This window comes from Scyliorhinus torazame, chromosome 20 (genome assembly GCF_047496885.1).
Source record: "Scyliorhinus torazame isolate Kashiwa2021f chromosome 20, sScyTor2.1, whole genome shotgun sequence".
Taxonomy (NCBI): Eukaryota; Metazoa; Chordata; class Chondrichthyes; order Carcharhiniformes; family Scyliorhinidae; genus Scyliorhinus; species Scyliorhinus torazame.
In genome coordinates, this window is record NC_092726.1 from 30256155 (window position 1) to 30399143 (window position 142989).

At 47.2% G+C, this 142989-nt stretch overlaps 1 protein-coding gene, 1 long non-coding RNA gene, 22 other non-coding genes and 4 pseudogenes across 24 annotated transcripts; all 28 read left to right on the plus strand.

Annotated features, from left to right (window-relative positions):
- The first annotated feature begins 19095 nt into the window (after window positions 1-19095).
- On the plus strand, window positions 19096-19256 carry LOC140397329 (U2 spliceosomal RNA; annotated as a pseudogene).
- A 1213-nt stretch (window positions 19257-20469) lies between these two features.
- LOC140397128 (U2 spliceosomal RNA) lies at window positions 20470-20649 on the plus strand (annotated as a pseudogene).
- Window positions 20650-26793: 6144 nt separating this feature from the next.
- LOC140397216 (U2 spliceosomal RNA) lies at window positions 26794-26975 on the plus strand. Its single transcript, XR_011936765.1, has one exon. It is a non-coding gene; the product is annotated as a U2 spliceosomal RNA (small nuclear RNA).
- Window positions 26976-27760: 785 nt separating this feature from the next.
- LOC140397689 (U2 spliceosomal RNA) lies at window positions 27761-27951 on the plus strand. The gene has a single exon (XR_011937121.1). It is a non-coding gene; the product is annotated as a U2 spliceosomal RNA (small nuclear RNA).
- A 785-nt stretch (window positions 27952-28736) lies between these two features.
- Window positions 28737-28927, plus strand: LOC140397450 (U2 spliceosomal RNA). Its single transcript, XR_011936888.1, has one exon. It is a non-coding gene; the product is annotated as a U2 spliceosomal RNA (small nuclear RNA).
- A 785-nt stretch (window positions 28928-29712) lies between these two features.
- Window positions 29713-29903, plus strand: LOC140397476 (U2 spliceosomal RNA). The gene has a single exon (XR_011936912.1). It is a non-coding gene; the product is annotated as a U2 spliceosomal RNA (small nuclear RNA).
- Window positions 29904-30688: 785 nt separating this feature from the next.
- Window positions 30689-30879, plus strand: LOC140397661 (U2 spliceosomal RNA). The gene has a single exon (XR_011937094.1). It is a non-coding gene; the product is annotated as a U2 spliceosomal RNA (small nuclear RNA).
- A 785-nt stretch (window positions 30880-31664) lies between these two features.
- On the plus strand, window positions 31665-31855 carry LOC140397111 (U2 spliceosomal RNA). Its single transcript, XR_011936708.1, has one exon. It is a non-coding gene; the product is annotated as a U2 spliceosomal RNA (small nuclear RNA).
- Window positions 31856-32640: 785 nt separating this feature from the next.
- Window positions 32641-32831, plus strand: LOC140397662 (U2 spliceosomal RNA). Its single transcript, XR_011937095.1, has one exon. It is a non-coding gene; the product is annotated as a U2 spliceosomal RNA (small nuclear RNA).
- A 785-nt stretch (window positions 32832-33616) lies between these two features.
- Window positions 33617-33807, plus strand: LOC140397696 (U2 spliceosomal RNA). Its single transcript, XR_011937128.1, has one exon. It is a non-coding gene; the product is annotated as a U2 spliceosomal RNA (small nuclear RNA).
- A 785-nt stretch (window positions 33808-34592) lies between these two features.
- Window positions 34593-34783, plus strand: LOC140397663 (U2 spliceosomal RNA). The gene has a single exon (XR_011937096.1). It is a non-coding gene; the product is annotated as a U2 spliceosomal RNA (small nuclear RNA).
- Window positions 34784-35568: 785 nt separating this feature from the next.
- On the plus strand, window positions 35569-35759 carry LOC140397123 (U2 spliceosomal RNA). Its single transcript, XR_011936716.1, has one exon. It is a non-coding gene; the product is annotated as a U2 spliceosomal RNA (small nuclear RNA).
- A 786-nt stretch (window positions 35760-36545) lies between these two features.
- LOC140397568 (U2 spliceosomal RNA) lies at window positions 36546-36736 on the plus strand. Its single transcript, XR_011937002.1, has one exon. It is a non-coding gene; the product is annotated as a U2 spliceosomal RNA (small nuclear RNA).
- A 786-nt stretch (window positions 36737-37522) lies between these two features.
- Window positions 37523-37713, plus strand: LOC140397436 (U2 spliceosomal RNA). Its single transcript, XR_011936875.1, has one exon. It is a non-coding gene; the product is annotated as a U2 spliceosomal RNA (small nuclear RNA).
- Window positions 37714-38498: 785 nt separating this feature from the next.
- Window positions 38499-38689, plus strand: LOC140397664 (U2 spliceosomal RNA). Its single transcript, XR_011937097.1, has one exon. It is a non-coding gene; the product is annotated as a U2 spliceosomal RNA (small nuclear RNA).
- Window positions 38690-39474: 785 nt separating this feature from the next.
- On the plus strand, window positions 39475-39665 carry LOC140397469 (U2 spliceosomal RNA). Its single transcript, XR_011936906.1, has one exon. It is a non-coding gene; the product is annotated as a U2 spliceosomal RNA (small nuclear RNA).
- Window positions 39666-45809: 6144 nt separating this feature from the next.
- Window positions 45810-45989, plus strand: LOC140397129 (U2 spliceosomal RNA; annotated as a pseudogene).
- Window positions 45990-52134: 6145 nt separating this feature from the next.
- On the plus strand, window positions 52135-52316 carry LOC140397273 (U2 spliceosomal RNA). The gene has a single exon (XR_011936797.1). It is a non-coding gene; the product is annotated as a U2 spliceosomal RNA (small nuclear RNA).
- Window positions 52317-53100: 784 nt separating this feature from the next.
- LOC140397700 (U2 spliceosomal RNA) lies at window positions 53101-53291 on the plus strand. Its single transcript, XR_011937132.1, has one exon. It is a non-coding gene; the product is annotated as a U2 spliceosomal RNA (small nuclear RNA).
- A 6130-nt stretch (window positions 53292-59421) lies between these two features.
- Window positions 59422-59606, plus strand: LOC140397144 (U2 spliceosomal RNA). Its single transcript, XR_011936722.1, has one exon. It is a non-coding gene; the product is annotated as a U2 spliceosomal RNA (small nuclear RNA).
- Window positions 59607-60391: 785 nt separating this feature from the next.
- Window positions 60392-60582, plus strand: LOC140397492 (U2 spliceosomal RNA). The gene has a single exon (XR_011936928.1). It is a non-coding gene; the product is annotated as a U2 spliceosomal RNA (small nuclear RNA).
- A 5750-nt stretch (window positions 60583-66332) lies between these two features.
- LOC140397858 (U2 spliceosomal RNA) lies at window positions 66333-66522 on the plus strand. Its single transcript, XR_011937282.1, has one exon. It is a non-coding gene; the product is annotated as a U2 spliceosomal RNA (small nuclear RNA).
- A 10124-nt stretch (window positions 66523-76646) lies between these two features.
- On the plus strand, window positions 76647-76831 carry LOC140397379 (U2 spliceosomal RNA). The gene has a single exon (XR_011936839.1). It is a non-coding gene; the product is annotated as a U2 spliceosomal RNA (small nuclear RNA).
- A 25257-nt stretch (window positions 76832-102088) lies between these two features.
- LOC140397077 (scavenger receptor cysteine-rich type 1 protein M130-like) lies at window positions 102089-107512 on the plus strand. Its single transcript, XM_072486110.1, has 3 exons — window positions 102089-102449; window positions 105767-106090; window positions 107178-107512. Exons 1-3 carry the CDS (start codon window positions 102089-102091, stop codon window positions 107510-107512), a joined length of 1020 nt encoding a protein of 339 aa, XP_072342211.1.
- Window positions 107513-114932: 7420 nt separating this feature from the next.
- On the plus strand, window positions 114933-116742 carry LOC140397042 (uncharacterized). Its single transcript, XR_011936676.1, has 3 exons — window positions 114933-115040; window positions 115525-115656; window positions 116652-116742. It is a non-coding gene; the product is annotated as an uncharacterized lncRNA (long non-coding RNA).
- Window positions 116743-134207: 17465 nt separating this feature from the next.
- Window positions 134208-134397, plus strand: LOC140397889 (U2 spliceosomal RNA). The gene has a single exon (XR_011937312.1). It is a non-coding gene; the product is annotated as a U2 spliceosomal RNA (small nuclear RNA).
- Window positions 134398-140521: 6124 nt separating this feature from the next.
- Window positions 140522-140696, plus strand: LOC140397176 (U2 spliceosomal RNA; annotated as a pseudogene).
- A 785-nt stretch (window positions 140697-141481) lies between these two features.
- On the plus strand, window positions 141482-141672 carry LOC140397802 (U2 spliceosomal RNA). The gene has a single exon (XR_011937229.1). It is a non-coding gene; the product is annotated as a U2 spliceosomal RNA (small nuclear RNA).
- Window positions 141673-142989: the final 1317 nt, after the last annotated feature.

Below are 142989 nucleotides of genomic sequence, written 5' to 3' on the forward strand. Positions count from 1 at the left end.
ATTTAAACAGTTCACCACAGTAAACCAAACGCATTTAAACAGTGCCCTACGGTAAATCAAATGTATTCAAACAGAGCCCGACAGTAAATCAAATGTATTCAAACAGTGTCCTACAGTAAATCAAACGCATTTAAACAGTGCCCTGCAGTAAATCAAACGCATTTAAACAGTGTCCTACAGTAAATCAAATGCATTTAAACAGTGTCCTCCAGTAAATCAAATGCATTTAAACAGAGCCCTACAGTAAACCAAACGCATTTAAACAGTGTCCTACAGTAAATCAAATGCATTTTAACAGTGCCCTACAGTAAATCAAATGTATTCAAACAGAGACCGACAGTAAATCAAATGTATTCAAACAGTGTCCTACAGTAAATCAAATGTATGCAAACAGAGCCCTACAGTAAACCAAACGCATTTAAACAGTGTCCGACAGTAAACCAAACGCATTTAAACAGTGCCCTACAGTAAATCAAATTTATTCAAACAGAGCCCGACTGTAAATCAAATGTATTTAAACAGAGCCCTACAGTAAATTAAATGTATTTAAACAGTGCCCTACAGTAAATCAAATGTATTCAAACAGAGCCCTACTGTAAATTAAACGCATTTAAACAGTAACCTACAGTAAACCAAATGATTTAAACAGTGTCCTACAGTAAATCAAACGCATTTAAACAGTGCCCTACAGTAAATCAAATGTATTCAAACAGAGCCCGACAGTAAATCAACGGTATTCAAACAGTGCCCTACAGTAAATCAAATGTATTCAAACAGTGTCCTACAGTAAATCAAACACATTTAAACAGTGCCCTGCAGTAAATCAAACGCATTTAAACAGTGTCCTACAGTAAATCAAATGCATTTAAACAGTGTCCTCCAGTAAATCAAATGCATTTAAACAGTGACCTACAGTAAATCAAACGCATTTAAACAGTTTCATGGTTTCATAGAATTTACAGTGCAGAAGGAGGCCATTCGGCCCATCGAGTCTGCATCGGCTCCTGGAAAGAGCACCATACCCAAGGTCAACACCTCCACCTTATCCCCATAACCCAGTAACCCCACCCAACACTAAGGGCAATTTTGAACACTAAGGGCAATTTATCATGGCCAATCCACCTAACCCGCACATCTTTGGACTGTGGGAGGAAACCGGAGCACCCGGAGGAAACCCACTCACACACGGGGAGGATGTGCAGACTCCGCACAGACAGTGACCCAATCCGGAATCGAACCTGGGACCCTGGAGCTGTGAAGCAATTGTGCTATCCACAAGGCTACCGTGCTGCCCTAAACAGTGTCCTACAGTAAATCAAATGTATTCAAACAGAGCACTACAGTAAACAAAACGCATTTAAACAGTGTCCCACAGTAAATCAAATGCATTTAAACAGTGTCCTACAGTAAATCAAACCCATTGAAACAGTGCTCAACAGTAAATCAAATGTATGCAAACAGAGCCCTACAGTAAACCAAACGCATTTAAACAGAGCCCTACAGTAGTTCAAATGTATTGAAACAGTGCCCTACAGTAAATCAAACGCATTTAAACAGTGTCCTACAGTAAATCAAACGCAATTAAACAGTGTCCTTCAGTAAATCAAATGCATTTAAACAGTGCCCTACAGTAAATCAAATGTATTCAAACAGAGCCCGACAGTAAATCAAAGGTATTCAAACAGTGTCCTACAGTAAATCAAATGTATTCAAACAGTGTCCTACAGTAAACCAAACGCATTTAAACAGTGTCCTACAGTAAACCAAACGCATTTAAACAGTGCCCTACAGTAAATCAAATGTATTGAAACAGAGCCCTACTGTAAATCAAGCGCATTTAAACAGTGTCCTACAGTAAATCAAACGCAATTAAACAGTGTCCTACAGTAAATCAAATGCATTTTAACAGTGCCCTACAGTAAATCAAATGTATTCAAACAGAGACCGACAGTAAATCAAATGTATTCAAACAGTGTCCTTAAGTAAATCAAATGTATGCAAACAGAGCCCTACAGTAAACCAAACGCATTTAAACAGTGCCCTACAGTAAACCAAACGCATTTAAACAGTGTCCTACAGTAAACCAAACGCATTTAAACAGTGCCCTACAGTAAATCAAATGTATTGAAACAGAGCCCTACTGTAAATCAAGCGCATTTAAACAGTGTCCTACAGTAAATCAAACGCAATTAAACAGTATCCTACAGTAAATCAAATACATTTTAACAGTGCCCTACAGTAAATCAAATGTATTCAAACAGAGACCGACAGTAACTCAAATGTATTCAAACAGTGTCCTACAGTAAATCAAATGTATGCAAACAGAACCCTACAGTAAACCAAACGCATTTAAACAGTGCCCTACAGTAAACCAAACGCATTTAAACAGTGCCCGACAGTAAATCAAATGTATTCAAACAGAGCCCGACAGTAAATCAAATGTATTCAAACAGTGTCCTACAGTAAACCAAACGCATTTAAACAGTGCCCTACAGTAAATCGAATGCATTCAAACAGAACCCTACTGTAAATCAAATGTATTTAAACAGTGTCCTACAGTAAATCAAATGTATTCAAACAGAGCCCGACAGTAAATCAAATGTATTCAAACAGTGTCTTACAGTAAACCAAACGCATTTAAACAGTGTCCTACAGTAAACCAAACGCATTTAAACAGTGCCCTACAGTAAATCAAATGTATTCAAACAGAGCCCTACTGTAAATCAAATGTATTTAAACAGAGCCCTACAGTAAATTAAATGTATTTAAACAGTGCCCTACAGTAAATCAAATGTATTCAAACAGAGCCCTACTGTAAATCAAATGTATTTAAACAGAGCCCTACAGTAAATTAAATGTATTCAAACAGAGCCCTACTGTAAATCAAATGTATTCAAACAGTGCCCTACTGTAAATCAAACGCATTTAAACAGTAACCTACAGTAAACCAAATGATTTAAACAGTGTCCTACAGTAAATCAAACGCATTTAAACAGTGTCCTACAGTAAATCAAATGCATTTAAACAGTGCCCTACAGTAAATCAAATGCATTTAAACAGTGCCCTACAGTAAACCAAACGCATTTAAACAGTGTCCTACAGTAAATCAAACGCATTTAAACAGTGTCCTACAGTAAATCAAACGCATTTAAACAGTGCCATACAGTAAATTAAATGTATTCAAACAGAGCCCTACAGTAAACAAAACGCATTTAAACAGTGTCCTACAGTAAATCAAATGCATTTAAACAGTGCCCTACAGTAAATCAAATGCATTTAGACAGTGTCCTACAGTAAATCAAACCCATTTAAACAGTGCCCTACAGTAAATCAAACACATTTAAACAGTGCCCTACAGTAAACAAAATGTATTTAAACAGAGCCCTACTGTAAATCAAACGCATTTAAACAGTGCCCTACAGTAAATCAAATGCATTTAAACAGTGTCCTACAGTAAACCAAACGCATTTAAACAGTGCCCTACAGTAAATAAAATGTATTTAAACAGTGCCCGACAGTAAGTAAAATGCATTGAAGCAGTGCCCTACAGTAAACCAAATGCATTTAAACAGTGCCCTACAGTAAATCAAACGCATTTAAACAGTGTCCTACACTAAATGAAACGCATTTAAACAGCCCTACAGTAAATCAAACGCATTTAAACAGAGCCCTACAGTAAATCAAACGCATTTAAACAGTGTCCTACAGTAAACCAAACGCATTTAAACAGTGTCCTACAGTTAGTAAAATGCATTTAAACAGAGCCCTAAAGTAAATCAAACGCATTTAAACAGTGTCCTACAGTAAATCAAACGCATTTAAACAGTGTCCTACAGTAAATCAAAAGCATTTAAACAGTGTCCTACAGTAAATCAAACGCATTTAAACAGTGCCCTACAGTAAATCAAACGTATTTAAACAGTGCCCTCAGTAAATCAAATGCATTTAAACAGTGTCCTACAGTAAATCAAAAGCATTTAAACAGTGTCCTACAGTAAATCAAAAGCATTTAAACAGTGTCCTACAGTAAATCAAACGCATTTAAACAGTGCCCTACAGTAAATCAAACGCATTTAAACAGTGTCCTACAGTAAATCAAACGCATTTAAACAGTGTCCTACAGTAAATCAAAAGCATTTAAACAGTGCCCGACAGTAAATCAAACGCATTTAAACAGTGCCCTACAGTAAATCAAACGTATTTCAACAGTGCCCTACAGTAAGTAAAATGTTTTTAAACAGTGCCCGACAGTAAATCAAATGCATTTAAACAGTGCCCGACAGTAAGTAAAATGCATTTAAACAGTGCCCGACAGTAAATCAAATGCATTTAAACAGTGCCCGACATTGAATAAAATGTTTTTAAACAGTGCCCTACAGTAAATCAAACGTATTTAAACAGTGCCCGACAGTAAATCTAATGTTATTAAACAGTGCCCTACTGTAAGTCCAATACATTTAAACTGCTCGACAGTAAAGCAATGCATTTAAACAGTGCCCTACAGTAAATCAAATGCATTTAAACTGTGCCCCAGCAGAAAATCAAATGAATTTAAACAGTGCCCAATAGAAAATCAAAAGCATTACAACTGTGCCAGTCAGTAAATCAAACGTATTTAAAGAGTGTGCTGCATTAAATCAAATACATTTAAACAGTGCCCTACAGAAATCAAATGTATTTAAACAGAGCCCTACAGTAATTCAAATGTATTTAAACAGAGCCCTACAGTAAATCAAATGGATTTAAACAGAGCCCCACAGTAAATCAAATACATTTAAACAGTGCCCTACAGTAATTCAAGTGTATTTAAACAGAGCCATACAGTAAATCAAATGTATTTAAACAGAGCCCTACAGTAATTCAAATGTATTTAAACAGAGCCCTACAGTAAATCAAATGTATTTAAACAGAGCCCTACAGTAATTCAAATGTATTTAAACAGAGCCCTACAGTAAATCAAATGCATTTAAACAGTGCCCTACAGTAAATCAAATGCATTTAAACATTGCCCTACAGTAAACCAAATCCATTTAAAGTCATACAGTATAAATGCATTTAAACAGTGCCCTACGTTAAGTCAAATGTATTGAAACAGTGCCCCGCAGTAAATTAAATGCATTTAAACAGTGCCCGACAGTAAATCAAATGTATTCAAACAGAGCCCTACAGTAAAGCAAACGCATTTAAACAGTGTCCTACAGTAAAGCAAACGCATTTAAACAGTGTCCTACAGTAAATTAAATGCATTTAAACAGTGCCCGACAGTAAATCAAATTTATTCAAACAGTGCCCGACAGTAAATCAAATTTATTTAAACAGTGTCCTACAGTAAATCAAACGCATTTAAACAGTGTCCTACAGTAAATCAAACGTATTTAAACAGTGCCCGACAGTAAGTAAAATGCATTTAAACAGTGTCCTACAGTAATTCAAATGTATTTAAACAGAGCCCTACAGTAAATCAAATCTATTTAAACAGAGCCCTACAGTAAATCAAATGTATTTAAACAGAGCCCTACAGTAAATCAAACGCATTTAAACAGTGTCCTACAGTAAATCAAATGCATTTAAACAGTGCCCTGCAGTAAATCAAACGCATTTAAACAGTGCCCTACAGTAAATCAAATGTATTTAAACAGAGCCCTACAGTAAATCACACGCATTTAAACAGTGTCCTACAGTAAATCAAATGCATTTAAACAGTGCCCTGCAGTAAATCAAACGCATTTAAACAGTGCCCTGCAGTGAATCAAATGCATTTAAACAGTGCCCTACGTTAAATCAAATGCATTTATACAGAGCCCTACAGTAAACCAAATCCATTTAAACAGTCATACCGTATAACAAATGCATTTAAACAGAGCCCTACGTTAAATCAAATGTATTGAAACAGTGCCCCGCAGTAAATCAAATGCATTTAAACTGTGTCCTACAGTAAGTCAAATGCATTTAAACTGTGTCCTACAGTAAGTCAAATGCATTTAAACGTGCCCAACAACAAAACAAAAGCATTACAACTGTGCCAGTCAGTACATCAAATGTATTTAAAGAGTGTGCTGCATTAAATCAAATGCATTTAAACAGTGTCCTCCAGAAATGAAATGCACATAAGCAGTGCCCGAAAGTAAATAAAATTCATTTAAATAGTGCCCTACAGTATAACAAATGCATTTAAACAGTGCCCTACAGTAAACTAAATGGATTTATACTGTGCCCTACTATTGCTAAATTTTCCCGTTGGCTCAATTGCTCTGTTTTATTACCTTTGCTCTCGAGTCGCCAGGTATCTTTATGATACCGCCACGAGGGTCAATTCCAAGAAATGATCAATAACTCAATACACCGATTAGTAAGATTCAAATCAAAGCACATTTATTATACACAGTAATCGCTACTCATGCACAAATTCTACGTCTATGCTACTTCTACAACTAACAGGCCTATACGTAACTTTGGACTGGCCCACCAGGCCAGGGAAACAAATGGCCTTTCGTTCGGGTTCTGAGCCTGCGGGATTCGAAGTTGGTACGGATTGGTAGCTAGGAGCGCCTATCTCATAGCAAGCGTTGAATTAAGACTTACTTCTTTCGGTGGTCACTGCACCGGTCACGGTCATGGTTGGTTCTTGTTGCTGGGTGACACGGGCAGGACGAAGGGGTGAAGAAAGCGATTTGAACTTGGGGCTTAACTCTTATAGTACCCAGGGGCTTCCCGCCTTTCGGAGCGGACCCTGTACCTGGTCCCAAGTGATTGGACTTGGTCCCAATCGCTTGGTTCGATTTCTCCAATACTGGAGCGGTTCCCTGATCGATGGGCGATCTTGAGGTGTTCGTTCACCTCCTTTGTGTTGGCTCCTGCTGGCGCCGGGGAGTCTTGCTTAGTTTTGAGTGTCCCAAATGTTGCTATTGTCCCCGGGGATCGCTCATTAGTATGTAGATGGCTGCTACATTATTATGCTGATGGTCGCTGGTATCGATGTTGTCTGGCCTTTTGCAGTTTTAATACACAGCAAACTTTCACCTGCTGGTTTCTGTCTGTGTTGGCTGACTTTCCCATCAGCCTTTGCCGTTCACCATTTTAAATCGGGAGTTGGCCAATTTAGGTGGCTACACATCCTTCTTGTGATCCTAGCGTGAAGCGTGACGGATCACATAACTGCGTTGTTTTCATTCCCTGACCCGGTGAGCACTTCTTTCATGGCCTCTACAATGACCATAACTATGCAAAAAATTTTAAACTGACAATTCTAAGGGGCGCTATGTCAAACAGGGACCTGCATTACAAAGCAAGGAAATGGGAACCTCTAACTATCCTTAATACACTACTCACACTTAAACATTTCATCACTCTAACTTCCTCAACCATACAACCAAAATCATAGCAGTTTTATACACATTTTTCCTGGCTTGGGAGTCAAGCCCAGAATCGTACAATTGCGCATGAACATTTCTTTATTTACAACAAAAACGCAAATGAATGCTCTTTATTGTAGATCGCGGGGGTCGGGGGTCTGGTCGTATCCGAAAATAGGGGATCTGATCCTATATACCGGGGTTCGAGCACGGTCGGCTCTCCTTCTTCTTTTTCTCAGACGGATAGTCTGCACGATGCAGCAGAGTATCGCCAATACCAATAAGGATTCTATTACGTAGGACAGGGAGTACCAGGTTATAAACCTGGCACACCAAGATGGTGTGGTGTCGCTGGTGACTGGGCTCTGGGTATTGTGGGGAAGTGAATCATTAATGGCTGGGGCGGGCTTGAGGTCATGGGGTTCGCGTGCGCGTGCAACCAAATGTCCATTGTGACGATGAACCATGCGAAGGAAGTCCTCATGGTTCTTCTGCTTTCTCTTCTCTTCTCTTCTCTTGGAGCTTCTGGAGTTCTGTGGAAACAAGCATAGTGTCTGTTACTATCTTGGTTTAACATCTCGTATGATAGCCTGTCTGTCCTTTAGTGCCAATTACTCCCTTTATAATTGGTCACTATGTGTGACTCCCTAATTTTGTTCACAAAAACCGAATTTTAGGACAAGACAAACTTTCAAATAATGAACCAGTGCGAGCCGTCTCGCAGACTGTGCAATTTAGCATCCAAATGTCTCAGGATGTAAATAGCATGTGGTTGGCAACTTAAGGGTTACCTGAAACACACAAAACATTTTGAACTAAAACTTTCCAAAATGAGGTGCGTATGGGCCGCGACGGGTAAGAGTTGGACAGAGTCCCCGGGTAGGACGGCGATCAATGTCGTGTCTCTCCTACCCGAGCGTAGCTGACCAGAGGGGGGGTTCCCAGGCAGGGCGGGTCCCAAGCCGTTTCTCCACTGCCTGAACAACCGAGAAGAACGGGCAAGAAATGTACTCATCGTGGGTGCTGCTGTAGTGGTTCTTCCCTCGAACCAGAAGGGCAGTTATGAACGGGCGTGTGGTATCTGTCGACAGACGCGTTCCGCTGAACTGGCGTCTGGGACCTTAACAAGTCTCTGCAGACAAACTAGTTCCTCGGAACTAGCTTCTGGCCAATAGCAAGTCTCTGTGGGCAAGTCCTCAGAGGTTTCGGCCGAAAAGGCGTGGGGCCGTGAAAAGAAAATTCTCCGGCCTGATAAACAACATTTAACAAAACTACAAACAACATAAACCATGCTGCAGGTTCCATCAGAAAGAACACCATTTCTCCCAAGCGGTTCCTTTAAAACATCATCTGGACACCTCCGTTGTCGGTTGCGAACAGGGTCGCAAAGGTGTTCTCGTTTTGGGAGTCAGACTCAAGGTCATCATCTTCTCCTGGATGCCAAACTCTTGAATGTATCAGGGCTGATAGGGCTGCGTGGTATGACCTGGGATCGCTCTCGTCATTGCGGACGAGTCTGAACGAGTTATCTCTGTGCCAGTAAGTGGTGTCTGGTTGTGTGCGGACGGAATCGGGGTCGTCATTGTGGGTCGGTGGTCGGTGGTGGGGTTTGTTAAGGAAAGTGATCATGAAGGGATCACTCGAATCATGGTCAGATTTGCTGGGTGTGGGTCCTGTTGCATGGGGATAGTAGGGAGGCGTGCTGTGGCTATCGTCCGAGTCACAGTCGCTGTCTCTGCTGCTGCAGTCTGTGGGCGTTCCGGGGCGGAGTGTATATTTCGGGGGTGGAGTCGAGGTCGAGTCCGTGGCTGGGCTGGATGTGTTGGGGGATGGTAGGGTTACATTGGCTGTGGGCGGGGTGTGGTGTGCTGCGTCGAGCATGACGTGGTGTGCGTGGTTCGACTGCGTTCCATAGGCCTTCAGCTGGTTGATATGGAACCACGCAGTCTTTCCGTTGGGATACTTTATCTTGTAGACAGAAGGGCTTACTTTGTCCGCAATGGAGTACGGACCCGAGTACTTTGGTGACAGGAATGTGCTGGCGTTATATACGGAGAGCATGAATTGCTGTCCTACATTGTACTCACTCGCATGCACTGTCTTGTCGAAACAAGCCTTGCTCTGTTTCTTCCTTGTGCCCAATTTCACTGCGACTGCTAGCTGAGCCGTTTTAACATTTTCAACTAATTGCTCTACTGCTTTCTCGTGTGTGAGGGCCGTCACTTCGGGACTGGTCAAATCTAAACCTAGTAAAAGTTCTGTGCCTTTCATGGGGCGTCCGGTCATGAGAGTGTGTGGGGTGTAACCTGTGGATGTGGAAAGTGTATTATGCAAAAACATCAGCGCAAAAGGGAGGACTGAGTCCCAAATGGTGTTGTTTTGCTAGACCATTTTTCTGAGGGTGGATTTTAGGGTCCGATTCATGCGCTCCACGATACCACTCGCCTGTGGGTGGTATGCTATGTGGAATTTTTGGGTGATGCCAAATATCGTGAGGACGTTCTGCATGACACGTCCCGTAAAATGGGAGCCTTGGTCTGATTCAATGCTGCGGGGGAGTCCCCATCTTGTAAAGATGTGGTGGGTCAAAATCTTGGCTGTGGTCGTTGCAGTGTTTGTTCTGGCTGGGAATGCTTCCACCCATTTCGTAAACGTGTCTATCACCACGAGTACATATTTATAACCATTCCTGCAAGGAGGCAATGGTCCTATAAAATCAATCTGGAGGTTAGTCCAGGGGCCATTAACGGGTCGGGTGTGACTGAGTTGAGCCTTTTTGGCATAACTGTCTGGATTATTCTGGGCACAGATAAGACAATTCTCGATGTAGTCCTTTAAATTCGACCACCAACAAAGCTGCTTGAGGTGGGCTGTAGTGGGATCGATTCCTTGATGTCCATGACCGTCATGGAATAAACAAATCAGTTGATTCCTGTCCTGTTCAGGAACCACATAAAGGGTGTCTTTTAACACCACCCCCTCCCCCCCACGATGTCATGTGTGGTCAGTGCATTTTTGAACCTCTCGTAGGGTGCTGGATAGTTTCCTTCGAAAATCTCCCTGAGATTGCCGTCCTGCTTCTGGGTCTCCACTAGATCCTCGATCTTAGTCTGTGAGACCTGAACTGCATTCACTGGTGCGCTTTCGGGGGGTGTCCAAAAATATCCCTGCCTGGAACCTGCTTTAGCCAGTGCATCGGCTTTCACATTTCCAGGGGTGGAGGAACGATGGTGACTTCGAGCTTTGACTATACCGAAAGTCCTGTTCTGTGCTCTCTCTAAAATGTGACAGAGCAATGGGGCTGAGGGAGGGGTTTTCCGTCTGCGGAAACAAATCCTCTTGCTTTCCACAGGGGCAGGAATTCCGTAAGGCTGTTGCAGACATAGAGGCTGTCCGAGTATATGTCTGCTGGTCTGGGGAAGGAATCTGGGTGTTCCAAAATATATGTGATGGCCGCAAGCTCTGCTGCCTGTGTGCATAAGTGTCCTGGAAGTTTTGTTGCTATCTTTTCTTGGGCGCGTCCCTGCGCATCCTCGACATAGATACCGCAACCTGTTATGCGCTTCCCATCCAATACTGCGGAAGATCCATCCACACAAATCTTTATGGGCTTGCATGTGTCTGTGTGCTGGGGGCTTTGGGTTGAACTACCTATCTTTCTGGGGGTGTTTTCACAATAAAAGGGCCTGTGTTGTGGTGTGGAGAGATAATTTCACATTCATGGGGGGTTCCGGGGTACTGTAGGTTGTCGGCTAAAAAAGTCTGCGTCTTTGTCCGTTTAACAGTGATGTCCCGTCCCTGCAAGAGAAGGGTCCATCTAGCTGCTCTAATCTGGCTTACTGTACCGTCCTTGAGTCGTCCGTCCAGTAAAAGTTGGGTGGGGGTGTATTCGGTGAGGATTGTGATGGGGTTCAGTCCGGTAATGTATGAAAAGTACTGGACTGCCCAAAATACTGCGGGCAGGTGCCTCTCACAGGCTGAAAATCCCTGCTCCACAGCATCTAAAGTTCTGGAGGGGTAAGCTACGGGCCTTAACTGTTCGTGCCGTTCCTGGAGGAGCACGGCCGAAAGGGTGCGGTCTGTGGTCGCTACCTCTATAGCGTAAGGGGAAAGCGGGTCTCGAACTTGTAGTGTGGGGGCTGCTATGAGTGTCTGTTTTAAAGAGTCCACAGCATCCGTATGCTGCGGAAGCCATTCCCAGGGGGCTCCTTTCTTTAGGAGGTCTGAGAGGGGTGCTGCCTTGCTGGCAAAACCGTCAATGTGGTTCCAGCAGTAGCCAACCAGTCCTAAAAACGACCGGAGGGCTGAAACGTTCTGGGGAAGGGGCAATTTAGCAATCGAGTTAATCCTTTTATGCTCGATCTCGCGTTTACCGTGCGTAATAATTGTTCTCAAATATATCACCTTATCTTCCAAAATCTGGGCCTTTTTGGGGTTAACTTTACAGCCAATTGAATGTAATAGTTCCAGGAGTTCGGACAGAAGCTCAATGTGCTCTTTGTTGGTGTCTGTCTGCAGTAGTCGGTCGTCTACGTACTGGACCAGACATTCGGGGCGAGAGAATTTGGCTAAGCCATTTGCCAGCTGTCGGTGGAAAATGGAGGGGGAGTTGTGGAATCCTTGTGGCAGGCATGTCCACGTGTACTGCTGTGCTTTAAAGGTGAAGGCAAATTTGTTCTGGCACGCCTTTGCCAATGGAATGGACCAGAATCCATTACTAATGCCCAAAACCGTGAAGAATCGGTAATTGAGTCCCTGCTTGAGCATGGTCTCGGGACTTGTTGCTACTGTGGGGGCTGCTGCGGGAGTGATTTTGTTGAGTTCCCGGTAATCGATTGTCAGTCGCCATGATCCATCGGGCTTTCTCACTGGCCAAATCGGGGCATTATTAGTGGAGGCTACTGATCTAAGTACGCCCTGCTCTAATAAGCTTTCAATTACTTTTGCGATTTCTCCCTCTGCCTCTTGGGGAAATCCATACTGTTTTTGGGGTCTAGGGTCAGGTCCTGTGATTTGTACGGAGCCAGTCATCCGGCCACAGTCGTGTTTGTGGGTCGTGAATGCTGCCCTGTTCTTTTGCAGAACTGCCCTAACCTGCTTGTCCGTACTAAGCGTGGTCGGGTTGAACCAAAATTCGCCTACTGCGCTAATTTTGTTCGCGTATTCACCTATGTTGAGCGTTGCGGGGGCTCTTGCAGATTTTGTCATCTTCCAGACACACTGGTTGACTGGATCAAATGAAAGATTGTGGGAATTCATAAAATCGATTCCCAGAATGTGTTCTGCTGTGTGGGGCAGGTTAACTAAAACCACGGGGTGCTTGGTGGTGATGTTACCGATTTTAATGGGTACAGGGGCTGTGATGTGTCCCTGCTGTGAGTGGCCTGTAAAGCCGCTGAGGGTGATGATGGCTGTTGTGGGCCACGTGTCCTTTTGGAACATGGTGGAGGAATTTATTGTGGTGCGGGACCCTCCTGTGTCCCAGAGAAATTTGATGGGCTGGCCCCGAATTTTTGCAGCAACTACCGGTCGTCCGGACCTATCCCAAAGGGTGTCGCAGACCCAACGGGGGGAGCCCGTACACCGTCAGTCCGTTCCGGTCATGTCCGTCTGATCTGATCGGCCGCTAACACTATGAATGGGCTCTGTCTTCTTCTTACTCAGAGTGCCCGTCTGCTGGGCTATCTGTGGCTTTTTAGGGGCATTGCACTCTCTTGCGAAGTGTCCCAACTGTCCGCAGTTGTAACACTCCTGTGACTTGGGTGGGGGGCTGTTCTTTCCTTCATTACCCATGCGGGGTTCTGGTGTGTTGTACCTGCCTGTATGTCTGCGTCGGCCTGCTTTTCTTCGGGAATTTTAACCGCGGGTTTGTTTTGTACAGATTGCTCCCAGGCTCTCACCTCGCCCCCGAACTGACTTTAGTTAGATAGCGCGGGTGGCTCCCCCCCCCGCCAAGACCTCTCGCCCCCTTCCACCCAGTCCCAGAGAAAGAAACATCAAAACGAACTCAACAATCCAACCTCTACAATACACTGACATAACATTTAACTATTGCAACACAGAACGCCATTAACTTGAACTCTGTAACAATGCAAAGAGAAATAAATTGCAATACACATCAGTAAAACTGAAGTTGTAACATTTATACATTTTCCCGCTGCTCAAACACACTCCACAGTCTCTCTTCCAGCTCCACTCTTAACGTCTGTCCCAAGCCTTCTGCCCTCAAGAATGCCTCAGCCACCTCCGCTGTCTCAAAATAAAAGTCTTTGGCGTTATATGTTACTCTCAACTTCTCCGGGTACACCACACCAAATCGCACCCCCTTCTTGTACAAAGCCGCCTTCACTCGCCCAAACGCCGCTCGTCTTTTTGCCAACTCCACCGTCAAGTCCCGGTAGATCCGAACCGCAGTACCATCCCACAGCACCTCACGCTTCTGCTTCACCCAGCTTAATACTTTCTCCTTCATGCAAAACTTATGGAAGCAGATAATTACTTCCCTTGGCGGCTCGTTCACTTTGGGCTTCGGCCTTAATGACCGATGAGCTCGGTCTAGATTGTACAGGGTGGGGCTCTCACCCTCCCCCATCAGCTCCGCCAACTTCTTAGCGAAGTATTGCGTTGGCCTTGGGCCCTCTGTCCCTTCGGGCAAGTCCACAATTCTCAGATTGTGCCGCCTTGAGCGGTTTTCCAAGCCTTCCAGCTTTGCTCGGCGCCCTCTGTTAACCTCCACCACCCTCTGCAGCTCGTCCCCCATCGAGGCGTCCCGGTCGCTGTGTCGTGACATGGCCTCCTCCACCTCCTGCATCTTCTCGCCCTGCTCTCTCACCTCGGCCGATGCCTTTGCCACTGCCACCCTCACTGGGCCGATTGCCTCCTCCGCCAATGACTTCAACATGACTGCCGTCTCCTTCCTCAAGGCCTCCATGTGCCTCACAAACTGTTTTCCAGCTCCACCGCCATCACCTCGGTCATCTTCTCCACCATAAGTAGTGCGGCCCCGCCTTGCAGTTTGGCTTCCGCCATCCTGTCAACACTTTTGTTTGTCTTCTCCTTCAGCGGCGAACCCGCGTTTCCTCCTATTTTCGACGCTGCTCTTCGCATCTTTTAGCAGCTTATTGTTTTTTATCTTCTTTCTTTTCTCCTCTCTCCCCCTTCACCCTCCTGCCCTTCATCAATCTGACTTACTCTTTTTTTGAAAAAAAAGGGATAGAAAAAAAAACTTTTACCAAACTTCCTTAAACCTTCTTTCTTTGTCCTCTGCATTCACCCAGAGCTCCCCTGGGACCAGGATTCTGCCTTCTTCCTCCTAGGTGGGAGCCATCCGACGTGGAGCACCCTCCCTACATGGTGCCTTGGCCTCGGGCCTGCTGCCTCGGCCTCCTCGCAGCTCCGCCCCCGCTGCTCCGACCTCGACGCCGCGCCAGGCCCAGCGACTCAGCCCCCGCCGCCCGACACCCGCGCGGGGTTCTTCGCCGGTTTTTAAACTGGCCCCGCTGGCTGCTCGTGATGGCCCCAAAGACTGACGATAGTCGGGGGTGCGTGAAGACTCGGGGATTTCCCCGAAATCGCAGCGAATCGCGGCCACCGGCGGGAGCTCTGTTGCTACGGCCGCATTGCTCGCCCACGCCACCGGAAGTCCAACAGGTCCGAATGTTGCTTTGGCATGTCGACACTCAAGTTCCAAGGTGACCAGATCTCTCAGCAGGGTGTGCGCCCGGACACAGACAAGGTCAAGTATATCAAAGCCATGAAGGTCCCTGGAGTCAAGAAGGCGATGTTGCACTTCCTGGGCATGGTCAATTTTCTGGGCAAGTTCATCCCAAACATTGCCTCCCACACCACGGCCCTATGAAACCTGGTGAAAAAGTCCACTGCCTTTGAGTGGAAGGCAGCACATTCGGCAGAGTGGTTGGAGTTGAAAGCCAAGCTCACCACTTCACCGGTCTTGGCATTTTTCGACCCAGACAGGGAGACGAAGATCTCGACAGATGCGAGCCAGGATGGCATCGGTTCGGTGCTGCTTCAACGCGATGACACTTCATCCTGGGCACCGGTAGCCTACCCATCGAGGGACATGACACCCACCAAAACATGGTATGCGCAAATACAGAAGGAATGCCTGGGTCTTCGCACTGGCATTCTCAAGTTTCACGACTATGTCTACGGCCTGCCGACATTCACTGTCGAGATGGATCATAGGCCTCTGGTCCACATTATCCACAAGGACCTGAATGACATAACACCTCGGTTACAGCGCATCTTCCTCAAGCTCAGAAGGTACGACTTTGACTTAGTGTACACGCCTGGCAAGGAGCTCATCATCGCTGATGCATTGTCCCGCTCCATCACATTGCCTAGTGAACCGCTGGAAATCATCCGGCAGATTGAATCACAGGTGCAGCTGTGTGCTAGCACCCTCCCGGCGTCTGATGCGAAGGTGGTTCGTATCCGCGGGGAGACAGCCAAAGACACCCTCTTGCAGAGTGTCATGCACCTCCTCACCAATGGCTGGCAGAAAGGGCAGTGCCCTCAATTTTACAATGTAAAGTACGACCTGACGGTGATTGATGGTATCCTCATCAAGCTGGACAGGATTGTCATTCCACTCAGTCTCCAGAGCTTGGTGGGACCCCTGGGCATCGAGAGGTGCAGACGCAGGGCCAGGCAGGCTGTCTACTGGCCCGGTATTAGCCAGGACATCTCGAACATGGGCCTCATCTGTGCGACCTGTCAACGCTTCCAGCCAGCGCAGAGCAAGGAGACGCTCCAGCAGCATGAAATTGAGACCTCCCCGTGGTCCAAGGTTGGCATCGACCTCTTTCGTGCGAATGGTCGTGACTATGTGTTGATTTTTACTATTTCTCCAATTACGCTGAAGTCGTGAAGCTCTCAGACCTCACATCTCGGACCGTCATCAAGGCCTGTAAGGAGACGTTCTCCAGGCATGGTATCCCACTCACTGTCATGAGTGACAATTGCCCGTGCTTCAACAGCCACGAGTGGTCTATGTTTGCCAAGACAAACCATTTCAAACATGTCACTTCCAGCCCACACTATCCGCAGTCCAATGGGAAGGTTGAACAGGGGGTGCACATTGTGAAACAGCTCATCTGCAAGGCCGCACATTCTGCATCTGACATATACCTCGTGCTGCTTGCGTACAGGGCGACCCCACTGTCCACTGGCATGTCGCCGGCTCAACTTCTGATGAACAGGGACCTGCGGACGACACTTCTAGCAATACACTTGCCCAACCTGAATCACCTCCCGGTGCTGCAGAGGATGCAGCAGCTCCGAAACCAGCAAAAGCAGGGCTATGATGCTCATGCCATCTATTTGCCCGTGATATCCCCAGCAGACACTGTCAGGATCAAGATACTGGATGGTGGCTGGTCTGCTCCAGCTGTCGTTGTTCGACAGGCTGCGCCCCGCTCGTATGTTGTACGGATGGCTGATGGTTCTGTTGTGCGATGAAACAGACGGGCACTGCGCAAAGTTGCCTGCCCGCAATCACTTTCTTCTCCATTTCCGTCCGTTGTTTTGCCGCCTCCTGATACCTCGAACTATGGGGCCACCAGTCAGGCTTCCATTCCGCCTGTCAAGGTGCCGTCATCCCCACCACCACCTGTCCGGCAGTCAACAAGGATCAGACGCAAGCCGCAGAGACTGGACTTATGAACATTTGTTTTGTTTGCTATGTTCTGTTTTCTCACATTAGATAGCTGTCTTCACATGTAAATACGTTCACATATGCCACCGCTTGTAAATATGTTAAAATATGCCACCACAGGAAGTACGTTCCCATGTGCCAACAAAACATAAAACAAAGTGGAGATGACATGATATGCAGACATGCAGATAGTGAGATACAGCCTGTGTTATCCCAGAGTACATAACACATCACCAGCCACCTGCTGGCTCACCAGCTGAGAAAGCAGGCAGCCAAGAGGGAAATAGTCCAGATTAGAGACAGCAGAGCGAATTCAGTAGCAGAGCCAAAAAATGTCTACGAGGCATTTGAGACTTTCTACCGGGGGCTATTCACCTCCAAGCCCTCAGCTTAGGGATGAAACAGTTCCTCGATGGACGGGACACGCCAGCTGTGAGATAGACAGAAAATGGGGCTGGAAGCACCAGTAAAACTGGGAGAAGGGATGGCGCAGTGGTTAGCACTGGTGCCTCATGGTCCCGCCCCCCACATCCCTGTGACGATGGATGTGGCTGTCCTGCAACCCAGTGGTGTGGAGATGCTGGGATTCATCTTTCTGGAGCTGCGGGAGGTTAGGGGGAATTTAAACAAGTCTTCAACATCATAAAGAATTTGTTAAAAGAGAGAAATGGATCGATCCTCTGCCCCCAATTGCTCGACTGCATAAATCCCACCTTAGTTAGTGTCCCAATCCACCGGACTTTCCACAATACCATATCCAGCAATGCTCAGGAAGAATAATTGTTTTCCTATCCAGCCGTCTGTTCTATATTGAAGAAGCTGGTAAACTTTAGAAGGACAATTCTGCCTTCCTATCCACACTGCTGTTCACACAACAGTGAACTACGTCCAGATATACTTTGGACTGACTTTTCTGTGTCATTTTTGGCTCTATTGTTCATAAAAACTGATCAAGCTGAGCTGTACGAGATCTGCGTGTCCCCAGTGCACTCTGCTGAACACATCCAGATGTAGTCTGGGGCAATATTCCACTGTTCCGTTCCATCCTGGTGCTCCAGAGGACACATCCACCTGCCCTGCAGCCGAACCCAAACCCTAACCCTAACCCTAACTCTGAGTTTTATTTGCTCTCCTAGTTTCCTTAAGTTCCCAGTCCACATTGTCTCGCGGCGCCGAGGACCCGGGTTCGATCCCGGCCCCGGGTTACTGGCCGTGTTCCACACCCACTGACCCAAGCTGAACTTCAGAAGCCAAACTGTCTGTGCCCTTCCCACCTGGATGGTTCCGAAATCCCACCTCAAGCTCGACTGCAGGTTCTATCCTTTATAGAATCATAGAATCCCTACAGCGTGGAAGGCGGGCCATTCGGCCCATCGGGTCTGCGCTAGCCCTTGAAAAGAGCAACCTATTTAAGCCCACACCGCCACCCTATCCACATTCCCGCAACCCAAACTAACCTAAAGGGCATCTTAGCACGGCGAATCCACCTGACCTGCACATATTTGGACTGTGGGAGGAAAACAGAGAACCCAGAGGAAACCGTGTCAGAGAAAGTGCAAACTCCACATGGACAGACATCCGAGGCTGGAATTGAACCTGGGTTGCTGGCGCTCTGAGGCAAGCGTGCAAACCACTGTGACACCGGATTGCAGCCTCCTGGACTCTGCACTGCACAGGTTCACCGTGTAGGACAATCTCTGGGGTCTCTGACAGCCTCTTTTTTGTTTTATAATGAAATACACAGTTCTTAAAATTTAGAGTAGTCAATTATTTTTCCAATTTATGATGGCTAATCCACCTACCTCTCACATCTTTGAGTTGTGGGGTGAGACCCACGCAGAACCGGGGAGAATGTGCAAACTCCACGCGGCCAGTGACCCGTGGCCGGGGTCGAACCCGGGTCCTCGGCGCAGCGAGGCAATGTGGACTGGGAACTTAAGGAAATTAGGAGAGCAAAAACGGAACATGAAAGGATACAGGCAGGTAAAATTAACGAAAATTCTAAGTAATTTTACCAGCTCATTAAGGGTAAAAGGATAACTAGCAAATAGCCGGAAAACATGGGCTATCGCTTCTCGGCCTTTTGGTTCAGATCAAGTGTAGTACCTGTCCTTATCAGTTTAATATCTGGTATGTCCCCGATCGGGGAACCGAATATTAAATTGATTTTTGGGACACGGAGATGTCCGGGCGGACACGGACGGGTCTGGCCCATAACCCGACCCTACGCCACAGCAGTCACCCGGGCCATCTTCAAATTTATCTGGCGATCCAAGATGGACCGTGTCCGAAGGGACACCATGTACAAACCTCTGGAGAAGGGAGGGCGGAACGTACCAAACGCCTCCCTCATCCTGTTGGCCACCTTTGTGTCCAGCTGCATCAAGCTGTGCGTGGACCCGCAGTATGAAAACACCAAGTGTCACTACATACTGAGGTTCTACCTGTCCCCGGTGTTACGAAGGATGGGCCTGGCCTCATTGCCGCGGAACGCTCCAAGTAGTTGGACCGTACCGTACCACCTGTCCTTCGTGGAAAAGTTTTTGAAGAAAAACACCTTTGACCACAAGGCAATGAAGCAGTGGTCAGCACGTAATGTCCTCGAGGCCCTCAGGGAAAAGGAGACCGTGGAGGACGTTGGATGGTTCCCTGAGCAGACTGCCAGAGTCATCTGGCAGAACGCCTCATCACCAGAACTTTCAAACAAGCACCAAGACCTAGCTTGGCTGGTGGTGAGAAAGGCCCTCCCTGTCAGATTCTTCATGCACACCCGAAGGCTCTGCGCCAATGCACGCTGCCCTCGGAGTGGCTGTGGGGGAAATGAGACGGTCACACACCTCCTTGTGGAATGTGCCTTTGCAAAGAAGGTCTGGAGAGAGATGCAGTGGTATTTGTCAAGGTTTATCCCAAACAGATCTGTGACACAGGACTCTGTGCTCTACGGACTGTTTCCAGGGACACACACCGAGACAAATATCAACTGCTGCTGGAAGGTCATCAACTCGGTAAAAGACGCTCTTTGGTCTGCCCGAAACTTGCTGATCTTCCAGTGCAAAGAATTGTCCTCGACCGAGTGTTGCAGACTGGCACATTCCAAGGTCCAGGACTATGTGCTGAGGGACGCACTCAAGCTTGGGGCAGCTGCCGCCAAGGCGCAATGGGGAAAGACCACTGTGTAAAGTCTTTCCAGCAAATGTACACCGAGGGGCCGGTAACAGTGTAAAGCCCCTCGGTCGGGGCAACCAACACTCCAATGTATAAAACCAACATGCCACTGTAAATGTTTAAGAAGGAATTGTAATGTAAAGAGTGATATGTGTACGACAATATCAAAAGTGAATGAAAGAAAGTCAAGGCAACATGTAACCCTGCCGGAAATGTACAGTCAAGACAATTTGAAATGTTTCTGTAATGCTCATGATAAATTTTTATGAATAAAGTATATTTTTTGAAAAAAAAATAAAAAAATCTGTTCTTATCAGTTTAATATCTGATATGTCCTCAATCTGGGGACCGAATATTAAATTGATTTTTAGGACTCGGAGATGGTTCAGGGGCTTGCTCCTTCCGCTCCACGCATCAACCTGGTCTTGCAGTGCTTCCAGGAATGGTGCCCTCTCCCCGCTTTGGGGCGCAAAATGTATAAAAGCAGAAAATGCCGCAAAACCTGGCTTCCCCTTTTCTCTGTTGTCCAGTTGCCTCATCTTGACCAAATTAAGGCATTTCAAGCTCCAAAGCATTGCTAGCTTTTCTGCTGGCGGGAGCTTCGTGCACTAATGTTGCGAGTCGATGGACTCGAGGACTTTCGGCAGCCAGGCTCCGTTTTCAGCTGATATGCCGCACAGATTTCCTGCTGCTTTTTACAGGCCACTCACCCTCACCCTCGGATGCCGACTTGCCTTCTCCTCACTTCAGTTACCACATCCCTTCATCCTGCACAACGGGGAAGTGTGGCGACAGACTGAACGGCATCCTGTTTGGATGTAGGTACACCTTCACGGCGTCTCTTTTCGTTCTCCTGACTCCACGACCAACACGCCAGGGTGGAGCTCAGGGAGACTAGACATTGCCCTCTGTTGGATTCCGCCAGTACTTGCTGCTTGCACGGATTGCCCTTTGTTCGGCAAAGCTGGAGATGACTTCGACTCCCTCCGTTGGGTGTCACTGGGCCTTCACAGCGTCTCCATTTCATCTGGTGACGACAGGGGACGGCTTGCCAGACGATGTCTTCGTGTTGTGTTTACTGGTTCTGCATGCACAGACTCCACCGTGCTCGGCCAAGCTGGATGTCTCTTGACCAACAGTGAGCGTAGACTAAAAGTTCCAAAGCACAGTCGAGCGCAGCAAGGTGCACCTGAATGTCGGTGGATGAGGAGGACACGAGCCATTGCCGGAAAATATGGGTTCTTGCTTCTCGGCCTTTTGGCTAAGATCAAGTGTAGTCTCATTTGATCGAGGGAAGCTGAGGATTTCGATGACGATCGTGGATTGGAGAACTCGGAGGGATTGAAGTCGTCAAAGAAGAAACGTTTGGAGCTTGGCTGCTATTGGTGGATCTACATGCTGGCCTAAACCTCGTGTTTAGGCCTAACGCCGATACAGTTTCACACCCAACGTACGAGCTATGGATGCAGCTGCATCCCGACCACCAGGCTGGGCCGTGCGAAACACTGTCCGAGTCACAGTGAAGAAAACGGATGGAGAGTCACCTTTGGACCGGAAACACTTCGTGAAGAAGGTGCTGCTCGAGTGCTGTGGGTTTAAAGCAACAGAGATCTTCTGCTTGCAAAACTTCCCCAAAAATGGCTTCTTTGATGTCACCTTCAAGAGCGTCGCAGCGTGCATCAAATTCTTGAACGTCTTCAAGGAGAAAGGTAACCAGAGTCCCTTGTCGATCCTGACTGCGGAACCTCTGTTTACGCTACAGGCACAGCGAAATCGGGTTGTTACACTGCACACGTACAACCCCCACGTCCCTGTATCTGATGTGCTCACGTTCCTCGCCAGGTACGCTGAGCTGAAAAGTGACAGCGTGCAAGTGAAAGACACCTTCGGCATCTGGACAAGTGAGCACCAGGTCAAGGTGACCCTAAGAACGGACAGCAACGGAGCCATCCTGCATCCCCCCTCCAATTTCGCTATTGGAGTAAATCGTGGCTACCTCTACTACGTGGGACAGCCACGAGTATGCCACACCTGTGGCAAAACGGGGCATGTTGCCGCAAACTGCAGTGTGACCTTCTGCAAGAACTGCAGGCAGGAGGGACACATGACTAAGGACTGCAAAGAAGACAAGTGCTGCAACCTGTGTGGGGAGGCCGGCCATCTTTACAGGGCCTGCCCGAAACGCGGGGCGACATACGCTGAAATCATCAGCAGCGGAGTCAAAAAGGCGACCAGAGAGGAGGTGCATACACCCTCCACCGAAAAAGACACCACGGCTCAGAATGAGGAAAAGCAACAAAAGGGCCCCCAACAAAAAGAAGAGGCCCCAGCACCTCCTGACAACCCAACCCCAGCCCCATCTGATGAGGAACACTCAATGGAAGAGGAAGAGGATGGGACAAAGAATAAAGAGCCCTGGGAAACAGTGAACAGGGACAAACGAAAGCGGAAACAAAAAAACAAACTGAAGAACCCCCCGAGGGGTAGTGGCAAAAAGCGACACCTCTCAGCCGGCGCACTTAGCGCCGACACCTCATCCGATGAGGGAAAACAGGACAAGAATCGGCCTCAAATAAAGAGGCAAAGCACCAACGTGGAACGGAAGGCACAGACCCCCCAGACCACCGACCGGGAAGGAAACAAGGTCACAGACCAACCCCCGATAGTAACGAGCAGCAACAACCCAGGTGAAGACCGGCCTGCAACCCCAACACCTACTGACTGCCATGACGAACGCCAGGGCTACATCACCCCCCCAATGCATCTGCATCAAAATCACGGGGCCAGTACGGACCAGAACAGCTTTCTCAGCCCTGCAACTGTGCTAAAATTTGCGAGCACCACCGGCATGCTGGGGAACATCCAACAGCTGGAACAGCCAACTGTATAGACTCTGGACTCTTGAGACTGGTAAATCTATCTTTTTTATAATGGGTTTAAAAATTGCATCCATAAATGTGCGAAGCATCAAAGATACTTCGCGGTGTGTAGCCACACTCAACTATTTGGCAAATGTAAAAGCTGACCTACTGTTCCTGCAGGAGTGCGGAATTCCGCACCTCAGCAACTACAGGCGCTGGTCGAGCTGGTGGTCCCACGGGCCATCCATCTGGTCAGGAGGAAACGACTGCCGCTCCTCCGGCCTGGGTATTCTGCTGCGGGGAGGCAACTTCACCATCTCCGACGTTAAGGAGGTGGTGGGCGGGCGCCTCCTCGTAGCAGACGTGAAATACAAAAACACCCCTCTCAGACTTATTAATGTGTACGCCCCGGCCGTAAAAAGTGAGCGGCTGGCAGTTCTTCAGCAACTCCCACTGCTGTTGGCCACCTCCAAGCCGGTCATCCTGGGTGGTGACTTCAACTGCATCATCGATGCGGCTGGACGATCCAGCAAAGCCGACAGCAAACTAGACGCTACGTCCAGACTCCTGATGGAAACGGTAAAAGACGCCAAGCTGCTCGACGTCTGCAGCAACCCTGCAGACGGCGCGCAGCGTAGATACACATGGTCACGGCCAGAAGGGTCCGTCCGCTCCAGGATAGACTTCTTTTTTGTGTCCCGAGCTTTCACGGTCAGGTCCACCGACGTAACGCCGGTGTTCTTCACTGACCACTGCCTCCTACTGGCCGACTGCCACCTGCAGGAAGACCAGGGGGTAGGCAGGGGGACGTGGAAGCTAAATGTAAAACTGCTGACCCCTGAGAACATCGAGGAACTCAGGAGGGATTACAAAGGTTGGAGAACCGTGAAACCCCTCTTTGAGGCCCCACATCTCTGGTGGGAAGCAATCAAGGGGAATATCAAGAGGTTTTTCATCCTCAAGGGCGTTCAAAATGTGAGAGAGAGACGAGGGGTCATGTCCAGGCTCCAGAAAAGTATGAAAAATTTGCTCCAGCTGCAGTCGATGGGGGTGGATGTCAAGGAGGATCTCCAAGAGGTGAAGAGCCAGCAAGCCTCGCTCTACACCTCGGAGGCCTCCAAGGTTATCTTCCGTTCCAGAGTCCGCTCCGTGGAGCAGGACGAAAAGTGCTCACGCTTCTTCTTCCAAAAGGTGCACAGAGAGACCTCTGTGATCAGCAGCCTGAAGGAAGAAGATGGCTCTGAAAAGTCATCGCAGTCTGACATCCTGAGGATCAGCCAATCCTTTTATGCCGGACTGTATGACCTGAAGCCAACAGATAGCACTGTTTCCCAGACCTTCCTGTCGACTATCACGGAGGTCATAGGCGACAGCGAGCTGGAAAACCTGGACAAACCACTAACTCTGGACGAGCTGACAAAGGCCGCCAAGTCCTTCGAGACGAGTAAAACTCCCGGAAGCGACGGCTTACCGGTTGAGTTGTATTCGGCTCTGTGGGACTGGATGGGCCCAGACCTGCTGGAAGTGTACGAGAGTATGCTTCTGGAAGGCAGCATGTCAGAGTCCATGAGGAAAGGCATCATCACCCTCATCTACAAACAGAAGGGGGAAAGGGAAGAAATTCGAAATTGGCGACCCATTTCACTGTTGAATGTGGACTACAAAATTCTAGCAAAGGTCATCGCCAATCGGGTCAGGTCTGCTCTGGAGTCGGTGATCCACCCTGACCAGACCTGTGCTGTACCCGGCAGGAAGATCTCTGATAGCCTCGCGCTACTCAGGGATACGATCGCCTACGTGCAGGACAGGGGGGTGGACACTTGCCTCATCAGCCTTGACCAGGAGAAGGCTTTTGACAGAATATCGCACACCTACATGATGGATGTGCTCTCCAAAATGGGGTTTGGGGAGGGAATTCGCAATTGGATCAAACTGCTCTACACAAACATCTATAGCGCAGTCTCAATCAATGGGTGGGAATCAGAAAAGTTCCAGATCAGATCTGGAGTCAGGCAGGGCTGCCCTCTCTCCTCTGCCCTTTTTGTGTGCTGCATAGAACCTTTTGCCGAGTCCATCAGGAGGGATCCGGGTATAAGAGGAGTGACGATCCCAGGCAGTGGAGGCATGCAAGTCAAGGCCTCCCTGTACATGGACGACGTTGCCGTCTTCTGCTCGGATCCTGCGTCTGTACGCAGGCTCTTAACCACCTGCGACCAGTTTGAACTGGCCTCTGGAGCCAAGGTAAACCGGGGCAAGAGCGAGGCCATATTCTTTGGGAACTGGGCCGACCGGTCCTTTGTCCCCTTCACTGTCAGGTCAGATTACCTGAAGGTGCTGGGTATATGGTTCGGAGCTGCTGGGGCGTGCACCAAAAACTGGGAGGAGCGCATAGGAAAGGTAAGACAGAAACTGGGCTGGTGGGAGCAACGCTCCCTCTCCATTGCGGGCAAAACCCTGGTCATCAGGTGTGAGGTACTCTCGGTGCTACTGTACGTGGCGCAGGTCTGGCCCATAACCCGACCCTACGCCACAGCAGTCACCCAGGCCATCTTCAAATTTATCTGGCGATCCAAGATGGACCGTGTCCGAAGGGACACCATGTACAAACCTCTGGAGAAGGGAGGGCGGAAGGTACCCAACGCCTCCCTCATCCTGTTGGCCACCTTTGTGTCCAGCTGCATCAAGCTGTGCGTGGACCCCCAGTATGCAAACACCAAGTGTCACTACATACTGAGGTTCTACCTGTCCCCGGTGTTGCGAAGGATGGGCCTGGCCTCATTGCCGCGGAACGCTCCAAGTAGTTGGACCGTACCGTACCACCTGTCCTTTGTGGAAAAGTTTTTGAAGGAAAACACCTTTGACCACAAGGCAATGAAGCAGTGGTCAGCACGTAATGTCCTCGAGGCCCTCAGGGAAAAGGAGACCGTGGAGGACGTTGGATGGTTCCCTGAGCAGACTGCCAGAGTCATCTGGCAGAACGCCTCATCACCAGAACTTTCAAACAAGCACCAAGACCTAGCTTGGCTGGTGGTGAGAAAGGCCCTCCCTGTCAGATTCTTCATGCACACCCGAAGGCTCTGCACCAATGCACGCTGCCCTCGGAGTGGCTGTGGGGGAAATGAGACGGTCACACACCTCCTTGTGGAATGTGCCTTTGCAAAGAAGGTCTGGAGAGAGATGCAGTGGTATTTGTCAAGGTTTATCCCAAACAGATCTGTGACACAGGACTCTGTGCTCTACGGACTGTTTCCAGGGACACACACCGAGACAAATATCAACTGCTGCTGGAAGGTCATCAACTCGGTAAAAGACGCTCTTTGGTCTACCCGAAACTTGCTGATCTTCCAGTGCAAAGAATTGTCCTCGACCGAGTGTTGCAGACTGGCACATTCCAAGGTCCAGGAATACGTGCTGAGGGACGCACTCAAGCTTGGGGCAGCTGCCGCCAAGGCGCAATGGGGAAAGACCACTGTGTAAAGTCTTTCCAGCAAATGTACACCGAGGGGCGCATAACAGTGTAAAGCCCCTCGGTCGGGGCAACCAACACACCAATGTATAAAACAAACATGACAATGTAAATATTTAAGAAGGAATTGTAATGTAAAGAGTGATATGTGTATGACAATATCAAAAGTGAATGAAAGAAAGTCAAGGCAACATGTAACCCTGCCGGAAATGTACAGTCAAGACAATTTGAAATGTTTCTGTAATGCTCATGATAAATTTTTATGAATAAAGTATAGTTTTTTGAAAAAAAAAAAAAAAAAATCTGTTCTTATCAGTTTAATATCTGATATGTCCTCAATCTGGGGACCGAATATTAAATTGATTTTTAGGACTCGGAGATGGTTCAGGGGCTTGCTTCTTCTGCTCCACGCATTAACCTGGTTTTACAGTGCTTCCAGGAATGGTGCCCTCTCCCCGCTTTGGGGCGCAAAATGTATAAAAGCAGAAAATGCCGCAAAACCTGGCTTCCCCTTTTCTCTCTTGTCCAGTTGTCTCATCCTGACCAATTTAAAGCCTTTCAGGCTCCAAAGCATTGCTAGTTTTTCTGCTGGCGGGAGATTCGTGCACGAATGTTGCGAGCCGATGGACTCGCGGACTTGCGGCAGCCAGGCTCCGTTTTCAGCTGATATGCCGCACAGATTTCCTGCTGCTTTTTACAGGCCACTCACCTTCACACTCGGATGCCGACTTGCCTTCTCCTCACTTCAGTTACCACATCCCTTCATCCTGCACAACGGGGAAGTGTGGCGACAGACTGAACGGCATCCTGTTTGGATGTAGGTATACCTTCACGGCGTCTCTTTTCGTTCTCCTGACTCCACGACCAACACGCTAGGGTGGAGCTCAGGGAGACTAGACATTGCCCTCTGTTGGATTCCGCCAGTACTTGCTGCTTGCACGGATTGTCCTTTTTTCGGCAAAGGTGGAGATTTCTTCCACTCCCTCCGTTGGGTGTCACTGGCCTTCACAGCGTCTCCATTTCATCTGGTGACGACAGGGGACGGCTTGCCAGACGATGTCTTCGTGTTGTGTTTTACTGGTTCTGCATGCACAGACTCCACCGTGCTCGGCCAAGCTGGAGGTTTCTTGACCAACAGTGAGCGTAGACTAAAAGTTCCAAAGCACAGTCGAGCGCAGCAAGGTGCACCTGAATGTCGGTGGACGAGGAGGACAAGAGCCATTGCCGGAAAATATGGGCTATCGCTTCTCGGCCTTTTGGCTCAGATCAAGTGTAGTATCTGTTCTTATCAGTTAAATATCTGATATGTCCTCAATATGGAGACCGAATATTAAATTGATTTTTAGGACTCGGAGATGGTTCAGGGGCTTGCTCCTTCCGCTCCACGCATCAACCTGGGCTTGCAGTGCTTCCAGGAATGGTGCCTTCACCCCGCTTTGGGGCGGAAATGTATAAAAGCAGAAAATGCCGCAAAACCTGCCTACCCCTTTTCTCTGTTGTCCAGTTGCCTCATCTTGACCAATTTAAGGCATTTCAAGCTCCAAAGCATTGCTAGCTTTTTTGCTGGCGGGAGCTTCGTGCACTAATGTTGCGAGTCGATGGACTCGAGGATTTTCGGCAGCCAGGCTCCGTTTTCAGCTGATATGCCGCACAGATTTCCTGCTGCTTTTTACAGGCCACTCACCCTCACCCTCGGATGCCGACTTGCCTTCTCCTCACTTCAGTTACCACATCCCTTCATCCTGCACAACGGGATACTGTTGCGACAGACTGAACGGCATCCTGTTTGGATGTAGGTATACCTTCACGGCGTCTCTTTTAGTTCTCCTGACTCCACGACCAACACGCCAGGGTGGAGCTCAGGGAGACTAGACATTGCCCTCTGTTGGATTCCGCCAGTACTTGCTGTTTGCACGGATTGCCCTTTGTTCGGCAAAGGTGGAGATGACTTCGACTCCCTCTGTTGGGTGTCACTGGGCTTTCACAGCGTCTCCATTTCATCTGGTGACGACAGGGGACGGCTTGCCAGACGATGTCTTCCTGTTGTGTTTTACTGGTTCTGCATGCTCAGACTCCACCGTGCTCGGCCAAGCAGGATGTCTCTTGTCCAAGAGTGAGCGTAGACTAAAAGTTCCAAAGCGCAGTCGAGCGCAGCAAGGTGCACCTGAATGTCGGTGGACGAGGAGGACAAGAGCCATTGCCGGAAAATATGGGCTATCGCTTCTCGGCATTTTGGCTCAGATCAAGTGTAGTATCTGTTCTTATCAGTTTAATATCTGATATGTCCTCAATCTGGGGACCGAATATTAAATTGATTTTTAGAACTCGGAGATGGTTCAGGGGCTTGCTCCTTCCGCTCCACGCATCAACCTGGTTTTGCAGTGCTTCCAGGAATGGTGCCCTCTCCCCGCTTTGGGGTGCAAAACGTATAAAAGCAGAAAATGCCGCAAAACATGGCTTCCCCTTTTCTCTCTTGTCCAGTTGTCTCATCCTGACCAATTTAAGGCCTTTCAGGCTCCTAAGCATTGCTAGCTTTTCTGCTGGCGGGAGCTTCGTGCACGAATGTTGCGAGCCGATGGACTCGCGGACTTGCGGCAGCCAGGCTCCGTTTTCAGCTGATATGCCACACAGATTTCCTGCTGCTTTTTAAAAGCCACTCACCCTCACCCTCGGATGCCGACTTGCCTTCTCCTCACTTCAGTTACCACATCCCTTCATCCTGCACAACGGGGAAGTGTGGCGACAGACTGAACGGCATCCTGTTTGGATGTAGGTACACCTTCACGGCGTCTCTTTTCGTTCTCCTGACTCCACGACCAACACGCCAGGGTGGAGCTCAGGGAGACTAGACATTGCCCTCTGTTGGATTCCGCCAGTACTTGCTGCTTGCACGGATTGCCCTTTGTTCGGCAAAGGTGGAGATGACTTCGACTCCCTCCGTTGGGTGTCACTGGGCCTTCACAGCTTCTCCATTTCATCTGGTGACGACAGGGGACGGCTTGCCAGACGATGTCTTCGTGTTGTGTTTACTGGTTCTGCATGCTCAGACTCCACCGTGCTCGGCCAAGCTGGATGTCTCTTGACCAACAGTGAGCGTAGACTAAAAGTTCCAAAGCACAGTCGAGCGCAGCAAGGTGCACCTGAATGTCGGTGGATGAGGAGGACACGAGCCATTGCCGGAAAATATGGGTTATCGCTTCTCGGCCTTTTGGCTCAGATCAAGTGTAGTATCTGTTCTTATCAGTTTAATATCTGATATGTCCTCAATCTGGGGACCGAATGTTAAATTGATTTTTAGGACTCGAAGATGGTTCAGGGGCTTGCTCCTTCTGCTCCACGCATCAACCTGGTCTTGCAGTGCTTCCAGGAATGGTGCCCTCTCCCCGCTTTGGGGCGCAAAATGTATAAAAGCAGGAAATGCCGCAAAACCTGGCTTCCCCTTTTCTCACTTGTCCAGTTGTCTCATCCTGACCAATTTAAAGCCTTTCAGGCTCCAAAGCATTGCTAGTTTTTCTGCTGGCGGGAGCTTCGTGCACGAATGTTGCGAGCCGATGGACTCGCGGACTTGCGGCAGCCAGGCTCCGTTTTCAGCTGATATGCCACGCAGATTTCCTGCTGCTTTTTACAGGCCACTCACCTTCACACTCGGATGCCGACTTGCCTTCTCCTCACTTCAGTTACCACATCCCTTCATCCTGCACAACGGGGAAGTGTGGCGACAGACTGAACGGCATCCTGTTTGGATGTAGGTACACCTTCACGGCGTCTCTTTTCTTTCTCCTGACTCCACGACCAACACGCTAGGGTGGAGCTCAGGGAGACTAGACATTGCCCCCTGTTGGATACCGCCAGTACTTGCTGCTTGCACGGATTGTCCTTTGTTCGGCAAAGGTGGAGATTTCTTCCACTCCCTCCGTTGGGTGTCACTAGCCTTCACAGCGTCTCCATTTCATCTGGTGACGACAGGGGACGGCTTGCCAGACGATGTCTTCGTGTTGTGTTTTACTGGTTCTGCATGCACAGACTCCACCGTGCTCTGCCAAGCTGGAGGTTTCTTGACCAACAGTGAGCGTAGACTAAAAGTTCCAAAGCACAGTCGAGCGCAGCAAGGTGCACCTGAATGTCGGTGGATGAGGAGGACAAGAGCCATTGCAGGAAAATATGGGCCATCGCTTCTCGGCCTTTTGGCTCAGATCACGTGTAGTATCTGTTCTTATCAGTTTAATATCTGATATGTCCTCAATATGGAGACCGAATATTAAATTGATTTTTAGGACTCGGAGATGGTTCAGGGGCTTGCTCCTTCCGCTCCACGCATCAACCTGGGCTTGCAGTGCTTCCAGGAATGGTGCCTTCACCCCGCTTTGGGGCGGAAATGTATAAAAGCAGAAAATGCCGCAAAACCTGCCTACCCCTTTTCTCTGTTGTCCAGTTGCCTTATCTTGACCAATTTAAGGCATTTCAAACTCCAAAGCATTGCTAGCTTTTCTGCTGGCGGGAGCTTCGTGCACTAATGTTGCGAGTCGATGGACTCGAGGACTTTCGGCAGCCAGGCTCCGTTTTCAGCTGATATGCCGCACAGATTTCCTGCTGCTTTTTACAGGCCACTCACCCTCACCCTCGGATGCAGACTTGCCTTCTCCTCACTTCAGTTACCACATCCCTTCATCCTGCACAACGGGATACTGTTGCGACAGACTGAACGGCATCCTGTTTGGATGTAGGTATACCTTCACGGCGACTCTTTTAGTTCTCCTGACTCCACGACCAACACGCCAGGGTGGAGCTCAGGGAGACTAGACATTGCCCTCTGTTGGATTCCGCCAGTACTTGCTGTTTGCACGGATTGCCCTTTGTTCGGCAAAGGTGGAGATGACTTCGACTCCCTCTGTTGGGTGTCACTGGGCCTTCACAGCGTCTCCATTTCATCTGGTGACGACAGGGGACGGCTTGCCAGACGATGTCTTCCTGTTGTGTTTTACTGGTTCTGCATGCTCAGACTCCACCGTGCTCGGCCAAGCTGGATGTCTCTTGACCAACAGTGAGCGTAGACTAAAAGTTCCAAAGCACAGTCGAGCGCAGCAAGGTGCACCTGAATGTCGGTGGATGAGGAGGACACGAGCCATTGCCGGAAAATATGGGTTATCGCTTCTCGGCCTTTTGGCTCAGATCAAGTGTAGTATCTGTTCTTATCAGTTTAATATCTGATATGTCCTCAATCTGGGGACCGAATGTTAAATTGATTTTTAGGACTCGGAGATGGTTCAGGGGCTTGCTCCTTCTGCTCCACGCATCAACCTGGTCTTGCAGTGCTTCCAGGAATGGTGCCCTCTCCCCGCTTTGGGGCGCAAAATGTATAAAAGCAGGAAATGCCGCAAAACCTGGCTTCCCCTTTTCTCACTTGTCCAGTTGTCTCATCCTGACCAATTTAAAGCCTTTCAGGCTCCAAAGCATTGCTAGTTTTTCTGCTGGCGGGAGCTTCGTGCACGAATGTTGCGAGCCGATGGACTCGCGGACTTGCGGCAGCCAGGCTCCGTTTTCAGCTGATATGCCACACAGATTTCCTGCTGCTCTTTACAGGCCACTCACCTTCACACTCGGATGCCGACTTGCCTTCTCCTCACTTCAGTTACCACATCCCTTCATCCTGCACAACGGGGAAGTGTGGCGACAGACTGAACGGCATTCTCTTTGGATGTAGGTATACCTTCACGGCGTCTCTTTTCTTTCTCCTGACTCCACGACCAACACGCTAGGGTGGAGCTCAGGGAGACTAGACATTGCCCCCTGTTGGATACCGCCAGTACTTGCTGCTTGCACGGATTGTCCTTTGTTCGGCAAAGGTGGAGATTTCTTCCACTCCCTCCGTTGGGTGTCACTGGCCTTCACAGCGTCTCCATTTCATCTGGTGACGACAGGGGACGGCTTGCCAGACGATGTCTTCGTGTTGTGTTTTACTGGTTCTGCATGCACAGACTCCACCGTGCTCGGCCAAGCTGGAGGTTTCTTGACCAACAGTGAGCGTAGACTAAAAGTTCCAAAGCACAGTCGAGCGCAGCAAGGTGCACCTGAATGTCGGTGGATGAGGAGGACAAGAGCCATTGCAGGAAAATATGGGCCATCGCTTCTCGGCCTTTTGGCTCAGATCACGTGTAGTATCTGTTCTTATCAGTTTAATATCTGATATGTCCTCAATATGGAGACCGAATATTAAATTGATTTTTAGGACTCGGAGATGGTTCAGGGGCTTGCTCCTTCCGCTCCACGCATCAACCTGGGCTTGCAGTGCTTCCAGGAATGGTGCCTTCACCCCGCTTTGGGGCGGAAATGTATAAAAGCAGAAAATGCCGCAAAACCTGCCTACCCCTTTTCTCTGTTGTCCAGTTGCCTTATCTTGACCAATTTAAGGCATTTCAAACTCCAAAGCATTGCTAGCTTTTCTGCTGGCGGGAGCTTCGTGCACTAATGTTGCGAGTCGATGGACTCGAGGACTTTCGGCAGCCAGGCTCCGTTTTCAGCTGATATGCCGCACAGATTTCCTGCTGCTTTTTACAGGCCACTCACCCTCACCCTCGGATGCAGACTTGCCTTCTCCTCACTTCAGTTACCACATCCCTTCATCCTGCACAACGGGATACTGTTGCGACAGACTGAACGGCATCCTGTTTGGATGTAGGTATACCTTCACGGCGTCTCTTTTAGTTCTCCTGACTCCACGACCAACACGCCAGGGTGGAGCTCAGGGAGACTAGACATTGCCCTCTGTTGGATTCCGCCAGTACTTGCTGTTTGCACGGATTGCCCTTTGTTCGGCAAAGGTGGAGATGACTTCGACTCCCTCTGTTGGGTGTCACTGGGCCTTCACAGCGTCTCCATTTCATCTGCTGACGACAGGGGACGGCTTGCCAGACGATGTCTTCCTGTTGTGTTTTACTGGTTCTGCATGCTCAGACTCCACCGTGCTCGGCCAAGCTGGATGTCTCTTGACCAACAGTGAGCGTAGACTAAAAGTTCCAAAGCACAGTCGAGCGCAGCAAGGTGCACCTGAATGTCGGTGGATGAGGAGGACACGAGCCATTGCCGGAAAATATGGGTTATCGCTTCTCGGTCTTTTCGCTCAGATCAAGTGTAGTATCTGTTCTTATCAGTTTAATATCTGATATGTCCTCAATCTGGGGACCGAATGTTAATTTGATTTTTAGGACTCGGAGATGGTTCAGGGGCTTGCTCCTTCTGCTCCACGCATCAACCTGGTCTTGCAGTGCTTCCAGGAATGGTGCCCTCTCCCCGCTTTGGGGCGCAAAATATATAAAAGCAGGAAATGCCGCAAAACCTGGCTTCCCCTTTTCTCACTTGTCCAGTTGTCTCATCCTGACCAATTTAAAGCCTTTCAGGCTCCAAAGCATTGCTAGTTTTTCTGCTGGCGGGAGCTTCGTGCACGAATGTTGCGAGCCGATGGACTCGCGGACTTGCGGCAGCCAGGCTCCGTTTTCAGCTGATATGCCACACAGATTTCCTGCTGCTTTTTACAGGCCACTCACCTTCACACTCGGATGCCGACTTGCCTTCTCCTCACTTCAGTTACCACATCCCTTCATCCTGCACAACGGGGAAGTGTGGCGACAGACTGAACGGCATTCTCTTTGGATGTAGGTATACCTTCACGGCGTCTCTTTTCTTTCTCCTGACTCCACGACCAACACGCTAGGGTGGAGCTCAGGGAGACTAGACATTGCCCCCTGTTGGATACCGCCAGTACTTGCTGCTTGCACGGATTGTCCTTTGTTCGGCAAAGGTGGAGATTTCTTCCACTCCCTCCGTTGGGTGTCACTGGCCTTCACAGCGTCTCCATTTCATCTGGTGACGACAGGGGACGGCTTGCCAGACGATGTCTTCGTGTTGTGTTTTACTGGTTCTGCATGCACAGACTCCACCGTGCTCGGCCAAGCTGGAGGTTTCTTGACCAACAGTGAGCGTAGACTAAAAGTTCCAAAGCACAGTCGAGCGCAGCAAGGTGCACCTGAATGTCGGTGGATGAGGAGGACAAGAGCCATTGCAGGAAAATATGGGCCATCGCTTCTCGGCCTTTTGGCTCAGATCACGTGTAGTATCTGTTCTTATCAGTTTAATATCTGATATGTCCTCAATATGGAGACCGAATATTAAATTGATTTTTAGGACTCGGAGATGGTTCAGGGGCTTGCTCCTTCCGCTCCACGCATCAACCTGGGCTTGCAGTGCTTCCAGGAATGGTGCCTTCACCCCGCTTTGGGGCGGAAATGTATAAAAGCAGAAAATGCCGCAAAACCTGCCTACCCCTTTTCTCTGTTGTCCAGTTGCCTTATCTTGACCAATTTAAGGCATTTCAAACTCCAAAGCATTGCTAGCTTTTCTGCTGGCGGGAGCTTCGTGCACTAATGTTGCGAGTCGATGGACTCGAGGACTTTCGGCAGCCAGGCTCCGTTTTCAGCTGATATGCCGCACAGATTTCCTGCTGCTTTTTACAGGCCACTCACCCTCACCCTCGGATGCAGACTTGCCTTCTCCTCACTTCAGTTACCACATCCCTTCATCCTGCACAACGGGATACTGTTGCGACAGGCTGAACGGCATCCTGTTTGGATGTAGGTATACCTTCACGGCGACTCTTTTAGTTCTCCTGACTCCACGACCAACACGCCAGGGTGGAGCTCAGGGAGACTAGACATTGCCCTCTGTTGGATTCCGCCAGTACTTGCTGTTTGCACGGATTGCCCTTTGTTCGGCAAAGGTGGAGATGACTTCGACTCCCTCTGTTGGGTGTCACTGGGCCTTCACAGCGTCTCCATTTCATCTGGTGACGACAGGGGACGGCTTGCCAGACGATGTCTTCCTGTTGTGTTTTACTGGTTCTGCATGCTCAGACTCCACCGTGCTCGGCCAAGCTGGATGTCTCTTGACCAACAGTGAGCGTAGACTAAAAGTTCCAAAGCACAGTCGAGCGCAGCAAGGTGCACCTGAATGTCGGTGGATGAGGAGGACACGAGCCATTGCCGGAAAATATGGGTTATCGCTTCTCGGCCTTTTGGCTCAGATCAAGTGTAGTATCTGTTCTTATCAGTTTAATATCTGATATGTCCTCAATCTGGGGACCGAATGTTAAATTGATTTTTAGGACTCGGAGATGGTTCAGGGGCTTGCTCCTTCTGCTCCACGCATCAACCTGGTCTTGCAGTGCTTCCAGGAATGGTGCCCTCTCCCCGCTTTGGGGCGCAAAATGTATAAAAGCAGGAAATGCCGCAAAACCTGGCTTCCCCTTTTCTCACTTGTCCAGTTGTCTCATCCTGACCAATTTAAAGCCTTTCAGGCTCCAAAGCATTGCTAGTTTTTCTGCTGGCGGGAGCTTCGTGCACGAATGTTGCGAGCCGATGGACTCGCGGACTTGCGGCAGCCAGGCTCCGTTTTCAGCTGATATGCCACGCAGATTTCCTGCTGCTTTTTACAGGCCACTCACCTTCACACTCGGATGCCGACTTGCCTTCTCCTCACTTCAGTTACCACATCCCTTCATCCTGCACAACGGGGAAGTGTGGCGACAGACTGAACGGCATCCTGTTTGGATGTAGGTACACCTTCACGGCGTCTCTTTTCGTTCTCCTGACTCCACGACCAACACGCCAGGGTGGAGCTCAGGGAGACTAGACATTGCCCTCTGTTGGATTCCGCCAGTACTTGCTGCTTGCACGGATTGCCCTTTGTTCGGCAAAGGTGGAGATTACTTCGACTCCCTCCGTTGGGTGTCACTGGGCCTTCACAGCGTCTCCATTTCATCTGGTGACGACAGGGGACGGCTTGCCAGACGATGTCTTCGTGTTGTGTTTTACTGGTTCTGCATGCACAGACTCCACCGTGCTCGGCCAAGCTGGAGGTTTCTTGACCAACAGTGAGCGTAGACTAAAAGTTCCAAAGCACAGTCGAGCGCAGCAAGGTGCACCTGAATGTCGGTGGATGAGGAGGACACGAGCCATTGCCGGAAAATATGGGTTATCGCTTCTCGGCCTTTTGGCTCAGATCAAGTGTAGTATCTGTTCTTATCAGTTTAATATCTGATATGTCCTCAATCTGGGGACCTAATATTAAATTGATTTTTAGGACTCGGAGATGGTTCAGGGGCTTGCTCCTTCCGCTCCACGCATCAACCTGGTCTTGCAGTGCTTCCAGGAATGGTGCCCTCTCCCCGCTTTGGGGCGCAAAATGTATAAAAGCAGAAAATGCCGCAAAACCTGGCTTCCCCTTTTCTCTCTTGTCCAGTTGTCTCATCCTGACCAATTTAAGGCCTTTCAGGCTCCAAAGCATTGCTAGTTTTTCTGCTGGCGGGAGCTTCGTGCACGAATGTTGCGAGCCGATGGACTCGCGGACTTGCGGCAGCCAGGCTCCGTTTTCAGCTGATATGCCACACAGATTTCCTGCTGCTTTTTACAGGCCACTCACCTTCACACTCGGATGCCGACTTGCCTACTCCTCACTTCAGTTACCACATCCCTTCATCCTGCACAACGGGGAAGTGTGGCGACAGACTGAACGGCATCCTGTTTGGATGTAGGTATACCTTCACGGCGTCTCTTTTAGTTCTCCTGACTCCACGACCAACACGCCAGGGTGGAGCTCAGGGAGACTAGACATTGCCCTCTGTTGGATTCCGCCAGTAGTTGCTGTTTGCACGGATTGCCCTTTGTTCGGCAAAGGTGGAGATGACTTCGACTCCCTCTGTTGAGTGTCACTGGGCCTTCACAGCGTCTCCATTTCATCTGGTGACGACAGGGGACGGCTTGCCAGATGATGTCTTCGTGTTGTGTTTTACTGGTTCTGCATGCACAGACTCCACCGTGCTCGGCCAAGCTGGAGGTTTCTTGACCAACAGTGAGCGTAGACTAAAAGTTCCAAAGCACAGTCGAGCGCAGCAAGGTGCACCTGAATGTCGGTGGAAGAGGAGGACAAGAGCCATTGCCGGAAAATATGGGCTATCGCTTGTCGGCCTTTTGGCTCAGATCAAGTGTAGTATCTGTTCTTATCAGTTTAATATCTGATATGTCCTCAATCTGGGGACCAAATATTAAATTGATTTTTAGGACTCGGAGATGGTTCAGGGGCTTGCTCCTTCCTCTCCACGCATCAACCTGGTCTTGCAGTGCTTCCAGGAATGGTGCCCTCTCCCCGCTTTGGGGCGCAAAATGTATAAAAGCAGGAAATGCCGCAAAACCTGGCTTCCCCTTTTCTCTGTTGTCCAGTTGCCTCATCTTGACCAAATTAAGGCATTTCAAGCTCCAAAGCATTGCTAGCTTTTCTGCTGGCGGGAGCTTCGTGCACGAATGTTGTGAGCCGATGGACTCGCGGACTTGCGGCAGCCAGGCTCCGTTTTCAGCTGATATGCCACACAGATTTCCTGCTGCTCTTTACAGGCCACTCACCTTCACACTCGGATGCCGACTTGCCTTCTCCTCACTTCAGTTACCACATCCCTTCATCCTGCACAACGGGGAAGTGTGGCGACAGACTGAACGGCATTCTCTTTGGATGTAGGTATACCTTCACGGCGTCTCTTTTCTTTATCCTGACTCCACGACCAACACGCTAGGGTGGAGCTCAGGGAGACTAGACATTGCCCCCTGTTGGATACCGCCAGTACTTGCTGCTTGCACGGATTGTCCTTTGTTCGGCAAAGGTGGAGATTTCTTCCACTCCCTCCGTTGGGTGTCACTGGCCTTCACAGCGTCTCCATTTCATCTGGTGACGACAGGGGACGGCTTGCCAGACGATGTCTTCGTGTTGTGTTTTACTGGTTCTGCATGCACAGACTCCACCGTGCTCGGCCAAGCTGGAGGTTTCTTGACCAACAGTGAGCGTAGACTAAAAGTTCCAAAGCACAGTCGAGCGCAGCAAGGTGCACCTGAATGTCGGTGGATGAGGAGGACAAGAGCCATTGCCGGAAAATATGGGCCATCGCTTCTCGGCCTTTTGGCTCAGATCACGTGTAGTATCTGTTCTTATCAGTTTAATATCTGATATGTCCTCAATATGGAGACCGAATATTAAATTGATTTTTAGGACTCGGAGATGGTTCAGGGGCTTGCTCCTTCCGCTCCACGCATCAACCTGGGCTTGCAGTGCTTCCAGGAATGGTGCCTTCACCCCGCTTTGGGGCGGAAATGTATAAAAGCAGAAAATGCCGCAAAACCTGCCTACCCCTTTTCTCTGTTGTCCAGTTGCCTTATCTTGACCAATTTAAGGCATTTCAAACTCCAAAGCATTGCTAGCTTTTCTGCTGGCGGGAGCTTCGTGCACTAATGTTGCGAGTCGATGGACTCGAGGACTTTCGGCAGCCAGGCTCCGTTTTCAGCTGATATGCCGCACAGATTTCCTGCTGCTTTTTACAGGCCACTCACCCTCACCCTCGGATGCAGACTTGCCTTCTCCTCACTTCAGTTACCACATCCCTTCATCCTGCACAACGGGATACTGTTGCGACAGACTGAACGGCATCCTGTTTGGATGTAGGTATACCTTCACGGCGACTCTTTTAGTTCTCCTGACTCCACGACCAACACGCCAGGGTGGAGCTCAGGGAGACTAGACATTGCCCTCTGTTGGATTCCGCCAGTACTTGCTGTTTGCACGGATTGCCCTTTGTTCGGCAAAGGTGGAGATGACTTCGACTCCCTCTGTTGGGTGTCACTGGGCCTTCACAGCGTCTCCATTTCATCTGGTGACGACAGGGGACGGCTTGCCAGACGATGTCTTCCTGTTGTGTTTTACTGGTTCTGCATGCTCAGACTCCACCGTGCTCGGCCAAGCTGGATGTCTCTTGTCCAACAGTGAGCGTAGACTAAAAGTTCCAAAGCACAGTCGAGCGCAGCAAGGTGCACCTGAATGTCGGTGGAAGAGGAGGACAAGAGCCATTGCCGGAAAATATGGGCTATCGCTTCTCGGCCTTTTGGCTCAGATCAAGTGTAGTATCTGTTCTTATCAGTTTAATGTCTGATATGTCCTCAATCTGGGGACCGAGTATTAAATTGATTTTTAGGACTCGGAGATGGTTCAGGGGCTTGCTCCTTCCGCTCCACGCATCAACCTGGTCTTGCAGTGCTTCCAGGAATGGTGCCCTCTCCCCGCTTTGGGGCGCAAAATGTATAAAAGTAGAAAATGCCGCAAAACCTGGCTTCCCCTTTTCTCTCTTGTCCAGTTGTCTCATCCTGACCAAGTTAAGGCCTTTCAGGCTCCAAAGCATTGCTAGCTTTTCTGCTGGCGGGAGCTTCGTGCACGAATGTTGCGAGCCGATGGACTCGCGGACTTGCAGCAGCCAGGCTCCGTTTTCAGCTGATATGCCGCACAGATTTCCTGCTGCTTTTTACAGGCCACTCACCTTCACACTCGGATACCGACTTGCCTTCTCCTCACTTCAGTTACCACATCCCTTCATCCTGCACAACGGGGAAGTGTGGCGACAGACTGAACGGCATCCTGTTTGGATGTAGGTACACCTTCACGGCGTCTCTTTTCGTTCTCCTGACTCCACGACCAACACGCCAGGGTGGAGCTCAGGGAGACTAGACATTGCCCTCTGTTGGATTCCGCCAGTACTTGCTGCTTGCACGGATTGCCCTTTGTTCGGCAAAGGTGGAGATTACTTCGACTCCCTCCGTTGGGTGTCACTGGGCCTTCACAGCGTCTCCATTTCATCTGGTGACGACAGGGGACGGCTTGCCAGACGATGTCTTCGTGTTGTGTTTACTGGTTCTGCATGCACAGACTCCACCGTGCTCGGCCAAACTGGATGTCTCTTGACCAACAGTGAGCGTAGACTAAAAGTTCCAAAGCACAGTCGAGCGCAGCAAGGTGCACCTGAATGTCGGTGGACGAGGAGGACAAGAGCCATTGCCGGAAAATATGGGCTATCGCTTCTCGGCTTTTTGGCTAAGATCAAGTGTAGTCACATTTGATCGAGAGAAGCTGAGGATTTCGATGTCGATCGTGGATTGGAGAACTCGGAGGGATTGAAGTCGTTAAAGAGGAAACGTTTGGAGCTTGGCTGCTATTGGTGGATCTACATGCTGGCCTAAACCTCGGGTTTAGGCCTAACGCCGATACAGTTTCACACCCAACGTACGAGCTATGGATGCAGCTGCATCACAACCACCAGGCTGGGGAGTGCGAAACACTGTCCGAGTCACAGTAAAGAAAACGGAGGGAGAGTCACCTTTGGACCGGAAACACTTCGTGAAGAGGGTGCTGCTCGAGTGTTGTGGGTTTAAAGCAACAGAGATCTTCTGCTTGCAAAACTTCCCCAAGAATGGTTTCTTTGATGTCACCTTCAAGAGCGTCGCAGCGTGCATCAAATTCTTGAACGTCTTCAAGGAAAAAGGTAACCAGAGTCCCCTGTCGATCCTGACCGCGGAGCCTCTGTTTACGCTACCGGCACAGCGAAATCGGGTTGTTACACTGCACACGTACAACCCCCACGTCCCTGTGTCTGATGTGCTCACGTTCCTCGCCAGGTACGCTGAGCTGAAAAGTGACAGCGTGCAAGTGAAAGACACCTTCGGCATCTGGACAAGTGAGCACCAGGTCAAGGTGACCCTAAGAACGGACAGCAACGGAGCCATCCTGCATCCCCCCTCCAATTTCGCTATTGGAGTAAATCGTGGCTACCTCTACTACGTGGGACAGCCACGAGTATGCCACACCTGTGGCAAAACGGGGCATGTTGCCGCAAACTGCAGTGTGACCTTCTGCAAGAACTGCAGGCAGGAGGGACACATGACTAAGGACTGCAAGGAAGACAAGTGCTGCAACCTGTGTGGGGAGGCCGGCCATCTTTACAGGGCCTGCCCGAAACGCGGGGCGACATACGCTCAAATCATCAGCAGCGGAGTTAAAAAGGCGACCAGAGAGGAGGTGCATACACCCTCCACCGAAAAAGACACCACGGTTCAGAATGAGGAAAAGCAACAGAAGGGCCCCCAACAAAAAGAGGAGGCCCCAGCACCTCCTGACAACCCAACCCCAGCCCCATCTGATGAGGAACACTCAATGGAAGAGGACGAGGAGGGGACAAAGAATAAAGAGCCCTGGGAAACCGTGAACAGGGACAAACGTAAGAGGAAACAAAAAAACAAACTGAAGAACCCCCTGAGGGGTAGTTGCAAAAAGCGACACCTCTCAGCCGGCGCACTTAGTGCCGACACCTCATCCGATGAGGGAAAACAGGATAAGAATCGGCCTCAGATAAAGAGGCAAAGCACCAACGTGGAACGGAAGGCACAGAACCCCCAGACCACCGACCGGGAAGGAAACAAGGTCACAGACCAACCCCCGATAGCAACGAGCAGCAACAACCCAGATGAAGACCGGCCTGCAACCCCAACACCTACTGACTGCCACGACGAACCCCAGGGCTACACCCCCCCCCCCAATGCATCTGCATCAAAATCACGGGGCCAGTACGGACCAGAACAGTTTTCTCAGCCCTGCAACTGTGCTAAAGTTTGCGAACACCACCGGCATGCTGGGGAACATTCAACAGCTGGAACAGCCAACTGTATAGACTCTGGACTCTTGAGACTGGTAAATCTATCTTTTTATAATGGGTTTAAAAATTGCATCCATAAATGTGCTAAGCATCAAAGATACTTCGCGGTGTGTAGCCACACTCAACTATTTGGCAAATGTAAAAGCTGACCTACTGTTCCTGCAGGAGTGCGGAATTCCGCACCTCAGCAACTACAGGCGCTGGTCGAGCTGGTGGTCCCACGGGCCATCCATCTGGTCAGGAGGAAACGACTGCCGCTCCTCCGGCCTGGGTATTCTGCTGCGGGGAGGCAACTTCACCATCTCCGACGTTAAGGAGGTGGTGGGCGGGCGCCTCCTCGTAGCAGACGTGAAATACAAAAACACCCCTCTCAGACTTATTAATGTGTACGCCCCGGCCGTAAAAAGTGAGCGGCTGGCAGTTCTTCAGCAACTCCCAATGCTGTTGGCCACCTCCAAGCCGGTCATCCTGGGTGGTGACTTCAACTGCATCATCAATGCGGCTGGACGATCCAGCAAAGCCGACAGCAAACTAGGCGCCACGTCCAGACTCCTGATGGAAACGGTAAAAGACGCCAAGCTGCTCGACGTCTGCAGCAACCCTGCAGACGGAGCGCAGCGTAGATACACATGGTCACGGCCAGACGGGTCCGTCCGCTCCAGGATAGACTTCTTTTTTGTGTCCCGAGCTTTCACGGTCAGGTCCACCGACGTAACGCCGGTGTTCTTCTCTGACCACTGCCCCCTACTGGCCGACTGCCACCTGCAGGAAGACCAGGGGGTAGGCAGGGGGACGTGGAAGCTAAATGTAAAACTGCTGACCCCTGAGAACATCGAGGAACTCAGGAGGGATTACAAAGGTTGGAGAACCGTGAAACCCCTCTTTGAGGCCCCACATCTCTGGTGGGAAGCAATCAAGGGGAATATCAAGAGGTTTTTCATCCTCAAGGGCGTTCAAAAGGTGAGAGAGAGACGAGGGGTCATGTCCAGGCTCCAGAAAAGTATGAAAAATTTGCTCCAGCTGCAGTCGATGGGGGTGGGTGTCAAGGAGGATCTCCAAGAGGTGAAGAGCCAGCAAGCCTCGCTCTACACCTCGGAGGCCTCCAAGGTTATCTTCCGTTCCAGAGTCCGCTCTGTGGAGCAGGACGAAAAGTGCTCACGCTTCTTCTTCCAAAAGGTGCACAGAGAGACCTCTGTGATCAGCAGCCTGAAGGAAGAAGATGGCTCTGAAAAGTCATCGCAGTCTGACATCCTGAGGATCAGCCAATCCTTTTATGCCGGACTGTATGACCTGAAGCCAACAGATAGCACTGTTTCCCAGACCTTCCTGTCGACTATCACGGAGGTCATAGGCGACAGCGAGCTGGAAAACCTGGACAAATCACTAACTCTGGACGAGCTGACAATGGCCGCCAAGTCCTTCGAGACGAGTAAAACTCCCGGAAGCGACGGCTTACCGGTTGAGTTGTATTCGGCTCTGTGGGACTGGATGGGCCCAGACATGCTGGAAGTGTACGAGAGTATGCTTCTGGAAGGCAGCATGTCAGAGTCCATGAGGAAAGGCATCATCACCCTCATCTACAAGCAGAAGGGGGAAAGGGAAGAAATTCGAAATTGGCGACCCATTTCACTGTTGAATGTGGACTACAAAATTCTAGCAAAGGTCATCGCCAATCGGGTCAGGCCTGCTCTGGAGTCGGTGATCCACCCTGACCAGACCTGTGCTGTACCCGGCAGGAAGATCTCTGATAGCCTCGCGCTACTCAGGGATACGATCGCCTACGTTCAGGACAGGGGGGTGGACACTTGCCTCATCAGCCTTGACCAGGAGAAGGCTTTTGACAGAATATCGCACACCTACATGATGGATGTGCTCTCCAAAATGGGGTTTGGGGAGGGAATTCGCAATTGGATCAAACTGCTCTACACAAACATCTATAGCGCAGTCTCAATCAATGGGTGGGAATCAGAAAAGTTCCAGATCAGATCTGGAGTCAGGCAGGGCTGCCCTCTCTCCTCTGCCCTTTTTGTGTGCTGCATAGAACCTTTTGCCGAGTCCATCAGGAGGGATCCGGGTATAAGAGGAGTGACGATCCCAGGCAGTGGAGGCATGCAAGTCAAGGCCTCCCTGTACATGGACGATGTTGCCGTCTTCTGCTCGGATCCTGCGTCTGTACGCAGGCTCTTGACCACCTGCGACCAGTTTGAACTGGCCTCTGGAGCCAAGGTAAACCGGGGCAAGAGCGAGGCCATGTTCTTTGGGAACTGGGCCGACCGGTCCTTTGTCCCCTTCACTGTCAGGTCAGATTACCTGAAGCTGCTGGGGATATGGTTCGGAGCTGCTGGGGCGTGCACCAAAAACTGGGAGGAGCGCATAGGAAAGGTAAGACAGAAACTGGGCTGGTGGGAGCAACGCTCCCTCTCCATTGCGGGCAAAACCCTGGTCATCAGGTGTGAGGTACTCTCGGTGCTACTGTACGTGGCGCAGGTCTGGCCCATAACCCGACCCTACGCCACAGCAGTCACCCGGGCCATCTTCAAATTTATCTGGCGATCCAAGATGGACCGTGTCCGAAGGGACACCATGTACAAACCTCTGGAGAAGGGAGGGCGGAACGTACCCAACGCCTCCCTCATCCTGTTGGCCACCTTTGTGTCCAGCTGCATCAAGCTGAGCGTGGACCCCCAGTAAGCAAACACCAAGTGTCACTACATACTGAGGTTCTACCTGTCCCCGGTGTTGCGAAGGATGGGCCTGGCCTCATTGCCGCGGAACGCTCCAAGTAGTTGGACCGTACCGTACCACCTGTCCTTTGTGGAAAAGTTTTTGAAGGAAAACACCTTTGACCACAAGGCAATGAAGCAGTGGTCAGCACGTAATGTCCTCGAGGCCCTCAGGGAAAAAGAGACCGTGGAGGACGTTGGATGGTTCCCTGAGCAGACTGCCAGAGTCATCTGGCAGAACGCCTCATCACCAGAACTTTCAAACAAGCACCAAGACCTAGCTTGGCTGGTGGTGAGAAGGGCCCTCCCTGTCAGATTCTTCATGCAGACCCGAAGGCTCTGCACCAATGCACGCTGCCCTCGGAGTGGCTGTGGGGGAAATGAGACGGTCACACACCTCCTTGTGGAATGTGCCTTTGCAAAGAAGGTCTGGAGAGAGATGCAGTGGTAGTTGTCAAGGTTTATCCCAAACAGATCTGTGACACAGGACTCTGTGCTCGACGGACTGTTTCCAGGGACACACACCGAGACAAACATCAACTGCTGCTGGAAGGTCATCAACTCGGTAAAAGACGCTCTTTGGTCTGCCGGAAACTTGCTGATCTTCCAGTGCAAAGAATTGTCCTCGACCGAGTGTTGCAAACTGGCACATTCCAAGGTCCAGGACTACGTGCTGAGGGACGCACTCAAGCTTGGGGCAGCTGCCGCCAAGGCGCAATGGGGAAAGACCACTGTGTAAAGTCTTTCCAGCAAATGTACACCGAGGGGCGGATAACAGTGTTAAGCCCCTCGGTCGGGGCAACCAACACTCCAATGTATAAAACCAACATGCCACTGTAAATGTTTAAGAAGGAATTGTAATGTAAAGAGTAATATGTGTACGACAATATCAAAAGTGAATGAAAGAAAGTCAAGGCAGCATGTAACCCTGCCGGAAATGTACAGTCAAGACAATTTGAAATGTTTCTGTAATGCTCATGATAAATTTTTATGAATAAAGTATATTTTTTGAAAAAAAAATAAAAAAATCTGTTCTTATCAGTTTAATATCTGATATGTCCTCAATCTGAGGACCGAATATTAAATTGATTTTTAGGACTCGGAGATGGTTCAGGGGCTTGCTCCTTCCGCTCCACGCATCAACCTGGCCTTGCAGTGCTTCCAGGAATGGTGCCCTCTCCCCGCTTTGGGGCGCAAAATGTATAAAAGCAGAAAATGCCGCAAAACCTGGCTTCCCCTTTTCTCTGTTGTCCAGTTGCCTCATCTTGACCAAATTAAGGCATTTCAAGCTCCAAAGCATTGCTAGCTTTTCTGCTGGCGGGAGCTTCGTGCACTAATGTTGCGAGTCGATGGACTCGAGGACTTTCGGCAGCCAGGCTCCGTTTTCAGCTGATATGCCGCACAGATTTCCTGCTGCTTTTTACAGGCCACTCACCCTCACCCTCGGATGCCGACTTGCCTTCTCCTCACTTCAGTTACCACATCCCTTCATCCTGCACAACGGGGAAGTGTGGCGACAGACTGAACGGCATCCTGTTTGGATGTAGGTACACCTTCACGGCGTCTCTTTTCGTTCTCCTGACTCCACGACCAACACGCCAGGGTGGAGCTCAGGGAGACTAGACATTGCCCTCTGTTGGATTCCGCCAGTACTTGCTGCTTGCACGGATTGCCCTTTGTTCGGCAAAGCTGGAGATGACTTCGACTCCCTCCGTTGGGTGTCACTGGGCCTTCACAGCGTCTCCATTTCATCTGGTGACGACAGGGGACGGCTTGCCAGACGATGTCTTCGTGTTGTGTTTACTGGTTCTGCATGCACAGACTCCACCGTGCTCGGCCAAGCTGGATGTCTCTTGACCAACAGTGAGCGTAGACTAAAAGTTCCAAAGCACAGTCGAGCGCAGCAAGGTGCACCTGAATGTCGGTGGATGAGGAGGACACGAGCCATTGCCGGAAAATATGGGTTTTCGCTTCTCGGCCTTTTGGCTAAGATCAAGTGTAGTCTCATTTGATCGAGGGAAGCTGAGGATTTCGATGACGATCGTGGATTGGAGAACTCGGAGGGATTGAAGTCGTCAAAGAAGAAACGTTTGGAGCTTGGCTGCTATTGGTGGATCTACATGCTGGCCTAAACCTCGGGTTTAGGCCTAACGCCGATACAGTTTCACACCCAACGTACGAGCTATGGATGCAGCTGCATCCCGACCACCAGGCTGGGCCGTGCGAAACACTGTCCGAGTCACAGTGAAGAAAACGGATGGAGAGTCACCTTTGGACCGGAAACACTTCGTGAAGAAGGTGCTGCTCGAGTGCTGTGGGTTTAAAGCAACAGAGATCTTCTGCTTGCAAAACTTCCCCAAAAATGGCTTCTTTGATGTCACCTTCAAGAGCGTCGCAGCGTGCATCAAATTCTTGAACGTCTTCAAGGAGAAAGGTAACCAGAGTCCCTTGTCGATCCTGACTGCGGAACCTCTGTTTACGCTACAGGCACAGCGAAATCGGGTTGTTACACTGCACACGTACAACCCCCACGTCCCTGTATCTGATGTGCTCACGTTCCTCGCCAGGTACGCTGAGCTGAAAAGTGACAGCGTGCAAGTGAAAGACACCTTCGGCATCTGGACAAGTGAGCACCAGGTCAAGGTGACCCTAAGAACGGACAGCAACGGAGCCATCCTGCATCCCCCCTCCAATTTCGCTATTGGAGTAAATCGTGGCTACCTCTACTACGTGGGACAGCCACGAGTATGCCACACCTGTGGCAAAACGGGGCATGTTGCCGCAAACTGCAGTGTGACCTTCTGCAAGAACTGCAGGCAGGAGGGACACATGACTAAGGACTGCAAGGAAGACAAGTGCTGCAACCTGTGTGGGGAGGCCGGCCATCTGTACAGGGCCTGCCCGAAACGCGGGGCAACGTACGCTGAAATCATCAGCAGCGGAGTTAAAAAGGCGACCAGAGAGGAGGTGCATACACCCTCCACCGAAAAAGACACCACGGTTCAGAATGAGGAAAAGCAACAAAAGGGCCCCCAACAAAAAGAAGAGGCCCCAGCACCTCCTGACAACCCAACCCCAGCCCCATCTGATGAGGAACACTCAATGGAAGAGGAAGAGGATGGGACAAAGAATAAAGAGCCCTGGGAAACAGTGAACAGGGACAAACGTAAGAGGAAACAAAAAAACAAACTGAAGAACCCCCTGAGGGGTAGTGGCAAAAAGCGACACCTCTCAGCCGGCGCACTTAGTGCCGACACCTCATCCGATGAGGGAAAACAGGACAAGAATCGGCCTCAAATAAAGAGGCAAAGCACCGACGTGGAACGGAAGGCACAGACCCCCCAGACCACCGACCGGGAAGAAAACAAGGTCACAGACCAACCCCCGATAGCAACGAGCAGCAATAACCCAGGTGAAGACCGGCCTGCAACCCCAACACCTACTGACTGCCACGACGAACCCCAGGGCTACACCACCCCCCCCAATGCATCTGCATCAAAATCACGGGGCCAGTACGGACCAGAACAGTTTTCTCAGCCCTGCAACTGTGCTAAAGTTTGCGAGCACCACCGGCATGCTGGGGAACATTCAACAGCTGGAACAGCCAACTGTATAGACTCTGGACTCTTGAGATTGGTAAATCTATCTTTTCATAATGGGTTTAAAAATTGCATCCATAAATGTGCGAAGCATCAAAGATACTTCGCGGTGTGTAGCCCCACTCAACTATTTGGCAAATGTAAAAGCTGACCTACTGTTCCTGCAGGAGTGCGGAATTCCGCACCTCAGCAACTACAGGCGCTGGTCGAGCTGGTGGTCCCACGGGCCATCCATCTGGTCAGGAGGAAACGACTGCCGCTCCTCCGGCCTGGGTATTCTGCTGCGGGGAGGCAACTTCACCATCTCCGACGTTAAGGAGGTGGTGGGCGGGCGCCTCCTCGTAGCAGACGTGAAATACAAAAACACCCCTCTCTGACTTATTAATGTGTACGCCCCGGCCGTAAAAAGTGAGCGGCTGGCAGTTCTTCAGCAACTCCCACTGCTGTTGGCCACCTCCAAGCCGGTCATCCTGGGTGGTGACTTCAACTGCATCATCGATGCGGCTGGACGATCCGGCAGAGCCGACAGCAAACTAGACGCTACGTCCAGACTCCTGATGGAAACGGTAAAAGACGCCAAGCTGCTCGACGTCTGCAGCAACCCTGCAGACGGCGCGCAGCGTAGATATACATGGTCACGGCCGGATGGGTCCGTCCGCTCCAGGATAGACTTCTTTTTTGTGTCCCGAGCTTTCACGGTCAGGTCCACCGACGTAACGCCGGTGTTCTTCTCTGACCACTGCCTCCTACTGGCCGACTGCCACCTGCAGGAAGACCAGGGGGTAGGCAGGGGGACGTGGAAGCTAAATGTAAAACTGCTGACCCCTGAGAACATCGAGGAACTCAGGAGGGATTACAAAGGTTGGAGAACCGTGAAACCCCTCTTTGAGGCCCCACATCTCTGGTGGGAAGCAATCAAGGGGAATATCAAGAGGTTTTTCATCCTCAAGGGCGTTCAAAAGGTGAGAGAGAGACGAGGGGTCATGTCCAGGCTCCAGAAAAGTATGCAAAATTTGCTCCAGCTGCAGTCGATGGGGGTGGATGTCAAGGAGGATCTCCAAGAGGTGAAGAGCCAGCAAGCCTCGCTCTACACCTCGGAGGCCTCCAAGGTTATCTTCCGTTCCAGAGTCCGCTCCGTGGAGCAGGACGAAAAGTGCTCACGCTTCTTCTTCCAAAAGGTGCACAGAGACACCTCTGTGATCAGCAGCCTGAAGGAAGAAGATGGCTCTGAAAAGTCATCGCAGTCTGACATCCTGAGGATCAGCCAATCCTTTTATGCCGGACTGTATGACCTGAAGCCAACAGATAGCACTGTTTCCCAGACCTTCCTGTCGACTATCACGGAGGTCATAGGCGACAGCGAGCTGGAAAACCTGGACAAACCACTAACTCTGGACGAGCTGACAAAGGCCGCCAAGTCCTTCGAGACGAGTAAAACTCCCGGAAGCGACGGCTTACCGGTTGAGTTGTATTCGGCTCTGTGGGACTGGATGGGCCCAGACCTGCTGGAAGTGTACGAGAGTATGCTTCTGGAAGGCAGCATGTCAGAGTCCATGAGGAAAGGCATCATCACCCTCATCTACAAACAGAAGGGGGAAAGGGAAGAAATTCGAAATTGGCGACCCATTTCACTGTTGAATGTGGACTACAAAATTCTAGCAAAGGTCATCGCCAATCGGGTCAGGTCTGCTCTGGAGTCGGTGATCCACCCTGACCAGACCTATGCTGTACCCGGCAGGAAGATCTCTGATAGCCTCGCGCTACTCAGGGATACGATCGCCTACGTGCAGGACAGGGGGGTGGACACTTGCCTCATCAGCCTTGACCAGGAGAAGGCTTTTGACAGAATATCGCACACCTACATGATGGATGTGCTCTCCAAAATGGGGTTTGGGGAGGGAATTCGCAATTGGATCAAACTGCTCTACACAAACATCTATAGCGCAGTCTCAATCAATGGGTGGGAATCAGAAAAGTTCCAGATCAGATCTGGAGTCAGGCAGGGCTGCCCTCTCTCCTCTGCCCTTTTTGTGTGCTGCATAGAACCTTTTGCCGAGTCCATCAGGAGGGATCCGGGTATAAGAGGAGTGACGATCCCAGGCAGTGGAGGCATGCAAGTCAAGGCCTCCCTGTACATGGACGACGTTGCCGTCTTCTGCTCGGATCCTGCGTCTGTACGCAGGCTCTTAACCACCTGCGACCAGTTTGAACTGGCCTCTGGAGCCAAGGTAAACCGGGGCAAGAGCGAGGCCATGTTCTTTGGGAACTGGGCCGACCGGTCCTTTGTCCCCTTCACTGTCAGGTCAGATTACCTGAAGGTGCTGGGGATATGGTTCGGAGCTGCTGGGGCGTGCACCAAAAACTGGGAGGAGCGCATAGGAAAGGTAAGACAGAAACTGGGCTGGTGGGAGCAACGCTCCCTCTCCATTGCGGGCAAAACCCTGGTCATCAGGTGTGAGGTACTCTCGGTGCTACTGTACGTGGCGCAGGTCTGGCCCATAACCCGACCCTACGCCACAGCAGTCACCCGGGCCATCTTCAAATTTATCTGGCGATCCAAGATGGACCGTGTCCGAAGGGACACCATGTACAAACCTCTGGAGAAGGGAGGGCGGAACGTACCCAACGCCTCCCTCATCCTGCTGGCCACCTTTGTGTCCAGCTGCATCAAGCTGTGCGTGGACCCCCAGTATGCAAACACCAAGTGTCACTACATACTGAGGTTCTACCTGTCCCCGGTGTTGCGAAGGATGGGCCTGGCCTCATTGCCGCGGAACGCTCCAAGTAGTTGGACCGTACCGTACCACCTGTCCTTCGTGGAAAAGTTTTTGAAGAAAAACACCTTTGACCACAAGGCAATGAAGCAGTGGTCAGCACGTAATGTCCTCGAGGCCCTCAGGGAAAAGGAGACCGTGGAGGACGTTGGATGGTTCCCTGAGCAGACTGCCAGAGTCATCTGGCAGAACGCCTCATCACCAGAACTTTCAAACAAGCACCAAGACCTAGCTTGGCTGGTGGTGAGAAGGGCCCTCCCTGTCAGATTCTTCATGCACACCCGAAGGCTCTGCACCAATGCACGCTGCCCTCGGAGTGGCTGTGGGGGAAATGAGACGGTCACACACCTCCTTGTGGAATGTGCCTTTGCAAAGAAGGTCTGGAGAGAGATGCAGTGGTATTTGTCAAGGTTTATCCCAAACAGATCTGTGACACAGGACTCTGTGCTCTACGGACTGTTTCCAGGGACACACACCGAGACAAATATCAACTGCTGCTGGAAGGTCATCAACTCGGTAAAAGACGCTCTTTGGTCTGCCCGAAACTTGCTGATCTTCCAGTGCAAAGAATTGTCCTCGACCGAGTGTTGCAGACTGGCACATTCCAAGGTCCAGGACTACGTGCTGAGGGACGCACTCAAGCTTGGGGCAGCTGCCGCCAAGGCGCAATGGAGAAAGACCACTGTGTAAAGTCTTTCCAGCAAATGTACACCGAGGGGCGCGTAACAGTGTAAAGCCCCTCGGTCTGGGCAACCAACACTCCAATGTGTAAAACAAACATGACAATGTAAATATTTAAGAAGGAATTGTAATGTAAAGAGTGATATGTGTATGACAATATCAAAACTGAATGAAAGAAACTCAAGGCAACATGTAACCCTGCCGGAAATGTACAGTCAAGACAATTTGAAATGTTTCTGTAATGCTCATGATAAATGTTTTATGAATAAAGTATATTTTTTTGAAAAAAAAAAAAAAAAAATCTGTTCTTATCAGTTTAATATCTGATATGTCCTCAATATGGAGACCGAATATTAAATTGATTTTTAGGACTCGGAGATGGTTCAGGGGCTTGCTCCTTCCGCTCCACGCATCAACCTGGGCTTGCAGTGCTTCCAGGAATGGTGCCTTCACCCCGCTTTGGGGCGGAAATGTATAAAAGCAGAAAATGCCGCAAAACCTGCCTACCCCTTTTCTCTGTTGTCCAGTTGCCTCATCTTGACCAATTTAAGGCATTTCAAGCTCCAAAGCATTGCTAGCTTTTCTGCTGGCGGGAGCTTCGTGCACTAATGTTGCGAGTCGATGGACTCGAGGACTTTCGGCAGCCAGGCTCCGTTTTCAGCTGATGTGCCGCACAGATTTCCTGCTGCTTTTTACAGGCCACTCACCCTCACCCTCGGATGCCGACTTGCCTTCTCCTCACTTCAGTTACCACATCCCTTCATCCTGCACAACGGGGAAGTGTGGCGACAGACTGAACGGCATCCTGTTTGGATGTAGGTACACCTTCACGGCGTCTCTTTTCGTTCTCCTGACTCCACGACCAACACGCCAGGGTGGAGCTCAGGGAGAATAGACATTGCCCTCTGTTGGATTCCGCCAGTACTTGCTGCTTGCACGGATTGCCCTTTGTTCGGCAAAGCTGGAGATGACTTCGACTCCCTCCGTTGGGTGTCACTGGGCCTTCACAGCGTCTCCATTTCATCTGGTGACGACAGGGGACGGCTTGCCAGACGATGTCTTCGTGTTGTGTTTACTGGTTCTGCATGCACAGACTCCACCGTGCTCGGCCAAGCTGGATGTCTCTTGACCAACAGTTAGCGTAGACTAAAAGTTCCAAAGCACAGTCGAGCGCAGCAAGGTGCACCTGAATGTCGGTGGATGAGGAGGACACGAGCCATTGCCGGAAAATATGGGTTATCGCTTCTCGGCGTTTTGGCTCAGATCAAGTGTAGTATCTGTTCTTATCAGTTTAATATCTGATATGTCCTCAATCTGGGGACCGAATGTTAAATTGATTTTTAGGACTCGGAGATGGTTCAGGGGCTTGCTCCATCCGCTCCACGCATCAACCTGGTCCTGCCGTGCTTCCAGGAATGGTGCCCTCACCCCGCTTTGGGGCGCTAAAAGCATAAAATGCTGCAAAACGTGGCTTCCGTTTTTCTCTCTTGTCCAGTTGCCTCATCCTGACCAATTTATAGCCTTTCAGGCTCCAAAGCATTGCTAGCTTTTCTGCTGGCGGGAGCTTCGTTTACGAATGTTGCGAGCCGATGGACTCGAGGTCTTGCGGCAGCCAGGCTCCGTTTTCAGCTGATATGCCGCACAGATTTCCTGCTGCTTTTTACAGGCCACTCACCCTCACCCTCGGATACCGACTTGCCTTCTCCTCACTTCAGTTACCACATCCCTTCATCCTGCACACCGGGGAAGTGTGGCGACAGACTGAACGGCATCCTCTTTGGATGTAGGTATACCTTCACGGCGTCTCTTTTCGTTCTCCTGACTCCACGACCAACACGCTAGGGTGGAGCTCACGGAGACTAGACATTGCCCCCTGTTGGATACCGCCAGTACTTGCTGCTTGCACGGATTGCCCTTTGTTCGGCAAAGGTGGAGATGACTTCGACTCCCTCCGTTGGGTATCACTGGGCCTTCACAGCGTCTCCATTTCATCTGGTGACGACAGGGGACGGCTTGCCAGACGATGTCTTCCTGTTGTGTTTTACTGGTTCTGCATGCTCAGACTCCACCGTGCTCGGCCAAGCTGGATGTCTCTTGACCAACAGTGAGCGTAGACTAAAAGTTCCAAAGCACAGTCGAGCGCAGCAAGGTGCACCTGGATGTCGGTGGACGAGGAGGACAAGAGCCATTGCCGGAAAATGTGGGCTATCGCTTCTCGGTCTTTTGGCTCAGATCAAGTGTAGTCTCATTTGATCGAGAGAAACTGAGGATTTCGATTGTGGATTGGAGAACTCGGAGGGATTGAAGTCGTCAAAGAGGAAACGTTTGGAGCTTGGCTGCTATTGGTGGATCTACATGCTGGCCTAAACCTCGGGTTTAGGCCTAACGCCGATACAGTTTCACACCCAACGTACGAGCTATGGATGCAGCTGCATCCCGACCACCAGGCTGGGGAGTGTGAATCACTGTCCGAGTCACAGTAAAGAAAACGGAGGGAGAGTCACCTTTGGACCGGAAACACTTCGTGAAGAGGGTGCTGCTCGAGTGTTGTGGGTTTAAAGGAACAGAGATCTTCTGCTTGCAAAACTTCCCAAAGAATGGTTTCTTTGATGTCACCTTCAAGAGCGTCGCAGCGTGCATCAAATTCTTGAACGTCTTCAAGGAAAAAGGTAACCAGAGACCCCTGTCGATCCTGACTGCGGAGCCTCTGTTTACGCTACCGGCACAGCGAAATCGGGTTGTTACACTGCCCATGTACAACCCCCACGTCCCTGTGTCTGATGTGCTCACGTTCCTCGCCAGGTCCGCTGAGCTGAAAAGTGACAGCGTGCAAGTAAAAGACACCTTCGGCATCTGGACAAGAGAGCACCAGGTCAAGGTGACCCTAAGAACGGACAGCAACGGAGCCATCCTGCATCCCCCCTCCAATTTCGCTATTGGAGTAAATCGTGGCTACCTCTACTACGTGGGACAGCCACGAGTATGCCACACCTGTGGCAAAACGGGGCATGTTGCCGCAAACTGCAGTGTGACCTTCTGCAAGAACTGCAGGCAGGAGGGACACATGACTAAGGACTGCAAGGAAGACAAGTGCTGCAACCTGTGTGGGGAGGCCGGCCATCTTTACAGGGCCTGCCCGAAACGCGGGGCGACATACGCTCAAATCATCAGCAGCGGAGTTAAAAAGGCGACCAGAGAGGAGGAGCATACACCCTCCACCGAAAAAGACACCACGGTTCAGAATGAGGAAAAGCAACAGAAGGGCCCCCAACAAAAAGAGGAGGCCCCAGCACCTCCTGACAACCCAACCCCAGCCCCATCTGATGAGGAACACTCAATGGAAGAGGAAGAGGAGAGGACAAAGAATAAAGAGCCCTGGGAAACAGTGAACAGGGACAAACGAAAGAGGAAACAAAAAAACAAACTGAAGAACCCCCTGAGGGGTAGTGGCAAAAAGCGACACCTCTCAGCCGGCGCACTTAGCGCCGACACCTCATCCGATGAGGGAAAACAGGACAAGAATCGGCCTCAAATAAAGAGGCAAAGCACCAACGTGGAACGGAAGGCACAGACCCCCCAGACCACCGACCGGGAAGGAAACAAGGTCACAGACCAACCCCCGATAGTAACGAGCAGCAACAACCCAGGTGAAGACCGGCCTGCAACCCCAACACCTACTGACTGCCATGACGAACGCCAGGGCTACATCACCCCTACAATGCATCTGCATCAAAATCACGGGGCCAGTACGGACCAGAACAGCTTTCTCAGCCCTGCAACTGTGCTAAAGTTTGCGAGCACCACCGGCATGCTGGGGAACATCGAACAGCTGGAACAGCCAACTGTATAGACTCTGGACTCTTGAGACTGGTAAATCTATCTTTTTTATAATGGGTTTAAAAATTGCATCCATAAATGTGCGAAGCATCAAAGATACTTCGCGGTGTGTAGCCACACTCAACTATTTGGCAAATGTAAAAGCTGACCTACTGTTCCTGCAGGAGTGCGGAATTCCGCACCTCAGCAACTACAGGCGCTGGTCGAGCTGGTGGTCCCACGGGCCATCCATCTGGTCAGGAGGAAACGACTGCCGCTCCTCCGGCCTGGGTATTCTGCTGCGGGGAGGCAACTTCACCATCTCCGACGTTAAGGAGGTGGTGGGCGGGCGCCTCCTCGTAGCAGACGTGAAATACAAAAGCACCCCTCTCAGACTTATTAATGTGTACGCCCCGGCCGTAAAAAGTGAGCGGCTGGCAGTTCTTCAGCAACTCCCACTGCTGTTGGCCACCTCCAAGCCGGTCATCCTGGGTGGTGACTTCAACTGCATCATCGATGCGGCTGGACGATCCAGCAAAGCCGACAGCAAACTAGACGCTACGTCCAGACTCCTGATGGAAACGGTAAAAGACGCCAAGCTGTTCGACGTCTGCAGCAACCCTGCAGACGGCGCGCAGCGTAGAAACACATGGTCACGGCCAGACGGGTCCGTCCGTTCCAGGATAGACTTCTTTTTTGTGTCCCGAGCTTTCACGGTCAGGTCCACCGACGTAACGCCGGTGTTCTTCTCTGACCACTGCCTCCTACTGGCCGACTGCCACCTGCAGGAAGACCAGGGGGTAGGCAGGGGGACGTGGAAGCTAAATGTAAAACTGCTGACCCCTGAGAACATCGAGGAACTCAGGAGGGATTACAAAGGTTGGAGAACCGTGAAACCCCTCTTTGAGGCCCCACATCTCTGGTGGGAAGCAATCAAGGGGAATATCAAGAGGTTTTTCATCCTCAAGGGCGTTCAAAAGGTGAGAGAGAGACGAGGGGTCATGTCCAGGCTCCAGAAAAGTATGCAAAATTTGCTCCAGCTGCAGTCGATGGGGGTGGATGTCAAGGAGGATCTCCAAGAGGTGAAGAGCCAGCAAGCCTCGCTCTACACCTCGGAGGCCTCCAAGGTTATCTTCCGTTCCAGAGTCCGCTCCGTGGAGCAGGACGAAAAGTGCTCACGCTTCTTCTTCCAAAAGGTGCACAGAGAGACCTCTGTGATCAGCAGCCTGAAGGAAGAAGATGGCTCTGAAAAGTCATCGCAGTCTGACATCCTGAGGATCAGCCAATCCTTTTATGCCGGACTGTATGACCTGAAGCCAACAGATAGCACTGTTTCCCAGACCTTCCTGTCGACTATCACGGAGGTCATAGGCGACAGCGAGCTGGAAAACCTGGACAAACCACTAACTCTGGACGAGCTGACAAAGGCCGCCAAGTCCTTCGAGACGAGTAAAACTCCCGGAAGCGACGGCTTACCGGTTGAGTTGTATTCGGCTCTGTGGGACTGGATGGGCCCAGACCTGCTGGAAGTGTACGAGAGTATGCTTCTGGAAGGCAGCATGTCAGAGTCCATGAGGAAAGGCATCATCACCCTCATCTACAAACAGAAGGGGGAAAGGGAAGAAATTCGAAATTGGCGACCCATTTCACTGTTGAATGTGGACTACAAAATCCTAGCAAAGGTCATCGCCAATCGGGTCAGGTCTGCTCTGGAGTCGGTGATCCACCCTGACCAGACCTGTGCTGTACCCGGTAGGAAGATCTCTGATAGCCTCGCGCTACTCAGGGATACGATCGCCTACGTGCAGGACAGGGGGGTGGACACTTGCCTCATCAGCCTTGACCAGGAGAAGGCTTTTGACAGAATATCGCACACCTACATGATGGATGTGCTCTCCAAAATGGGGTTTGGGGAGGGAATTCGCAATTGGATCAAACTGCTCTACACAAACATCTATAGCGCAGTCTCAATCAATGGGTGGGAATCAGAAAAGTTCCAGATCAGATCTGGAGTCAGGCAGGGCTGCCCTCTCTCCTCTGCCCTTTTTGTGTGCTGCATAGAACCTTTTGCCGAGTCCATCAGGAGGGATCCGGGTATAAGAGGAGTGACGATCCCAGGCAGTGGAGGCATGCAAGTCAAGGCCTCCCTGTACATGGACGACGTTGCCGTCTTCTGCTCGGATCCTGCGTCTGTACGCAGGCTCTTAACCACCTGCGACCAGTTTGAACTGGCCTCTGGAGCCAAGGTAAACCGGGGCAAGAGCGAGGCCATGTTCTTTGGGAACTGGGCCGACCGGTCCTTTGTCCCCTTCACTGTCAGGTCAGATTACCTGAAGGGGCTGGGGATATGGTTCGGAGCTGCTGGGGCGTGCACCAAAAACTGGGAGGAGCGCATAGGAAAGGTAAGACAGAAACTGGGCTGGTGGGAGCAACGCTCCCTCTCCATTGCGGGCAAAACCCTGGTCATCAGGTGTGAGGTACTCTCTGTGCTACTGTACGTGGCGCAGGTCTGGCCCATAACCCGACCCTACGCCACAGCAGTCACCCGGGCCATCTTCAAATTTATCTGGCGATCCAAGATGGACCGTGTCCGAAGGGACACCATGTACAAACCTCTGGAGAAGGGAGGGCGGAACGTACCCAACGCCTCCCTCATCCTGTTGGCCACCTTTGTGTCCAGCTGCATCAAGCTGTGCGTGGACCCCCAGTATGCAAACACCAAGTGTCACTACATACTGAGGTTCTACCTGTCCCCGGTGTTGCGAAGGATGGGCCTGGCCTCATTGCCGCGGAACGCTCCAAGTAGTTGGACCGTACCGTACCACCTGTCCTTTGTGGAAAAGTTTTTGAAGGAAAACACCTTTGACCACAAGGAAATGAAGTAGTGGTCAGCACGTAATGTCCTCGAGGCCCTCAGGGAAAAGGAGACCGTGGAGGACGTTGGATGGTTCCCTGAGCAGACTGCCAGAGTCATCTGGCAGAACGCCTCATCACCAGAACTTTCAAACAAGCACCAAGACCTAGCTTGGCTGGTGGTGAGAAGGGCCCTCCCTGTCAGATTCTTCATGCACACCCGAAGGCTCTGCACCAATGCACGCTGCCCTCGGAGTGGCTGTGGGGGAAATGAGACGGTCACACACCTCCTTGTGGAATGTGCCTTTGCAAAGAAGGTCTGGAGAGAGATGCAGTGGTATTTGTCAAGGTTTATCCCAAACAGATCTGTGACACAGGACTCTGTGCTCTACGGACTGTTTCCAGGGACACACACCGAGACAAATGTCAACTGCTGCTGGAAGGTCATCAACTCGGTAAAAGACGCTCTTTGGTCTACCCGAAACTTGCTGATCTTCCAGTGCAAAGAATTGTCCTCGACCGAGTGTTGCAGACTGGCACATTCCAAGGTCCAGGACTACGTGCTGAGGGACGCACTCAAGCTTGGGACAGCTGCCGCCAAGGCGCAATGGGGAAAGACCACTGTGTAAAGTCTTTCCAGCAAATGTACACCGAGGGGCGCGTAACAGTGTAAAGCCCCTCGGTCTGGGCAACCAACACTCCAATGTACAAAAAAAACTGGCACTGTAAATATTTAAGAAGGAATTGTAATGTAAAGAGTGATATGTGTATGACAATATCAAAATTGAATGAAAGAAAGTCAAGGCAACATGTAACCCTGCCGGAAATGTACAGTCAAGACAATTTGAAATGTTTCTGTAATGCTCATGATAAATTTTTATGAATAAAGTATATTTTTTTGAAAAAAAAAAAAAAAAAAAAATCTGTTCTTATCAGTTTAATATCTGATATGTCCTCAATCTGGGGACCGAATATTAAATTGATTTTTAGGACTCGGAGATGGTTCAGGGGCTTGCTCCTTCCGCTCCACGCATCAACCTGGTCTTGCAGTGCTTCCAGGAATGGTGCCCTCTCCCCACTTTGGGGCGCAAAATGTATAAAAGCAGAAAATGCCGCAAAACCTGGCTTCCCCTTTTCTCTCTTGTCCAGTTGTCTCATCCTGACCAATTTAAGGCCTTTCCGGCTCCAAAGCATTGCTAGCTTTTCTGCTGGCGGGAGCTTCGTGCACGAATGTTGCGAGCCGATGGACTCGCGGACTTGCGGCAGCCAGGCTCCGTTTTCAGCTGATATGCCACACAGATTTCCTGCTGCTTTTTACAGGCCACTCACCTTCACACTCGGATGCCGACTTGCCTTCTCCTCACTTCAGTTACCACATCCCTTCATCCTGCACAACGGGGAAGTGTGGCGACAGACTGAACGGCATCCTGTTTGGATGTAGGTACACCTTCACGGCGTCTCTTTTCGTTCTCCTGACTCCACGACCAACACGCCAGGGTGGAGCTCAGGGAGACTAGACATTGCCCTCTGTTGGATTCCGCCAGTACTTGCTGCTTGCACGGATTGCCCTTTGTTCGGCAAAGGTGGAGATTACTTCGACTCCCTCCGTTGGGTGTCACTGGGCCTTCACAGCGTCTCCATTTCATCTGGTGACGACAGGGGACGGCTTGCCAGACGATGTCTTCGTGTTGTGTTTACTGGTTCTGCATGCACAGACTCCACCGTGCTCGGCCAAGCTGGATGTCTCTTGACCAACAGTGAGCGTAGACTAAAAGTTCCAAAGCACAGTCGAGCGCAGCAAGGTGCACCTGAATGTCGGTGGACGAGGAGGACAAGAGCCATTGCCGGAAAAAATGGGCTATCGCTTCTCGGCCTTTTGGCTCAGATCAAGTGTAGTATCTGTTCTTATCAGTTTAATATCTGATATGTCCTCAATCTGGGGACCGAATATTAAATTGATTTTTAGAACTCGGAGATGGTTCAGGGGCTTGCTCTTTCCGCTCCACGCATCAACCTGGTCTTGCAGTGCTTCCAGTAATGGTGCCTTCACCCCGCTTTGGGGCGAAAATGTATAAAAGCAGAAAATGCCGCAAAACCTGCCTATCCCTTTTCTCTGTTGTCCAGTTGCCTCATCCTGACCAATTTAAGGCATTTCAAGCTCCAAAGCATTGCTAGCTTTTCTGCTGGCGGGAGCTTCGTGCACTAATGTTGCGAGCCGATGGACTCGAGGACTTTCGGCAGCCAGGCTCCGTTTTAAGCTGATATGCCGCACAGATTTCCTGCTGCTTTTTACAGGCCACTCACCCTCACCCTCGGATGCCGACTTGCCTTCTCCGCACTTCAGTTACCACATCCCTTCATCCTGCACAACGGGGAAGTATGGCGACAGACTGAACGGCATCCTCTTTGGATGTAGGTATACCTTCACGGCGTCTCTTTTCGTTCTCCTGACTCCACGACCAACACGCTAGGGTGGAGCTCAGGTAGACTAGACATTGCCCCCTGTTGGATACCGCCAGTACTTGCTGCTTGCACGGATTGCCCTTTGTTCGGCAAAGGTGGAGATTTCTTCGACTCCCTCCGTTGGGTGTCACTGGCCTTCACAGCGTCTCCATTTCATCTGGTGGCGACAGGGGACGGCTTGCCAGACGATGTCTTCCTGTTGTGTTTTACTTGGTTCTGCATGCTCAGACTCCACCATGCTCGGCCAAGCTGGATGTCTCTTGACCAACAGTGAGCGTAGACTGAAAGTTCCAAAGCACAGTCGAGCGCAGCAATAGCGCACAACAGTCCACCAATTGTATTTAAAAGGTGCCCTCGAGTCAATTAAATGCATTTCAACAGTGCCCGATTGTGAATCAAATGCATTTAAACAGTGCCCTAAGTTAAATCAAATGCATTCAAACAATGCCCTACAGTAAACCAAACGTTTTTGAACAGTGCTTTCTAGTAAATCAAATGTATTTAAATAGTGCCCTACAGTAAATGAAATGCATTTAAACAGTGACACAGTAAATCAAATGTATTTAAACAGGCGCTGCAATAAATCAAATGCGTTTAAACAGTGCCCTACCGGAAACTAAATGCATTTAAAAAGTGCCATGAAGTAAATCAAATGCATTCAAACAGTGCCCTCCAGTGAGCCAAATATATTAAATCGTGATTTATAGTAAATTAATTGCATTTAAACAGTGCCTGACAGTAAATCAAAAGTATTTAAATTAAATGCGTTTACACAGTGTCCGACACGAAATCAAACGCATTGAAACAATGCCCTCCAGTAAGTCAAGTGCATTTAAACAGTGCCCGGCAGCAAACTAAAGGCATTTAAACAGTGCCCTGCAGTAAATCAAATGCATTTAAACTGCCCGACAGTAAATCAAATGTATTTAAACAGTGCCCCAGAATACATCCAAAGTATTTAAACAGTGAATAAAATATAATTAAATAGCGCACAACAGTCCATCAAATGTATTTAAACAGTGCCCCAGAATAAATCCAAAGTATTTAAACAGTGTACTGCAGTAAATCAAATATAATTAAATAGCGCACAACAGTCCATCAAATGCATTTAAACATTGCCCTCGAGTCAATTAAATGCATTTAAACAGTGCCCTACAGTAAATCAAATGCATTTGAACAGTGGCCTAAAATAAATCAATTATATCTAAACGGTGCCAAATGTATTTAAACAGTTCTTTATAGTAAATTAAATGCATTTAAACAGTGCCCCGACAGTCAATCAAATGCTTTTAAACACTGCGCAAGAGTAAAACAAATACTTTTAAACAGTGCACCACAGTAAATCAAATGCATTTAAACAGTGCCCTACAGTAAATCAAATGCATTTAAACAGTGCCCTATAGTAAATCAAATGCATTTAAACAGCGCCCAACAGTAAATCAAATGCATTTTGTTCCCTACAGTAAACTAATTGCATTTAAATAGTGCCCGATACTCAAATGCATTTAAACATTGCCCTCCTGTGAATCAAAAGCATTTAAACAGTGTTCTACGTTAAATCAAATACATTTAAACAGTGCCCTACAGTAAACCAAATGCATTTAAACAGTGACATAGTAAATCAAATGTTTTTAAACAGGCGCTACAATAAATCAAATGCATTTAAACAATATCCTACAGTGAACTAAATGCATTTTTAAAATGCCCTGCAGTGAATCAAATGCATTCAAACAGTGCCCTACAGTATACGAAATGCTTTTAAACAGTTTCTGACAGTTAACTGAATGTATTTAAAGAGTGCCCAACACTCAAATGCATATAAGTAGTGCCCTACAGTAAATTAAATGAATGTAAACAGTGCCCTGTTGTAAACCAAATGCGTTTAAATAGTGCGGTGAAGTAAATGAAATGCACTTAAACTGTGCCCTACAATAAATCAAACGCATTTTAACAGTGCCCATAGTAAATCAATGCATTTAAACAGTGCCCTACAGGAAATCAAATGCATTTATACAGTGCCCTACAGTAAACCAAATGCATTTAAACAGTGCCCTATAGTCAATCAAATGTATTTAAACAGTGCCCCACAGTCAAACGGACCTTATTTAAACAGAGCCTTACAGTAACACACCAATTAAAAGTGCCCTACTGTAATCGGACTTAAAATGTGCCCGATAATAAATCATGTTTTTAAACATTAAACATGTTTATGTAAAGCGAATTGCTTTGGAGACCTAAAAAACAACTTTCCCGAGGCCAGTATATGCCCTTCCAAAAACTGAACGGGATCCAGCCAAAATAATACTGTTCCATATTTCTATCCAGCATATTAATTCTGCTCCATTTTAATATGCAGCCATATTAAAACGGCTCCATATTAATACTGTTCCATATTAATACTCTTCCACATTAATACTGTTCCATATTAATACTGTTCCATATTCGTGCTGCTTCATTTTAAGACCGTTACAAATGAGTACTGTTCCCTTTTAATGTCCAGCATATAAACATTGTTCCATATTAATATTCGCTCATATTATAACTTTTCCATATTAGTAGTGTTCCATATTAATACTGTTCTATATGATTACTGTTACATATTAATATCCAGCCATGTTAACGCTGTTCCATATTAGTACTGTTCCATATTAATATCTGGCCATTTTAATATCCGGCTATATTAACACTGTTCCATACTAATACAGTTCCATATTAACATCCAGCCACATTCCATATTAATAATAATTATCTTTGTCACAAGTAGTCTTACATTAACACAACAACGAAGTTACTGTGAAAAGCCCTTCGTCGCCACATTCTGGCGCCTGTTCGGGGACACAGAGGGAGAATTCAGAATGTCCAATTCACCTAACAAGCACGTCTTTCGGGCCTTGTGGGAGGAAACCGGAGCACCCGCAGGAAATGTACGCAGACACCGGGAGAACATGCAGGCTCCGCAAAGAGAGTGACCCAATCTAGGAATCAAATCTGGGACCCTGGAGCTGTGAAGATATGGTTCCATATTAATACTGTTCCATATTAGTACTGTTCCATATTAATATTCAGCCATATCAATACTATTCCATATTAATACGGTTCCAAGTTAATATGCAGCCATATTAATACTGCTCCATATGAATAATGTTCCATATTAATATCCAGCCACATTAATGCTGTTCCATACCAATATGGTTCCATATTAATATGCAGCCAGATTAATACGTTTTTGCTCAATGCCTGCTACCCCGCCCCCCACATGGAGGTTGGACATGGCCCGACTTGCCCAGAATGCTTTGTGCAAGAAAATATCACAGGCCACAGATGACTATATTATTAATAACTAGAATGGGGAAGTCCCGCCCTTCACGCTCTGGGAGGCCACGAAGGCTGAGATCAGGGGTGATATCATGGCCAAGAACGCACGTAGAGACAAGGTAGAGAGGGCGGCTAGGCGACAGTTGTGGACTCCATACTGGAGGTAGACAGGCGATACTCTGAGGGCCCGAACAAAGAACTCCTGGCGCAGAGGAAAAAGCTACAAATGGACTTTGATCTGCTCTCCACGAGGGAAGCATTGCAGCAACTCCGCCAGGTACGGGAGACCCTTTACGAACACGGAGATAAAGCCAGCCACTGCTGGTTCGCCAGCTGAGAAAGCAGGCAGCCACGGGGGTAATAGCTCAGATTAGAAGCAGCAGACCGAATCCAGTGGCAGAGCCAAAAAATGTCTACGAGGCATTTGAGACCTTCTACCGGGGGCTATTCACCTACAAGCCCTCAGCTTAGGGATGAAACAGTTCATCGATGGATGGGACACGCCAGTTGTGACACAGGCTGAAAATGGGACTGGAAGCACCTGTAAAACTGGGAGAAGGATAGCGCAGTGGTGAGCCCTCGTTCCTCATGGTCCCGCCCGCCCCACACATCCCTGTGACGATGGATGTGGCTGTCCTGCAACCCAGTTTTGTGTAGAAGCTGGGATTCGTCTTTCTGGAGCGCAGGAGGTTAGGGGGAATCTAAACAAGACTTCAACGTCATAAAGATTTTTTTTTAATGATAGAAATGGATAGATCCTCTGCCCCCAATTGCTCGACTGCATAAATCCCACCTTAGTTAGTGTCCCAATCCACCGGACTTTCCACAACACCATATCCAGCTATGCTCAGGAAGAATAATTGTTTTCCTATCCAGCCGACTGTTCTATATTGAAGAAGCTGGTGAACTTTAGAAGGACAATTCTGCCTTCCTATCCACACTGCTGTTCACACATCAGTGCACTACGTCGAGATATACTTTGGACTGACTTTTCTGTGTCATTTTTGGCTCTATTGTTCATAAAAACAGATCAAGCTGAGCTGTACGAGATCTGCGTGTCCCCAGTGCACTCTGCTGAACACATCCAGATATAGTCTGGAGTAATATTTCGCTCTTCCGTTCTAACCTGGTGCTCCAACGGACACATGCACCTGCCCTGCAGCCGAACATGTATGTGTTTCATTTCCCAACCACTGTCCACACCCACTGACCCAAGCTGTACTTCAGAAGCCAATCTGCCTGTGCCATTCGCCTTGGATTGTTTCGAAATCCCACGTCAGGCTCGAATGCAGGTTACGATTCTTTATAGAATCATAGAATCCCTACAGAGCGGAAGGCAGGTCATTCGGCCCAACGAGTCTGCACCAGCCCTTAGAAAGAGCAACCTATTTAAGCCCACACCGCCACCCTATCCTCATTCCCGCAACCCAAACTAACCTAAAGGGCAATTTAGCACGGCGAATCCACCTGACTTGCACATATTTGGACTGTGGGAGGAAAACAGAGAACCCAGAGGAAACCGTGTCAGAGAAAGTGCAAACTCCACATGGACAGACATCCGAGGCTGGAATTGAACCTGGGTTGCTGGCGCGCTGAGGCAAGCGTGCAAACTACTGTGACACCGGATTGCAGCCTCCTGGACTCTGCACTGCACAGATTCACCGTGTAGGACAATCTCTGGGGTCTCTGACAGCCTCTTTTTTGTTTTCCAATGAAATACACAGTTCTTAAAATTTAGAGTAGTCAATTATTTTTCCAATTTATGGTGGCTAATCCACCTACCTCTCACATCTTTGAGTTGTGGGGTGAGACTCACGCAGAACCGGGGAGAATGTGCAAACTCCACGCGGCCAGTGACCCGGGGCCGGGGTCGCAATGTGGACTGGGAACTTCAGGAAATTAGGAGAGCAAAAACGGTACATGAAAGTATACAGGCAGGTAAAATGAACGAACGTCCTAAGTAATTTTACCAGCTCATTAAGGGTAAAAGGATAACTCGGGAAATAGCCGGAAAACATGGGCTATCGCTTCTCGGCCTTTTGGTTCAGATCAAGTGTAGTATCTGTTCTTATCAGTTTAATATCTGGTATGTCCCCTTCGGGGGTCCGAATATTAAATTGATTTTTGGGACACGGAGATGGTTCAGGGGCTTTCTTGGTCCGCTCCAGGCATCAACCTGGTCTTGCAATGTTTCCAGGAATGGTGCCTTCACCCCGCTTTGGGCACAAATAGTGCAAAAGCAGAAAATGGCGCAAAACCTGGCTTCCCCTCTCCTGTCTTGTCCAGTTGTCTCATCCTGACCAATTAAAAAAATTTCAGGCTCCAGAGCATTGCTAGCTTTTCTGCTGGCGGGCGCTTCGCGCACTAATGTCGTGAGCCTATGGGCTCGCGGACTTGCGGCAGCCAGGCTCCGTTTTCAGCTGATATGCCAAACAGATATCCTGCTGCTTTTTACAGGCCACTCACCCTCACCCTCGGATGCCGACTTGCCTTCTCCTCACTTCAGTTACCACATCCCTTCATCCTGCACAACGGGGAAGTGTGGCGACAGACTGAACGGCATCCTGATTTGGATGTAGGTACACCTTCACGGCGTCTCTTTTCGTTCTCGTGACTCCACGACCAACACGTCAGGGTGGAGCTCAGGGAAACTAGACATTGCCCCCTGTTGGATTCCGCCAGTACTCGCTGCTTGCACGGATTGCCCTTTGTTCGGCAAAGGTGGAGATTTCTTCGACTCCCTCCGTTGGGTGTCACTGGGCCTTCACAGCGTCTCCATTTAATCTGGTGACGACAGGGGGCGGCTTGCCAGACGATGTCTTCCTCTTGTGTTTTACTGGTTCTGCATGCACAGACTCCACCGTGCTCGGCCAAGCTGGAGGTCTCTTGACCAACAGTGAGCGTAGACTAAAAGTTCCAAAGCACAGTCGAGCGCAGCAAGGTGCTCCTGAAAGTCGGTGGACGAGGAGGACAAGAGCCATAGCCGGAAAATATTGGCTATCGCTTCTCGGCCTTTTGCCTGAGATCAAGTGTAGTCTCATTTAATCGTGGGAAGCTAAGAATCTCGATGACGATCGTGGATTGGAGAACTCGGAGGAATTGAAGTCGTCAAAGAGGAAACGTTTGGAGCCCGGCTGCTATTGGTGGATCCACATACTGGCCTAAACCTCTGGTTTAGGCCTAACGCCGATACAGTTCAGACCCAACGTACGAGCTATGGATGCAGCTGCATCCCGACCACCAGGCTGGGGAGTGCGAAACACTGTCCGAGTCACAGTGAAGAAAACGGAAGGAGAGTCACCTTTGGATCGGATACTCTTCGTGAAGCGGGTGCTGCTCGAGTGTTGTGGGTTTAAAGCAACAGAAATCTTCTGCTTGCAAAACTTCCCCAAGAATGGCTTCTTTGATGTCACCTTCAAGAGCGGCGCAGCGTGCATCAAATTCTTGAACGTCTTCAAGGAAAAAGGTAACCAGAGTCCCCTGTCGATCCTGACTGCGGAGCCTCTGTTTACGCTACCGGCACAGCGAAATCGGGTTGTTACACTGCACACGTACAACCCCCACGTCCCTGTGTCTGATGTGCTCACGTTCCTCGCCAGGTACGCTGAGCTGAAAGTGACAGCGTGCAAGTGAAAGACACCTTCGGCATCTGGACAAGTGAGCACCAGGTCAAGGTGACCCTAAGAACGGACAGCAACGGAGCCATCCTGCATCCCCCCTCCAATTTCGCTATTGGAGTAAATCGTGGCTACCTCTACTACGTGGGACAGCCACGAGTATGCCACGCCTGTGGCAAAACGGGGCATGTTGCCGCAAACTGCAGTGTGACCTTCTGCAAGAACTGCAGCCAGGAGGGACACATGACTAAGGACTGCAAGGAAGACAAGTGCTGCAACCTGTGTGGGGAGGCCGGCCATCTTTACAGGGCCTGCCCGAAACGCGGGGCGACATATGCACAGATCATCAGCAGCGGAGTCAAAAAGGCGACCAGAGAGGAGGTGCATACACCCTCCACCGAAAAAGACACCACGGTTCAGAATGAGGAAAAGCAACAGAAGGGCCCCCAACAAAAAGAGGAGGTCTCAGCACCTCCTGACAACCCAACCCCAGCCCCATCTGATGAGGAACACTCATTGGAAGAGGAAGAGGATGGGACAAAGAATAAAGAGCCCTGGGAAACAGTGAACAGGGACAAACGAAAGAGGAAACAAAAAAACAAACTGAAGAACCCCCCGAGGGGTAGTGGCAAAAAGCGACACCTCTCAGCCGGCGCACTTCGTGCCGACACCTCATCCGATGAGGGAAAACAGGACAAGAATCGGCCTCAGATAAAGAGGCAAAGCACCAACGTGGAACGGAAGGCACAGACCCCCCAGACCACCGACCGGGAAGAAAACAAGGTCACAGACCAACCCCCGATAGTAACGAGCAGCAACAACCCAGGTGAAGACCGGCCTGCAACCCCAACACCTACTGACTGCCACGACGAACCCCAGGGCTACACCCCCCCCCCCCCCCAATGCATCTGCATCAAAATCACGCGGCCAGTACGGACCAGAACAGTTTTCTCAGCCCTGCAACTGTGCTAAAGTTTGCGAGCACCACCGGCATGCTGGGGAACATTCAACAGCTGGAACAGCCAACTGTATAGACTCTGGACTCTTGAGACGGGTAAATCTATCTTTTTATAATGGGTTTCAAAATTGCATCCATAAATGTGCGAAGCATCAAAGATACTTCGCGGTGTGTAGCCACACTCAACTATTTGGCAAATGTAAAAGCTGACCTACTGTTCCTGCAGGAGTGCGGAATTCCGCACCTCAGCAACTACAGGCGCTGGTCGAGCTGGTGGTCCCACGGGCCATCCATCTGGTCAGGAGGAAACGACTGCCGCTCCTCCGGCCTGGGTATTCTGCTGCGGGGAGGCAACTTCACCATCTCTGACGTTAAGGAGGTGGTGGGCGGCCGCCTCCTCGTAGCAGACGTGAAATACAAAAACACCCCTCTCAGACTTATTAATGTGTACGCCCCGGCCGTAAAAAGTGAGCGGCTGGCAGTCCTTCAGCAACTCCCACTGCTGTTGGCCACCTCCAAGCCGGTCATCCTGGGTGGTGACTTCAACTGCATCATCGATGCGGCTGGACGATCCAGCAAAGCCGACAGCAAACTAAACGCTACGTCCAGACTCCTGATGGAAACGGTAAAAGACGCCAAGCTGCTCGACGTCTGCAGCAACCCTGCAGACTGCGCGCAGCGTAGATACACATGGTCACGGCCAGACGGGTCCGTCCGCTCCAGGATAGACTTCTTTTTTGTGTCCCGAGCTTTCACGGTCAGGTCCACCGACGTAACGCCGGTGTTCTTCTCTGATCACTGCCTCCTACTGGCCGACTGCCACCTGCAGGAAGACCAGGGGGTAGGCAGGAGGACGTGGAAGCTAAATGTAAAACTGCTGACCCCTGAGAACATCGAGGAACTCAGGAGGGATTACAAAGGTTGGAGAACCGTGAAACCCCTCTTTGAGGCCCCACATCTCTGGTGGGAAGCAATCAAGGGCAATATCAAGAGGTTTTTCATCCTCAAGGGCGTTCAAAAGGTGAGAGAGAGACGAGGGGTCATGTCCAGGCTCCAGAAAAGTATGCAAAATTTGCTCCAGCTGCAGTCGATGGGGGTGGATGTCAAGGAGGATCTCCAAGAGGTGAGAGCCACCAAGCCTCGCTCTACACCTCGGAGGCCTCCAAGGTTATCTTCCGTTCCAGAGTCCGCTCCGTGGAGCAGGACGAAAAGTGCTCACGCTTCTTCTTCCAAAAGGTGCACAGAGAGACCTCTGTGATCAGCAGCCTGAAGGAAGAAGATGGCTCTGAAAAGTCATCGCAGTCTGACATCCTGAGGATCAGCCAATCCTTTTATGCCGGACTGTATGACCTGAAGCCAACAGATAGCACTGTTTCCCAGACTTTCCTGTCGACTATCACGGAGGTCATAGGCGACAGCGAGCTGGAAAACCTGGACAAACCACTAACTCTGGATGAGCTGACAAAGGCCGCCAAGTCGTTCGAAACGAGCAAAACTCCCGGAAGCGACGGCTTACCGGTTGAGTTGTCTTCGGCTCTGTGGGACTGGATAGGCCCAGACCTGCTGGGTGTACGAGAGTATGCTTCTGGAAGGCAACATGTCAGAGTCCATGAGGAAAGGCATCATCACCCTCATCTACAAGCAGAAGGGGGAAAGGGAAGAAATTCGAAATTGGCGACCCATTTCACTGTTGAATGTGGATTAGAAAATTCTAGCTAAGTTCATCGCCAATCGGGTCAGGTCTTCTCTGGAGTCGGTGATCCACCCTGAACAGACCTGTGCTGTACCCGGCAGGAAGATCTCTGATAGCTTCGCGCTACTCAGGGATACGACCGCCTATGTGCAGGACAGAAGGGTGGACACCTGCCTCATCAGCCTTGACCAGGAGAAGGCTTTTGACAGAATATCGCACACCTACATGATGGATGTGCTCTCCAAAATGGGGTTTGGGGAGGGAATTCGCAATTGCATCAAACTGCTCGACACAACCATCTATAGCGCAGTCTCAATCAATGGGTGGGAATCAGAAAAGTTCCAGATCAAATCCGGAGTCAGGCAGGGCTGCCCTCTCTCCTCTGCCCTTTTTGTGTGCTGCATAGAAACTGTTGGCCGAGTCCATCAGGAGGGATCCGGGTATAAGAGGAGTGACGATCCCAGGCAGTGGAGGCATGCAAGTCAAGGCCTCCCTGTACATGGACGATGTGGCCGTCTTCTGCTCGGATCCTGCGTCTGTACGCAGGCTCTTGACCACCTGCGACCAATTTGAACTGGCCTCGGGAGCCAAGGTAAACCGTGGCAAGAGCGAGGCCATGTTCTTTGGGAACTGGGCCGACCGGTCCTTTGTCCCCTTCACTGTCAGGTCAGATTACCTGAAGGTGCTGGTGATATGATTCGGAGTTGCTCGGGCGTGCACCAAAAACTGGGAGGAGCGCATAGCAAAGGTAAGGCAGAAACTGGGCTGGTGGGAGCAACGCTCCCTCTCCATTGCGGGCAAAACCCTGGTCATCACGTGTGAGGTACTCTCGGTGCTACTGTACATGGCGCAGGTCTGGCCCATAACCTGACCCTACGCCACAGAAGTCACCCGGGCCCTCTTCAAATTTATCTGGCGATCCAAGATGGACCGTGTCCGAAGGGACACCATGTACAAACCTCTGGAGAAGGGAGGGCGGAACGTACCCAACGCCTCCCTCATCATGTTGGGCACCTTTGTGTCCAGTTGCATCAATCTGTGCGTGGACCCCCAGTATGCAAACACCAAGTGTCACTACATACTGAGGTTCTACCTGTCATCGGTGTTACGAAGGATGGGCCTGGCCTCATTGCCGCGGAACGCTCCAAGTAGTTGGACCGTACCGTACCACCTGTCCTTTGTGGAAAAGTTTTTGAAGGAGAACACCTTTTACCACAAGGCAATGAAGCAGTGGTCAACACGTAATGTCGTCGAGCAACGAGTATGCCACACCTGTGGCAAAACGGGGCATGTTGCCACAAACTGCAGTGTGACCTTCTGCAAAAGCTGCAGGCAGGAGGGACACATGACTCAGGACTGCAAAGAAGACAAGTGCTGCAACCTGTGTGAGGAGGCCGGCCATCTTTTCAGGGCCTGCCCGAAATGCGGGGCAACATATGCACAGATCATCAGCAGCGGAGTTAAAAAGATGATCAGAGAGGAGGTTCATACACCCTTCACCGAAAAAGATACCACGGCACAGAATAAGGAAAAGCAACAGAAGGGCCCTCAACAAAAAGGGGAGGACCCAGCACCTCCTGAAAACCCAACCCCAGCCCTATCTGATGAGGAACACTCAATGGAAGAGGATGGGACAAAGAACAAAGTGCCCTGGGAAACAGTGAACAGGGACAAACGAAAGAGAAAACAAAAAAACAAACTGAAGAACCCCATAATGGGGAGTGGCACAAAGCGACACCTTTCAGACAGTACACTTAGTGCCGAAACCTCCTCCGACGAGGGTAAACAAGCCAAGGATCGGCCTCAAATAAAGAGGCAAAGCACCAACGTGGAACGGGAGGCACAGACCCCCCAGACCACAAACCGGGAAGAAAATAAAACCCGCCGAGACAATCAACCCCTGGCTCATGGGAACACCAATATGACCAACGGCCACCAAACGCCGGACATCGAAAACAAGGTCACAGACCAACCCCCGGAAAGTAACAAGAAGCAACAACCCAGGCGAAGACCGGCCTGCAACCCCAACACCAACTGACTGCCACAACGGACGCCAGGGCTACACTCCCGCCCCCCCCTCAATACATCTGCATCAAGTTCACTAGCCAGTGCGGACCAGGACAATTTTCTCAGCCCTGCAACTGTGCTAAAGTTTGCGAGCACCACCGGCATGCTGGGGAACATCCAACAGCTGGAACAGCCAACTGTATAGACTCTGGACTCTGAGACTGGTAAATCTATCTTTATATAATGGGTTTTAAAATTGCATCCATTAATGTGCGAAGCATCAAAGATACTTCGCGGTGTGTAGCCACACTCAGCTACTTAGCAAACGTGAAAGCCGACCTACTGTTCCTGCAGGAGTGCGGAATTCCGCACCTCAGCAACTACAGGCGCTGGTCGAGCTGGTGGTCCCACGGGCCATCCATCTGGTCAGGAGGAAACGACTGCCGCTCCTCCGGCCTGGGTATTCTGCTGCGGGGAGGCAGCTTCACCATCTCCGACGTTAAGGAGGTGGTGGGCGGGCGCCTCCTCGTAGCAGACGTGAAATACAAAAACACCCCTCTCAGACTTATTAATCTGTACGCCCCGGCCGTTAAAAAGTGAGCGGCTGGCAGTCCTTCAGCAACTCCCACTGCTGTTGGCCACCTCCAAGCCGGTCATTCTGAGCGGTCACTTCAACTGCATCATCGATGCAACTGAACGATCTGCCGGAGCCGACACAAACTAGACGCTACGTCCAGACTCCTGATGGAAACGGTAAGAGACGCCAAGCTGCTCGACGTCTGCAGAAACCCTGCAGACGGAGCGCAGCGTAGATACGCATGGTCACGGCCAGACGGGTCCGTCCGCTCCAGGATAGACTTCTTCTTTGTGTCCCGTGCTTTCACGGCCATGTCCAAGATGTATGGCCGGTGTTCTTCTCTGACAACATCCTCCTGCTGGCCGACTGCCACCTGCTGGAAAACCAGGCTGCAGGCAGGGGGACATGGAAGCTGAATGTAAAACTGCTGAACCCTGAGAACCTCGAGGAACTCGAGAGGGATTACAAAGGTTGGAGAACCGTGAAACCCCTCTATGAGGCCCCACATCTCTGATGGGAAGCAATCAAGGGGAATATCAAGAGGTTTTTCATCCTCAAGGGCGTTCAAAAGGCGAGAGAGAGACGAGGGGATCATGTCCAGGCTCCAGAAAAGTATGCAGAATTTGCTCCAGCTGCAGTCGATGGGGGTGGATGTCAAGGAGGATCTCCAAGAGGTGAAGAGCCAGCAAGCCTCGCTGTACAACTCGGAGGCCTCCAAGGTTATCTTCCGTTCCAGAGTCCGCTCCGTGGAGCAGGACGAAAAGTGCTCACGCTTCTTCTTCCAAAAGGTGCACAGAGAGACCTCTGTGATCAGCAGCCTGAAGGAAGAAGATGGCTCTGAAAAGTCAACGCAGTCTGACGCCCTGAGGATCAGCCAATCCTTTTATGCCGGACTGTATGACCTGAAACCAACAGATAGCACTGATTCCCAGACCTTCCTGTCGACTATCACGGTGGTCTTAGGCGAGCTGGAAAACCTGGACAAACCACTAACTCTGGATGAGCTGACAAAGGCCGCCAAGTCCTTCGAGACGAGGAAAACTCCCGGAAGCGACGGCTTACCGGTTGAGTTGTATTCGGCTCTGTGGAACTGGATGGGCCCAGACCTGCTGGAAGTGTACGAGAGTATGCTTCTGGAAGGCAGCATGTCAGAGTCCATGAGGAAAGGCATCATCACCCACATCTACAAGCAGAAGGGGGAAAGGGAAGAAATTCGAAATTGGCGACCCATTTCACTGTTGAATGTGGATTCCAAAATTCTAGCCAAAGTCATCGCCAATCGGGTCAAGTCTGCTCTGGAGTCGGTGATCCACCCTGACCAGACCTGTGCTGTTCCTGGCAGGAAGATCTCTGAGAGCCTCGAGCTACTCAGGGATACGATCGCCTATGTGCAGGACAGGAGGGTGGTCACATGCCTCGTCAGCCATGACCAGGAGAAGGCTTTTGACAGAATATCGCACACCTACATGATGGATGTGCTCTCCAAAATGGGGTTTGGGGAGGGAATTCGCAATTGGATCAAACTGCTCTACACAAACATCTATAGCGCAGTCTCAATCAATGGGTGGGAATCAGAAAAGTTCCAGATAAATCCGGAGTCAGGCAGGGCTGCCCTCTCTCCTCTGCCCTTTTTGTGTGCTGCATGGAACCTTTTGCCGAGTCCATCAGGAAGGATCCGGGTATAAGATGAGTGACGATCCCAGGCAGTGGAGGCATACAAGTCAAGGCCTCCCTGTACATGGACGACGTTGCCGTCTTCTGCTCGGATCCTGCGTCTGCACGAAGGCTCTTGACCACCTGCGACCAGTTTGAACTGACCTCGGGAGCCAAGGTAAACCGTGGCAAGAGCGAGGCCATGTTCTTTGGGAGCTGGGCCGACCGGTCCTTCGTCCAATTCACTGTCAGGTCAGATTACCATGGGATATGGTTCGGAGCTGCTGGGGCATGCACCAAAAACTGGGAGGAGCGCATAGCCAAGGTAAGACAGGAACTGGGCTGGAGGGAGCAACGCTCCCTCTCCATTGCGGGCAAAACCCTGGTCATCAGGTGTGAGGTGCTCTCGGTGTTACTGTACGTGGCGCAGTTCTGACCCTACGCCACAGCAGTCACCCGGGCCAACTTGAAATTCATCTAGAGATCCAAGATGGACCGTGTCCGAAGGAAGGAGATGGCTCTGTAAAGTCATCGCAGTCTGACATCCTGAGGATCAGCCAATCCTTTTATGCCGGACTGTATGACCTGAAGCAAACAGATAGCACTGTTTCCCAGACCTTCCTGTCGACTATCACGGAGGTCATAGGCGACAGCGAGCTGGAAAACCTGGACAAACCGCTAACTCTGGATGAGCTGACAAAGGCCGTCAAGCCCTTCGAGACGAGTAAGACTCCCGGAAACCTCTGGAGAAGGGAGGGCGGAACGTACCCAACGCCTCCCTCATCCTGTTGGCCACTTTTGTGTCCAGCTGCATCAAGCTGTGCGTGGACCCCAAATATGCAAACACCAAGTGTCACTACATACTGAGGTTCTACCTGTCCCCCGTTTTACGAAGGATGATCCTGGCCTCAGTGCCGCGGAACGCTCCAAATCGTTGGACCGTTCCATACTACCTGTCCTTCGTGGAAAGGTTTTCGAAGAAAAACACCTTTGACCACAAGGCAATGAAGCAGAGTTCAGCACGTAATGCCCTCGAGGCCCTCAGGGAAACGGAGAACGTGGAGGACGTTGGATGGTTCGCTGAGCAGACTGCCAGAGTCGTCTCGCAGAACGACTCATCACCAGAACTTTCAAACAAGCACCAAGACCTAGCTTGGCTGGTGGTGAGAAGGCTCTGCGCCAATGCACGCTGCCCTCGGAATGGCTGTGGGGGAAATGAGACGGTCACACACCTCCTTGTGGAATGTGCCTTTGCAAAGAAGGTCTGGCGAGAGATGCAGTGGTATTTGTCAAGGTTTATCCCGAGCAGCTCTGTGACACAGGACTCTGTGCTCTACGGATTGTTTCCAGGGACACACACCGAGACAAATATCAACTGCTGCTGGAAGGTCATCAACTCGGTAAAAGACGCTCTTTGGTCTGCCCGAAACTTGCTGATCTTCCAGTGCAAAGAATTGTCCTCGATCGAGTGTTGCAGACTGGCACATTCCAAGGTCCAGGACTACGTGCTGAGGGACGCACTCAAGCTTGGGCCAGCTGCCGCCAAGGCGCAATGGGGAAAGACCACTGTGTAAGGTCCTTCCAGCAAATGTACACCGAGGGCCGGGTAACAGTGTAAAACCCCTCGGTCTGGGCAACCAACACTCCAATGTATAAAAGAAACATGACGATGTAAATATTTAAGAAGGAATTGTAATGTAAAGAGTGATATGTGTATAATAAGATCAAAATTGAATGGAAGAAAGTCAAGGCAATGTGTAACCCTGACGGAAATGTAGTCAAGACAATTCGAAATGCTCTGTAATGCTCATGATAAATTTTATTAATAAAGTATATTTTTTTGAATAACATTTTAAAAAAAAAATCTGTTCTTATCAGTATAATATCTGATGTGTCCTCTATCTGGGGACCGAATATTAAACTGATTTTTAAGACTCGGAGATCGTGCAGGGGATTGCTCCTAACACTCCACGCATCGACCTGGTCTTGCCATGCTTCCGGGAATGGTGCCTTCACCCCGCTTTGGGGAGCAAAGGTGCGAAGGCAGAAAATGGCGCAAAACCTGCCTTCCCCTTTTCTGTCTTGTCTCGTTATCTCATCCTGACCAATTTAAGGCCTTTCAGGCTCCAAAGCATTGCTAGCTTTTCTGCTGGCGGGAGCTTCGTGCACTAATGTTGCGAGCCGGTGGACTCGCGGACTTTCGGCAGCCAGGCTCCGTTTTCGGCTGATATGCGCACAGATTTCCTGCTGCTTTTTACAGGCCACTCACCCTCACCCCCGGATGCCGACTTGCCTTCTCGTCATTTCACTGACCAAAGCCCTTCATCCTGCACAACAGAGAAGTGTGGCGACAGACTGAACGGCATCCTGATTTGGATGTAGGTGTACCTTCACGGTGTCTCTTTTCATTCTCCTGACTCCACGACCAACACGCTAGGGTGTAGCTCAGGGGGACTAGACATTGCCCCCTGTTGGATTCCGCCAGTACTTGCTGCTTGCACGGATTGCCCTTTGTTCGGCAAAGGTGGAGGTTTCTTCGACTCCCTGCGTTGGGTGTCACTGGGCCTTCACAGCGTCTTCTTTCCTTCTGGTGACGACAGTGGAAGGCGTGCCAGACGATGTCTCCTTGTTGTGTTTTTCTGGTTCTGCATGCACAGACTCCACAGTGCTCGGCCAAGCTGGAGATCTCTTGACCAACCATGACCGTAGCCTAAACGTTCCAAAGCACAGTCGAGCGCAGCAAGGTGCACCTGAATGTTGGTGGGCGAGGAGGACAAGAGCCATAGCCGGGGAATATGGGCTATCGCTTCTCGGCCTTTTGGCTATGATCAACAGTATATTGGGTCAAGAGAAGCTGAGGATTGTGATGTAGATTGGAGAAGACAGAGGGATTGAAGTCGTCAAAGAGAAAATGTTTGTAGCTCGGCTGCTATTGGTGGATCTACATGCTGGGCTAAGCTTCTGGTTTAGGCCTAATGCCGATACAGTTTAGACTCAACGTATGAGGTTTGGCTGCAACTGCATCCCGACCACCAGGCTGGGGAGTGCGAAACACTGTCCGAATCACAGCGAAGAAGGCGGAAGGGGAGTCACCTGTAGACCGAAACTTCTTCGTGAAGCGGGTGCTGCTCGAGCAGCGGGTTCCAAGCAACAGATATCTTCTGCTTGCAAAACCTCCCCAACAATGGATATTTTGATGTCACCTTCAAGAGTGTTGCAGCATGCATCAAATTCTTGAACGTGTTCAAAGAAAAGGGCAACCAAAGTCCCCTGTTTATCCTGACTGCGGAGCCTCTGTTTACGCTACCTTCGCAGCAAAACCGGGTTGTTACACTGCACAAGTACAACCCCCACGTCCCCGTGTCTGATGTGCTCACGTTCCTCGCCAGGAACGCTGAGCTGAAAAGTGACAGCGTGCAACTGATGGACACCTTTGGCATCTGGACAAGTGAGCACCAGATCAAGGTGACTCTGAGAACAGAGGGCGGCGGAACCATCCTGCAACCCCCCTCCAGTTCCGCCATTGGAGTAAATCGTGGCTACCTCTACTACGTGGGACAGCCACGAGTATGCCACACCTGTGGCAAAACGGGGCATGTTGCCGCCAACTGCAATGTCACCTTCTGCAACAACTGCAGGCAGGAGGGACACATGACTAAGGACTGCAAGGAAGACAAGTGCTGCAACCTGTGTGGGGAGGCCGGCCATCTTTACAGGGCCTGCCCGAAACGCGGGGCAACGTACGCACAAATCATCAGCGGCGGAGTCAAAAAGGCGACCTCAGAGGAGGTTGATGCCACCTCCATCGACAAAGACATCACAGCGCAGAATGTGTAAAAGCACCAGAAGGGCCCTCAACAAAAAGGGGAGGCCACAGCACGCCCTGACAATACAACCCCAACCTCATCTGACGAGGAACACTCAATGGAAGAGGATGGAACGAAGATTCAAGAGGAATAAAAGGTGAACAACATTAAACCAGTTGTACCGCTCCGTGGAAATCTCAGAGACAACCCCAGACAATGAGGCGCTGAGATGAATGTGTGTTTAAAAGGTGCGGGATGCAGAATGTGCCGGTGAAAAGGCGGCTGCAGCTTTCCTCTGTGTCTGTCAATGAATTAAAGACTCAAATCCCTCTCTGTCTCAAACCTCTGTCAGTGTGGCTGATTCAACTGCTTCAAGGCTGCCGCCTGCTGGTGGTTCACAGCCGCTGCAGGCGCTGCTCTGCGGCCAGAGAGACGTCGGCGGCTGTTTCCCGTCCCGGCCGCCAGAGGGCGTGGGTCACTCTCCCAGAAGCCGATGCTGCTTCCGCTCCTCCCAGTATCACCTCCTGTCCGCAGCCCGGCCCGGCCGCTGCTTGTTGGCGGAACATCCGGGTACCGGTGATGGGCGGGGCATCCGCCATGTTGCCGTGACGTCACCTCTCCACCCACCGGTTATTTCACAGAAAAGACGAAGAAGCGGCTGCTGGGAAACGGGGGAGTTGACTTAAATTCAGAGCCGCCCCCAGGAAATGAATTAAAATCAAATCAATAGGTCATTTCATAAACCAGTGACGGCTGCGAGACTGCGCATGCGCCGCCGCATCCCCCAGAGTGCGGCCAGAGGAGCCCAGGTTTGAAAAATAAATCAAATTGTCAAAAACAGATCAAAACTGGAATCGAAGCTTCAGAACCGAGAAGGAAGAGGAATTCAGACGGGAGAGGATGCGAGTAATTATAATCATCAGATGCAAATTAAATATTCAAACATGCGCCTGTGCTCATGTGCGGAGGGGCTTTCCCCCAGAGGACAGCGAGCGGGCCATCACCTCAATGAAGCCGTTTCCCCTGGCAACTCAAGATTGCCGCCGGCCGTCTCCCCGGCAACTCAAAATGGCGCCGGCCGTCACACCGAGCAGCTCAAGATGGCCGCCATCCTCAGGCTGTGGTTGTGGCGCAGGCGCAGTGGCGACTCCTGCAGCCTATTGTCCAGATTGGATGGAGCAGGAGATGGACAACAATTCCCTAAGGCAGAGACTGGCCAATGGCAGCATCTTTATTGACAAAACCAGTTCACATTGACTGAGCTTCAGCTCAATCTCAACGATGGCCGTTGACCAGCTCCACATTGAAACCACCGCGCCATCCACGGTGAAAAGTCCTTCTTACAAAGTAGACGTCTATCCTGAGATTGGACATTGCCCGTGACCCACAATATAACAGAAATTCCAAACTCAAATCACACGCAATGTGACAAAGGGCCACCCAGGCACAACACCAGAGTTTGGTTTGACCAACACCAATGTGTGTTTGATTCTGGTGCCACGCACTCCGACCTGGTGTGCGATCATTCTGAGGCAGAGAGACATCAGGATAACATCAGACGAAACATTGTGCCTTTTAATCTCTCTCCCTCTGACAGTCCCCGAGCAGGTACACCACGGCCATTAGACAGCCGTTCAGGTTGGGTGGATTGGCCATGAAAAACTGCCCGTTAATGTCCAAGTGTGTGCAGGTTAGGTTACTGGGTTATTGGGGTCGAGGGGGGTGGGCGGGGGAGTGGAACTCGGTACAGTACACTTTCGGAGGGTTGGCGTAGACTCATTGGGCCAAATGGCTTCCTTCTGTAATTGGAGTCATAAAATCATACAGCACAGAAAGGGCCATTCGGCCCATTGCGCTTGTGCGGGTCATAAATGAACAACTAACCATTCTAATGCCGTTTTCCAGGACTTGGCCCATAGCCTTCTATGCCGTGTAGGAATTCCATGTGATTCCATAAAATGTGCTCTTGATATCCATGATGGATTCTACTTCCACTTCAATGTCAGGCAGTACATTCAGGACAATAGTCACTGACTACATTAATACAATTCCTCAGTCACCTCTGTCGCAAAACCATCGACAACCGCTTCATCAGTGACCTTCCCTCCATCATAAGATCGCTGATAATTGCACAATCTTCAGCACCATACACAACTCCTCAGACAATGAAATGGAAAATGTGATCATACGAAGCAGGTCAGGCAGCATCTATGGAGATGCAAACAAATTACTTGAGTTATATGACACAGGAGTGCATCAGAAGCTCAGCAGATTGATTCTTGGGAGGGAAGATTGTCGCCTTGGAGAGATTGGGTTGACAGCACCTGCATTCACTAGAATTGAGAAGAATGGGAGGGAATCGAATTGAACCGTATAAAAAACTGACAGTGCTGGAGAAGCTGGATGTAGGGATGTTCGTTATTCTGGTTGGGGGCTGGGGAAGAAGAAGGTGTCACTGCAAATTGTTTCCATTCAAATAGTCACCCAATGCCCTCTTGAGTGCCTCGATTCAAATCTTCCACCAATGTGCCAAGGGCAGCATGGTAGCCTTGTGGATAGCACAATTGCTTCACAGCTCCAGGGTCCCAGGTTCGATTCCAGCTTGGGTCCCTGTCTGTGCGGAGTCTGCACATCCTCCCTGTGTGTGCGTGGGTTTCCTCCGGGTGCTCCGGTTTCCTCCCACAGTCCAAAGATGTGCAGGTTAGGTGGATTGGCTATGATAAATTGCCCTTAGTGTCCAAAATTGCCCTTAGTGTTGGGTGGGGTTACTGGGTTATGGGGATAGGGTGGTGGTGTTGACCTTGGGTAGGGTGCTCTTTCCAAGAGCCGGTGCACACTCGATGGGCCGAATGGCCTCCTTCTACACTGTAAATTCTACGAAAGCAAATTATTTTACTCCCATCATTCAAAGCTGATCCATTGTCCATCAAAAAAATCAATTGCTTCAACAAATGTACGGAAATATGATATCCTTTTGCGCTATTCATGACCATATTGTTATGGGCGAGGCGTTTTTAGAACCCGAAAATCTATCATGGAGTTCAACCAACCTCTCCCTTTAATGGATTTGTTGCTTTTCCTAGCACACGGCTTGTTCCCGAGGTGTAGGATTGCAATTATGGATACGTGGGTTTTTAAACACAAAACACTTTTATTCCATGAACTCAACTTAACATCTTAAATAAACATTGGATCTCTTAACACCCTTTTCTTCAAAGATAACTCAGAAAATATTGCAACAGTAAATAATTCCTAAAAATGTTCCTTCGAACTTCCAAAAGACTTAACACCTTCAAACAAAATCACATCAGGTTGAAGGCTTTACTTTAAATCACCCAAAATGATCCACGGATAGTCTTTCATGGCAGAGACCCAACTCACTGTAAAGCACAGGCACACACAAGCTGCTTTTTAAAACTGCAGCTCTCTGGAAACACCGAGACACAGACACGCTCTTTTTCCAACTGCAAAACAAAACTGCAAAACGGCTGACCTGACCTCAGCTCCACCCACTCTCTGACATCACTGTTTTCTTAAAGGTACATTGCTTCAACATCCATGTCTTAAAGGTACTCTCACATGACAATGTCCTGTGCTTCTATGTTACACCGATATTGTATTTTGATCAGATCACTGGGGTTGTGTTATCTGGTCGAAGGTTTTTCCAGAAGGAAATCCGGTGGAGGAGAGGTTGCGACATTACAATTCTCTTGGGCAGCCAGATTGCAATTGCAGGTAGGCTATTACTAGGCCAAGCATTACCCCGCCTCCTGTTTCTGACCCCGAAAACCTCTACCGCAGGGATAACCTGTCAGTTCTTGCCAGGTTGGGTGAAGTATCTATTAAACTATCAAGAAAAAGATTCTTACATTTACAAGTTCAGGACAATTACCAACACACCATACCCTAGCCTAAAATTACATCAGTGGCATTGGAATGGGGAAGATTATGTATGCCTTAAAAAACAAACCCACAAATAACAAGTCAAATTTGTTATTGAAGTCAATGCCTGGACGATCATTTTCCAGCATCCCATAATCAGACGGGCATCCCCCAGAGCCGAGGGGTTAGACAAGCAAAGTGAAAGAGAATACATTATATTTAATGGAGTGTGTTTTGACACATAGAAGTGTCCCCAACAAAACTGGAGGGTAAGGAAGATGGAGGATATTCCTTCAGACACTATCGCAGAGGCAGACGTCTGTCAAAATATTAATAGTAAGTGTGGGAAACATTTGCAATAATTCTATACATGATTAAGGAGAATGAAATAAATAGTTAATTGGTCGATCATTTTTACAACGCACTGTGGGACATGGTCTGTGTGGGTATGTTGTTACAAATGGATCTTCCATCCTTTTTTTTAAAGAACAACATTGAACGAAATGTCCTTGTCACTAGGTTATATATGCGGTTGTAAAAAAAACATCTAAAAAGTTCTCCCATATTCTTAGAGGTTTTGCCTTTCGCCATAGCTTATATTTTACCATTCTGACAATTCAGAAAAATAACAATAAATGTATAAATTTCCACTTTGAGCATTGTATCTCAATTAGAATTCCGTGAAGGTTTCGTGGCCAAATCCCGTGAAACCCCGTTGGCTTCATCAACAGACAGCCCCTCCCTACACCACCAACCCGCCACTCGCTGACACAGAGACACAGCATCTGCTGTCAAAAATAACGGCCTTTGCGATCATGCGCTACATAATGTTCCAAGATGCAGCATGCAGTGGTGGCATTTCAGGCCTTAACACAGGGAGCATGTTGTGGGCCTGGTTTGGAAGGATGGGGTTGAGGGGCAGAGGGGTAGTGGTGCGGTGCCCCAGGATATAGTGTGATGCTGTCCACAGTTGTCTTCATAAGACACCGTAAATCATGCTCGATGGTTGGAAATATGAAGGCACGGCTAGGGAATAAACAGAGAATTTGGCAGCCCTCAAATAGTAAAATTATTTGATGAAAATTGGCCAGGACGGGTAACAGAGAGTTTCATTGAATGGCTGTTGGTCAACAGAAGTCAAACATGTATTACTGTGTGAGTTCTGATATGCGGTCACTGTATGTATTTTGGGACATTAGTTAATACTGAGGTAATTCTTCAGCAACTCATAAAACACTGATTTAAAAAACCATAAAATGAAAAATATATTTCTTCCCAGAGATGTGAGACGTGAGAAATTTTAGTTGCAAAACATATGTTCCGCATCCGGGTATTGCCAAATGGATAGAGAAATGCTGATGGCGTCTAAAAGTCACGAACTCTTGCTGAATCAAAATTCTTAAAGTGACTCGACAGGAACAGAACTGCTCTACGAACCAGGACACAGCATACAACTGAGACATCACCCGAAATATTAACAGATTAATAGCTGGATCCCTCATTTTCACAACATCCAGACACTGCTCCAGAATTCATCTCTGAACAAAGGTACAAGAGTGCATCAGTGGGCCTCTCGCTAATAAAGCAATACAGGGATGACCAGGTAGCCGTGTGGTCCCAATTACTGACGAAACACTTAGGAAATCACATCGTGGTTAGTGCTTGACATGCTGTTGTTATGGGCGAGGCGTTTTCAGAACCCCAAAATGTGCCATGGAGTTGAACCAATCTCCCCCTTTAATGCAATTGTTGCTTTTCCGAGCACACGGCTTGTTCCCTAGGTGTGGTATTTCAATTATGGACACGTGGGTTTTCAAACACAACACAATGTTTATTCCATGAACTCAACTTAACCTCTGAAATAAACATTGGATCTCTTAACACCCCTTACTTCAAAGATAACCCCGAAAACATTACAACAGTAAATAATCCTTCAGTTATTCCTTTCAACATCCAAGAGAGACTTAACACCTTTAAACAGAAACACACCAGGTTAAACGCTTTACTATTATGAGTTTAAATCACCCAAATGATCCAGAGATAGTCTTTCACCTTTGAACATCCTTGAGATTAATACCTTTAAACAGAAACACATCAGGTTAAATGCTTTACTATTATGAGTTTAAATCACCCAAATGATCCAGAGATAGTCTTTCACCTTTGAACATCCTTGAGATTAATACCTTTAAACAGAAACACATCAGGTTAAATGCTTTACCATTATGAGTTTAAATCACCCAAATGATCCAGAGATAGTCTTTAACCTTTGAACATCCTTGAGACTTAACACCATTAAACAGAAACACGTCAGGTTAAAGGCTTTACTATTATGAGTTTAAATCACTCAAATGATCCAGAGATAGTCTTTCATGGCAGAGATCACAGCAGATCCAGCTCACTGCAAACACAGACAGACACCCAAGCTCTTTTCAAACTGAAACTACAAACTGGCTGAACTGAGCTCAGCTCCACCCACTCTCTGCTTTCACTGTTTTCTTAAAGGTACATTGCTGAAACATCCATTTCTTAAATGTACTCTCACATGACACTGTGTATTGAAATATATCAGAGGAAACTGACAACCAGATTGTAACTGACCCAGAAACCGTAATAACATCCTGCAACTAAAGGTAAGAGGAGGACCTAACATCCCAAGTACCTTTCTGCTCGCATCTCAACGGTATGTGTGGCATGTTCCTGTGAGGAAGAAGGATAAATACGGCAATTTTCAGGAGCCTTGGAAAACGAGAGATATTGTAGGCCTCGTCACAAAGAAAAAGGAGCAATTTGTCAGGGCTAAAAGGCTGGGAACAGACGAAGCCTGCGTGAAATATAAGGAAAGTAGGAATGAACTTAAGAAAGGAGTAAGGAGGGCTAGAAGGGGTCACGAAAAGTCATTGGCAAATAGGGTTAAGGAAAATCCCATGGCTTTTTACACGTACATAAAAAGCAAGAGGTAGCCAGGGAAAGGGTTGGCTCACTGAAGGATGGGCAAGGGAATCTATGTGTGGAGCCAGAGGAAATGGGCGAGGTACTCAATGAATACTTTGCATCAGTATTCACCAATGAGAAGACATTGGTAGATGTTGAGTCTAGAGAAGGGTGTGTAGATAGCCTGGGAGACATTGAGATCCAAAAAGACGAGGTGTCTTAAAAAATATTAAGGTAGGTAAGTCCCCAGGGCCTGATGGGATCTACCCCAGAATACTGAAGGAAGTTGGAGAGAAAATTGCTGAGGCCTTGACAGAAATCTTTGGATCCTTACTGTCTTCAGGGGATGTCCCGGAGGACTGGAGAATAGCCAATGTTGTTCCTCTGTTTAAGAAGCGTAGCAACAATAATCCAGGGAACTACAGGCCGGTGAGCCTTACTTCAGTGGTAGGGAAGTTACTGGCGAGAATTCTTCGAGACAGGATCTACTCCCATTTGGAAGCAAATGGACGTATTGGTGAGAGGCAGCATGGTTTTGTGAAGGGGAGGTCGTGTCTCACTAACTTTATAGAGTTTTTCGAGGAGGTCACTAAGATGATTGATGCAGGTAGGGCCGTGGATGTTGTCTATATGGACTTCAGTAAGGCCTTTGACATGGTTCCTCATGGTAGACTAGTACAAAAGGTGAAGTCACACGGGGTCAGGGGTGAGCTGGGAAGGTGGATACAGAACTGGCTAGGTCATAGAAGGCAGAGAGTAGCAATGGAAGGATGCTTTTCTTATTGGAGGGTTGTGACCAGTGGTGTTCCACAGGGATCAGTGCTCGGACCTTTGCTGTTTGTAGTATATATAAATGATTTGGAGGAAAATGTAACTGGTCTGATTAGTAAGTTTGCAGACGACACAAAGGTTGGTGGAATTGCGGATAGCGATGAAGACTGTCAGAGGATACAGCAGGATTTAGATTGTTTGGAGACTTGGGCGGAGAGATGGCAGATGGAGTTTAATCCGGACAAATGTGAGGTAATGCATTTTGGAAGGTCTGATGCAGGTAGTGAATATACAGTGAATGGTAGAATCCTCAAGAGTATTGAAAGTCAAAGAGATCTAGGAGTACAGGTCCACAGGTCACTGAAAGGGGCAACACAGCTGGAGAAGGAAGTCAAGAAGCCATACGGCATGCTTGCCTTCATTGGCCGTGGCATTGAGTATAAGAATTGGCAAGTCATGTTGCAGCTGTATAGAACCTTAGTTAGGCCACACTTGGAGTATAGTGTTCAATTCTGGTCGCCACACTACCAGAAGGATGTGGAGGCTTTAGAGAGGGTGCAGAAGAGATTTACCAGAATGTTGCCTGGTATGGAGGGCATTAGCTATGAGGAGCGGTTGAATAAACTCGGTTTGTTCTCACTGGAACGAAGAAGGTTGACGGACGACCTGATAGAGGTCTACAAAATCATGAGGGGCATAGACAGAGTGGATAGTCAGAGTCTTTTCCCCGGGGTAGAGGGGTCAATTCCTAGAGGGCATAGGTTTAAGGTGAGAGGGGCAAGGTTTAGAGTAGATGTACGAGGCAAGTGTTTTACGCAGAGGGTGGTGGGTGCCTGGAACTCGCTACCGGAGGAGGTGGTGGAAGCAGGGACGATCGTGACATTTAAGGGGCAACTTGACAAATACATGAATAGGATGGGAATAGAGGGATACGGACCCAGGAAGTGTAGAAGATTGTAGTTTAGTCGGGCAGCATGGTCGGCATGGGCTTGGAGGGCCGAAGGGCCCGTTCCAGTGCTGTACATTTCTTTGTTCTTTGTTGTTTATAGTCCATCCGGCCTGCTGTGTGTAGTCAGGAAGTACTGAGGGATTTCAGCTGGATCGTGGCTCCTGTACAACTAAGCAGGACAAGGTATACGTATAGCTTATTGATTTTCACTTGAGGATTTTATATAGAAGCCATGCTTTCAGAAGTTACCAGTAAATGGTTACAGTTTAGCAATGTTACCTCCCCGCTACATTGCCCAGCACAAGTTAGAACATTCAGCAGCAGCGTGGCAACGCAAACGGAGATCAAAGACTGAAATGCAAACACAGACATCGCTAGAACGCCAGGTGCTTCCTGTCAGTTTTGCAGAACAGGAAAAGACACAGCGAGTCTTCTGAGGCTCTGCAAACTTAAACCTTCTTTCGCATTACCCAAAATATGTCTCAATGCCAATTGGTCAGCTTCTCATCAACATTTCTCTTTGTGTTTACAACAAATATAACAGTGCGCGTTACGTCTGTGCCAGAAGCTCGATAAATATTGCAGCACGTTTACTCAACTGACTGGCAAGTTGACCGATGAAGGTGCAAGAATTTTGGTGCATTAATAATGAACGATTACTGAGCGGCATTGGCCTGACGTACTCTGTCACTCTAAGCTGGGCACAGGCAGCAAACACGCTCAGAAATGTAATGTTGGCCTCGATCGTCTGATCGAAAAGTAATTAAATTCAATTGAAGAATTACTATATTTTAACAGAGCCTTTAATAACTTCTGCAATAAGTCGCTGCAAATTAGAAGTTAATTGAGATTGAGCCGCCATTTAGACTGAAAGTTATATAAAACCCAATAGGTTGCTGAAATCCTTGGTTAAACTGCGTGTCATTCCTTTAAGTATGTTCAAGGCTGAGATAGATATAATTTAAATCAATAAGGGGATCATGGGATATTGGGATAACGGGTAAAAGTGGTCTAGAAGATTATCATTGCAAATCAGTATTGTACAGTATTCAATTGTGGAACAGACTTGATTGGATAAATGACCTACTTCTGCCCCAACGTCTTGTCGATTTATGATCTGTAATGCATCCCCAAATCTTTAGTTATCCCTGTACAGGATCACCGACAATAATCCTCTGCATATTTCACGAACACAGCTGATTTGCTTGCAGAATAGCCAGGAAAATGTTATAAATTTGACACAACGTCTATTTGAAACATACGACAACATCGCGATCCACATCAAAGATCAGTTTAAAATAGGGCCGTTTGAACTTCAGGAATAGAGAGAAAAGTTGGAAATAGACGTTTCACTTCACTGTCTCTATCATGTTCCAATTGGATTGGGGACACGGCAGTACATGTCCGCGTGCGTCTGGGTGTGCTTTGATTTAGATTTTAAAAATGTACGGAACATGCGGTAAAGGATTTTGCATTCTGCGATGGACATTGAAAAGTGAAAATCACACTGTGTCAGCACAAACACTGAGTGCAATCAGGATGTGGAACCAAATGTCACAATAGGCTTCAAATATAAAATCTGACTAATTTCAAATATAATCGATGAGCTGCCTCTGAATCTGTTGGTGGCCAGGTTTAACATGATATTTTCAATGAGGATGATCAAAAGATCCATTTCGAGCTTAACTTTTACTTTGTTTTCAGGTTTTCCTGTGGATGTGTTGTTTCTCCATTATAAACCCCGCATTCAGGCGGATTAGCAAACACAATTTAGTCTTCCAATGCCTGCTTCATTTCAGGTGAACATTCCATCTCACGCACGGCTCTCTCTGACTGACAGAGCTGCAGTTTCAGTGCGAAATTGCCTTTCATCTGAATCTGGATGCTATGTTGCTGAGGTCACCTTGTCATGAAAGGTTGCATGTTTCGCTCCAAAGATGCTGCTACATCATTCAAGTCATTCAAACATTTTATTTGTCGCGTTTATAATTCAGTACGTCAGGTTCAACAGCATTGTGCTTGTATGCTGCACGGGAACCTTTGTGAAAGAAGGACATGGCTGCCAAAGGGCCACAAAGCAGCTTAGAAGGGCCTCCAAAAATGAATAATGAAATGAAACTTGCAAGGGGCATCAAAATGAAAAAGAATAAGTTTGACAGCTGTACAAAAGGAACGCCGGCGACCAGGAGCACTATTGGCCCGCTGCAGACTGAAAGTGAGGATATTGTCAATGACTGTGACAACTTTGCACACACGGTGAATAATTATTTGCCTGAGCATTCACATTAGGGCAGGACGCTGGAAAGCGTTAGGCCTCCTATTGTGGACCAAGAAAGGAGATACCTGGATACTTTCTGGATCGAGATGGTATGAAACTAAATTCAGGGGAATCCGAGAGGGGCCTGTGGGTTCAGCTGCCCAGAACAAAGAACAAAGAAATGTACAGCACAGGAACATGCCCTTCGGCCCTCCAATCTTGAGCCAATCATGATGCCCTAACTAAAAAACAAAACCTTCTGTACTCGGACCGTATTCCTCTATTTCCTCCATGTGGATGTACCTAGCCTCTTAATTTTGCTAATATGCCTACTTCCACCACATCCTCTGGCAGCATGGTCTACGTGCCCACCACTCTGTGTGAAAACCTTACCCCGCACACCTTCCTTACATTTTCCCCCTCTCACGTAGAATCTCTGCCCCCTTCTAATTGACACTTCCACCCTTGGAAAAAGCCGCTGACTACCCACCCGGTCTATGCCTCGCATAATTTTGTAGAACTCTATCAGGTGTCTCCTCAGCTTCTGTCTTTACAGCGAAATCAATTCTTGTTTATTCAATCTTTCCTCACAGTGAACACCTTCGAGACCAGGCACCATCCTGGTGAACTTACTTTTCACTCCCTCCAAACTAACACGTCTTTCTGATAATGTGGTTACTAGAACTGCACGCAATATTCTAAATGCGCCTAACCAAGGTTTTAAATAGCTGAAACGTGATTTTCTAACTCCGATACTCAGTGACCCGGCTGATGAAGGCAATCATGTCATTTACCTTCTGAATCACCTTGGCCACCTGTGTTGCCACTTTCACGGAAGTGTGGACCTGCACGCCGTGATCCCTCTGTTTGTTAATGTTCCTGAGCGTTCTGCCACTTACAGTATAATTCATACCTAGATTTGATACTCTAAAATGCATCATCTCGCCTTTGTCCGGAATAAACTCCAACTTTAATGTGTTTGCCCAAATTTCCAAACTATCTATACCCTGTTCTGTACTCTGGCAATCCTTGCCACGATCAGCAACTCCACCAATCTTCACGTCATCCCCAAACTTACTGAAAATACCACCCACATTTTCTTCCAGATCATTTATGTATACAGCGATCGCGGCACCGATCCCTGCGGAACATCCCTAGCTACAGATCTCCGTTCTGAAAAACACCCTTCCACCGCTACGCTCTGCCTTGTACAACCAAGCCAATTCTGTGTCCATCTGGCCATCCCACGACGAATCCCATGAGATTTTAGTTTTTCTACCACTCTGCCATGTGGAACCTTGTCAATCTCCTTACTAACGTCTTTATAAACTATATCCAGAGCCCTTTCCTCATCAATTTTCTTTGTTACGTCTTCAGAAAACTCAATAAGTCGGTGAGGCATGGCCATCTACGTGCAAAACCGTGCTGTCTGTCACTAACTAGTCCATTTTCGTCCAAATGATCACAGAGCCGGTCCCTCACACTATTTTCCAAAAGCAATAGATAATTCAAATTCCATGAAGAAGGGCAGAAGGTAATCAAGAAGGATAATGGAATGCTGGCATTTATACTTAGAGGACTGCAATATAAATATGCAGGGGTTGTATTGCAGCTTTACAAAACCCTTGTTATACCACAATTGGAGTACTGTGGGCAGATCTGGCCATTACACTCCAGGCAGCATATTCTGGCCTTGTGTGGAGTGTAGGCTAGGTTGAGGAGAATGACACTTTAACGTCAGGGGATAAGTGGAGAGATTAGACAAATTTCCTCTAGAATGTGAAAGGTTAAGAGGTGATCTGATCGACATCTTAAATATATCAAGACCAAAGGATAGATTAGGTAAATTTAAAGTGATTCAGCTGCTTGGAGATGTGAGGAAGCACTGCGTCACACAAAGTGTGGCAGAGATTTGGATCAAACTTCCAACAACGGCAATTCATACTCCATCAGCTGTTAATTGAAATCGGAGACAAAAACACCTTTCTATAAACCAAGACATTAAGGGAAATGGGCCACGGATTACTTAGTACTCAACAAGCCCTTAAATCCAATCAGATAGAGTTAGGCCCCGGATCAGCTAATTAATCACAGTGCAGTCTCGATGGGCTGAATGACCTTTTCCAGTTCCTATGTTGCATTGCAATTTCAGAGATAGATATTTGGAAAGAGATATTTAGTTATGAACGTCGAACCAAAAACAGGAGGCCAGATGTACATACAAACATACACATATGCATACACACACACCGCACCATCACACGCAGAGATTGCGAAGAGATTTAGATAGAGGTGAGAGAGACAGATTGAAAGCGAGAGATAGAGATAGATAGATAGAGTAATAGAGAGAAAGAGAGAATGAGAGAGCGAGAGAGAGAGAAATAGAAACAGCCAGGAGAGTTAATAAAGTGCAGATGGAGACTATTAAGAAATCATATTCGACATGCATTGGCTTATATCATTGGGTTTTCTCACTGTTGTACAATTTTTCTCAGATACTTTAGGCTGCACGATTGAGGTTCCTTGACAGGATATGGATTATATTTCGCAGATTAATACCATAGGGACGGGTCTGCTGTTATTTCGAGAAATTGCTTCGTTTGGGCTGTGCCTCCTTCGAGAATATAGTTCTCCAAATAGAAATGGTGGTAGAGTAGTATTGTCGCAGAGCGAGAAATCCAGAGACCCAGGATATGAAATGGGGACCCGGGTTCGAATCCCACCATGCAAAGTGATGGAATTTAATCTCAATAAAATATCTAAGTTAAAATGTCTACTGATGACCATGAACTATTATCTATTGTCTGATAAACCTATCTGGTTCACTCATGCCATTTAGAGAAGGAAATCTGCCATCCTTACCTGGTCTGGTAGTCGGTCTAACCTACATGTGGCTCCAGGTCCACAGCCATGTGATTGACTCTCAACTGCCCCCTCAAGAGCTTTTGGGAAGGGCAATAAATGCGTGCAGCACGAGCGACACCCATGACCCATGAAAGAATAAAATGACATCTGCGAGTTGCTGTAAGAGTAAGTAGGAAAGATTTTAATTCCCCCACAAGTTATTTATTATATTCAGATTGCATAGATTTGAAATTGTTGATTAACTTGTTGCTGAACAGAAAGTTATTCATTCACCGAGTTGTTAAGATGTGGACCGCGCGGTGAGAATACTGCTGAATTCAGACTCCACGGGATTCTGGGAACTCTGCTGGGACATGTGCGTTAGGAACACTCACTTCCAGATTTGTGGAGGAAAAGCAAAAGGCTCTGGCGTTGCAGCTGCAATAGGCCGCTGCGTCTGTGGTGGGAGATTCTATGACTCTATGATGCAGGATACGTCATCTACTTCCCTTCATGGGCCGCACAGGACAAGAAGGTGGATGAAACCTGGGCTTTTCTCACGTGTTATTGCTCTGATTGTTTCTCATTGGTGCACTTTATCAAAGGGCGGTTTACCTTATCCACATGACAGCATGAATTGATTATGCAGAAGAGGACAAACTGTTCTCAAAGAAATAATTGTCTGAACAGTCTGGGTTTCAGATCGTGCAGGAAAGGCAGTCTAGTGTCTGTGCACAACATCTGGTTAATATTCCAGTCTGATCGCAGTAAAGGACTGCCGGGACGATGATGCGCTCCTTTCTGACACTAGTTACACTGCAGCTTCTGAACTGTGAGTTATTATTGACTAAAACTATTCTGATTCCTGTTGAGAAATCAGCTATTATAAATATTTACATCAAATGAAGTGATGTACTAATTATTCGTCATGAAAATGCTTATGTGCTACATTGAGGAAGATAGGCGTTTGAATATTAACATTGGATACCGGAGTTAAAGGGATATTAATATATAATAAACTGCATTGGGAGGAGGGAAGCTCAGTGTCTGAAAAACTGAAATCCTCAGCGTTTTTCCATCATTCTTGATTCTTGGATTGAATTATTGTTTCGCACGAAGAAAGAACTAAGATCAGGTAACAGGCACAAACTGGATCAAATTTCCTTCCATCCATACACTCAGGTTGGACCAATAGGCCTATGTTTGTGACTCAAATAATTCTGAGTTCACTAGTCTCCAGCGGAAACTGTCTTTAATCTCCGTTCACCGGAGATTCTTGGTGCAGGCTGCAGATATTGGAGTTAAAAATCAAAAGGGAGAGTTCACACTGAACCTGGAAGAAACAGTTGACTTTTCCCTCAGAGTTTCGGAATCTGGGCTCCTTTTAGGAAAAGGTGACCGGGGATTTTCAACTGTGACCTTCAGTCATGTCTTTTCAGCTTTCTGTGACCTTCAGCTTTCCCGATAAAGCTGGGAAATTAACTGGCAGAAGTTCTCGTTATTTAATATTTTAGATTCTTTGTTTCATATTAAAATCCACCCCTTTCAAGTAAATTTAGAATATAGTATAAATGATTTACATATTTTTAAAGTTTTCAGTTGAGATTTACATCAAATTGAGATTTAAATCTGTCCTTGAACATAAACACATTAGCAGATGGGTTTACTTTGGCATCCGCCACCCCTGTATATTATAGAAACAGCATATTATAGAAACATATTGAAGTATTTAAGTGAGCTTGTCCGTTTTAAGTGTGTAGCCGCTGATTGAAGCAGTTAAATCCAGGCTGCCCGGCAGCACAGTGGTGAGCATGGTGCCGAGGATGTGCAGACTTTGGCCACGCTAAATTGCACCAGAATGTCATGTTGTTATTGTTGAATGGAAGCCGACGTATAAGCCAATGCAGTGAGTTTAAACTGCACTAACATCGCCATGAAGCTCCATATATATCTGTCAGAGAGTTTCCACAGTCGACCTTCCACATGAGTCCGTGTCCGGGGAAAATTAATATTTTTTAACAACCTTACAGCGTTGTGCAAATTGGATACACAGCGGACTGGATTCTCCACTATCCCAGCCGCGTGTTTCTCGGCGGCGCGCCGTTCTTTGGCGGCGGGATTTTTCACTCCCGCCGCTTGTCAATGGGATTTCCCATTGAAGACACCCCACACCGCCGGGAAACCTCTGGGTGGGAGTGCGCTGACGGAGGGAAAAGTGTATCTTAACACAGGAATTACAAGAGCAATTAATGCTGTTATTAATTACTTTTGTTTGGGGGGGGGGGGTGGGTGAGGTGAGGAACATTCTCACAAGCTGAGATTTACTCATTCTGTGGGAAACTTGCTTTGTGAATACTGTTGCATAAGCGGCTCAGAAATGCTTTCATATATAACCACGTCGTGTTAAATTAGTATTTCTGTGCAATGTTTCTACTTTCTTTTTGTCGTCACTAATTTTGCGCAAACCCATTCCATATTTTTATTTTTGCTGTATACCAGGCAGTGTTCAGCAACATTTTCAGAATTGTTTCTTCATTCATCTCCTCATCTCGGGTATTTTGCTGAGTCCTATGCCGATGAGTAAGTTCAGTTCATCGCTAATCAAAATGAGTCTCTTAAGTTAAAGTTTTTAACCTCTCACTATTAATAACAATCACCGACACTCGTCCCTGCACTGATATTGATGTTACTGTCAAGTTAAGAACAGGCATCTTATGGAATAATATGTTGTCGGCAAATAGGGAAATAATTTTCCAACTATAATCACAGCAGTGTCATACGTAGGGTATCTTGCATCTGATTAATAGATACTTTAAATTTGTCACCAGTATTAACATCAAAAACAGAGTGAACACGGACTATAACTCCAGACTGAGGTCGTTTTAAAATGTTCAGCTGCGGCTTTTGTGCAGACACAGCAGACTGGAATTGAAATTCGAGTTCAACTGATCCGGCTACAAATAGTTAGAATAGATTGTACCGCAGTCCTGGATGCCTGTTAAGTTGCTGACTCCAGCTGTAGTTACTGCCCACTGAGCACACCCTCAGGTTAGGCAAAGCTGTATCTAAATGGAACCGCTGTGTGCCTGGTCTGCGGTACAGTGAACTGTTTTAACACCTTATTCTGGGTAATTGGATTGTTGGACACGGTGTATTAATATTGTAAATGTGGAAATTAAATTAAGCTGGAGCCAATGTTACTTTAACCATTATCAGTATGATTAATATCAATTACAATCTCGAATATGTTCCAAAACATAAATGGACATCTGTCTGTTTGTCTAACAATGAGGATTTTCCAGCCTCTCCACAGAGATTCCCTATTTCACGCGGGTTTCTGCAGAATGTAATGAGAACCTGTTCCTCAATCTCTTTGCACCTGCTCCATCGTCTATTCGTAAAACACGTGTGAAGCATTTTGTATCTTCACCTTCCACTGAAAGATGCCATAAAATTTCATCCGGTCCCGGAATTATAACATACATAACGGGTTACATTCTAAACTCACATCCAGTACGAGTTCATTTGGTGTGATGTAACTTTATGAAATTGAAGTTGCACTTTTCACACATATTCTGGGCCCGCTGACAATTATTTCTTTTAACCTATAATCAATATTTGTTTTAATAATTCTGCTCGTATCATTTAAATTTATTTCTGACAACTCTCCAATTCACGTGCCATAGTTTAAAATAAAATATTATTATTATCGACACATAGAACAATCCGCCATGGGAAGATACATTTACATTAAAATGCGCAAGAAATATTCTGACCTTCACATCCCGCCTGTATTTATCGGTAAATGATTATGAGTCGGCTTATTCACCGGCAGCGGAACACGTTGCATACGGACAAGCATAGTGAGGTTAAGGAGGGATCATTCCCGATATAGGAATGTCGATATAGTTCCCTGGCCGCATTGCAGCTGTCTTGCATTTCTTGGTGCTCCCACATGTCTGCGGCCCGTGTTTTTCTGGGCGGTAGAGGTCCGGGGTTTGGAAGCAGCTGTGGAAGTATGTCTGACGCTTTGCTACAGTTTACTGTTTAAAATCCACTTACTGCATGAGGGTGTCGCTGGCAAGACCTGCGTTTATTGTCCCGCCCTCCTTGCCCTTCAGAGGTTGGTGGCGATGTGTCTTTATGCACCTCTGCAATCCCTGATGTGCAAGTACATCCACCGTGCTGTTTGGCTGGGGGAGGCGTTTGCAGGTTTTTACCGAGCTACAGTGAAGGAATGGTCCACATCTTTCCCAGTTCGGATGGTGAATGACTTGGAGAGGGTCTGCCAGGTGTCGCTGTTCCCAGGAATCTACTGCTGACGTTCTCCTCGATGGTCGTGGTCGTTGGTTTAGCGGGAATGTCTCAGGGACGTGGCAAGTTTAATGAAACGGCTGACATGTGCCTTGTAGGTGATTTGCAGTCTTTACTGTGTCAGGAGTTGAGGGCGAATTGACTGAATTCGTGATGCTTGGGCCTCCGGTGCAGGCCGAGATGAATCACTCACGGGGCACTTCTGTCTGATAATTGTTGTCATAACTTTTGCACAGTTGTTGCTGGGGTCCTGCATCGCTGTGGATGGGGATATTTGTGTATACTCATTTTTCAGTGCGTTGTTTAATTGTCCAGCACCATTCAATGTATTTTCGCAGATGACACACTGACAAGTAAGTTCATGGTTGAGCTGCCCATCGATAGAAATGTGCTTTTATCTGGATGTTCTCCTAATGATTCTGTTTTGTGGCTTGTCATTGTCTGTGGCAATGCGCTTTTAGAGCAAACTAATGGAAAATAACTGAGGAAACATTACGAAGATTAACTCGGAAAAGGATGGTTTATAACTGGAGCAGGAAAACAAAAGACGGAATGGAATAAATGCGTTTCGTATATTCCAGTGAGACCATTGTGGTTGTGACATTCCTGAGTAGCTATTGGAATATGTTCCATCAGTCAGGCAATGTGTATCAAAAGATGGATTTATAGGCAGTATAACTATCAGGATTGAGTTCTTAAGGATGACTGAGGATTTCCAGGATCGGCCACACTTGACGAACACTCGATATTATAGAAAGCGGAGATACAGGATTTACATTATCGTTGTTAATTTTGGTATCAAGTGACAAATTTCGGCAAACCAACAGCACGGAGGAATCTCTGTCCAGTTTTAATAGTTTTTCATAGTTTTAATAGTGTATATACGAGCGATTAAAAGCAATCAGGAGATTTGACAGACACGCTGGCTGACCAGTCTGCGAATATATATTTTTATTTTTAAAAATAAATTTAGCGGACCCAATTCATTTTTTTCCCCAATTAAGGGGCAACGTAGCGTGACCAATGTACCTACTCTGCACATCATCGGGTTGTGGGGGCGAAATCCACGCAAACCAGGGGAGAATGTGCAAAATCCACGCGGTCAGTGACCCAGAGGCGGGATCGAACCTTTGACCACTGCACCGTGAGGCAGCAAGGCTAACCCAGTGCGCCACCGTGCTTACCGTCTGGGAGTATATAAAGGAAAAATGAATAGTATTGAGCCAACACATAGAATGTGACCATGATTTATGGAGTCCCCAACATCATGGTGGCGCCATTTTGAATAGTTAGCCGATTCGTGAGATTGTCAACATAGACCGACGGTATTGCAGGGTGACTATGGCAAAAGTCATGATGATCTGTGGGAGACAATGACCTCAGGAATATTGGGAACAGCTCAATATTTTGGCAGTTAAAACAATTCTGGGTAAATGTTGACACGTTACTGATATTAGCCATGTTACAATCGATTTAATCACAATTCCCGGTGTTCCTTCTTCCTGACATTCATGAAATTCAACCCGAAAGAAAATGTCGGATCCTGGATTTAGGTGGAATATTTTATCATTAGGTGTGAATTAATAAAACAAATCACCGTGTTGTCTTTGTTTGTATTCTTTTAAATTTAGAGTACCGAATTATTATTTCCCCAATCAAAGGACAATTTAGCGTGGTCAATCCACCCACCCTGCACATCTTTGGGTTGTGGGGGTGAAACCCACGCAGGCACGGGGAGAATATGCAAACTCCAGATGGACAATGACCCAGGGCTGGGGTTCAAACCCATGTCCTCAGCGCCGCAGTCCGAGTGCTAACCACTGCGCCACACGCAGCTCCAGGGTTGCCTTTGTGATGCTTGATTTGGACAGTTTCATTCATGTCGTGTTCCAGTGAGCACTGATTCTCAACTATTTATTCCAGGCAGACCCGGGAGCAGCCAGGCTGATTCAGCAGGTAATCGCTTTCATTCTCATAGCTGATATTTTCCTTCCCAACGCATCCAACTGAATTTTAAATCTGTGAGACAATCTCAGTGCTTTTCTGTTTAAGTATTGACACGTTATCAATTAATTCCTGTTGCGAGATTAATGCTGGATATTTCCGAGCGACAATTGATTGTGTCCGTGGGCTTAGAGAAAAATCAGACACAGCTGTCGGTCTGAAACAGATATTCAGTTCCCGAATTGCCAGCCAGCGCTGACATATCGTGGAATTTTACGGTCCTTCCGCCGTCGACATCATCCGGTTCCACTGAAGGCAGTGGGTTCACCACATTTTCCCCTCCCGCCCCCTCCCTGAGCGGGCAGCACATTACATATCTGTCCCTTCCAGCGGAGAGCGGGAGGGCGCAGCTGGCTCGGCGGTGATGGCAGATATCTTGTAATCCGCACTAGGATTGGAATCTCACTGTGCTCGGCCAATCCGTGTGATTGACCGCTGACTATTCCACTCTTGACCTGTGTAGAGAAAATAAATTCTTTTTCTAATATAAATTTAGAGTACCCAATTCATTTTTTCCAATTAAGGGGCAATTTAGCATGGCCAATCCCCCAACCCTGCACATCTTTGGGTTGTGGGGGGGGGGGGGGGTGATACCCACGCAGACACGGGGAGAATGTGCAAACTCCACACGGACAGTGACCCAGCGCCGGGATCGAACCTGGGACCTCGGCGCCGTGAGGCAGCAGGTCTCACCCTCTGCACCACCATGCTGCCCTGAGCGAATAAATTCTGTGCCGATGCACACTCCAGGGTGACGCAGCCGGTAGAATTGTTTTTAAATAACCCACTATTCGCCCCGTGTTTATACCATTTAGAAAGATGCTCTCTTACATTTGCAATGTCTAATATTTGCTGCGTGTTTGTTGAGCTCCTGTAAACGGCCCAATGCTACCAATGATTCTGATATTTACCGCTGTATCGGGGACCAATAACTCTGCATTTTATTTCTGTATTTTACAGAGGCGGTGAAGCTGAGACTGAGCAATGTGGGCAGTCGGTGCGCTGGGAGAGTGGAGATTCACTATAGGGGACAGTGGGGGACAGTGCACCATTCTGAATGGGACACGAAGGACGCCGCTGTTGTGTGTCGGGAGCTGGGCTGTGGCACCGCGCGCGCTGCACCGCTCAGCGCTCACTTTGGTAAAGGCTCCGGACCCATTGTGACGTTGCAGGTGCAATGCAAAGGGAGCGAATCCGCTCTGCGTGATTGTCCTTCATACCATTGGGATGCCTATCCCTTGCCGCATTCCAATGATGCTGGAGTAATTTGTTCAGGTAAAAATCTTTCTTCGTCTATTCTCTACCGAATGGAATCTGTTCACTGAAAATAGCGGCAGTGAATTTGAACTTATAGGACATCCTGATTAATAAAATGGGTTACTTCACCATCCAAGGCCTGCATCCTGTGCTGGGTTAACGTTGCGGGTAAACGCCCATTCGCTTTCATGTGCAGGGAGAAATTCGCGGCTCCATCAGTGGCAACATTTCGACCTTTAGTTTCTGAAGTAGAAAATGGACGTGAGAAACAGGGAATAGAGCCAGCGCTGCTATTGGTAGGTCAGGGGTTACTTCCCCTCAATTTGGCATTCTATCAATCAAGACTTCAACGTTACAACACTGGTGATAAAGTGCGTGTTTGCAACATGACACTGACGGTCTCTTTTAGACAGACGGACAATTAAGTTAATCTGAAAGGAAAAATTATGGTCGCGAGAGAAGCAAAAACATTTGGTGGAAGGAGGTAAGTTGTTTGATTAGTGTTGGAGCGGAAATGAGCCAATGTCCAAACTAATCGTGACAGATTCTCATTCAGCAGATGTGTACAGATTTGTAAATCATTTGTATCATTGTAATCTATTGTTGCTCAGCCCACAGATTTCCCAGATTGGTATCCCAAGGTGCACACTGCGCTGGAAGACTGGAGATCCAGGTCGGTATAACCTGGGGAACAGTTTGTAACCTTGACTGGGACTGGAATGATGCCATGGTAGTCTGTGCTCAACTTCAGTGTGGAGTCGCCGTGTCTGTGAGAAGAGGGGGTGATTTTGGAGAGCGCACTGGACTGATACACAGCGATAAATTTCAATGCATAGGCAACGAGACAAGCCTGGAGGACTGTCCTCTTGTTCCAGTAAATCGGACCCAATGCACTCACAGCAACGATGTCAGTGTGATCTGTTCTGGTGAGTGTTGAATTATGAATGATAGATCATTTTTGTCCAATATTTCAGTAACTGAGCAAAAGACAATCCAAGTCCGAGATATTCAGTTCTAATCACTTATTTAGAGATCACGATGCCCGGCCAATCAGTGATTAATTTCATATTTCTGGCGTGACCTTACAAAGTAAGCACGGATATTGATAATGGTAAATATCTACATTTAATTGATCTTGTGAAAACAACAAATTATCATTGCTAATTACACATTGATGTAACTTTATATCGTACACTTCAATAGACAAGCTCTGTCTCCCCAGTCATGATCCACTTTATGGACTCTAACAATAGGTAATTTAGTAATTAACGGTGTTTACATTGTTAATAGAGAAAGATGTAGGGTATTGACAAAAGGAAAAAGATGAAGAGGTAGAACCATACAGTAATAGAATTTGAAGTGTAGAAGGAGGCCATTCGGCCCATCACGTTACCACCGGCCCTTGGACATAGCACCCCACTTAAGGCCTCAACTCCGTCCTATCCCCGTAACCCAGTAACCCTACCTAACCTGTTTTGGATAGTAAGGGCAATTTATCATGGCCAATCCATCGAACCTGCACATCTTTCTACTATGGAAGGGAACTGGAGCACCCGGAGGAAACCAATGCAGACACGGGGAGAACGTGCAGACTCCGCACAGACAGTGAACCAAGTCGAGAACCGATCCTGGGACCTGGAGCTGTGAAACAACGGTTCTAACCATTGTGGTATCGTGCTGCGCCTAAAGTATATACATCATTTTTTGCTGCCGATAGAAATTAATGAAGTTAGCTCTGTAACATAATTGCAAATGCCCGGTTAACATTCGGACACCAGCACTTGTAGTGGATAGTTTTCAAGCAGTTGAGTATAGAAATGAACAATACATGGAGAATTTTCCAAGAACGTCATAACCCCAAGAATTAAAACTATTCCAATAAACGGCCTCTTTCTGCATTTCCCGATCAGCGCCCTGTCTAAACATTGAAAGTCCTTCAACATTTTAAACATAATTCAGTCAACTCTGGACTGAGTCGATACGATACGTTTTTCAAACTGGCCTAATCATGCAAAGCTTAATTAAACATCTTATACTTAGTTGTAATCTATACAATGTCGCCTTTAAACCCACTATAATCGGCAATATTCCATCAGATTGATTTTCAGGATGAGCACTCACATTTGAGTCGTGGCAGCTTCTTAAAAGTGTCCAGCACCATTTTAACTCCTTTAAAATGAGTATTTGGTGAACATGAGCAGTGGGTATAGGTGCCTTGGTATAATTTACTTTCCTTACTTTTGACGTGTGACTATTCTAATGGATATCTACAAGTTACGTGGGTCCGTGTTTATATCCGAAACAGGACAACATGGTCCCCGATTGGTTGGTGGCCAGGACAGGTGCTCAGGACGGGTGGAGTTGTTACACGGAGACCGCTGGGGGACGCTGTGTGATGTTTACTTTGGTTTAGAAGCCGCCAGTGTGATCTGTCAGCATCTTCAGTGCGGGGCGGTAAAGAACATCATGAGAGGTGCTGCCTTTGGAAAGGGAACCGGCCCTGTGTGGAAGGAGAACTACAGGTGCGGCGGGAACGAGTCCAGGTTGTGGCAGTGTCCGCTTTCATCCGTGGACGATTTTAGCTGCTCCCATGGAAATGAAGCCAGTGTCATCTGCTCGGGTGAGTGCCCTCAATCCAGATAATCCGAGCAAAGTAAAATGTGGTACAGAAAGTGACCGTGCAAGCGTTTTGGAAATGTAACTCACCTCATCACAGCCCTGGAGTGCCCTCGCAGACTGTATTATTTCCCTTCCACATAATTGATCAATTCTCTTTTCAATGAAATGATTGATCTCCACCTCCATTATACCCACACTGTCCATTTCCGATCCAAACCACTCACTGCCGATGAAAGTACTCTGAGGTCACAATTGTTATTTTGTCAAGTATCTTAAATCTGAACCTCCTCCCATCCTCGCCCTATGCCGACGGGAACATTGCGTCCATACCTGTGTTACACAGAACTCAGGACTCTGAACACCCGGTCAAATCGGGAAGTTAAAAAATCCTCACACTGCATTGAGGGTAATTAGAGGAGAAGTCCCGCGTGTCCACGCCTGTATTTTCTTTCACTCAATATCACACAGGACAGATTAATGGCTACTCTCACATGGCTGTTTGCGGGACTTTGGTCTCCTCCTTAATGTCTCTATTTTTTTTTTCATTTTGCATATTCCTGCAGCTGTTTCAGACAATTCACCTTTGCAATGGCAGAATAATAGTTCTCGGTATTCGGCACTGCAGGCAAATTCTTTCCCACACTCTGAATTTACATCCCTAGACTGCAAGCATAATTTCAAAGGAGTTACATTCTCTTCTACTATAATCCCAGATAATGCCGCAATATTCCCTCCTCTCGTGCTAGCATTCTGTACCGATTCTCTGCACGTGATCGATTTCCCCTAATGTTACCTCATAGCTCCAAAATGTTTTCCAAATCTGTCCTGACCATACCGATGGAACTAGCCAATTGAACTGGAAGGATATGGGACGCGACTGCGTTCAGCTGCAACCTATCCCAACATTCCCTGATCACTCTTCCGCAGAACTGTTGCCCATATTGGAGGAAATTTATGTCCAAACCCCAGCATCTAATATCCAGCAAGGTGTACATGCGTTTCCTAATGTTACAAAAACAGAGCTGCATTTGCTCAGCATCCGCTCAGTCACATCCTTCACTCTTGCACCAGAGAAGCAGTCGGGGTGAAGATGATCTAAATCTGCGTTAATTTGTTTCACTGTTACCATTGTTCTCAACGTCTCACTTCACACAGATGAAAATTGGTCACTGAGATTAATGAATGGGGGTAGCAGGTGTGATGGCCGAGTGGAGATTTACTACAACCGCAGCTGGGGCAGAGTCCAGGACAGCCTCTGGGACCTGAATGACGCTCACGTGGTCTGCAGACAGCTGGGCTGCGGAGCCGCGATAGCCGCATATAACTCTTCACAATACGGAGAGGGTGAAGGGTCAGTGTGGTTGAATTATGTCCATTGTAAAGGAAACGAATCGCATGTCTGGAACTGCAGCTCATTCCCACCGATGTTGCCTCACACTGACAGCATCGACGTAGGGGTTCTGTGTTCAGGTGAATAAACACGTCATGTGACTGAAATGAATGGGAAATGTGTCATGGGCAATGGGAACATGTCATTTCTTCCTCAGGGGCCTGTGGAACAATTATTTAACACTGGAGCCAGGGTGAACATGGGCAGTAATAACACATATTTGGAACTATGTTGACAGATTGAACAACGCGATAAATCTCTAGGTCCCGCCCACAGTAAATACAGACAAAGCCAATAAGGACCAATGGCAACGATGACAAATGAATTGGTCAAAGGGGTAGATTTCATCAGCGCAACTGAAAGGGAGAGGAAAGGTTTATGTAAAGGAATTCTGATATTGTCTGTCAAAAGCCAATGTCGGGGCTGTTGATTTTTTTTTGTTCGTTCTTGTGATGTGGGCGTCGCTGTCTGGGCCAGCAATTGTTACCCAAATCTAATTGCCCTTGAACTGAGTGGAGTTCTAGACTATTTCAGACTGGGGGAAACTAAGACTTAACCGCATTGGTGTGTGGGGCTATAGTCACATGGAGGTCAGAGCGGGTTAGGACAACAGATTTCCTCACTGAGGTGCATTAGTGAATGAGATGGGATTTTACGACAATCGACAATGGTGACATGGTCATCAATAGACGTCCAATTACAGATTTTAGTTGAATTCAAATTCCACCATTTCGCAAGATGGGATTAGAAGCCGCGCCCCCAGAGATATCCCCAGGTCTCTGCATTCGTAGTCCAGTAACAATACCGCTACGAAGACGCCTCCTCATTAAGTATGGGGGATCGATTGATGTATTTGTGCATTTGAACATGACAATGATATTCTAAAGCTAAATTATATTATAGGATGAAAGTGCAGGATAGATCAAATAGGTGATTTTGGTAGGCGGGGGGGAGTGTGTGAGGCAATGTAATTGCGGTGGGCATTTCTGGTGAGATCAAATTTGCGCGGTTCACTTTGGAAAGTGTTGTTTGCAATAGCGTTTTTGAAGGGAGCAAGATTGGTTTCCCAGCTAGGCATTTGGGAAATCCTCCTGTCTTGAAAGAACATGGATCTTCTGAAACTTTCAGCCGGATGTGTGGTGAATTCGCGGGGAGGGTCAGTGCTTGAGCGGTTAAGCCGCTTATTCTCTCAATGATGCTACCAACCCATTGAACATTTTCTGATTTGTACCATTAAGAACATTATGGCGATATCTGATGAAATATGGGCAGCAAAACAGTATGCAGTGAAAAACATAACATAAAATGTTTGCTTAAAGGGATTGTGTTTAGACCAATTAATTAACATAATTAGACAATTGCGGGCGAAATATACTATCCAGCATAGAATGGGCCAATCCCGAAAACCACGGTGCAGATTTTATAACATAAATTGAGAGTACCCACTAATTTTTTCCAATTAACGGGCAATTTAGCGTGACCAAATCACCATACGCTATTCATGTTTGGGTTGTGAGTGTGAGAACAACGCAGACACGGGCAGAATGTGAATTCTCCACATTGCCAGTGACCCAGGGCCGGGATTAATCCTGGGACCGCTGCGCGGTGAGGCAGCGGTGCTAACCACTGCTCGCTTTATCAATCTCCAAATGATTTGTATCGGTTGATTCAGATTTTCGGAACAGGCATTTCCCTACGTCCCATTGAAGAGCAGTTCCACATTGCCTTCACGGTGTAATTTTCCAGTCACCATATTATACATTTAGGTAAGACTACAAAAGTGTTGGACAACAGGTATTCATTTACCTGTGAACAGCAGCTTGAAAGGGAGATTTTGATTCAGCCGGCTATGACACAATAGTTTGAATTAAACAGTGATATGAATTTGTGTTAGAAGGATAATATTCCACTGCATTATTTTCTATCAGGACACAAACAGTTAAGGCTGTCTGACGGGGCAAGCCGGTGTGCTGGCCGATTGGAGATTTATTACTCTGGGACCTGGGGCTCAGTTTGTGACGATTCCTGGGACCTGACAGACGCTGACGTTGTTTGCAAACAGCTGGGCTGTGGAAATGCATTGCAGCTTCCATTTCCTGCCCCGTCTGGACCAGGCACAGGCACCATTTGGCTTGAAGAGCTGGACTGCTCCGGGAACGAATCGTCTATCTGGCAATGCCCCCATGCATTGTGGGGAAACCACGACTGTAATCATAAAGAAGATGTGGAGATCATGTGCTCAGGTAAAGATCGTATTTCCTTCAGTTATAAGCGAAGTTTCATACTGAAGATATATCCCCGAATTTGGTCGGAACTGCACTGACGTAGGTTAGTTGGACTAACGCCGAGTGTGGCGTTTATTCTGCACACAAATAGCATTAAAACGTTGATTCAGCCTACCGGATCTATGTTCCCTTCCGATTCTTTCTCCTCTCACTTCCGTTTATACTCTCAGTGTAAAAGCATCGATGCTGTCCGCCTCAAGTATCTTATGTTTTCTGAGTTTCACTTTCCTCCAACCTTCTGGCAATCAGAAGAAAAACATGTTCTCCTGAACTCACTGTGAATGTTATTCGTACAAGAGATGGTCGTAACAGGGTCATACAAATCCACAGCACAGAAAAGAGCTCTCGGCCCATCGTGTCTGTTATATATTGTGCAGCCCTCTTCAGAAGTAACTGCTTGCCCCATTTTCTGCCTCCTATAAATTTGGAACTTTTACTTGTGAGGGCAAAGTACGACTGGTTGATGTATATCATCAGGAACAGTAAAACCAGCACCAATCCATGTGAACATCCCGTTCGTACTTCTGCTATTTAACTAACAGAATAATTTACAGCTAATTTTACAGCAACTTTCCTACTGACTCGCTGGTTTCTCATTTTCTGACATGAGTTAACAATGTGGGAACTTGTCAAAGCTCTGCTGACAATCCAGGCTGATTTAAAGGAACGCATTTATCATAGATTATCATAGAATTTTCAGTGAAGAAGGACGCCATTGGGCCCATCGAGTCTTCACCGGCTCTTGGAAAGAGCACCCTACCCAAGGTCAACACCTCCACACCCAATCCCCATAACCCAGTAACTCCACCCAACACTAAACTTTGCAAAGTTTCCTAGTCATTCAATGCGGTACATCATGTAAATATCTGGTTTGGAATTCACATTTACTTATTATGGACTGTATCGTTTGATTGCAGCTGCTCGTTTCTGTTAATTTTCTGAAATAATATCAATGAAAATGTTAACTCAACTGGCGCAACATATGTATTGCAGTGCACTGTGGATAAACAATTGGTCAATTGAACCAACAGGGTGTTTGTTATTTCATTGATAGAACACAAAGAGCTACGTCTGGTTAATGGAAAGCATCGCTGTGAGGGGAGAGTGGAAGTGTTCTACAATGGGACCTGGGGCACAGTGTGCTCTGACAAACTGGAGAACCGTGATGCAGATGTGATCTGTAAACAGTTAGAGTGCGGCACCGCCTATTTCATTGACTATGACGCTAAATCGTTTGGAATGGGTACCGGCCACATTTGGCTCGATGAGATCGAATGTCTGTCACATGAGACGACGCTTTGGCAATGTCAGGGAGACCCGTGGGGTCAACACAACTGTGAACATCGGGAAGATGCGGGTATTGTTTGTTCAGGTAACACAATGAACTAGTTTGTTTGCAGATGTAATTTCACATATTAATGTCATCTTCATTCAACATGTCTGTCTTATCAACAGGGGGAAACACAATAAAGGGACCACACTACAGTCTCAAGGACTGCGGTGGAGAATCAGGTTCTCCTTCATCTTTTCTAACAGCTGCCTGATTGTATTCTGCGCTTGTGTCACGTCAAGTGTAATAATTATTTTTTCTTTGACAAATTCAGGACAAATCTTGCGCTTGGCTGGAGGTGACACCAAATGCTCCGGGCGAGTGGCGATATTGTGTAACAACACTTGGGGCACGGTATGCGATGATTCCTGGGATATGAACGATGCCAGAGTTGTGTGCAGGCAGTTGGAGTGTGGTCCCCCTCTATTGGCCCCAGGAGGGGCCTCTTTTGGCCAGGGTAACGGTACTACCTGGCTGGATGAGGTGAAGTGCACTGGAAATGAATCCTTTCTCTCTGATTGTCCTTTATCATTGTGGCCTCAAGCTGACTGTGATCACAAGGAAGACGCCAGTGTGGTTTGTTCCGGTAAGCATCGCACAGAGTGGTGGGAGCTTGAGCTGGACAGGGGTGTTTGGTTCTTGGTTTCATAGATTATCATAGAATTTACAGTGCAGAAGGAGGCCATTCGGCCCATCGAGTCTGCACCGGCTCTTGGAAAGAGCACCCTACCCAAGGTCAACACCGCCACCCTATCCCCATAACCCAGTAACCCCACCCAACACTAAGGGCAATTTTGGACACTATAGATTAAATCTTCTGAATATGAAGCACGTATATAAATTAAGAATAACAGCTAAATTTCGAACATCAAACCCAAATAATTGTTTATTTTTTTCGACATGTTCCACAGATCCGCCTTTCTCTCCAACTTCTTCTCCATCCACGCCTGAAGGTACATCTCGTTGATAGAAATCATTCAATATTATTGTTATTTTTATATTCGGGGAATAATTGGACATTGGAATTGCCTAGTTGTGAGGATTTCTCAAAATGATAATCATGTAAACATTGAAAATTACACGGTGAAACCTTTATCTGTGAAAACGTTCCTGAATCTTTAATACAGCTCCTGGAGATGAAAACACTTCCATTCCTCTTGTTATCTGCATATCACTCGGAGTCCTATTGATCTGTGAGTTACTCGCCCTGGTGACAGTAATGCAGAGGAAGATGTCAATAAAAGGTGCGGCTCGAATCGGATTGTGAACCTCACACTGAATTTTGAATGTTGCTTTATCTTCTCTTCAATGTCTCTTTCCCCAAACTGTACCCAGTCGGTTGTAAGACAGAAAATAACATGCTATTGGTCAGTCATTTCGTTCAAGGTATTCGAGAAACAGTAACATCATAGAATCATAAAAACTGTACAGTACAGAGGGAGACCAGTCGCCCCATCGAATCGGCACCAACCCTCCTAAAGCGCACCCGACGTAGGCCTGATCCAACCCTCTATTCCCGTACCCGCACCTAACCATAGGCACTAAGGGGAAATTTAGAATGGTCAATCCGACTAACCTCCACATCTTTGAATAGATTCAAAACATTACACTTAAAATAGGGAATTTTCATCAGCCGTCCAGGAGACTCGAAATTAGTTTCATTTTTGTAACAATAGATCAACACATGGAATGAAAACACTTTAAACTCTGAGCTCAGTATTTTCTTTAGCTGCTTATATATATTATTCCATTCAGTATTCGTTGTAAGCCTGCACAGTCTGTGCCGATGTCCACTGTCAACTTCTCTGAATGGAATCAGCCGCCGTTTTCAGAAGTGATGGAACATTTTCTATCTTTTACATTCTGCATCCCAGCACAACAAACACTCTGGTATCAGTGGATCTCTGCTGGTGGTGCAGTGAGTACTGGGCCCACAGCCGAGTCAGAAGCTCCGCTTCAGGTCCAAAGACTTCATCTACCAAGGAATATCAAAACACCTTGAAAGTTCTTTCCATGGCCACAATGACACACAGGTAAAGTGGGGGAAAGTCCTGCTCCGTCAAGCTTGGTGTGGATTTGTGACCGTCTGGCGACAGGCTGGCGACATTTTCCCTACAGAATTTTGGCTATAGAATCTGATGAACCTTTGTCTTGTGAACCACTATGATTGGGGCTGAGAAACAAAACTGCTCCCCGTATCTTAACTCGCACCAAGTTATTTTGATTCATATCTGATGGACAGAACAATAGTGGCTCGGAAATCCCTCCGTTACTGATCCTTGAAATCGAGTAAGTGGAATTATTACTGGGCCAATCATCCAGAGACACAAAGTAATGCTCTGCGTTCCGTGGTACAAATACAGCCTCGGCAAAGAGGGAGATTTGAAATGAGTCAATCTGGAATTATATGTCTAACTATGATTGTAACAATATGCTAATCGTTCCGCTCTCCCGCCAACAGGTCCTCTCACTGGCGGCTGGGACTCACCATCTGGTTTCTACCAACCAATTTATGCAGAAATATATAATACTCCACCTGACAAGGTTTCCATCCAGACCCGTGATTCAGGTTTGCATTCTGTATTCACTTCAAAACCAAGTTACAAGGGCAAATACCGGTTCAGGTTTAACAAGTTTAATTTTCAGTGCACTGGCTGCACAACACCATTCTCGTGCAACAAGGAGATCTGTATTTCTTCATCTTCAGATGACGAATGATTTTGATTCGATTCCCACTCTCCCGAATTGTTCCAGAATGTTTTTGGCGGCCAGTGCATAACATATAGAGCACCGTAGGAGTTTCCCACAAGGCTGCATCGCGGCTCCATTTGCCCCCAGCAACGTTCAGCTTCAAATAAGTATCGGCAAAGCGGCTGCTGGAATATGTAAATGAACATTTCAAAGCTTGCAGATGATACCAAGTTGGGTGGGAGGGTGAACTGTGACGAGGATGCCGGAATCCAACAGCATGCTCTGGACAGGTACGGTGAGTGGGGAAATCAATGGCAGATGCAGTATAATTTGGATAAGTGTGAGATTAATCACTTTGGAAGCAAAAACAGGAAGGCAGATTACCACCTGAATTGTTGTAATTTGGGAGAGGGGAGTGTGCAGCGGGACCTGGGAGTCATTGCGCACCAGTCGCTGAAGGTAAGCATGCAGATGCACAGGCGGTAAAGGAGGTTAAGGGCTGGATGAGCTCAGTGGGCTCGACCGTTGGTTTCTAGTGCCGAACAAGGCTAGCAGCGTGGGTTCAATCCCCGTACCAGCTTACGCGAACAGGTGCCGTAATGTGGCAACGAGGGGCTTTTCGCAGTAACTTCATACTTGTGACAATAAAAGATTAGTATTATATTATGGTATTTTGGCCTTCATTGCAAGAAATATCGAGTACAGATGCCGGGATGTGTTGCTGCCATACCTCGAATATTGTGCACAGTTTTGGTCTCCCTTTCTGAGGAAGGATGTTCTTGCTCTCGAGGTAGTGCAACGAAGGTTTATCAGACTGATCCCAGGTATGGACTGATACCAAGAATGGTAGATCTGTCAAATACGGAGAGATTCAGTACGTTAGGATTGTCCTCTCTGAAGTTCAGGAAAATTATCTCATCGAGACTTACAAAATTCTAACAGGTCTAGACAGGGTAGATGTAGGGAAGATGTTACCAATGATGAGTGTGTCCACAACCAGGAGTCACAGTCTGAGGATTCAGGGTAAACTATTTCGGACAGAGATGAGGACACGTTTCTTCACCCAATGTGTGGTGAGCCTGTGGAATCCATTCCCACAGAATGTATTCACGAGGCGGCAAGATATAGCACTTGGGGAGAGTGGGACATAAATGGAAAAGATAGCAGAGGCAGTACTGCAGTTATTTACTAATCATGACTAAAGGTGTAATGTCAGGCTCCTAGCGGAAAGCTAGGGATATTACGAATAAATAATATTACTAAAGAATATTACTAATAAAGGATGAGAAGAATGTCTCGGAAAATAAACATCAATCCGCTGAACATTATCGAGAGGAAAATTTCGACTAAATGAGGGAAGAAAATCAATACAAATAAAAGAATATTAGAACGGTCAGCGCATCTTTCAAATAGGACCTCTCATATAATCAACAACACCGAATTAATTTAAAGGCGCCGGAGCAGATATGGTTTACACTGTAAATCTTGATGTCTAATATTAGGCTAGAAGTTAGCACCTAATACACTAATGAATGAGACAAGAGCACAGCTGTCAGCTAGGTGATAAGTAGGTGCAATGTGTCCTCTGAGTCAGACGTTTTCAGGTTCAGGTTCCACCCCAGAACTTGGACAGATAAATGAAGTCTGGCACTGCGGTGCATTGCTGAGCGGGGAGCTGTGCATCTTCGGATGTCAGCTTTCATTGGAGCTAGTGAAGAGAGGAACATCATGTCCTCTATTCTGAGTATAAAGTATCAATTGACCACGCTGAAGAAGTCTTGAGGGTTTGCCGTTTTGTCCTGACCAATAATGACCCCTGTCGCAAATTCACACAATCAGGTGACATGTTCTTTTTGTTGAAATGCTGTGATGTCCGTGGTATATTGCAACTCACAAATTGACTGCTGTGTTCCCATATTGTAACAGCGACTAATTTTAATTGTACATCTTTAGCTGCAAAGAGTTTAAAACCTGCTGATCATGAAAAACACGAAAAACAAGAGGTTATTTCATGAGTATGAAGTCACGTGGCAAGCAGAAGAATTAGTCCCAGTTGGTAGTGATCGAAGGACTAAATTCTGGGAATAAATGCATCCATATAGACGGAAGGAGGTTAGGAATGTGCTCTGCATGAATAGGCGCTAAGATGAATGTTGTTTGTAATTTGTTGGATCAACTTTGAGTTTGGAGTCAAAACTACATTTTAACGATGGTCTCAAATTGTGGTAGGCGGAGATGTACTGACTTGATAGAATAGATATACGATTGGAAAATTAATTTTCACATAAGTAACTAACATAAATGAAAACTTTGTGAGAAAAGGCACCATGTCATGTATTAAATTAAGAATAATTTAAATGGCATACTTTCTAAAAGGGATTAAGAACACAAAGGTAGAAATCTGATGTAAAGTAAAAAGGTAAACTAAAACCAAATAAAACACAAATGTTCATTTCTAACACCGGGAAAACAGACATTTCCGGACAAAGTCAGCAGGTGTGGCAGGATTTTGGGAGAGACCAACAAATCCAACACGTTGAGACCATGTGACTCTTCCTGCCAGACCATCTGACTGTGACATAATTTGATTTTCAGCATCCGCAGTATGTTGCTTTTATAAAAGTTTATTTTTAACCAGGTATAACTGGAAGGTAGAAGAATGAAGATCAAAGCCAATCGAACTCTGGTTGGACGGAATTGGAGTAGATTGTATGGATCTGAAGAGGATATTACGAAAGTGCAAGGACAGTTAAGGGGAGGGCTGATCACAATGTACAAGAGCGTGAACAGTATTGAGGGGTGCTGTTTATCCAGAATGGATGAATAGAAAGGAAGCAAAATGATCCCATTTGGCGCACTCTGGCTCTACCCTGAACCATTGCCCGCGGGTTCCACGATCTAAATCCACTTCTGATGTATTTACCGTCAGTGAAATTGAAACAGAGGGAATTATTGTGGGAGGGGAAGCGGTTCTGTATCAAACACCCAACGGCTGATGCAGACCTCACGGATTATGGCTTATATTATTTAATCCACTGGGATATCTGACACATTAACTATCCGAACGGACGGAACTGTTAGATGACAGAAGTGACATTTATTGTCCACCTGATGGACATAAATAACAAACCAGTCATTTTCTGGAACACAGGGTTTACTGCAGAAACTCAGTATTGGTAAGGAAGTGGAGATAGGAAACTGATGACAGTGAAGGCCGATAAATATCAGGACTTGATAATATACATTCCAGGCTACTTACCAACGTGGCGCTAGATCTTGTTGATGCATTGTGCGTCATCTTTTATGATGATTTGCACTTTGTAATTAATTATTGGAGGATAGCTCATGTAATCCCATTATCCAGAAGGAGAGGGTGACTGAAAATGGGAAATGATAGATCAGTACACCTAACGTCAGTAGTGGGGACAATTCTAGAGTCATTATGAAAAACCAAATAGCAGGCCACTTATAAAACAGTGATAAAATCGTGCAGAGTCATCATGGATTTACGAAAAGGAAAACATGCTTATGAGTACGACTGGAATTATTTGAGCATATAATCAGTAGAATATATAAGGTGGGACAGTGGGCCTGGTTTACCTAGACTTTCAGAAGGCTTTCTACAATGACCCTCACCCGATTATTAGCAAGTGACATTGAAACGCAAACGATTAGGAGGAGGATATTAAGATGGATGGAATTTTGTTTGGCAGAAAAGAAGCAGAAGAGTAGGGATTTTAAAAAAAAATCAGAATGGCAGTCATTGAGGTATTGCATGTTTCAGTGCTGGGACCCAAGCTGTTCACAATATACATTAATGATTTAAAGAATGCAATATGCCCAACACTTCAGATGACACACGCTGGGTGAGAGGGTGAGCTATAAGGAGGATGGATACAAAGATGTTTCAGTGTGATTTGGCCGAGCTGAGTGGGAAAATTCAGGGAATATGCAGTGTTATGTGGATAAATGTGAGGTTGGCGGCAAAAGTAAGAAGACAGAATATCATCTGATTGGTTATAAATTGAGAGAGGGGTTTGTGCAACGAGACCCGGGTGTCTTCTCACACCAGTCGCTGAAGGTAATCCTGCAGGTACAGCAGGTGGAACAGAAGGCAACTGGTTTGCTGGCCATAAAAGTAGAAGAACAGGATGTCATGGTGCAATTATAAAGTGCCTTCGTGAGACCACACCAGGAATATTGTACAGTTTTGGTCACCTTATCTGAGGGGTGATTTGTTTTTGCCATAAAGGGAGTGCAACGAATATTTACCAGATGGATCCCTATAATGGTGGGTCCGACATATGAGGAAATAGTGAGTCCTTCACGATAATTTACGCTTGAGTTCAGAAGAATGCAGAGCGTTTGTGGCATCTATCTGAAACCTATAAAATGCAATCAGGATTACTTCCTTCACTTGGATATGATATTGTGTAATTTGCTACTACAAAAAGTAATTGAGCCCAAAACACATATGTTGATTTCCAGAACGAATTAGAAGGGCCGAATGACCCACTCCTGCTCCTACGTTCCATATTTCTATGTCTCTCTATGTTCCTCTGTATAGTTGTCCTGAAAAGTTTGTGCAGTTTCTTCGCCTGATCTCCCAAAGTTGAATGTTCTTCCAAAGTGGAGTCATGTATCAATTCCAGGGTATTGTCACAATGATGGTGAAGTTATTGATACCTCGCCTCTGATTGGTTGAAATATTATGTGTCGTTCTGACTTTATGATGACTCCACCACAAACAACTGATCCATTAACCAATCACTTTCTGTTTAGCAGATTCTGCAACGATTAACACTCTCAACCAGATTGAATATTACAGCAGTCACAGTTTGGGTGACACTGATCCTGGATCCGCATATCCTGAAGATGAATGCTCAAATATGCAGGGTATGTAGAAATTTACTTTCCACCATCTCGTTTCAGTTCTTCACTCTGTAATATCTGAAATACCAAAATAGATCAACTATTAAATGAGAGATTCAAGGATCTCAGGTCTTGCACAATGATTTCAGTAACCGAAACATCGAAACTGCTTGAGTCTGAAACAACGTCTTATCATTTCTCCCAATAAAATAAATTAATTAAAAATAAACGTTTCCTTGTGATTCTACACAAGCCTATGGAGGCTGTGAAATGTTTGCAGGTTGGTGGGATGTACATTTTCTGGGAACAGTATGAATTTAAACTAAAATTGAAAATACTGCCGCACAAGCTGGCCCAATAATTCTCTCCACTCAAACTCAATGACATCATACCGTAATCGATCTACTTTCCTGCCCCGGTATTACTTGGGAGAGAATGATTAAAGTATATCATTCTAACTGTCCTTTGGACGTAAGTAACTTCAACTGCAAACACCTGTGCCTCTCAGCTCCTGTTTCTGCCGACTATGACGATGCTGAGACTGAAACCATTGACGCCCAGAGTGGACACATGCTGCAGGATCCTGGGTCTGATGATCGCATTACATTGGGAAAGTTCAGCGGTGATATCCACACTCTGGGTAAGATAATCCTTTGATTCTTCTGTTTCTTTGAGAATCGCTCGCTTCCGTCGATGATTTTCTCCAGCTCCGCTGAGATAGGCTCTAGGATGAACGATGAGCCCAATGGACGACCTGCAGATTTTGCTACATCTGGGGCAGCTTGATGGGCTGGGAAAACAGGTTGTTTAACAGGAGGATCATCAACTTTTCACAACTCAAGTTCGGCTTTGCGCATTTCCACGAAGTCTCTTGATGTGCTTCATGCCATTGGGGGTGACCCTTCTACATTATTGGGCTTTCAAATTCCAGGTCCTTCCATTGGTCATCGCGCATGTTTCAATTTGCTTGGATGTTTGATGACACCCCTGTACTTTTCCACGTCCCTCTTGCTGTCTTCTGTTGCGACTGCGTTCCCAATAGATTTTCAGCTCTGGTTATTCCCTCAGTCACCAACCTTCTTGTGAGGAATTGACTCTCTCTGGATTGAAGTTATTCTCATCGATCATGGAACAAAGTGGGATTTGCAATTGTTCATGTCGCAAATGCAAATAATTTAAAGAAAACATCTAACTTTCAGCCCAATGTTTAACTGAAGTATGCTCATCCCCACAGTGTACAACAGTCATATCCTCATTGACCCAGCGTTATCGGTTCCTTCCACACCTTCTCACAATACCAATGTTATCTGTGTCACAGGCCGGGGGGTACTACCATCATTGGGCAGTGACCGTTTACATCTAAAGTTTACAAATCTGCATTGCACTGTTAAACGGTGATGGTTAGTTCCATTTCCCTCTGTATGTGGCGCGCTGCTGGGGCGTTCCGTGTCCCGTATAATTTTGGGTCTCCTGGACTATTCCCACGGTTCACTGAGTGAGAGTTTATGAGAGAAAAAACGGAGAATGTTTTTGATAGAATTTTAAAAGGCCAGTTGCACTTGAAATGTTACGAAAGAGAAAACATGTAGATGTGATTTCTTTCGATGATCTCTTCTTTCTTTTCACCCATCTCAGATAATAGTCAACTCCACATCCCTGAGGTGACGTCCACAGATATATGATTCTACATTAAATCTGATGGAAGACATCAGAACTTTTCCAAAATATCATCGCTTTGATTATGCTTTGCTGCCCGATATCAATATTGTATTTGACTGAATGAGAGATTACTTCCTGTTGTGTTTCTTAGAATCACATTTCTCTCCTTATTTTGTGTGAAAGAATCTGCATTCTGTCTCTTTAGAAATGAAAAACAAAATAGAATGTATATCCAGTATTGCACTGCCCATGTTAAAGCTGTGTTAAATCGCACTGCATTGTGGATCCGAACTGGCATTATAATTAAATAACTGATGCTGTTTCATGTCAGGTGTATTGGAAGACCATTTGGCAAAATCCCTCACTCTTGCACCATTACATTAAGATTAGGAGTGATAAATGCATTATTTCTCTGTTTTATCTCCAGTTATTGATGATGTGGAGATGCCGGTGTTGGACTGGGGTGAGCACAGTAAGACGTCTTACAACACCAGATAAAAGTCCAACAGATTTGTTTCGAATTACGAGCTTTCGGACCTCAGCTCCTTTCTCAGGTGAAGGAGCTGCACTCCGAAAGCTAGTAATTCGAAACAAATCTCTTGGACTTTAATCTGGTGTTGTTAGACATCTTACTGCCCTGTTATTGAGCCCGTACATCATGTATTCGAGGAACAGCGATCACTGCATTCTCCCAGCAGCCAAGTCCCACAAATTCATTCCAGCACTGCCCCTGACAATCGGGTCCTGAAGGCTGTAATCAGAATTTAACGTAGTTTTCTCACTTTAATTCCCCAATTTGTATATTCATTTCCATTAGTGTTGCCCCACTCAAGAGATCATCGGTAGTATCACCCAGTATCACCCAGTACTGGAGAGAATTCTTCGACACAGGATCTGCTCACATTTGATTATCATAGAATTTACAGTGCAGAAGGAGGCCATGCGAATCATCGAGTCTGCACCGGCTCTTGGAAAGAGCACCCTACCCAAGGTCAACACCTCCACCCTATCCCCATAACCCAGTAACCCCACCCAACACTAAGGGCAATTTTGGACACTAAGGGCAATTTATCATGGCCAATCCACCTAACCTGCACATCTTTGGACTGTGGGAGCAAACCAGAGCACCCGGAGGAAACCCGCGCACACACGGGGAGGATGTGCAGACTCCGCACAGACAGTGACCCAAGCCGGAATCGAACCTGGGACCCTGGAGCTGTGAAGCAATTGTGCTATCCACAATGCCACCGTGCTGCCCATTTGGAAGCAAATGGACTTGTTAGTGAGAGGCAGCATGGTTTTGTGAAGGAGAGGTCGTGTCTCACTAAATTGATAGAGTTTTTCGAGGAGGTCACAAAGATGATTGATGAAGCTAGGGCAGTGGATGTTGTCTATATGGACTTCAGTAAGGCCTTTGACAAGGTCCCTCATGGCAGACTAGTACAAAAGGTGAAGTCACACGGGTGAGCTGGCAAGGTGGATATAGAACTGGCTAGGTCATAGAAGGCAGAGAATAGCATTGGAAGGATGCTTTTCTAATTGCAGGACAGTGACTAGTGGTGTTCCGCAGGGATCAGTGCTGGGACCTTTGCTGTTTGTAGTATATATAAATGATTTGGAGGAAAATGTAACTGGTCTGATTAGTACGTTTGCAGACGACACAAAGGTTTGTGGAATTGCGGATAGCGATGAGGACTGCCAGAGGATACAGCAGGATTTAGATTGTTTGGAGATTGGGCGGAGAGATGGCAGATGGAGTTTAATCCGGACAAATGTGAGGTCAGGCATTTTGGAAGGTCTCATGCAGGTAGTGAATATACAGTGATAGGTAGAACCCTCAAGAGTATTGAAAGTCAGAGAGATCTGGGTGTACAGGTACACAGGTCACTGAAACGGGCAACACAGGCGAAGAAAGTAGTCAAGAAGGCATACGGCATGCTTGCCTTCATTGGCCGAGGCATTGAGTATAAGAATTGGCAAGTCATGTTGCAGCTGTATAGAACCTTAGTTAGGCCACACTTGGAGTATAGTGTCCAATTCTGGTCGCCACACTACCAGAAGGATGTGGAGGCTTTAGAGAGGGTGCAGAAGAGATTTACCAGAATGTTGCCTGCTATGGAGGGCATTAGCTATGAGGAGGGTCAAAGACAGATTGGCTAGTCAGAGGCTTTTTCCCAGGGTAGAGGGGTAAATTACTAGGGGGCATAGGTTTAAGGTGCGAGGGGCAAGGTATAGAGTCGATGTACGAGGCATGTTTTTTACGCAGAGGGTAGTGGGTGCCTGGAACTCGCTGCCGGAGGAGGTGATATTTAAGGGGCATCTTGACAAATACGTGAATAGGATGGGAATATATGGATACGGACCCAGGAAGTGTAGAAGATTGTAGTTTAGCCGGGCAGGATGGTCGGCACGGGACTGGAGGGCCGAAGGGTCTGTTCCTGTGCTGTACGTGTCTTTATTCTTTTTCCTTATAAACAGTGCCCTAAAGTAAACGAAAGGCATTTGAACAGGGACCTCCAGTAAATCATTACATTTAAACCGTGTCCTCCAGCAAACAAAATGTATTTAAACAGTACCCGACATAAATCAAGTGCATTTAAACAGTGCACCTACAGTGAATCAAATGTATTTAAACAGTGCCCTAGAGTAACTCAAATGTATTTATACCGTACCCTAAAGTAAATCAATCACATTTAAACAGTTCCCGACAATAAACCAAATGTATTTAAACAGTGCTGTATAGTAAATCAAATACATTTAAATAGTGCGCTACAGTAAATCAAATGCATTTCAACTGTGCCCCACAGTAAATCAAATGTTCTTAAATATTGCCCTAGACAATACAAATGCAGTTGAACAGTGCCCTGCACTAAATCAAATGCATGAAGAAAGTGTGCCGCAGTAAACCAAATGCATTTAAACAGTGCCCGACTGTCAATCAAATGTATTTCAACGGTGCCCGACACTAAAGCAAATGCATTTAAACAGTGCCCTACAGTAAATAAAATGCAGTTAAAGTGCCCTGCTGAAAATCAAATGCATTTAAACAGTGTCCAACAGTAAACTAAAGACAGTTAAACAGTGCCCGTCACTAAATCTAATGCATTTAAACAGTGCCCTACAGTAAATAAAATGCAGTTAAAGTACCCTACAGAAAATCAAATGCATTTAAACAGTGTCCAACAGTAAACTAAAGGCAGTTAAACAGTGCCCGTCACTCAATCTAATGTATTTAAACAGTGTCCTATAGGAAATCAAGTGCATTTAAACAGTGCCCAAATGGACACCAAATGAATTTGAACAATGCTCTACATTAAAGAAAATGCTTTTAAACAGTGCTCGACAGTAAATCAAAGGCATTTAAACAGTGCGGTACAGAAAATCAAATGCTTTAAAATAGTGCGCTACAGTGAACCAAATGCCTTTAAACAGTGCCTGACAGTAAACAAATAGCATTAACAGCGCATTACAGGAATTCAAATGTACTTAAAGAGGGTCCTGGAGTAAATTAAATGCATTTAAACAGTGCTCTACTGTAAATCAAATTTATTTAAACAGTGCCCTCCAGTAAATCAAACGTATTTAAACAGTGTCCTACAGCAAATCAGATGCATTTAAACAGTGTCCTACAGTAAATCAAATGCATTTAAACAGTGTCCTACAGTAAATCAAATGCATTTAAACAGTGTCCTACTGTAAATAAAATGCACTGAAGCAGTGCCCTACAGTAAATCAAATGCATTTAAACAGTGCCCTACTGTAACCCAAATGCGTTTGAACAGTGATCTACGTCAAATCAAATGCATTTAAACTGGTCCCTCCAGTAAATAAAATGTATTTAAACAGTGCCCGACAGTAAATCAAAGATAGTTAAACAGGGCCCTGCAGAAAATCAAATGCATTTGAACAGTGCCCCCGAGTAAATCCAATGTATTTGACCAGTGTCCTACAGTAAGTCAAACAGATTTAAACAGTGTCCTACAGTAAGTCAAACACATTTAAACAGTGCCCCACAGTAAATCAAATGCTTTTAAATAGTGCCCGACAAAAACCAAATGCCCTTAAAGTGTCTTACAGTAAATCAGACAAATTTAAACAGTGAAATGAAATGAAAATCGCTTATTGTCATAAGTAGGTTTCAAAGGAAGTTACTGTGAAAAGCCCCTCGTCGCCACATTCCGATGCCTGTTCGGGGAGTCGGTACGGGAAATACGGGGAACAGTGCCCTGAAGTAAACCAAATGCGTTCAACAGTGCACAACAAAAAATCAAATGTATTTAAACAGTGCCCGAAGATAAACCAAATGCTTTTAAACAGTGCCCTACAGAAAGTCAAATGCATTTAAACAGTGCTCTTCGGTAAATCAAATGCATTTAAACAGTGCCCTACAGTAAGTCAAATGCATTTAAACAGCGCCATGCAGAAAATCAAATGTATTTAAACAGTGCCCTGCGGTAAGTCAAATGCATTTAAACAGCGCCCTATAGCAAATAAAATGCATTTAAACAGTGACCTACAGTATATCAATCGCATTTAAACAGTGCCCTCAGTAAATCAATCGCATTTACAAAGTGCCCTCCAGTAAACCAAATGCTCTTATATAGTGCCCTACAGTTTTTCAATCGCATATAAACCGTGCCTCAAAGTAAATAAATCACATTTAAACAGTTCCATGCAGTGAACCAAATGTTTTTAAACAGTGCTTTATAGTAAATCAAATGCATTTACAGTGCCCTGCAGTAAACCAAATGCATTTCAACTGTGCCCTACAGTAAATTAAATGTGCTTAAATACTGCCATGCATAACACAAATGCAGTTGGACAGTGGCCCACACTCAGTCAAATGCATTTAGAAAGTGCCCTGCAGTCAATCAAATGCAGTTAAACAGCGCCTCAGGGTAAATAAAATGCATTTCAACAGTGGCCTACATTAAACCAAATACGTTTATCCAGTGCACTACAGTAAATCAAATGCATTTAAACAGTGCCCTACAGTCAACCAAATACATTTATACAGTGCACCACAGTAAATCAAATGTATTAAAAAAGTGCCCGACACTAAAGCAAATGCATTTAAACTGTGCTCTAAAGAAAATCAAATGCATTTAATCAGGGCCCTACAGCAAGCCAAACGTATTTAACCAGTGCCCTAATGTAAAATCACTTGGATTTAAACAGTGTCCTGAAGTAAATCAAATGCATTTAAAAAGTGCCCTACAGTAAATCATATACATTTAAACAGTGCCCGACAGTTAACTGAGGCAGTTAAACAGTGCCCGTCACTAAATCTAATGTATTTAAACAGTGTCCTACAGGAAATGAAGTGCATTTAAACAGTGCCCAATTGGAAACCAAATGAATTTGAACAATGCGCTACATTAAAGAAAATGCTTTTAAACAGTGCTCGACAGTAAATCAAAGGCATTTAAACAGTGCGCTACAGAAAATCAAATGCTTTAAAATAGTGCGCTACAGTGAACCAAATGCCTTTAAACAGTGCCTGACAGTAAACAAATAGCATTAACAGCGCATTACAGGAATTCAAATGTACTTAAAGAGGGTCCTAGAGTAAATTAAATGCATTTAAACAGTGCTCGACTCTAAATCAAATGTCTTGAAACAGTGCTCTACTGTAAATCAAATTTATTTAAACAGTGCCCTCTAGTAAATCAAACGTATTTAAACAGTGTCCTACAGCAAATCAGATGCATTTAAACAGTGCCCTACCGTAACCCAAATGCATTTAAACAGAACCTTACAGTAAATAAAAAGCATTTAAACAGTGTCCTACAGTAAATCAAATGCATTCAAACAGTGCCCTACCGTAACCCAAATGCGTTTGAACAGTGATCTACGTTAAATCAAATGCATTTAAACTGGACCCTCCAGTAAATAAAAAGTATTTAAACAGTGTCCGACAGTAAATCAAAGATAGTTAAACAGGGCCCTGCAGAAAATCAAATGCATTTAAAGAGTGCCCCGAGTAAATCCAATGTATTTAAACAGTGTCCTACAGTAAGTCAAACACATTTAAACAGTGCCCTACAGTAAATCAAATGCATTTAAACAGTGCCCTGCAGTAAATCAAATGCATTTAAACAGTGCCCTACAGTAAATCAAATGCTTTTAAATAGTGCCCGACAAAAACCAAATGCCTTTGAAGTGTCTTACAGTAAATCAGACAAATTTAAACAGTGAAATGAAATGAAAATCGCTTATTGTCATAAGGAAGTTACTGTGAAATGCCCCTCGTCGCCACATTCCGATGCCTGTTCGGGGAGTCGGTACGTGAAATACGGGAAACAGTGCCCTGAAGTAAACCAAATGCATTTCAACAGTGCACAACAAAAAATGTAATGTGTTTAAACAGTGGCCGACAGAAAATCAAATGTATTTAAACAGTGCCCTACGGTAAATCAAATGCATTTAAACAGTGCCCTACAGTAAGTCAAATGCATTTAAACAGCGCCATGCAGAAAATCAAATGTATTTAAACAGTGCCCTGCGGTAAGTCAAATGCATTTAAACAGCACCCTATAGCAAATAAAATGCATTTAAACAGTGCCCTACAGTATATCAATCGCATTTAAACAGTGCCCTCAGTAAATCAATCGCTTTTACAAAGTGCCCTCCAGTAAACCAAAAGCTCTTAAATAGTGTCCTACAGTTTTTCAATCGCATATAAACCGTGCCTCAAAGTAAATAAACCACATTTAAACAGTTCCATGCAGTGAACCAAATGTTTTTAAACAGTGCTTTATAGTAAATCAAATGCATTTACAGTGCCCTGCAGTAAACCAAATGCATTTCAACTGTGTCCTACAGTAAATTGAATGTGCTTAAATACTGCCATGCACAACACAAATGCAGTTGAAGAGTGGCCCACAATCAATCAAATGCATTTAGAAAGTGCCCTGCAGTAAACCAAATGCATTTAAACAGCGCGCCAGAGTAAATAAAATGCATGAAAACAGCGGCCTATAATAAACCAAATACGTTTATCCAGTGCACTCCAGTAAATCAAATGCATTTATACCGTGCACCACAGTAAATCAAATGTATTTAAAAAGTGCCCGACACTAAAGCAAATGCATTTAAACTGTGCTCTGAAGAAAATCAAATGCATTTAATCAGTGCCCTACAGCAAACCAAACGTATTTAACCAGTGCCCTGATGCAAAATCATTTGGAATTAAACAGTGCCCTACAGTAAATCAAATGCATTTAAACAGTGCCCCACAGTAAATCAAATGCATTTAAACAGTGCCCTACAGTAAATCAAATGCATTTAAACAGTGCCCCACAGTAAATCAAATGCATTTAAACAGTGCCCTACAGTAAATCAAATACATTTAAACAGTGCCCGACAGTTAACTGAAGGTAATTAAACAGTGCCCGACATTAAATCAAATGTATTTAAACAGTGTACTACAGTAAATCAAAGGCACTTAAACAGTACTTTACAGTAAACCAAATGCATTTAATCAGTGCCCTACTGTACATCAATCGCATTTAAACAGTGTCCTACAATAAACCAAATGTACTTAAATAGTGCCTACAGTACATCAATCTTATTTGTTCTGGGCCAGGGTTTAGAGATTCCCAAAGTGTATCATGAAGTTCACCTCACGCTCCTGACCCAGAACTTTTAATAGACTGTGGTATGGGGAGCACACGGCCCACTCTACAGGAGTGGTACAGCAGAAATGGAAAATATATTTTAAAAAACAAATCGATGTTTATTCTATGAATTTAAGTTAACCTTTTTAAAACATACAGTGAACTTCTTAGCAACCATTAATTCAACTACAACCCCCAAAGAATACAACACTAAGTAATGCTTACGCTGTCCTTTTAACATCCAGAAGACTTACAAAAAACAGAACCTTAAACAGAAGCACATCTGGTTAACGTCACTCCTGAAAACGTTTATAATTCTGACTTCACCAAATGATCAAGAGATAGACGCTTCATGGCAGAGAGATCAAGAGTACACCTGCTCTGTCTGGCTTCTGCTCCAACACTGAGACTAAAACACACCCTGCAGCAAACAGCCTAAAACGAAAGTAAAAAGCTGCCAGACAGCCCAGCTCCACCCATACTCTGACATCACTGATAAACACCCGTTTCTTAAAGGTACATTTCTTAAGCACCCATTTCTTAAAGGTACTCTCACATGACATCTCCGCCCAAGAAAAAATATAAACCATCAACTTCAAGATGGTTTCATTTTTCACCTTGTCACTATCCTTTAAGAAATGCACGAAGTAAACACACTTTTGCGTTTCTAAAAACAACACACGCAAACAGGGATAATAATATAGTCCATTTGTGTTTTTCTTCCTTCAACTGAAGCCCTTCTCGATTGACAGTCACTTTCAACATGAAATTTTACTTAAATGTTTAATGAAATTCACTCATGCCAAGAAATCGCATTATTTCCCGACGTTTGAGGGTATCGGAAACTTCGCAATGAAAGTGACTTGGGTTTTTCCAAATTCACTTTTGGCTAGGTTTATCACCAAACCCGCCTCCTGAAGTCGATCGAATAATTCCATCAGACGTTTCAACTGTTCTTTCCATGTCTGGCTGAAAACTATCAGATCGTCGATGTATACCACACGATTGGGTAATCCTGAAACAACTTTGTTAGTTAACCATTTAAACGTGGTTCGGCGTTTTTCATGCCAAATGGCATAACTTTGAATTGTTATATACCATCTGGAGTCACAAAAGCTGAAATCTCCTTCGCCCTTTCGGATAAAGGTACCTGCCAGTAACCCTTAAGTAAATCCAGTTTGGAAATAAAAGCTGATTGTCCCACTTTCTCAATGCAATTCTCCAAACGTGGGATAGGGTAAGAGCCCGTTCTTGTAACTGCATTAACCTTTCTATTGTCTACACACAACTCTTGGGTACCGTCTGGTATTGGTATCATCATTATGGGCGAGCTCCATTGGCTGCAACCCACTTCAATTATGCCTTTTTAAAGCATAATCACCATCTCTTTGTTAACCTGTGCCAATTTTAAAGGATTAAGTCTACATGGATGTCGTTTGATTGGAACAGCATTTCCAACATCTACATCATGTATAGCCATTTTAGTACTTCCCAATTTATGTCCACAAACTTGCCCATGTGATAACTTTCAGGTCAGTCCGTTTTTCATCTGGAAGGTAACTCTACAATTTATCCCAATTTTTAAGAACATCCCCGTTTTCCAATATAATTTGAGGTGTGTCAAATTCACAGTCATCTGGATTTGGTTGGTCATTTTGAGTTAGAATCATTAAAACCTTTTTCTCTCCTTCCCTTTCCAAGCACCTTTTAAGCATATTCACATGACACACTCGGTGAGTCTTCCTTTTATCTGGTATTGTTACCACGTAATTCATTTCACTTAATTTCCTTTCAATCTGATATGGTCCACAAAGCCTAGCTTTTAAAAGTTCACCTCCCACTTGGAACAATACTAAAGCTTGATCTCCACAGGCGAAACTACAAACTTTGGATTTCTTGTCCGCTACCCGTTTCATCGCATTTTGTGCAACTTTTAAATGTTGTCTAGCCAATTGACCTGCTCTATTTAATAGTTCCCTAAAATTTGACACGTAATCCAATAATGTAATTTCTGATTACTCACGCACCAATTTTTCCTTACTCAATTTAAGTGACCCTCGTACCTCATGACGAAAGGTTAGTTCAAAAGACTAAATTTGGTTGACTCAGTAGGTGCATCCATAATTGCAAACAGTCCGAATGGAATTTCTTTATCACAATCCTCTCAATAATCGTGACACTAAGCCCTCAACACTGTCTTTAATTTCTGACATCACCTTTCTAATACTCCCTGCGATTCTGGGTGGTACGCAGTTGATTTAAATTGTTTTATTCCTAAACTATCCATAACTTCTTTGAATAATCAGGAGGTAAAATTTGACCCTTGGTCCGGTTGTATTTCTGTGGGTCGTCTATTGCTAGTAAATAATTTAAGGAATTCCTCCAGAATCTTTTTAGCTGTAATGTTACTGGATCGCCTCCGGAAACCTAGTAGACACCTCCATTATCGCCAAAAGATATTGATTCCAACATTTTGTTTTAGGAAGTTGTCCTACGCAATCAATTAGGACCCTTGGAAAAGGTTCCTCAAATGCTGCAACGGGTATTAAGGGCGCTGCTTTTATCACTGCTTGTGGTTTCCCTATCATTTGACATGTGTGACATGACTGACAACATTTAATTACATCTTTCTGGCGGACAGGCCAATAAAATTGTTTTTGTATTTTAGCTTAAGTTTTCCTTATTCCCAAATGACCTCCCACTGGTACCTCATGTGAAACTCGCAACACCTCCTTTCCATACCCAACGGCAATACTACTTGATGAACTTCTGCCCACTTTTCATCCGCCTGCATATGTAAAGGTCTCCATTTTCTCATCAAGCCATTACTTTTACGGTAATAACACTCTGTTATACACTCTTCCGTGTATGTTTCTGATACATCCGTTTTATTTCTACACCTTTCTGTTGTAACTCTGCCAATTTTCCTGAACTAAAAATATCCGCCTCACCCTCCACCTTTGTCAACCATCTGATCAAAAATCCTTTCTGATAATTGCACTTCAACTTCATCTTCACTCTCTGAATTCCCCTCCTGTCTTAACCAGTGATTTTGCGAACTTGTAACTACAGAATCCGGAAAAATACTTCAACACTTCAGTTGTCTGATTTTCCACTGGATTATCAACCACCGTGGGCATCACTCCCACCTGCGATTCAGCTATATCATTACCCAAGATAAACTGTATTCCTGGACAAGATAGTTTCTCTATTACTCCTACTACCACCTCACGCCTCTTCACTGGACCTTCCAACCTTACCTTATATAATTGAACACTACTCCTCTCACCCTGAATTCCACATATTACCACCTTTTCTGGCAGCATTCTTCCCAAACTACATAACTCCTCATCTCCTACCATTAAAGATTGATTAGCTCCCGTATCTCTTAAAATTGTGACTTCTTTACCTACTCCTCATGATACACATGAGTAACCTTTACCAACACAAGTAAATTCTTTAAAGAGATCTGGCACCATTTGATAAATCTCCTCTTGATCAGGTGTACAATCTTTTGCAACTCCTTCGCTTCATTTGGGCTTTCCTTTACCACTTTAACTACCCCCACTGTCTTATCCTGTTTTACCACATCAGCCTTCCCAGCGCTTTTCTTCAAGCACCAACACTGTGACTTGACATGGCCTAGTTTATTACAGTGAAAACATTTGAACCTTTTCATGTCTCTTCCAACCTCCTGGATTTTTACTCTGAGGTACACTCTCCTTATTATATCCCATCACATCACCTTTACTTTTACCACTTGAGTATTTCTCATGTCCCCAGTTTCTATCCCTCACAGGCTGAAACTGATGTCGGAAACCAAGCTTTGATTTATGAACTAATTCATAATCATCTGCCATTTTGCTGCTAATCTCGCAATGTTAACCCTCTGTTCATGCACATGAGTGCATAATGCATCAGGAATTCAATGTTAAACTCCTCCAAAAGTATAATTTCTCTGAGAGCTTTGTACGTTTGGTCTATTTTCAAATCCCTTATCCACCTATCAAAATTAATTTGTTTGAGCCTTTCAAACTCCATGTATGTATGACCAAATTCTTTCTTTAATTTTCTAAACCTTTGTCAGCGAGCTTCGTGCCCGAGTTCATATGCACCTAAGATGGATTTTGTCACCTCCTCATACGTCCCAGATACCTCCTGCGGTAGTGATGCAAACACTTCACTGGCTCTACCTCCCAGCTTTGTTTGAATCAGTAATACCCACATGTCCTGGGGCCATTTTATTTGTTTAGCCACCTTATCAAATTAAATGAAAAAGGCTTCTACCTCCTTCTCGTCAAACCTTGGCAATGCTTGGACATATTAAAAAGAAATTCCACCAAGCCTTCAACTTTGACGCTCTTTCTCACTATCCTCATCACTATCATCCAACTGTACGTTTCCCTTTGCGTCTACCAATTTTAACTGACTGTCATGTTTCATGGCTATTTTCTGAAGTTCAAACTCTCTCTCTTTATTTTTTCCCCTGATCTGTATCTCCCTTTCTCTTTCTCTTTGTTCTGCTGGGGCTATTCTTCCTTTTCTACTTTGTTCTCTCACCTTTTCTATTTCTTCTCTCTCTCTCATTCATTTCCGTCTCTCTCCCTTTCTTATTCCTCTCTATCTCTTTCTTTCTCCCTTTCTTTTTCCTACAGCAAACTAAATGCATTTAATCAGTGCCCTACAGTAAATCAAATGTACAGAAACAGTGCCCCAGAATTAATCCAAAGTATTTAAACAGTGCACTGCAGTAAATCAAATATAATTAAATAGCGCACAACAGTCCATCAATTGTATTTAAACAGTGCCCTCGAGTCAATTAAATGCATTTCAACAGTGCCTGACTGTAAATCAAATACATTTAAACAGTGCCCTAAGTTAAATCAAATGCATTTGAACAATGCCCTACAGTAAACCAAACGTTTTTGAACAGTGCTTTATAATCAATCAAATGCATTTAAATAGTGCCCTGCAGTAAATGAAATGCATTTAAACAGTGACACAGTAAATCAAATGTATTTAAACAGGCGCTGCAATAAATCAAATGCGTTTAAACAGTGCCCTACCGGAAAATAAATGCATTTAAAAAGTGCCATGAAGTAAATCAAATGCATTCAAACAGTGCCCCACAGTGAGCCAAATATATTTAAATCGTGATTTATAGTAAATTAATTGCATTTAAACAGTGCCTGACAGTAAATCAAAAGTAGTTAAATTTGCGCATTAGAATAAATTAAATGCGTTTACACAGTGTCCGACACGAAATCAAACGCATTGAAACAATGCCCTCCAGTAAGTCAAGTGCATTTAAACAGTGCCCGGCAGCAAACTAAAGGCATTTAAACAGTGCCCTGCAGTAAATCAAATGCATTTAAACTGCCCGACAGTAAATCAAATGTATTTAAACAGTGCCCCAGAATAAATCCAAAGTATTTAAACAGTGTACTGCAGTAAATCAAATATAATTAAATAGCGCACAACAGTCCATCAAATACATTTAAACAGTGCCCTCGAGTCAATTAAATGCATTTAAACAGTGCCCTACAGTAAATCAAATACATTTGAACAGTGGCCTAAAATAAATCAATTATATCTAAACGGTGCCAAATGTATTTAAACAGTTCTTTATAGTAAATTAAATGCATTTAAACAGTGCCGACAATAAATTAAATGTATTTAAACAGTGCCCCGACAGTCAATCAAATGCGTTTAAACACTGCGCAAGAGTAAAACAAATACTTTTAAACAGTGCACCACAGTAAATCAAATGCATTTAAACAGTGCCCTACAGTAAATCAAATGCATTTAAACAGTGCCCTACAGTAAATCAAATGCATTTAAACAGTGCCCAACAGTAAATCAAATGCATTTAAACAGTGACATAGTAAATCAAATGTTTTTAAACAGGCGGTACAATAAATCAAATGCATTTAAACAGTATCCTACAGTAAATCTAATGCATTTAAACAGTGCCCTACAGTAAATCAAATGCATTTAAACAGTGCCCAGCAGTAAATCAAATGCATTTTGTTCCCTCCAGTAAACTAATTGCATTTAAACAGTGCCTGATACTCAAATGCATTTAAACATTGCCCTCCTGTAAATCAAAAGCATTTAAACAGTGTTCTACGTTAAATCAAATGCATTTAAACAGTGCCCTACAGTAAACCAAATGCATTTAAACAGTGACATAGTAAATCAAATGTTTTTAAACAGGCGCTACAATAAATCAAATGCATTTTAACAGTATCCTACAGTGAACTAAATGCATTTTAAAAATGCCCTGCAGTGAATCAAATGCATTCAAACAGTGCCCTCCAGTATACGAAATGCTTTTAAACAGTTTCTGACAGTTAACTAAATGTATTTAAAGAGTGCCCAACACTCAAACGCATATAAGTAGTGCCCTACAGTAAATTAAATGAATTTAAACAGTGCCCTGTTGTCAACCAAATGCTTTTAAATAGTGCGTTGAAGTAAATGAAATGCATTTAAACTGTGCCCTCCAATAAATCAAACGCATTTTAACAGTGCCCATAGTAAATCAATGCATTTAAACAGTGCCCTACAGGAAATCAAATGCATTTATACAGTGCCCTACAGTAAACCAAATGCATTCAAACAGTGCCCTATAGTCAAGCAAATGTATTTAAACAGTGCCCGACAGTCAAACGGACCTTATTTAAACAGCCTTACAGTAACACACCAATTAAAAGTGCCCTACTGTAATCGGACTTAAAATGTGCCCGATAATAAATCATGTTTTTAAACATTAAACATGTTTATGTAAAGCGAATTGCTTTGGAGACCTAAAAAACAACTTTCCCGAGGCCAGTATATGCCCTTCCAAAAACTGAACGGGATCCAGCCAAAATAATACTGTTCCATATTTCTATCCAGCATATTAATTGTGCTCCATTTTAATATGCAGCCATATTAAAACGGCTCCATATTAATACTGTTCCATATTAATACTCTTCCACATTAATACTGTTCCATATTAATACTGTTCCATATTCGTGCTGCTTCATTTTAAGACCGTTACAAATGAGTACTGTTCCATATTAATGTCCAGCATATAAACATTGTTCCATATTAATACTCGCTCATATTATAACTTTTCCATATTAGTAGTGTTCCATATTAATACTGTTCTATATGATTACTGTTACATATTAATATCCAGCCATGTTAACGCTGTTCCATATTAGTACTGTTCCATATTAATATCTGGCCATTTTAATATCCGGCTATATTAACACTGTTCCATAGTAATACAGTTCCATATTAACATCCAGCCACATTCCATATTAATAATAATTATCTTTGTCACAAGTAGTCTTACATTAACACAACAACGAAGTTACTGTGAAAAGCCCTTCGTCGCCACATTCTGGCGCCTGTTCGGGTACACAGAGGGAGAATTCAGAATGTCCAATTCACCTAACAAGCACGTCTTTCTGGCCTTGTGGGAGGAAACCGGAGCACCCGCAGGAAATGCACGCAGACACCGGGAGAACATGCAGGCTCCGCAAAGAGAGTGACCCAAGCTAGGAATCAAATTTGGGACCCTGGAGCTGTGAAGATATGGTTCCATATTAATACTGTTCCATATTAGTACTGTTCCATATTAATATTCAGCCATATTAATACTATTCCATATTAATACGGTTCCAAGTTAATATGCAGCCATATTAATACTGCTCCATATGAATAATGTTCCATATTAATATCCAGCCACATTAATGCTGTTCCATATCAATATGGTTCCATATTAATATGCAGCCAGATTAATACGTTTTTGCTCAATGCCTGCTACCACGCCCCCCACATGGAGGTTGGACATGGCCCGACTTGCCCAGAATGCTTTGTGCAAGAAAATATCACAGGCCACAGATGACTATATTATTAATAACTAGAATGGGGAAGTCCCGCCCTTCACGCTATGGGAGGCCACGAAGGCTGTGATCAGGAGTGATATCATGGCCAAGAACGCACGTAGAGACAAGGTAGAGAGGGCGGCGAGGCGACAGTTGTGGACTCCATACTGGAGGCAGACAGGCGATACTCTGAGGGCCCGACCAAAGAACTCCTGGCGGAGAGGAAAAAGCTACAAATGGACTTTGATCTGCTCTCCACGAGGGAAGCATTGCAGCAACTCCGCCAGGTACGGGAGACCCTTTACGAACACGGAGATAAAGCCAGCCACTGCTGGTTCGCCAGCTGAGAAAGCAGGCAGCCACGGGGGTAATAGCTCAGATGAGAAGCAGCAGACCGAATCCAGTGGCAGAGCCAAAAAATGTCTACGAGGCATTTGAGACCTTCTACCGGGAGATATTCACCTACAAGCCCTCAGCTTAGGGATGAAACAGTTCATCGATGGACGGGACACGCCAGTTGTGAGACAGGCTGAAAATAGGACTGGAAGCACCAGTAAAACTGGGAGAAGGATAGCGCAGTGGTGAGCCCTCGTTCCTCATGGTCCCGCCCGCCCCACACATCCCTGTGACGATGGATGTGGCTGTCCTGCAACCCAGTTGTGTGTAGAAGCTGGGATTCGTCTTTCTGGAGCGCAGGAGGTTAGGGGGAATTTAAACAAGTCTTCAACGTCATAAATATTTTTTTTAAATGATAGAAATGGATAGATCCTCTGCCCCCAATTGCTCGACTGCATAAATCCCACCTTAGTTAGTGTCCCAATCCACCGGACTTTCCACAATACCATATCCAGCAATGCTCAGGAATAATAATTGTTTTCCTATCCAGCCGACTGTTCTATATTAAAGAAGCTGGTGAACTTTAGAAGGACAATTCTGCCTTCCTATCCACACTGCTGTTCACACATCAGTGCACTACGTCGAGATATACTTTGGACTGACTTTTCTGTGTCATTTTTGGCTCTATTGTTCATAAAAACAGATCAAGCTGAGCTGTACGAGATCTGCGTGTCCCCAGTGCACTCTGCTGAACACATCCAGATATAGTCTGGAGTAATATTTCGCTCTTCCGTTCTAACCTGGTGCTCCAACGGACACATGCACCTGCCCTGCAGCCGAACATGTATGTGTTTCATTTCCCAACCACTGTCCACACCCACTGACCCAAGCTATACTTCAGAAGCCAATCTGCCTGTGCCATTCGCCTTGGATTGTTTCGAAATCCCACGTCAGGCTCGAATGCAGGTTACGATTCTTTATAGAATCATAGAATCCCTACAGAGCGGAAGGCGGGTCATTCGGCCCAACGAGTCTGCACCAGCCCTTAGAAAGAGCAACCTATTTAAGCCCACACCGCCACCCTATCCACATTCCCGCAACCCAAACTAACCTAAAGGGCAATTTAGCACGGCGAATCCACCTGACTTGCACATATTTGGACTGTGGGAGGAAAACAGAGAACCCAGAGGAAACCGTGTCAGAGAAAGTGCAAACTCCACATGGACAGACATCCGAGGCTGGAATTGAACCTGGGTTGCTGGCGCGCTGAGGCAAGCGTGCAAACTACTGTGACACCGGATTGCAGCCTCCTGGACTCTGCACTGCACAGATTCACCGTGTAGGACAATCTCTGGGGTCTCTGACAGCCTCTTTTTTGTTTTACAATGAAATACACAGTTCTTAAAATTTAGAGTTGTCAATTATTTTTCCAATTTATGGTGGCTAATCCACCTACCTCTCACATCTTTGAGTTGTGGGGTGAGACTCACGCAGAACCGGGGAGAATGTGCAAACTCCACGCGGCCAGTGACCCGGGGCCGGGGTCGCAATGTGGACTGGGAACTTAAGGAAATTAGGAGAGCAAAAACGGTACATGAAAGGATACAGGCAGGTAAAATGAACGAACGTCCTAAGTAATTTTACCAGCTCATTAAGGGTAAAAGGATAACTCGGGATATAGCCGGAAAACATGGGCTATCGCTTCTCGGCCTTTTGGTTCAGATCAAGTGTAGTATCTGTTCTTATCAGTTTAATATCTGGAATGTCCCCTTCGGGGGACCGAATATTAAAATGATTTTTGGGACACGGAGATGGTTCAGGGGCTTTCTTGCTCCGCTCCAGGCATCAACCTGGTCTTGCAATGTTTCCAGGAATGGTGCCTTCACCCCGCTTTGGGCACAAATAGTGCAAAAGCAGAAAATGGCGCAAAACCTGGCTTCCCCTCTTCTGTCTTGTCCAGTTGTCTCATCCTGGCCAATTAAAAAATTTTCAGGCTCCAGAGCATTGCTAGCTTTTCTGCTGGCGGGCGCTTCGCGCACTAATGTCGTGAGCCTATGGGCTCGCGGACTTGCGGCAGCCAGGATCCGTTTTCAGCTGATATGCCACACAGATTTCCTGCTGCTTTTTACAGGCCACTCACCCTCACCCTCGGATGCCGACTTGCCTTCTCCTCACTTCAGTTACCACATCCCTTCATCCTGCACAACGGGGTAGTGTGGCGACAGACTGAACGGCATCCTGATTTGGATGTAGGTATACCTTCACGGCGTCTCTTTTCGTTCTCGTGACTCCACGACCAACACGCCAGGGTGGAGCTCAGGGAGACTAGACATTTCCCCTGTTGGATTCCGCCAGTACTTGCTGCTAGCACGGATTGCCCTTTGTACGGCAAAGGTGGAGATTTTTTCGACTCCCTCCGTTGGGTGTCACTGGGCCTTCACAGCGTCTCCATTTAATCTGGTGACGACAGGGGGCGGCTTGCCAGACGATGTCTTCCTGTTGTGTTTTACTGGTTCTGCATGCACAGACTCCACCGTGCTCGGCCAAGCTGGAGGTCTCTTGACCAACAGTGACCGTAGACTAAAAGTTCCAAAGCACAGTCGAGCGCAGCAAGGTGCTCCTGAATGTCGGTGGACGAGGAGGACAAGAGCTATAGCCGGAAAATATTGGCTATCGCTTCTCGGCCTTTTGGCTGAGATCAAGTGTAGTCTCATTTGATCGAGGGAAGCTGATGATCTCGATGACGATCGTGGATTGGAGAACTCGGAGGGATTGAAGTCGTCAAAGAGGAAACGTTTGGAGCCCGGCTGCTATTGGTGGCTCTACATACTGGCCTAAACCTCTGGTTTCTGCCTAACGCCGATACAGTTCAGACCCAACGTACGAGCTATGGATGCAGCTTCAACCCCACCACCAGGCTGGGGAGTGCGAAACACTGTCCGAGTCACAGTGAAGAAAACGGAATGAGAGTCACCTGTGGACAGGAAACATTTCGTGAAGAGGGTGCTGCTCGAGTGTTGAGGGTTTACAGCAACAGAGATCTTCTGCTTGCAAAACTTCCCCAACAATGTTTTTTTTGATGTCACCTTCAAGAGCGTCGCAGCGTGCATCAAATTCTTGATTGTCTTCAAGGAAAAAGGTAACCAGAGTCCCTTGTCGATCCTGACTGCGGATCCTCTGTTTACGCTACCGTCGCAGCGAAATCGGGTTGTTACACTGCACACGTACAACCCCCACGTCCCTGTGTCTGATGTGCCGACGTTCCTCGCCAGGTACGCTGAACTGAAAAGGACAGCGTGCAAGTGAAAGACACCTTCGGCATCTGGACAAGTGAGCACCAGGTCAAGGTGACTCTATGAACAGACAGCAAATGAACCATCCTGCATCCCCCCTCCAGTTTCGCTATTGGAGCAAATCGTGGCTACCTCTACTACGTGGGACAGCCACGAGTCTGCCACACCTGTGGCAAAACGGGGCATGTTGCAGCAAACTGCAGTGTGACCTTCTGCAAAACCTGCAGGCAGGAGTGACACATGACTAAGGAATGCAAGGAAGACAAGTCCTGCAACCTGTGTGAGGAGGCCGGCCATCTTTACAGGGCCTGCCCGAAACGCGGGGCGACATACGCTCAAATCATCAGCAGCGGAGTTAAAAAGGCGACCAGAGAGGAGGTGCATACACCCTCCACCGAAAAAGACACCACGGCTCAGAGTGAGGAAAAGCAAGAGAAGGGCCCCCAACAAAAAGAGGAGGCCCCAGCACCTCCTGACAACCCAGCCCCAGCCCCATCTGATGAGGAACACTCAATGGAAGAGTAAGAGGATGGGACAAAGAATAAAGAGCCCTGGGAAACAGTGAACAGGGACAAACGAAAGAGAAAACAAAAAAACAAACTGAAGAACCCCCCGAGGGGTAGTGGCAAAAAGCGACACCTTTCAGCCGGCGCACTTAGCGCCGACACCTCATCCGATGAGGGAAAACAGGACAAGAATCGGCCTCAAATAAACAGACAAAGCACCAACGTGGAACGGGAGGCACAGACCCCCCAGACCACCGACCGGGAAGAAAACAAGGTCACAGACCAACCCCCGATAGCAACGAGCAGCAACAACCCAGGTGAAGACCGGCCTGCAACCCCAACACCTACTGACTGCCACGAGGAACCCCAGGAATACACCCCCCCCCCCAATGCATCTGCATCAAAACCACGGGGCCAGTACGGACCAGAAGAGCTTCCTCAGCCCTGCACCTGTGCTAAAGTTTGCGAGCACGACCGGCATGCTGGGGAACATTCAACAGCTGGAACAGCCAACTGTATAGACTCTGGACTCTTGAGACTGGTAAATCTACCTTTTTATAATGGGTTTAAAAATTGCATCCATAAATGTGCGAAGCATCAAAGATACTTCGCGGTCTGTAGCCACACTCAACTATTTGGCAAATGCAAAAGCTGACCTACTGTTCCTGCAGGAGTGCGGAATTCCACACCTCAGCAACTACAGGCGCTGGTCGAGCTGGTGGTCCCACGGACCATCCATCTGGTCAGGAGGAAACGACTGCCGCTCCTCCGGCCTGGGTATTATGCTGCGGGGAGGCAACTTCACCATCTCTGACGTTAAGGAGGTGGTGGGCGGGCGCCTCCTCGTAGCAGACGTGAAATACAAAAACACCCCTCTCAGACTTATTAATGTGTACGCCCCGGCCGTAAAAATGAGCGGCTGGCAGTCCTTCAGCAACTCCCACTGCTGTTGGCTACCTCCAAGCCGGTCATCCTGGGTGGTGACTTCAACTGCATCATCGATGCGGCTGGACGATCCAGCAAAGCCGACAGCAAACTAGACGCTACGTCCAGACTCCTGATGGAAACGGTAAAAGACGCCAAGCTGCTCGACGTCTGCAGCAACCCTGCAGACGGCGCGCAGCGTAGATACACATGGTCATGGCCAGGCGGGTCCGTCCGCTCCAGGATAGACTTCTTTTTTGTGTCCCGAGCTTTCACGGTCAGGTCCACCGACGTAACGCCGGTGTTCTTCTCTGACCACTGCCTCCTACTGGCCGACTGCCACCTGCAGGAAGACCAGGGGGTAGGCAGGGGGACATGGAAGCTAAATGTAAAACTGCTGACCCCTGAGAACATCGAGGAACTCAGGAGGGATTACAAAGGTTGGAGAACCGTGAAACCCCTCTTTGAGGCCCCACATCTCTGGTGGGAAGCAATCAAGGGGAATATCAAGAGGTTTTTCATCCTCAAGGGCGTTCAAAAGGTGAGAGAGAGACGAGGGGTCATGTCCAGGATCCAGAAAAGTATGCAAAATGTGCTCCAGCTGCAGTCGATGGGGGTAGATGTCAAGGAGGATCTCCAAGAGGTGAAGAGCCAGCAAGCCTCGGATGCCTCCAAGGTTATCTTCCGTTCCAGAGTCCGCTCCGTGGAGCAGGACGAAAAGTGCTCACGCTTCTTCTTTCAAAAGGTGCACAGAGAGACCTCTGTGATCAGCAGCCTGAAGGACGAAGATGGCTCTGAAAAGTCATCGCAGTCTGACATCTGAGGATCAGCCAATCCTTTTATGCCGGACTGTATGACCTGAAGCCAACAGATAGCACTGTTTCCAAGACCTTCCTGTCGACTATCACGGAGGTCATAGGCAACAGCGAGCTGGAAAACCTGGACAAACCACTAAATCTGGACGAGCTGACAAAGGCCGCCAAGTCCTTCGAGGCGAGTAAAACTCCCGGAAGCGACGGCTTACCGGTTGAGTTGTATTCGGCTCTGTGGGACTGGATCGGCCCAGACCTGCTGGAAGTGTACGAGAGTATGCTTCTGGAAGGCAGCATGTCAGAGTCCATGAGGAAATGCATCATCACCCTCATCTACAAGCAGAAGGGGGAAAGGGAAGAAATTCGAAATTGGCGACCCATTTCACTGTTGAATGTGGACTACAAAATTCTAGCAAAGGTCATCGCCAATCGGGTCAGGTCTGCTCTGGAGTCGGTGATCCACCCTGACCAGACCTGTGCTGTACCCGGCAGAAAGATCTCTGATAGCCTCGCGCTACTCAGGTATACGATCGCCTACGTGCAGGACAGGGGTGTGGACACTTGCCTCATTAGCCTTGACCAGGAGAAGGCTTTTGACAGAATATCACACACCTACATGATGGATGTGCTCTCCAAAATGGGGTTTGGGGAGGGAATTCGCAATTGGATCAAACTGCTCTGCACAAACATCTCTCGCGCAGTCTCAATCAATGGGTGGGAATCAGAAAAGTTCCAGATCAAATCTGGAGTCAGGCAGGGCTGCCCTCTCTCCTCTGCCCTTTTTGTGTGCTGCATAGAACCTTTTGCCGAGTCCATCAGGAGGGATCCGGGCATAAGAGGAGTGACGATCCCAGGCAGTGGAGGCATGCAAGTGAAGGCCTCCCTGTACATGGACGACGTTGCCGTCTTCTGCTCGGATCCTGCGTCTGTGCGCAGGCTCTTGACCACCTGCGACCAGTTTGAACTGGCCTCGGGAGCCAAGGTAAACCGGGGCAAGAGCGAGGCCATGTTCTTTGGGAACTGGGCCGACCGGTCCTTTGTCCCCTTCACTGTCAGGTCAGATTACCTGAAGGTGCTGGGGATATGGTTCGGAGCTCCTGGGGCGTGCACCAAAAACTGGGAGGAGCGCATAGGAAAGGTAAGACAGAAACTGGGCTGGTGGGAGCAACGCTCCCTCTCCATTGCGGGCAAAACCCTGGTCATCAGGTGTGAGGTACTCTCGGTGCTACTGTACGTGGCGCAGGTCTGGCCCATAACCCGACCCTCCGCCACAGCAGTCACCCGGGCTATCTTCAAATTTATTTGGCGATCCAAGATGGACCGTGTCCGAAGGGCCACCATGTACAAACCTCTGGAGAAGGGAGGGCGGAACGTACCCAACGCCTCCCTCATCCTGTTGGCCACCTTTGTGTCCAGCTGCATCAAGCTGTGCGTGGACCCCCAGTATGCAAACACCAAGTGTCACTACATACTGGGGTTCTACCTGTCCCCGGTGTTACGATGGGCCTGGCCTCATTGCCGCGGAACGCTCCAAGTAGTTGGACCGTACCGTACCACATGTCCTTCGTGGAAAAGTTTTTGAAGAAAAACACCTTTGACCACAAGGCAATGAAGCAGTGGTCAGCACGTAATGTCCTCGAGGCCCTCAGGGAAAAGGAGACCGTGGAGGACGTTGGATGGTTCCCTGAGCAGACTGCCAGAGTCATCTGGCAGAATGCCTCATCACCAGAACTTTCAAACAAGCACCAAGTCCTAGCTTGGCTGGTGGTGAGAAAGGCCCTCCCTGTCAGATTCTTCATGCACACCCGAAGGCTCTGCACCAATGCACGCTGCCCTCGGAGTGGCTGTGGGGGAAATGAGACGGTCACACACCTCCTTGTGGAATGTGCCTTTGCAAAGAAGGTCTGGAGAGAGATGCAGTGGTATTTGTCAAGGTTTATCCCAAACAGATCAGTGACACAGGATTCTGTGCTCTACGGACTGTTTCCAGGGACACACACCGAGACAAATATCAACTGCTGCTGGAAGGTCATCAACTCGGTGAAAGACGCTCTTTGGTCTGCCCGAAACTTGCTGATCTTCCAGTGCAAAGAATTGTCCTCGACCGAGTGTTGCAGACTGGCACATTCCAATGTGCAGGACTACGTGCTGAGGGACGCACTCAAGCTTGGGGCAGCTGCCGCCAAGGCGCAATGGGGAAAGACCACTGTGTAAAGTCTTTCCAGCAAATGTACACCAAGGGGCGCGTCACAGTGTAAAGCCCCTCGGTCTGGGCAACCAACACTCCAATGTATAAAACAAACATGCCACTGTAAATATTTCAGAAGGAATTGTAATGTAAAGAGTGATATGTGTATGACAATATCAAAATTGAATGAAAGAAAGTCAAGGCAGCATGTAACCCTACCGGAAATGTACAGTCAAGACAATTTGAAATGTTTCTGTAATGCTCATGATAAATTTTTGTGAATAAAGTATATTTTTTTGGAAAAAAAAAATCTGTTCTTATCAGTTTAATATCTGATATGTCCTCAATCTGGGGACCGAATATTAAATTGATTTTTAGGACTCGGAGATGGTTCAGGGGCTTGCTCCTTCCGCTCCACGCATCAACCTGGTCTTGCAGTGCTTCCAGGAATGGTGCCTTCACCCCGCTTTGGGGCGAAAATGTATAAAAGCAGAAAATGCCGCAAAACCTGCCTACCCCTTTTCTCTGTTATCGAGTTGCCTCATCTTGACCAATTTAAGGCATTTCAAGCTCCAAAGCATTGCTAGCTTTTCTGCTGGCGGGAGCTTCGTGCACTAATGTTGCGAGCCGATGGACTCGAGGACTTTCGGCAGCCAGGCTCCGGTTTCAGCTGATATGCCGCTCAGATTTCCTGCTGCTTTTTACAGGCCACTTACCCTCACCCTCGGATGCCGACTTGCCTTCTCCTCACTTCAGTTACCACATCCCTTCATCCTGCACAACGGGGAAGTGTGGCGACAGACTGAACGGCATCCTGTTTGGATGTAGGTATACCTTCACGGCGTCTCTTTTCGTTCTCCTGACTCCACGACCAACACGCTATTGTGGAGCTCAGGGAGACTAGACATTGCCCCCTGTTGGATACCGCCAGTACTTGCTGCTTGCACGGATTGCCCTTTGTTCGGCAAAGCTGGAGATTACTTCGACTCCCTCCGTTGGGTGTCACTGGGCCTTCAGAGCGTCTCCATTTCATCTGGTGACGACAGGGGACGGCTTGCCAGAGCAAGTCTTCGTGTTGTGTTTTACTGGTTCTGCATGCACAGACTCCACAGTGCTCGGCCAAGCTGGAGGTTTCTTGACCAACAGTGAGCGTAGACTAAAAGTTCCAAAGCACAGTCGAGCGCAGCAAGGTGCACCTGAATGTCGGTGGACGAGGAGGACAAGAGCCATTGCCGTAAAATATGGGCTATCGCTTCATGGCCTTTTGGCTCAGATCAAGTGTAGTATCTGTTCTTATCAGTTTAATATCTGATATGACCTTAATCTGGAGACCGAATATTAAATTGATTTTTAGAACTCGGAGATGGTTCAGGGGCTTGCTCCTTCCGCTCCACGCATCAACCTGGTCTAGCAGTGCCTTCAGGAATGGTGCCCTCTACCCGCTTTGGGGCGCAAAATGTATAAAAGCAGAAAATGCCGCAAAACCTGGCTTACCCTTTTCTCTCTTGTCCAGTTGTCTCATCCTGACCAATTTAAGGCCTTTCAGGCTCCAAAGCATTGCTAGCTTTTCTGCTGGCGGGAGCTTCGTGCACGAATGTTGCGAGCCGATGGACTCGCGGACTTGCGGCAGCCAGGCTCCGTTTTCAGCTGATATGCCACACAGATTTCCTGCTGCTTTTTACAGGCCACTCATCTTCACACTCGGATGCCGACTTGCCTTCTCCTCACTTCAGTTACCACATCCCTTCATCCTGCACAACGGGGAAGTGTGGCGACAGTCTGAACGGCATCCTCTTTGGATGTAGGTATACCTTCACGGCGTCTCTTTTCGTTCTCCTGACTCCACGACCAACAGGCTAGGGTGGAGCTCAGGGAGACTAGACATTGCCCCCTGTTGGATACCGCCAGTACTTGCTGCTTGCACGGATTGTCCTTTGTTCGGCAAAGGTGGAGATTTCTTCGACTCCCTCCGTTGGGTGTCACTGGCCTTCACAGCGTCTCCATTTCATCTGGTGACGACAGGTGACGGCTTGCCAGACGATGTCTTCCTGTTGTGTTTCACTGGTTCTGCATGCTCAGACTCCACCGTGCTCGGCCAAGCTGGATGTCTCTTGACCAACAGTGAGCGTAGACTAAAAGTTCCAAAGCACAGTCGAGCGCAGCAAGGTGCACCTGAATGTCGGTGGACGAGGAGGACAAGAGCCATTGCCGGAAAATATGGGCGATCGCTTCTCGGCCTTTTGGCTAAGATCAAGTGTAGTCTCATTTGATCGAGAGAAGCTGACGATTTCCATGTCGATCGTGGATTGGACAACTCGGAGGGATTGAAGTCGGCAAAGAGGAAACGTTTGGAGCTTGGCTGCTATTGGTGGATCTACATGCTGGCCGAAACCTCGGGTTTAGGCCTAATGCCGATACAGTTTCACACCCAACGTACGCGCTATGGATGCAGCTGCATCCCGACCACCAGGCTGGGGAGTGCGAAACACTGTCCGAGTCACAGTAAAGAAAACGGAGGGAGAGTCACCTTTGGACCGGAAACACTTCGTGAAGAGGGTGCTGCTCGAGTGTTGTGGGTTTAAAGCAACAGAGATCTTCTGCTTGCAAAACTTCCCCAAGAATGGTTTCTTTGATGTCACCTTCAAGAGCGTCGCAGCGTGCATCAAATTCTTGAACGTCTTCAAGGAAAAAGGTAACCAGAGTCCCCTGTCGATCCTGACTGCGGAGCCTCTGTTTACGCTACCGGCACAGCGAAA

Coding starts and splice junctions, on each gene's coding strand:
- LOC140397077 (XM_072486110.1), top strand. CDS start 102,089: ATGGATATCTACAAGTTACGTGGGTCCGTGTTTATATCCGAAACAGGA. Junction 102,450..105,766: donor AGCCAGTGTCATCTGCTCGG/GTGAGTGCCCTC, acceptor ATTTTCTATCAG/GACACAAACAGTTAAGGCTG. Junction 106,091..107,177: donor CATGTGCTCAGGTAAAGATC/GTATTTCCTTCA, acceptor TTTCATTGATAG/AACACAAAGAGCTACGTCTG.